This window comes from Aulonocara sp. 'chitande type north' Nkhata Bay, linkage group LG4 (genome assembly GCF_057382095.1).
Source record: "Aulonocara sp. 'chitande type north' Nkhata Bay isolate Kocher_YH1m ecotype deep benthic linkage group LG4, A_spYH_male_GT1.1, whole genome shotgun sequence".
NCBI classification, from domain to species: domain Eukaryota; kingdom Metazoa; phylum Chordata; class Actinopteri; order Cichliformes; family Cichlidae; genus Aulonocara; species Aulonocara sp. 'chitande type north' Nkhata Bay.
In genome coordinates, this window is record NC_141347.1 from 33625946 (window position 1) to 33737669 (window position 111724).

Below are 111724 nucleotides of genomic sequence, written 5' to 3' on the forward strand. Positions count from 1 at the left end.
CGTCTCCCCCGTACTTTGAGGTGGTGTGTTCGAGTTCATTTGGAAGGGAAATGTGGATAAAAAAAAAGAGAAAGAAAAAGAAATCTGATAAATACTTGGCTGAAAATTGGGGCATTTTCAGGAAAACACGGTGTACAATAAACACTGTATCATAAAATTCTTTACGATTTAAGGGGGAACATGTTTGTTGTGTTTTCATTAAGAAAAGTCCTTTCAGTCACCACTTTTATTTTCCGATAACACTTGAAGGCAGCATCAGGAAACCAGTTGATCAAGACGAGCAAGTTGTTGTTGTTGCCTGAACGTCAAATGTCGCTACTAAACTTTTTCACCCTCCTTAACAAACAAAAGTCAGCTGACTGTCGATGATCCAAGGTGTTACACAAACAGGTGTGGCTCATAATGTGGAGAAATGAAAACGAAACTTAACATTTGTGACCGGGCAGTTTAATTACTGAGTGGGTATGCAGTTATTTCAGCAGGTCCACTCGAGGCGTGGTATTGGGAGCTTGTTAATTTCTACAACAGCTGGACTGCGGGCTTCAGATCCATCCTGTTCTTGTTTCCTTTGCGCAGATAAAGGTGAGACCTCCGCGAGGACCTGAACACAACACACAGAGAAGAAGAAGATGTCTGAGGCAAGGTAAGGCGGCTCATGGTGCACGGAAAACTTTTAGAGTGCATGTAGTAAAATACTTATAAGTACTGATTAAGTGACAGACTAGAACAAAACACGGAAGAAACTATTTTAAAGACACACCCAGCGACTTTAAAAGAATCGTTGGAGGAACAGGACCACTTTACTTCTACGTATCTACTCTTTCACTTTAATCAGCTGCAGTTCCGGTTACATCCAAGTTTTCATGTTAGATTTAATTTTAAAAACTTGTGATGGGACTGCTGGTTTTTACACGAAAACGTGTCTCTTTGTTAGCAGTTAGACTTTTAGTCTTTTTTCATATTTTATTTTTTAAACCTAAAAAATGTACAAATATGCAATGTCCCCTCCCAAAAAACACATCTTTGCTTTTTTCTTTCTTTTCATCACAATGACTCCTTACATAAACGTTTGGAGGGGCTATAGAAAAAATTTATACAGAGATGTATTAAAGGACAAAGTCTGTGGTTAAGTCATAAACACTGCAACTGTAACAGACATGATACATGAGCACTGTTGCATTAATATTAGCAATCTGCTAATGAGTGTGCTGCTAATTAATATCCCAGGTGTTTTTCTACCACTCTAAACATTGAGGCCTGAAGAAAATACCTCTAGGGCAAAATGACTTAGTCACATTAATGTTACCTGCTTATGCATGTCTGAAGTAATAATAATAAAAGTCCCATCAGGACAGGAATTGGGTGACAAATATTCAAGTTTAAATAAATTTGAAACGGATGAAACAGAATATCCACAGTACACACCCAAAGAAGAAGAAGAGCTATATCTTCTGTTGGTGTACAGCCACAGCACCAGGACAAAACAGAGGAAATGTATAAAAAAGAGAAACCACAGAATTGCAGTACACCATTTTATTAAAACCTGTCCTAATAACTCCATTTACTGACCCATAGCCTTTTGTAATTTGGCGCCATCTAGTGGTTATATTATAAAAAAAACAGCTACTAAAATACAAAATAGGGACTTTCAGGCCTTTGTTGGTACAAAACCAGTTTGTGTATCTGAGCTAATAAAAGTCCACAACTGGGAGACCCTTTGTTAATCAAACAATGACAAACCCTTGCTGAGGTTTAGTTGCATGTTATTTAAAAATCTCTGTAATAATAGTGCATCTTTAGAATAAAGACAAGAACTAGAACAATAGACACAATATAACAAACCCCAACTGTGTAATAGTATACCTACTAAAAATGGTTCAAAAAGTTTTCAAGTACTTAAATTACAAAACAAACATATAAATGTTTAAAGGGTACATTAATACCAAATCTACATTTTTACCATCAGTCTTAAGCAGGAGTAGGACTGTCCTTTGGTGCCAAAGAGTGCTGACACTTGTTGTCATCTTTTGCTTTCCCCTGGGCACTGTTATCACTTAAAACCCCCCCCAAAAAACAACCCCGTTATCGTTACTTCAAACTGACTATGAAGAAAGTCTATATGATTATTTTGGATCCTGCATCAAATCCACAGTGAGACATCTGTGTAGGCTCTCAGTCATCCAGGTCATGGTAGTGGAAGGATTTTTTTTTATTTTTATTTTTATTTTTTTTTTGCCTGTCCCATTTGGTTCTTTAGCCGTCAGAATTGTTGTCTGAAGACCAACAAGGATACCCAATGGATTTACTTTGCCAAATGGTCATCACGGCCTTGCCGTATGGGTCCATTTGATTAACCTTTGTTGTTATTATTTATTTTATTTTATTTTCAGTTGTTACAGATGGGACAGACATGACTGAGGGATAGGAAAGGGAGAGGAAGGAAAAGAAAAACAGAAGGGAAGAGGGACAGTGCGAAAGGGCACTTAAAAAGAGAAAGACAATCCTGTGAGATGTTAGCCCAAGATTAAACAAAGATTCTTCCACAAATTGAATTTTTGGTACAAAATCTCTAATATTAGCTATTGTGGACAAAGTGCCTACCCACTTAGCACTACTAGCAAAACAAAATCTGAAGTATTTTTTGGTTTGTGTTGGACTCTGTGCTGTGCTGTACATTTTAAATAAAAGTGTTTAAACTATTAAAGTTGTTATGTAGTGCACTTTATACTGAGCTCTGCGACCGAGCTGTCATGTACAAGTTTTGCTTGAATTCCCCTAGAAACCTCACAAACAGATGATGCTTTGTGTTACAGAAAGGAGCTACAGGAGGCCTTGTGCCGCTACACCACAGACACCCTCACCTACATCCACACAGTGAGAGCATTCTGTGAGATGTTCTCTAAATGGATGCTCTGGAGAGACACCGAGGTAGAAATGATGAGGGATATCAAAGATAGACTTGAAGCACTTGACCTAAACGTCAACCATGTTACTAAATCAGAGGAAAAAGGTAAAGCCTTTGTGGAGTATATGAAGAGCAAGGTGACTGTGAATGTAGACAGCAAGCGTGTAGAGCTGGAGAATGAGCTGACTGAAGTGTTGAAGGACACTGCAAGTGGCCTGGAGAGTCTCAGCAGCTTCCTGGATGCAGTGGAGAAGCTGGCAGTGACCTCGCTGCATGTGTTCACGGAGAACCAGGTGTTACAACTTCCAGAAGGGATCAGTCCTGAGTATGTTCAGGCTGTCATCTTGGCTGCACGAGTGATCTGTCCTCTGCTGCTGGAGTTTAAAAGAGACGACAACGTCTTCTTCCTTCCCAAACTCCAGAATGTGGAAGTGCTGGCATATCAGCTGGACAGATACATACAGACCTCCAAGACAATCTGTGAGAAGTTGGACAAAAGGTAAACAAATAAATGATATACAAAATATTAAGGAATTTTGCACATTAAGTATCATCTATTGTATAAAATAAGTTGACCTGCGTTCTTCACAGCTGCTTCAGTGACTTTGGTCTGAAGATGGCTGTAGAAACTGTGGTTGATCTTGATGTGGATTTGTCTGAGGATGACGTACAGAGAATGCTTGATCACGTAAATCAGCTCGATGAGATCAGGTAAGTTTTTCTGTTCCCAAATATGTGTCAGTGCAGAACTTGTTTTTTCTTTTTTTTTCTTCATCTCAGGGCTCAGATACTGCTGGTGTCCTACAGGCCTGCATAAGATGTCCTTTGATGTTGGTGCTGTGACGTAGACATTGCCGCTGCAGTGAGACCGGTTTCACTCCTAGTGCATCAGGGGTCTTGAACTCCAGGCCTCGATGGCCAGTGTCCTGCAGGTTTTAGATCTCACCCTGGGCCAACACACCTGAAACAAATGATGAGTTCATTACCAGGCCTCCAGAGAACTTCAAGACAAGTTGAGGAGATAATTTTGCCATTTAAATCAGCTGTGTTGGATCAAGGACACATCTAAAACCTGCAGGACACTGCCCCTCGAGGCCTGGAGTTCGAGACCCCTGATAAACATGCTTGCCTGGACACTACACTATACAAAAAACGATGTAGCTTCTGGATCTGAAAAGTGAAGCCAGTGTAGATGTTTCTTAACCTCCTAGGACCTGGCGTCCACATATGTGGACATAACAATTTGGGTTGTCTAGACCACTACTACTGCCACTGCTCTATCAAAATTTAAAACGAATGTCCTCATATGTGGATCTCATTTCTCTCAGAAACAAAAATCAGGTAAAAAAAAAAAAAAAAAATCAAGTAATTCTCTGTTTTTACATTCACCAGGTCCCAATCAGCCCAAATAGCAAAGAGAAATTAAAAATGCATGACTTGAAAGAGTTTGGGTCGTGGGAGGTTAAACCTCTAGTCTTGTTCATGGGCTGCAGGGAGGACTTATATCCCTGCAACCAAAAAAATGTTTTGCAGGACACATGACATGTTTTTGTTGGTCATGTAACCTTAAAAACTAAACCTAAATATTGTTAATATTGCAATAACATGGTGACATTTTAAAATGTGTCACCCCACTAATTCTTTTTAAATTTCTTCTCTCAGGATGAACGAGCAGTTCCGAATGGTGTTCTTGTTCCAGGAGGAACCGTGCCATGGGTTCATTAGTGAGTTCGACAAGCGACAGCCCACCATGCTGCAGTTTCTAAAGGAGCTGGAGGAGACAGCTGTTCAGTTAGACAAAATGAATAAGGGGGCAAAGATTTCCAGTGTGGCAGGCAGCTCCGTGGGGGCAGTTGGAGGTGTGCTGTCCATTGTTGGTTTGGCATTAATTCCTTTCACAGCAGGAGTTTCTCTAGCTTTGACAATGACTGGAGTCGGGCTGGGAATCACCAGTGGAGTCAACAGTCTTGTGACCACTGCAACAGAGGTTGGAGTAAATGCTACACAACGAAAGAAAGCCTCTGAAGTCTTCAAGAACTTTATGGAGGATGTACAGAGTCTCCAGAGTTGTCTGGAGGAGGTTACCAGGCAAACCATCGCCAAACTGGACGCACTTGACATAAATATAGTTGTGGGAGTTGGCAAGATTGCCAAAAACGCTGGTGCTATTGGAAAGGGTATTGATGCACTTGTTGATAGCGCTTCTGCTGTTAAGATGTTACAAACTGAAGAGCTGCTCACGAGTGCTGGGAAAGTTGTGGCTCAAGAAGGACAAGCGTTACGTAATGCACCCAGGGTTGCTTCAGATATCCCAGATATTGGTCAGGCAGCAGCCAAAGGGACCCTTGCACTCTCCAAGTCAGCAAGAGCAGGTCTCATTGCAGTTAATGCTCTCTTCCTCGGCATGGATATTTTCTTCATCTGTAAAGACAGCATCAGTCTGGCTAAAGGCAGCGAGACTGAAGTCTCACAATTTATCAGAGCCAGAGCTGCACTTTGGAGTTCAGAGATCGACTCATGGCAGAAGATGCATGACTCTCTGAATGAAGGTTTGCCAACATCAGAAAAAAAGAAGGCTGTTCTGGAGACTCCAATTTATCTGGAGATGGAGGTGAAGAAACAGAGTGAAGCAGAAAGGGTAGAACCATCTGCTGAATGATTAAAAAAACTGCAATGAAACAGTTGTAAATTACTGATCACTGAAGTGCTCGACTCATGCTAACTGAAACTATGATCAGATCATAGAGCCGTTTAATGTGGAAAATGTTTGAAAGCAATCGTCAGACTGTAGGTCTTTTCAGTAACAGCACGCAGCGAGGCATCCTCATGCTGTAATTACATTAATTGCCAATAAGCCAACTGAAAAAAAATGTATATTCTAGAGTTGTGATTACTGCAATATCAAGTATCAGAGAAAATATCTGTCAATGTCAAATTTGAATAATATATGTGATTTGTACATAATTCTGCTGAACATTTTATTTGCACAGTGAAATATAAAACCGTATTAATAACATTATTTAATCAAGTATGCAATAAAATAAAAAAAATAATTACTTCCAGATATAAACTTTTTTTGTAATAGTTCTGTTATTACACAGTAATTACACAAAGTTCTGGTGCATAGATTTTAGAACAGATGAAATATTCTTGTACCAGTCTGACCAGTCTGCTGTGTGTGTACTGCACTGGTAATTTAACAGCAGCACTAATCACATGTAATGATCATAATGTAAATGTAATCTGTTTCTTTTTGTATAAATACTTGTATCCTTAAATTGTCCCTCTGTTGATATATAAAGTTTTAACTGATCCAATGAAATGTGTTAATATCCAGAATTGTTTTAGTGAATATAATTAAAAAGCTATGCCTGTGGTCGATGATAGGCAGCAGATACTAGATGAAAACTCTAAAACAAAAAACAAAACAAAAAATAGATGTTGTAGTTTTTCTTGTTTAAGAATCAATATTTTACATAAAAATAGAATTTAAATTGTTGTCAGAACATTTAGTTGGACTCTCTGGTAATGTGATAAACATGGATACCTTTTCCAGTGGCCTCTTACACATTTGCAAGCTTCACTTATAAAACATGTCACAGTTGTAATTACAGTTTCAAAAGCAAATATATGATGATGATGATGAAATCTTCCAGATGAAGCAAAACAAAATTCCCACAACTGTGATGCTCTTAATTTTATTGCTACAGTATTTAACAAGGTCATTGTTGGTATATGTGCATATTGTCCTTAAAGTAAAACAAACAGACAAATAAACGTACAAGTAAAACCCACTTTTAGTCAGTAATTTGATGTGACAGTTGAAAATGTAAATTCCAACAACCAAAAACTCAGCAGTCATTGTTCTTGCTGAACGTGGTGCTGAGATAAAAGTACAAGGAAAAACAGAGTGAACAGAAAGTGAGTCAAAGAAAAAGAAATACAAAGACAGAGGTTATCAGAAGCAGATGTGGTTGTGGTGGGTGAAGAAACTGCTGCAAGATGCTGAAGCAACAATTTCAAGTAATGCAAGTATTGCAATATGTAACAACAACAAATGTTTCTCAGTTGAAAGCAAAGATTTCTTTTAAGATTTGAAATAAATTCATAAACTAATATATTTGCATGTATGCACGGTGCTGGTTGGATCCCAGCTGCTGTATCATCAGTAATGCAATAAGTTGCACTGTTCCTCCTCTTATGTTAGGTGTTTTACAGGATAATCAATGTTTCACGTAATTCAGTCAGTCATATGATAAAGGAACAGGAGCACAAAATGCAAACAGGGATTAGATGGTTTACAGTTGGCTGACATCATAGAAGTAGACACCTTTTTAAATCTGTTCTCACACCTAAAGCAACCTGTTACACTTTTGTTTGGTTTGCAAGCTTCAGATTAAAATCTTCCCACAGCTGTGATTACAGCCCGAGAGGCAGAGATCTGATATAGGCACATCCTGCTGAAGATAAAGTAAATTCCAACAATGGTGAAAGTAATTTATTTTTATCACATAGTGTTTAACATGACTATTACTGATATAACCTCACAGGTACACCTTGTTGTTACCAGTGATGGGAATAACGGCGTTACAAGTAACGACGTTACTAACGATGTTACTTTTTTCAGTAACAAAGTAATCTAACTAATTACTATTCCTATCGTTACAACGCCGTTACAGTTACTAACAAGAAAATGCGGTCCGTTACTATTTTTCAACAAACAGACGGTTGAAGCTGTGGTTCAGTTTACTGCATTTTATATCAGTTGCACGGAAGTAGCTGTAAGTAATCTGAGCGCTACAGCTTTAAGTAGCTGCGCGCGCTCCCGCGGACGGTAATCACGATCACTGTCTAGCACAACACCTGGAGCTAAGGGGGCAAAACAATCACATGACTGCTGCTGTTTGACTGAGGAAGAATAAAGTAGTCGTGGTAAGCCAATCACATGACCACTTAAAGATGACAAAGCAACAAGATGATATATACCAGTTCATAAATTGTGTTGATAGGCCACTAAAACCAGAGTCATGATAAACAATAAATACGTGTGTTTTTTCCTGAATAGTTTCGTCACGTTTACTGTCTAAGAACAGCGCAGCGAGCACTCTCTGCTTATGAGCAAAACAAAAAAACAAAAAAAACAAAACAAAAAACAGGGGCAGTTTTAGGAGTGACGGTGAGAGAGAGAGAGAGAGCAGAAAAAGAGAGAGAGTGAGTTTTGAAATGTGAGAGATTTGTGACGTTTAGCGTGTTTGGAGTGTGTAGTTAATGTGTTGTCTTGTGTAGTTAGTGTGTAGTGTTGTGGATAGTTTTGTGTTGTGTGTCAGAACAATAAGGCGACTGCTGTCTCCAGGTAGAAACAGGAGTGATACACCTGCTGCTGTCACACCTGCAGGTATCAGGCTGTGATGTTCTCCTTTATAGTGGACAGAAATCACTTTTTTGGAGTGGCACAAATAATTTGTGCGGCATCTTAGTGAATGCAGAACATCTGATTGTTCTGTAAATAGTTTGAAAGGGTTATTTAAAAAATCAAGGTAAAAGGTAAATGGATGCAAGTAACTTTGTTGTTTGCAAAACTTGTGCATAGGATTTTAAAATTGACAATTTATATTTGCATTTAAAGTAATGAAATATGATTCAGTGAACATGTTTGTGGTTGTTACAGTAAAAAAAAATACTTTTTCTACTCTGATTTTATGTTTTTTCCCTGATTTTAGATCAATTGTGTTAATACAGTATGTCAAAATGAAAACATAACTGTAAATTCAGACACCTGAGGTTGTGCTGAAAAGAATGATACCAAACAAGGCAAAGTAAATAGTTTTTAAAGGTGAAATGTAGAGGTCAAATCAAAAGTGGTTAAAATGGCCAATTATACCCTGGACCCCAGAGGGTTAAACGTTTTTTTTTAAACTAACGCAATAGTTACTTTTCAAGTAATTAATTACTTTTAGAATATTGTAATTCAGTTACTAACTCAGTTACTTTTTTGAAGAAGTAACTAGTAACTATAATTAATTACTTTTTCAAACTTGCCCAACACTGGTTGTTACTACGTTGGACCCCTCTTGCCTTCAAAACTGCCTTAATTTTTGTAAAAAAGTAAAGAGGTTTTGTAAGCCACACATTACTTTAGTCAAGTATATGTACATTTAAACATGGTTTTAGCTGTCAAAGAGGAATAAAAAGAACTGAATAACAATAAAAATTCACATATTTTATTACTTAAAATATATATATATATGAAAAAAAATGAAAAAACATATTACTTTATATGTTTATATATATATTTATATTTATATATATATATATATATATATATAAAAACACCCAGCACGCCCCTGCGGGCGGTTTATCCTTCAAGCTCGGATCCTCTACCAGAGGCCTGGGAGCTTGAGGGTCCTGCGCAGTATCTTAGCTGTTCCCAGGACTGCGCTCTTCTGGACAGAGATCTCCGATGTTGTTCCCGGGATCTGCTGGAGCCACTCGCCTATCTTGGGAGTCACCGCACCTAGTGCTCCGATTACCACGGGGACCACCGTTACCTTCACCCTCCACATCCTCTCGAGCTCTTCTCTGAGCCCTTGGTATTTCTCCAGCTTCTCGTGTTCCTTCTTCCTGATATTGCTGTCATTCGGAACCGCTACATCGATCACTACGGCCGTCTTCTTCTGTTTGTCTACCACCACTATGTCCGGTTGGTTAGCCACCACCATTTTGTCCGTCTGTATCTGGAAGTCCCACAGGATCTTAGCTCGGTCATTCTCCACCACCCTTGGGGGCATCTCCCATTTTGACCTCGGGACTTCCAGGTTATACTCGGCACAGATGTTCCTGTACACTATGCCGGCCACTTGGTTATGGCGTTCCATGTATGCCTTGCCTGCTAGCATCTTGCACCCTGCTGTTATGTGCTGGATTGTCTCTGGGGCATCTTTACACAGCCTGCACCTGGGGTCTTGCCTGGTGTGATAGACCCCAGCCTCTATGGATCTTGTGCTCAGAGCTTATTCATGTAGCCCCTTCCGCCGGGGTTACTTGCGTAGTAGCATTCCAACAACGCCCTGTTTTCGTCCCTTGCCCACCGATGCCTTCTTGTTCCAGTAGCCCACTTTTCGTCAGGGTGCCCTGGTTCCAAAGGCGTGTAGTCTAACCACTACGCTATCCAGCTGCTTTGGTGTTTCCGCCTGGTTATATATATGTATATATATATATATATATATATATATCAATATCAATCAACACGTTACCATCCACCATCTCAGCAACCCTGGTATCAGAAGGAGCAATTTAAGAGAATGGAGGAAGGGACACAAGAAAAGGTGAGCACATCATTGGACAATAAGTAAAGTGATTTTAATCTGTGGGTGCACTGGATAACCACTGATGCAAATTTCTTACAGAACCATCCCCAAGAAGTGCATCACATCCTTCTTGTGTTGTGGGAACTGCTGCACAGTTATATGACGCAAACTTGCCTTTGGCCCATCACTTTTCCAAGGCAAGCCACAATGGCCTTGGCAAACTCCCTTCTTACTTGGTTTATGGTTATTGGTACCCATACCAGCCTTGCAGACAGGGCATGAACATTCTAGAGATCAGACTTACTTATATTTACCTGAACCTAACTGATCAATACAACTCTCCAAATTATGAAGAGAGTACAAGTCAGGCTTTGTGAGACTATGGTCATTTTTACAGGGTCGTAAACTAAAACCTGCCCTCTTCACCAGAAGGAATGTAATATATATTGAATTTCAGCTTAGATGCCTTTTTTCTCCCTCTGGAAAATGATAAAATCTTTGCATTACTGGTTTGGCATGCTTCTACATCGAAGTCATATTGTATCAGGTGAGTTTGAGGTAGGGTATCAGAAAATAATGTTGGACAACTTCTAATTAGTGTAACAGTTTCCTCACACTTACCCACATCCAAATGTGATACCAGGGTATCCAAGTTTTGCAGAGCTTTTAAGCCAACCCTGTAACATCTGAGATGCTATCTCTACACCACAGGTGTCGAACTCCAGACCTCGAAGGCCGGTTTCCTGCAGGTTTTAGATGTGTCCTTGATCCAACATAGCAGATTTAAATTTCTAAATGACCTCCTCAACATGTGTCGAAGTTGTCCAGAAGCCTGGTAATGAACTAATCATTTGATTCAGGTGTGTTGACCCAAGGTGAGATCTAAAACCTGCAGGACACCAGCCCTCGTGACCTGGAGTTCGACACCCCTGTTCTACACCCTCTTTCCCCTTCAAAGGAACTGAAGCAGCTTATCCTGACTTCACAACTAGAGAGTTTGAACAACCTAAGCCTGTCTTTGGAAAACCAAATATGGAAATTAACTGTCTCAAAGCCTTTACAACTGTCTTAGTCTTAATAGTACAATGCAGATAGGCGGATGAGGTAGGATAAATGTCACTGCCAATAAATAACATTTCTTGGCAGTAAACCCGCATCCTGAGGTTTCTGATGCAAGATTAAAGGAGTCAGACTTTGTTCAGTCAGGTGAAATTTTAATTTTAATTAACCCTGGGTCAGTATGCGTATCATACACTTTTCCTGCAGATATTGAATATAGATACATTGAAGCTAATCAGGATATTTATTGTGAATCTGTGGCTACAATCAATTATTTTACTGGCAACTAAATTAGCTAGCAGCATTATTAGCCATGACAGAAGCAAATATTTCTGTCCTAACATTGTTTAAATCACTGAATACTGCTAATAACGTGCATTGAATGGACTGATAACTTTCAAAATGTGTGGTCCCAGCAGTAATTTAGTGGTTTCTCAGGTTAGATGTTTGAGAGTGTAATATTTAATTTGCAAACTTTATAGGTTATCCTATTGATAACATTTTTTTTATCAGAATCTCTGTTAGTGTGATAAACAGGTTCCCAAAGCACAGATATTATGAGATGATTGACAATTTAGCATGACAACATTATATCTGGGACTCTCCACCATTTGACCTTAGAACTGAAGAAGCTTCTCGGATGAGAGGTGAAACGTCTTCAAGCAACTTAATAAAGTCCAGATGCTTTTCTTTGCAAGCTCCTTTGATGACAACACAGAATTTGAGAAAAAATTATTCTCACATTTAAAGCATCCTGTTAGACTTTGTTTTGTTTCAGTTTTAAATCAAAGTCTTTATCAAGACTGGGACTAAATAGAGGTAGAGATAATTGTCTCTCTCTCTCTCTAAATGCCTTGCAAAATGACGAACTCCAGAAATGGGTGTGGTTTACATGTATATTGAGAGATAAAAGAGAAACCAATCCTACATACTTGAGTGATTCTTGACTTACTGTCTTTTTAATAGCTACATCTCCTAGAAGAGGATCCACTGAGTGCAAAGATGTCTGAGGGAAGGTAAGGTCTATACTTTCTGGGAACGACAAGAAGATATTGTTCAGCAGACCTTAGTGATCTGGCTGGAGTGTGTATAGTTAACAGATCATTAAGTTAGTGGGGTGGCAGATTTAAAAACGAACAATAAAATCCTAAAATCAACTCTAAAACGCACAGGCAGCCAGTGCAAAGAAGCCAGTACAAGAGTAACATGGTCTTGTATTCGTGTTCCAGTTTAGTTTAAGCCGTTTTCCAGACTGACTCTCAGGTTTCTGGTAGAGGGTCTTGAGTAAGTTTGCCATCCATGTCTGAATCACTTAATGTCAGTTACATTGTTTGCTCAATCAAATTTCATGTTTTGTCATGTTGCTATTTGTTAATTTTTTTTCTTTGCTTCTTTGTAATTAATAAAAAAAAAACAGTAAGAAGAATGAACAAAGTGACGACAATTACAGAAGGTGAATTCTTTTGTATTGCTGAATCTACAAAGATTTATCAGGTGAATCTGTAGCTCAGCTCACTGTAGTTTCCCGTAGGCACCAGTTTTCAAAGTAAACAACATCAGATTCTGTTTTGTTCTGAACAGGAAGTTTAAAAGAACATATATTTTTTTCTTAGTGAGTCCAAAGAAACCAAAAGAGGTTAATAATGAGTAGAAATGTAAATTACACTTATCTGTGGGGTTTTTTTTTTTGCTTTTGTTAATCCAAAGCAATAATTTAAAAAAAATCTTAAAAATATAACCACTGCGTTTAGGAGTAATTTCATCTCTTTGTTTAAAATATAATGGATTAGTGGACTGAAGTGTAGCTTTTAACAGATTTACCTGACATGCAAAAGCTCCCTGGATCAAAACCAGGATGAAACAAATTGTTTGAGAAGGTTACCAAATCAAAGAGTTGGATTAATTCAGGGCAATCGTTGCTCAAGAGTTGGGTGTTCGTCTTGTAATTGGAATGTTGCCTGTTCGAGCCCCGGCTCAGACTGTCTCGGTCATTGTGTCCTTGGGCAAGACACTTCACCTACTGCCTACTGGTGATGGCCAGAGGGGCCAATGGCGTGATATGGCAGCCTTGCTTCTGTCAGTCAACTGTAGCTGCCTCCACCAGTGTGTGAATGTGAGAGTGAATGAATAGTGGTATTGTAAAGCGCTTTGAGGGGTCCCAAAAACCACTATATAAATGCAATCCATTATTATTAAATCAAAGTTGATCAGATCAAATCAAAACAGTTTGAGGGAAAATTCATATAGGTCACCCCTTGTGGTGCCCATAAGTACTTGTGCTTTGAGTCAGCCAGTGGGACATGTAACCTGCTGTAACCTGGGCCACAAGCCCAGTCAGTTGCCCAGCCACAAGCCCAGTCAGCTGCCCAGCCACAAGCCCAGTCTCCTGTGTCCCTTCACCTACTCCTCCTGTACAGCAAGCTATGTCTATTCAACCCATAAAGAACTGTTCTACAACCTCTAATTCTAAGCAGAGAGACAAAGAATTAATAATGTAAACATTCCTCAAGAGCTGGCCAGTTCTGAGACTGTGATGCACTCCAGGGCCTCCCCAGAGGCTGGGTTTCAGCCCCCAGCAGACTCTGGACCCCTGGAGGTTAAGAAGCCAGCTAAGGACTGCACCCGACTGTCGCTGCCTAAGCGGGGTCAGTGCTCCACGCAGCTGCAGTCTGCTCTGTGTTTGCCAGAGGCCCAGGCGCCTGCTGGTTCTGTTTTGTCCCTGCCAGAGGCCTGCGAACCTACTGGTTCTGCCCCTGTGTGTGCCAGAGGCCCAGGTGCCCACTGGTTCTGTGACTGTTTTCGCTGGGGGGTCCGAGGAGCCCTTCCAGCCTCATGCCTCATCAGCTGGAGGGCCCGAGGAGCCCGTCCAGCAACCTTCCTCGTCAGCTGGAGGGCCCGAGGAGCCCATCCAGCCTCATGCCTCGTCAGCTGGAGGGCCCGAGAAGCCCGTCCAGCAACCTTCCTCGTCAGCTGGGGGACCCGAGGAGCCCGTCCAGCAACCTTCCTCGTCAGCTGGGGGACCCGAGGAGCCCGTCCAGGCTCATGCCGCGTCAGCTGGGAGGCCCGAGGAGCCCGTCCAGCCACCAGCAGCTTCATCCACGCCTGCAGCCGCAGCTTCATCCGCCTCGCCTGGTCCAGCCTCTGCATCAGCTTTAGCTTCGCCTGGTCCAGCTTCAGCATCAGCTTCAGCCTCGTCCTCGCCTTGTACTGCTGCTGCCGCGCTGCCATCCCGTCCGCATCGCGCGGACGGCCTCCTGAACTGTTTGCGCGCCGCCACTGCCTTCCACATGGCCGGCCTCCGGATCTGCTCTGTCGCCGCTGCCACTGCCTTCCGCGTGGCCAGCCTCCGGAGGTGAACTGTTCTGGACTCCTGAGTTGTCAGCCTCCAGAACTATGTTTTGTGACCCTGTTCATGGACTCCCGTATGTGTGTTTGTGTTTTGGACAATTCGTTTGGATCACTGGAGCTTGTTTTTGTTTGGTTTTCTGTATGTCATTTCCTGGTCTCCTTGTTTGTGTGTATATGTTCAAGATGGCGCTGGAGTGACGGCAGCCTTTCTAAGTAGCTCTGCAACACCGCACCTTTTTGTTAACTTTAACTTTTTAGACTAGGCTTTTCAAACTTTTTTTCACCTTCCTCTACTTATACCTCTTAGATATAGCGATACAAGATGGATAATGCACTTTTTAAAACTTCTGGAACCAGTTCCTTCATCTATTCGAGAGCGGAGCTGCTGGCACTAAAAACAAACACAATATCCCGGCCGAGCTAAAGAGGAGCTACAGAGGCTGCAAAGCTGGAGCGAGGAGAGCGGATCACCGGAGGCGATTCAAACCATCAATCCCGACAGTGATCATGGGCAACGTGAACTCGTTACAGAATAAGATTGACGAACTGTGCGCTCTGAACAACCACAGACTATACCGTGAGTGCAGCTTGTTTATCTTCACGGAGACGTGGCTAACCGAGCTAACGCCGCAGGCTAACGTAGACCTATGCAGTTTCACACCCGTGAGAGCCGATAGGGACACGCAGGCCAGCGGAAAAAGCAGAGGTGGGGGACTCATTGTCTACGTTAACAACAGATACTGTAACCCTGGACACGTCTCCGTTAAAGTTTCGGTATGCCGTCCGGACCTGGAGCTGCTAGCTGTTAGCTTGCGGCCATATTATCTACCTCGGGAGTTCAGTCATGTGATCTGTGTGTGTGTTTACATCCCTCCGAGGGCCGACGCAACAGCTGCCTGTGAGAAAATACACACAGTCACAGCAAGACTTCAGACACAAAACCCCGAGGCTTTCATTATTATATCTGGAGACTTTAACCATGCCACACTGGACTCTACTCTGGCTGCTTTTCACCAGTTTGTGAATTGTCCCACAAGAAGCAACAGGACAATTGACCTACTGTATGCTAATGTGAGAGATGCATACAGAGCCACCCCCCTCCCCCCACTAGGGAAGTCAGACCACAACCTGGTTTACCTACAGCCACAATACACACCCCTCGTCCAAAGGCAGCCGGTCACAACGCGCTCCATCCGGAGATGGACCCCAGAAAAGGAGGATGCTCTGAGGGACTGTTATGACACCACAGACTGGGATGTGCTCCTGAGCCCACATGGTGAGGACATAGAGGGGGCGACACACTGTCTTACAGACTACCTCAACTTTTGTGTGGACACGGTCGCCCCTGCTAAGACGGTACGGTGTTATCCTAATAACAAACCGTGGGTAACACAGGAAGTCAAAGCTGTCCTCAACATGAAGAAGAAGGCTTTCAGGAGCAAAGTGAAGGAGGAGATGAAGGCAGCACAGCGGGAGGTGAAACGCTGCCTGAGGGAAGCAAAGGACACCTACAGGAGGAAGGTGGAGCAGAAGTTGGAGAGGAACAATATGAGGGAGGTCTGGAATGGTGTGAAAACCATCACAGGCCACAACACCAAGAAAAGCACAGTGGGGGGGACTGTGGAGAAGGCAAACGAACTCAACAACTTCTTCAACAGGTTTGACCAGCCCACAACCCCCCCACCCTCACCTTCACTACAGAGTCCAATCCCCACTCTCCTACCTCCCTCGCTTCCCCCCCCTTCCTGACACCATGACACCCCCCTCCTCCAATCCCTCTCTCAGCAGCAAGACATCTCCCCCCCTCCCCTCTTCCCAAACATCTCCCAGTGTCACAGTGGATCAGGTCAGGAGACAACTGAGGAAGCTTCGCCCCAGAAAGGCAGCAGGCCCAGACGAGGTGTGTCCTAGGATGCTAAAGGCGTGTGCTGCTGAACTTGGGGAGCCGCTACAACGAGTCTTCAACCTCAGTCTGCGACTGGGGAGAGTGCCCGCCCTATGGAAGACATCCTGCATCGTCCTGGTCCCCAAAAAGAACCGGCCCAATGAGCTGAATGACTTCCGACCGGTGGCACTGACGTCACATCTTATGAAGACTCTAGAGCGGCTCTTCCTCAAACTCCTCCGACCACAGGTACAACATGCCCAGGACCCACTACAGTTTGCACACAAGGCGGGTGTCGGAGTGGAGGATGCCATCCTGTACCTCCTACACAGAGCCCACTCACACCTGGATGGGGGAAAAGGCACGGTCAGGATCCTGTTTCTTGACTTTTCCAGTGCCTTTAATACCATCCGGCCCTGTATGCTTCAAGAAAAACTGAACAGGATGGAGGTGGACCCCTGCCTGGTGGCTTGGATCTCCGACTACCTCACCGACAGACCACAGTACGTCAGGCTGAAGGACATCACGTCTGACACAGTGGTCAGCAGCACAGGAGCACCACAGGGAACTGTGCTGTCCCCTCTTCTCTTCACCCTGTACACCTCTGACTTCTGCTACAACTCTGAATTATGCCACATTCAGAAGTTTGCAGACGACACAGCCATCATGGGGTGTATCTGGGATGATCAGGAAGAGGAGTACAGAAGTCTGGTGAGGAACTTTGTCGCATGGAGTCACACAAACCACCTGCAACTCAACACCTCAAAGACGAAGGAACTGGTTGTGGACTTCGGGAGGTCTAGAGCAGGTCCACTGCCGGTTCAGATAGAGGGGGAGGAGGTGGAGGTGGTCAACAAGTACAAGTACCTCGGGCTGTGGGTGGACAATAAACTGGACTGGTCATGCAACACAGAGCACCTGTATAAAAAAGCCCAAAGCCGACTGTACTTCCTCAGGAGGCTGAGGTCTTTTAACATCTGCAGGAAGCGCCTGAGGATGTTTTACCAGTCGGTGGTTGCTGGAGTACTTTTCTATGCTGTGGTGTGCTGGGGGAGCAGCACAGCAAAGAAGGACTCATCCAGGCTGGAGAAACTGATCAGGAGGGCTAGCTCTGTGGTCGGCATGAAGCTGGACACTCTGGTGACAGTGGCAGAGAAAAGGACATTAAAGAAACTGATGGACATTATGGACAATGCCAGGCATCCTCTGCACACGGCCATTAACAACCAGAAGAGTCTGTTCAGTGACAGGTTGCTTCTCCCAAAGACAAGAACTAACAGACTTAAAAACTCCTTTGTCCCACACGCCATCAGACTGTTTAACTCCTCTCTGGAGGGGAGAGGGAGGGGAAACAGGAGGACAAAGGAGGGGGGAACAACTAAGCTGTAGTGCCTCTTCACCTCACTGTGCAATACCTTTTGTGCAATACTTTTGTAAATAGTCAACGGTGCAATAGACTCAATACTTGAAATGTGCAATTCACTTGTATTTTTATTTTTATTCCTATTTATTCTATTTATCCCCTTCGTATATTTTATTTATATTGTCTCTGTATTTATATATATGTGTGTGTGTATAACTCTGTAACTTCTGTCGGTGCTGTGATTTTTTTGGAAATCGAATTTCCCAGAGGAACCCACCCGAGGGATTAATAAAGTTCTATCTTATCTTATCTTATCTTATATATAGTGGGTGTCGGTCTGTGCTCGTCATCAGCTCGTCTGCGTTCCATGGTGTTCTGCTCCTCTGTCTGTGTCTCTCTGCCCCGCACCCCATTTCGTATGATCTCCGGTTTGCTATTTAGTTGTCCCAGTTTAGGTTTGTTCTGTAATTTCTCATCCCTCATTGCCTATTTTGCCACTACGCCACTTGTAAATAAACGTCACTCATATCATCAGTCACTGCCTGTATTTTGGGTCCTTTTCCTTCAACAACACACGGCTCGCCTTGGCAGCCGTGACAAACAATCTGATAATGAATGTGCTGCTAATTAATATTCCAGGTTTTTTGCTACCGCTATAATCATTGAGGCCTAAACAAAATACCTCTAGGGCAAAATGACTTAGTCACATTAATGTTACCTGCTTATGCATGTCTGAAGTCGGGCTTTATAATAAATAATAAAAGTCCCATGAGCACAGGACTTGGGTGAGAAATATTCAAGATTTTTAATAAATTTGAAAATGATAAAGCACAATATACACAGTACACACCCAAGGAAGAAGAAGAAGAGCTATATCTTCTGTTGGTGTACAGCAACAGCACCAGGACAAAACAGAGGAAATATATAAAAAAGAAAAAACGAAAAAAAACACAGAATTGCAGTACACCATTTTATTAAAACCTGTCCTAATAACTCCATTTACTGACCCATAGCCTTTTGTAATTTGGCGCCATCTAGTGGTTATATTATAAAAAAAAAAGCAGCTAAGAAGGTTAAAGCTGAATAGTGATTTCTGCAAAAGACATTTTAACATGTACTTGTTAAAGCACAGTAGTGTGGGATATATAATGTTAAAGGTGGTTCCATGATATGCAGCAGTAACAGCGGCAGAGCACACAGCTGTATTTATTCAGTTTGATATTTTTAATTGTGCTTCTCCTGTGAAAAGGCCTGTTTTGTGAGAAGATTAGCCTGTTTGTGACTTCAGTGGCTACTAATCTGTCTCTACATTTTTTTCCATGTTTATATATATATAATTTTTGTTGAAAAACAGTAAAGCAGTCGCTTACTTTATAAGTGAAATAAAAAATAAGGGCTTTCAGGCCTTTGTTGGTACAAAACAAGTTTGTATATCTGAGCCAACAAAATACCACAACCGGGAGACTCTTTGTTAATCAAACAATGACAAACCTTTGCTGAGGTTTCGCTGCATGTTATTTAAATCTCTGTAATATTAGTGCATCTTTAGAATACAAACAAGACCTTGAACCATAGAGACAATATAACAAACCCCAACTGTTTAATGGTATACCTACTGAAAGGCATTCACAAAGTCTTCAAGTACTAATGTTACAAAACAAATAATAGAAGATGTAACTTCGTTTTGAAAGGGTAGTGAAAAGACTTGAATGATGAATACGGGATAATCCAGACAGGAGTGTTGGGAGGACTGCCTCATACAGCCGATCTGTGTCAAGTTTAATAAGGAGCCGAGCTACTCATTCTGCCAAAGCCTCTTTCTTCTATTTATTTATTTTTTTGAGGCATTTCCTCAAAGGGTACATTAATACCAAATCTACATTTTTACCATCAGTCTTAAGAAGAAGTGGGAATGTCTTTTGGTGCCAGTAAGTGACTATGAAGAAACTATACATCATTACTTTAGATCCCGTTTTAAATCCACAGTGAGACGTCTGTATAGACCCTCATTCATCCAGGTCATGTAGTGGTAGGATTTTGGAAACAAAGTGGCCAGACTTGACTGGATGTGATGATGTCTCACCAAGCCCTTTAGTACACAATGAGACTTGCGCATGACTACCCTGTAATTTTATGATGCTCTATTGTGAATATAATGTTGTATATTAACTGAGAGATCAGTACATGTATTTAATGCCTGAGTATCAGGCACATTGACACACTGTGTCAATGTGCCTGTATAGCCTGCTCCTCATTTGCTCAAAATGTATGCCCCTTCTAATTTATACAAATCAGACGCATCTGGTGTGATGAACTTTCACCACCATTGGTTTGAGATAAAGGAACTTGGGCAGACAGCCCACGTCTGTTCATCCAATCAGGCATAGCTCAGTATTGTACAGGTGTAACCGAGAACCTGTCAATCCTTAGTTGTCAGTTTCTATGAGCTCAGCCATCAAGAATCCAAAAATGGAAATAATTTGACCAAACGCCACTGTGGACGTGTAAATGTATTGATGGTTAATTTAGCTGATAAAGCCATTTTCAAATGCTAAGTTACCAAGTACAACATAAGTTCAAGGATAAATTCATTGACAATATGCACTGTGTTGGGTCTGTGTTTCCACCAGCCTCTGGTTTAGAGACTTATTCATCATGAAAGAAAACAAGTCAGCGATTGATCGATTACTTGCAAGGGAGGCCTCGTCTGTGTCCACCACGAAAATGACCCCAAATCCGGCCTCCTCCCGCTGCCTTTTATTGAGAAACAGTTCACACAAAACACATCACAGCAAAGCAACGCCCACATGGTTCTAAGACAAGGCATTGTATGTATATGTGTGAACTTCTGTATGTAAGTAAGAATGTGTGTGTGTGTGTGTGTGTGTGTGTGTGTGTGTGTGTGTGTGTGTATGTGTGTGTTACCTCCTGCTGGGCAGGAAGCTTACATGAAAAAGACCCTCACAAGGATGTGTCTGTAATAAAAGACTACAGCCCCCCACCTAGAACCTCGAGAATCTGGGGAGGGGGACAGTGGAATTCCTTTCATCAGAGTTAAACAGTAGAGATGGTAAGCATAAAAATGACATTTAACTATTCACTCTAACACACTGAAAACCAGTATTTTGCTTCATTCAATAGGCAGCTATTCAATAAGCTTGCAGGCAAGATCATGTTAGCCCAAGATCAAACAAAAATTCTTCCACAAATTGAGTTTTTGTAGAAAACCTCTAATATTAGTTATTGTGGACAAAGTGCTACCCACTTAGTACTACTAGCAAAATAAAATCTGAAGCTGAATCATTTTTTGGTTTGTTTTGGACTCTGTGCTGTGCTGGGTCATTTTGTGGACATGAGTGATTTGTGGATTCACACTTTGCTAATCTAATATTAGCAAACTGAAGCTGAACTGTAGGGGAGGTGGGCAGTGAGGCTCAACACTTTGAGATAAAAGTGTCACATTAAATTGCTGTGAGTGAAAGTTGAGGAAGGTCTTATAATATTTTGGTTACAAAATATTATGTTTGTTCACACATTTTAAATAAAAGTGTTTAAACTATTAAAGTTGTTATGTAGTGCACTTTATACTGAGCTCTGCGACCGAGCTGTCATGTACAAGTTTTGCTTGAATTCCCCTAGAAACCTCACAAACAGATGATGCTTTGTGTTACAGAAAGCAGCTACAGGAGGCCTTGTGCCGCTACACCACAGACACCCTCACCTACATCCACACAGTGAGAGCATTCTGTGCGATGTTCTCTAAATGGATGATCTGGAGAGACACCGAGGTAGAAATGATGAGGGATATCAAAGATAGACTTGAAACACTTGACCTAAACATCAACCATGTTACTAAGTCAGAGGAAAAAGGTAAAGCCTTTGTGGAGTATATGAAGAGCAAGGTGACTGTGAATGTAGACAGCAAGCGTGTAGAGCTGGAGAATAAGCTGGTCAAAGTGTTGAAGGACACTGCAAGTGGCCTGGAGAGTCTCAGCAGCTTCCTGGATGCAGTGGAGAAGCTGGCAGTGACCTCGCTGCATGTGTTCAGGGAGAACCAGGTGTTACACCTTCCAGAAAGGATCAGTCCTGAGTATGTTCAGGCTGTCATCTTGGCTGCACGAGTGATCTGTCCTCTGCTGCTGGAGTTTAAAAGAGACGACAACGTCTTCTTCCTTCCCAAACTCCAGAATGTGGAAGTGCTGGCATATCAGCTGGACAGATACATACAGACCTCCAAGACAATCTGTGAGAAGTTGGACAAAAGGTAAACAAATAAATGATATACAAAATATTAAGGAATTTTGCACATTAAGTATCATCTATTGTATAAAATAAGTTGACCTGCGTTCTTCACAGCTGCTTCAGTGACTTTGGTCTGAAGATGGCTGTAGAAACTGTGGTTGATCTTGATGTGGATTTGTCTGAGGATGACGTACAGAGAATGCTTGATCACGTAAATCAGCTCGATGAGATCAGGTAAGTTTTTCTGTTCCCAAATATGTGTCAGTGCAGAACTTGTTTTTTCTTTTTTTTTCTTCATCTCAGGGCTCGGATACTGCTGGTGTCCTACAGGCCTGCATAAGATGTCCTTTGATTGTTGGTGCTGTGACGTAGACATTGCCGCTGCAGTGAGACCGGTTTCACTCCTAGTGCATCAGGGGTCTTGAACACCAGGCCTCGAGGGCCGGTGTCCTGCAGGTTTTACATCTCACCCTGGGCCAACACACCTGAATCAAATGGTTAGACAATGTCCTGATTCGGATTTGAGAAGAGACATACGACTGAAGGTCCATAGTGCGTCAAAACAATGATTTTATTAAAACACATATATGTAAACAAAAAAAAAAACAAAAAAAAAAAAACACATATATGTGGTGAAGATGAGCTCTGCAAAACATCAGCCTCGATCTCCCCAGAACAATAGGTGGGGTGTGATATTTATAACATATGATGACCAGTAACCTGCGTCACCGCAGATGCATGTTCCAGTAACTCCAGCCTGGACATATTCTAAAAAAGAACAGCTACTTCCTTTGTTCCTCCACCCGCCAGATGCTTCCTGTTATTCTACTCTCTGGGCTTAACAGAACTAAACTGTCACGTATGCAGGTAAACAACTTTTGGAGTCAGTTTCTAAATACTGTATATTCAGGCAGACTTATGTGTGTCTTGACCTCAGTGCATGACCTCACTCAACAAACAAAGACAATTTAGAAGTATACTTCCTGACTCCGTTTGAGTCATCTGTTACCAGGCAAACTTCAATGCAGCAGGCTGCTGAATGCACACACAGGCCTATACAACATGTATCATATGTGGTAAATTGTACTGTAAGCATGTGGACAATTCTTTCAATAGCTGTGGGTCACCTTAACTTTCTCCATTGATCGGCCAGACGTCACGCTGCCCGTAGCTTCAAACCATTAATTAACTTGACGTAGCTTCAACTCTTTAATTAGAAATATGTGTATAACATGATTACAGTTGCACCTGCAATGAAATATTATTATGTGCTTATGCTAACACCTGAAATACAGACTTTAATGTAACATCAACAGTTTCAATAAATGTGTCAATGAAATGATAATGATAAATCATAAGTGATACAACAGTAATAATAATGATTATGAATAGTAACAGTGAAATAATATTTCATCCCGACATTCACCACCAGGCCTCCGGAGAACTTCAAGACAAGTTGAGGAGATAATTTAGCCATTTAAATCAGCTGTGTTGGATAAAGGACACATCTAAAACCTGCAGGACACTGCCCCTCGAGGCCTGGAGTTCGAGACCCCTGATAAATATGCTTGGTCTGGACACTACACTATACAAAAAATGATGTAGCTTCTGGATCTTAAAAGTGAAGCTAGTGTAAATGTTCCTTAACCTCCTGGGACCTGGCATCCACATATGTGGAGATCACATTTTGGGTTGTCAAAATACAAAATTTTGCTCTACAAGGGCCTGATATCCACTTACGAGGACATTATACTGCCACTGCTCTATCAAAATTTAAAACGAATGTTCTCATATGTGGATCTCATTTCTCTCAGAAACAAAAATCAGGTAATTCTTTGTTTTTACATTCATCAGGTCCCAATCAGCCCAAATAGCAAAGAGAAATTAAAAATGCATGACTTGAAAGAGTTTGGGTCGTGGGAGGTTAAACCTCTAGTCTTGTTCATGGGCTGCAGGGAGGACTTATATCCCTGCAACCAAAAAAATGTTTTGCAGGACACATGACATGTTTTTGTTGGTCATGTAACGTTAAAAACTAAACCTAAATATTGTTAATATTGCAATAACATGGTGACATTTTAAAATGTGTCACCCCACTAATTCTTTTTAAATTTCTTCTCTCAGGATGAACGAGCAGTTCCGAATGGTGTTCTTGTTCCAGGAGGAACCGTGCCATGGGTTCATTAGTGAGTTCGACAAGCGACAGCCCACCATGCTGCAGTTTCTAAAGGAGCTGGAGGAGACAGCTGTTCAGTTAGACAAAATGAATAAGGGGGCAAAGATTTCCAGTGTGGCAGGCAGCTCCGTGGGGGCAGTTGGAGGTGTGCTGTCCATTGTTGGTTTGGCATTAATTCCTTTCACAGCAGGAGTTTCTCTAGCTTTGACAATGACTGGAGTCGGGCTGGGAATCACCAGTGGAGTCAACAGTTTTGTGACCACATTCACAGAGGTTGGAGTAAATGCTACACAACGAAAGAAAGCCTCTGAAGTCTTCAAGAACTTTATGGAGGATGTACAGAGTCTCCAGAGTTGTCTGGAGGAGGTTACCAGGCAAACCATCGCCAAACTGGACGCACTTGACATAAATATAGTTGTGGGAGTTGGCAAGATTGCCAAAAACGCTTGTGCTATTGGAAAGGGTATTGATGCACTTGTTGATAGCGCTTCTGCTGTTAAGATGTTACAAACGAGTGCTGGGAAAGTTGTGGCTCAAGAAGGACAAGCGTTACGTAATGCACCCAGGGTTGCTTCAGATATCCCAGATATTGGTCAGGCAGCAGCCAAAGGGACCCTTGCACTCTCCAAGTCAGCAAGAGCAGGTCTCATTGCACTTAATGCTCTCTTCCTCGGCATGGATATTTTCTTCATCTGTAAAGACAGCATCAGTCTGGCTAAAGGCAGCGAGACTGAAGTCTCACAATTTATCAGAGCCAGAGCTGCACTTTGGAGTTCAGAGATCGACTCATGGCAGAAGATGCATGACTCTCTGAATGAAGGTTTGCCAACATCAGAAAAAAAGAAGGCTGTTCTGGAGACTCCAATTTATCTGGAGATGGAGGTGAAGAAACAGAGTGAAGCAGAAAGGGTAGAACCATCTGCTGAATGATTAAAAAAAAAACTGCAATGAAACAGTTGTAAATTACTGATCACTGAAGTGCTCGACTCATGCTGATTGAAACTATGATCAGATCATAGAGCCGTTTAATGTGGAAAATGTTTGAAAGCAATCGTCAGACTGTAGGTCTTTTCAGTAACAGCACGCAGCGAGGCATCCTCATGCTGTAATTACATTAATTGCCAATAAGCCAACTGAAAAAAAAATGTATATTCTAGAGTTGTGATTACTGCAATATCAAGTATCAGAGAAAATATCTGTCAATGCCAAATTTGAATAATATATGTGATTTGTACATAATTCTGCTGAACATTTTATTTGCACAGTGAAATATAAAACCGTATTAATAACATTATTTAATCAAGTATGCAATAAAATAAAAAAAATAATTACTTCCAGATATAAACTTTTTTTGTAATAGTTCTGTTATTACACAGTAATTACACGAAGTTCTGGTGCATAGATTTTAGAACAGATGAAATATTCTTGTACCAGTCTGACCAGTCTGCTGTGTGTGTACTGCACTGGTAATTTAAAAGCAGCACTAATCACATGTAATGATCATAATGTAAATGTAATCGGTTTCTTTTTGTATAAATACTTGTATCCTTAAATTGTCCCTCTGTTGATATATAAAGTTTTAACTGATCCAATGAAATGTGTTAATATCCAGAATTGTTTTAGTGAATATAATTAAAAAGCTATGCCTGTGGTCGATGATAGGCAGCAGATACTAGATGAAAACTCTAAAACAAAAAACAAAACAAAAAATAGATGTTGTAGTTTTTCTTGTTTAAGAATCAATATTTTACATAAAAATAGAATTTAAATTGTTGTCAGAACATTTAGTTGGACTCTCTGGTAATGTGATAAACATGGATACCTTTTCCAGTGGCCTCTTACACATTTGCAAGCTTCACTTATAAAACATGTCACAGTTGTAATTACAGTTTCAAAAGCAAATATATGATGATGATGATGAAATCTTCCAGATGAAGCAAAACAAAATTCCCACAACTGTGATGCTCTTAATTTTATTGCTACAGTATTTAACAAGGTCATTGTTGGTATATGTGCATATTGTCCTTAAAGTAAAACAAACAGACAAATAAACGTACAAGTAAAACCCACTTTTAGTCAGTAATTTGATGTGACAGTTGAAAATGTAAATTCCAACAACCAAAAACTCAGCAGTCATTGTTCTTGCTGAACGTGGTGCTGAGATAAAAGTACAAGGAAAAACAGAGTGAACAGAAAGTGAGTCAAAGAAAAAGAAATACAAAGACAGAGGAGGTTATCAGAAGCAGATGTGGTTGTGGGTGAAGAAACTGCTGCAAGATGCTGAAGCAACAATTTCAAGTAATGCAAGTATTGCAATATGTAACAACAACAAATGTTTCTCAGTTGAAAGCAAAGATTTCTTTTAAGATTTGAAATAAATTCATAAACTAATATATTTGCATGTATGCACGGTGCTGGTTGGATCCCAGCTGCTGTATCATCAGTAATGCAATAAGTTGCACTGTTCCTCCTCTTATGTTAGGTGTTTTACAGGATAATCAATGTTTCATGTAATTCAGTCAGTCATATGATAAAGGAACAGGAGCGCAAAATGCAAACAGGGATTAGATGGTTTACAGTTGGCTGACATCATAGAAGTAGACACCTTTTTAAATCTGTTCTCACACCTAAAGCAACCTGTTACACTTTTGTTTGGTTTGCAAGCTTCAGATTAAAATCTTCCCACAGCTGTGATTACAGCCCGAGAGGCAGAGATCTGATATAGGCACATCCTGCTGAAGATAAAGTAAATTCAAACAATGGTGAAAGTAATTTTTTTTATCACATCGTGTTTAACATGACTATTACTGATATAACATCACAGGTACACCTTGTTGTTACTACGTTGGACCCCTCTTGCCTTCAAAACTGCCTTAATTTTTGTAAAAAAGTAAAGAGGTTTTGTAAGCCACACATTGCTTTAATCAAGTATATGTACATTTAAACATGGTTTTAGCTGTCAAAGAGCAAAACAAAGAACTGAATAACAATAAAAATTCACAGATTTTATTACTTAAAATATATATATGAAAAAATGAAAAAACATTGTTTTATTATGTTATATATTTATATCTCACCAGTGGAATCAACAGTGCTGTGACCACTGCAGCAGAGATTGGAGTTAAACGCACACAGAAAAGCAAAGTCAATGATGTCCTCCCGAAGTTCATGGAAGATGTGCAAAGTATTCAGGATTGTCTGGGAGAGGTAATCAATCAACCAACTGCTGACAAAGAAGTGGGTTTTTATAAAGATATGTGCATTGGCTTTAAACAAGTTGGGTCAGTTGGACTGAGGATTCGATCACTGGTTAGAGATGCTTCAGATGTTAAATTGATAAAATCTAAAAACCTGATTACAGGTTGTGGTACGATGGTGGCCCAGGAAAGTAAAGCCCCCAAGATGGCCTCAGAAATCCCAGAAGTGGGTCAGGCAGCATTCAAAGGGTCACTTGCTCTCTCAAAGACAGCCAGAGCAGCTCTCATTGCACTCAATGCTTTCTTTCTTGGATTAGATATCTTTTTCATCTGTAAAGACAGCATCAGTCTGGCTAAAGGCAGCAAAACTAAGATCTCACAATTCATCAGAGCAAAAGCTGCACTTTGGAGCTCAGAAATAGACTCATGGCAAAAGATCTGTAACTCTCTGAATGAAGGTCTGAAGACAGAAGACAAAAAGAAAGCTTTCCTAGAGATTCCATTTTATACAGCGATGAAGAGACAAGTACAGAAAAAAAACAGTCTGTGTCTTTTGAGAACAAACAAAGGGACAGAGAACTGAAATTCCAAATTTTTTTTTATTTAATTATGGTGGTTCTAGGAGGCTTATTAGGGTTTGCTGCATGGGTCTGTGATGCATTTAGCAATTAGACATGAGAGTACTTAAGGTGAGGCCAAAGAGTATAAAAGTGTGCCACTTTGTCTTTGGTCTTAGTGGCTAGTGTGTGGACCTATGTGGAAATTCTGACTGATTTCTTGAGCTATACTCTCTTTCTTGGTCAGGACCAAAGTTTTGCTAACATCTTTCTTGTTGCTCTCAGAAATAGCAGCGTAGCAATATTAATTTAGACTTTGTAATAATTTGTTTTGTTTCTGATTCTGATTAAGCCAGACAAGTAGGCCACTGGGACAGTTTGGCAGTATCCTTTGCGTGTCTTTAGACTTGGACTAGTGTCCAAAACACTAGATCAGCAAAAATGTCAGAATATACACTCTTTTCCTCATTAATGATGCCTAATGATGAAAAACTAGGGATTCTACACTTGCCATTTTATCCTTTTATAAAGAGTTAGATTTTTAGAGAAAAACAAATTAAACTTTCGTCTGATCAAAGTGAAGCATAAATTTGAGTTATAGGGTAATCGATCAGTAAACAGACAGGACTGCATTAGATGGGAAAACTGAACCACAGTGTGCTCCACTGTTTTCTAAATGTATGCTATAGTGCAAACGTCATGCAGCAATACATTTATATATTTTATTAATAATATTACGGAGATATAAATGATATAAATGTGACAATGAGAAGATGAATCATATCAGAATTTTTTCCCTTTTTCTTTTGTGAATTCTGTGATTAAGTTTAAAAACTGGAATCTGCTTTTCAAAGCTTTGGTCTTAACTGATTACAGGCTGTTTACTAGCTGTGATTTTTGGTCATTAGTTTGTTTCTTTTTTTGAAATTGTATTTGCAATGTGTTTTATGCTTTACTATTTTCATTATATAGCAAGTAACATTAAGTAAAATTCAAATTATCTGTACGGTACGCGGATTCTAAATTTAATACAGATAAATCTTATAAATTTTGGAAAATTAGTTTTTTCATTAGATTAACGGAATTAAGACTGGACTTCGGTCTTCAGTACTGTTTGGAGGGCTGCGTGTGCCCCAAGACTCCTGGGTCCTCTGTCTGCCTCTGGCACCTGAGGAGCATTATTGAGTACAAACACAAACACTAATGCACATGTTTACCATATTTTTTTCATTTCTTTTTCAGGTATTGCTTGTTTTTTGTAGTAATCGTGAGCGAGATTAAAGAGATCAGCAATAAGGTCTCCATCCTCTCCAGTTGCTACAAATGCTTACATGCATCAATATCATCTTCAGAAATTATTTTAATTAAAATTCCACCTGGTCTCATCTCTGTGTTTCTGTAACATAAATAACGAGCCTACATTTTCCTCATCACACCAGCAATCAGCTCATCTTTCTACATCTATTCTTTCTTTGTTTTGTCTCTTTGTTCCTTCTGTTCTTATAGCTGCTTTTGTGTCTTTCTCCTTTCAGGAGTTTTGTTTTCACATTAACATTTTGGATGCTTAAATCTCTTTCTAGGAAATTTTGGTAGGCCTTGGGTTGGTACGCCTTTTCAGTTATCTAACTATAAATAATAATGATTATGCTAACCAGTACTGGACATGGAGATGGACAGGGGCATGCCCAGAGGGGGGCGTAAAATATGATTGGTTCCTACTTATGCCCTGCTCAAGGAATGCTTTTGGACTGGAGTACTGCTAAATGTGCAGTATCCAGTGCCCACTAGATGACAGCATAGATAGAATCATATTGAAATTTAATGAGAACATTTAGTTAGGTTATTTTACTGAACTACAGATTTAACGTACTTCAGTATTCTGCATCTACTTCTCTAAAATTTGGATGCAAATGTTATACTTTATACCCCATACACCATTTAATTTAAAGCTGTAGCTAGTAATTTATTATTTGCACATTTGAAAGTAAAAAACTCTAATAATTAATTATGATGTATATAAGTAGTATTTACATTAATGAATCCAATATTAAGGAGGATTATGGCTTTTACTCACCCGCTTCTTTCACCACTTTGCAAAACAGTGTTGTTCACATGTATAACACTATTTGTGGGAGTGTAAAAGGTCGCATATGAGCTCAGAAATCATGACCAGTGTTTGACATACCAGTTTCGTTCTCTTGATGTTAAATAGTGTTATTCTTCACCCCCCCCCCCCCCCCCCCCTCCCCCACACACACCCCGGAAAAAAAACCCGCAGGATGTGGCAGGATGGGTTAGTTTCGATTATGCATGTACATCCGTCCCCAGATAGCAAGGAAACATTGAAACACTGTTGAGTCAATATCAGATCTCCCCCGTACTTTGAGGTGGTGTGTTCGAGTTCATTTGGAAGGGAAACGTGGATAAAAAAAAAGAAAAAGAAAAAAAAATCTGATAAATACTTGGCTGAAAATTGGGACATTTTCAGGAAAACACGGTGTACAATAAACACTGTATCATAAAATTCTTTACGATTTAAGGGGGAACATGTTTGTTGTGTTTTCATTAAGAAAAGTCCTTTCAGTCACCACTTTTATTTTCCGATAACACAGGTGTGGCTCATAATGTGGAGAAATGAAAACGAAACTTAACATTTGTGACCGGGCAGTTTAATTACTGAGTGGGTATGCAGTTATTTCAGCAGGTCCACTCGAGGCGTGGTATTGGGAGCTTGTTAATTTCTACAACAGCTGGACTGCGGGCTTCAGATCCATCCTGTTCTTGTTTCCTTTGCGCAGATAAAGGTGAGACCTCCGCGAGGACCTGAACACAACACACAGAGAAGAAGAAGATGTCTGAGGCAAGGTAAGGCGGCTCATGGTGCACGGAAAACTTTTAGAGTGCATGTAGTAAAATACATATATGTACTGATTAAGTGACAGCTAGAACAAAACACGGAAGAAACTATTTTAAAGACACACCCAGCGACTTTAAAAGAATCGTTGGAGGAACAGGACCACTTTACTTCTACGTATCTACTCTTTCACTTTAATCAGCTGCAGTTCCGGTTACATCCAAGTTTTTATGTTAGATTTAATTTTAAAAACTTGTGATGGGACTGCTGGTTTTTACACGAAAACGTGTCTCTTTGTTAGTGGTTAGACTTTTAGCTTTTTCATATTTTAATCTTTTAAACCTAAAAAAAAAAAAAAAAAAAGTAAAAAGTACAAATATGCAATATTTGTACTTCCCCCCCCCCCGAAAAGGTAAAGACTCTTTACACTATTTAAAACTGGCAAGTTTATTTACAGCAAGGAATGAATAAAATAAAACCTGTACAATAATTTTGGCATGTAATACGTGTTCATAAATTATGTAAAGTATGTTCAAAGGACTGCACGGTGGTTAACACTGTTGCCTCACAGCAAGACGTTTCTGAGTTCAATTCCACCACATTTCCCGTGACCTGACACTGAGTGCACTGTTTAAATTTAAGACCAAAGGGAACATATGGTTAATCTTTGCAGTAGAGTCTTGTAAATAAACATCATACAGTGCTGTTGCTTTTGAAGCATTAGGAAGAACATCACAAGTTTTCATTCAAAATATGGTTAGTTAGCCTCAATTTAGATCAAGGTGGTATACAGTTTAAAATACTGTTTGCGTCAAAATGTCCATAACAATTTTGGGCATCACAGGACAGTCTGAGGTGCAACCTGGTGGTGTCGGATGGACAGAAACATATTTTATGACTATTTTTTATTTAACCGTAGGTAATTCCATTGGGACTCAGTGTGTAATCTACAAGAGAGACCTGCTTCATAAACATAATGACCCAGAGATCTTCTTTTGATTAAGGTTAAGCGAATGTGGAGCCTGTCAGTGGTATCAGTTCCTTCATCTTACAGGAACTGCCTCCATACTCTCGCCCCATAAGGCCAGTCATTGTCGTGCAGCAGGAGAACCCTAGGATCCATATGGATACATAATGGCTGCCAGGGTGTCATTTTTGAGCCTGTGGAGGTGTTAGAAAAATGACAAATGACAAATGGAGACCAAGCAGAGGTGTAAAGCTTTACTTTACCTTGCAAGAGGAGTAACAGCATATATAGAGTCTATGCAGTATATACAGAAACATAAATTAGTCTGTCCGTCCCTCTTTATACAGTGTTGGGAAGGTTACTTTTAAAATGTATTCCACTACAGATTACAGAATACATGCCCGAAAATGTATTTTGTAACATATTCCATTACATTACTTAATGAGAGTAACGTATTCTGAATACTTGGGATTACTTAATATGTTATCATGATTTTTATAACTACATGAATGTACTATTGCTGTGTGATTTATTACTATTACTTAAGGTTACTCGCCATACCAATTATTCTGCATGTGTATAAAACAGGTCCGCGGCTCCGAATCATAGTAAACCGACCTCTGGCTAATACATCGGGCTCGTAGCCGAAAACTAGCTTTACTTTGTTGTCTGGGTCGACTTTGCTAGTGAGAGACAGAGAAAGGCGTTGAAAGGCTTTGGAGGAAAACACGAACACAGCGTACAGTCGAGTCTTAATAGCTTACTTACAACTGGGCTCATCAGGCTCTCTTTTTGGCTGCAGTGGTTATTATTATATTTGCATGCTTCCACCTCAGGTTTCTGCTCGGTGACAGCTCGTACTTTTCGACTGTCCTTTTTCTCCCTCCTTCACGCTCACAGACACATAACGGGTATGGCAGTCCATTCTCCCTGCAGCACTGACTACACTGCCCATGAGGCTACATTCTGTAGGGCTATGCCTGTAACACTCTGGCTATTATCTTCATATTAGATCATTTTTTGAATAATCATTTAAAACCAATTTTTCACGTCATTATGCGGGCCACAAATAGAGCTGACATGGGCCGCGAGATTGAGACACAGGCATTAGAGCCTCTTAATGCGTGTTTTGTTTGGGTTTCCACAGGCGTGGACTTACCAAAAATAGAGAGGGCATAGCCTAACATATGAAACAGGAAAAGGCCGCTGTGTAATCCATTTATTTCAACAAAGTAACTGTATTCTGAATGCCACCTTTTTAAACGGTAACTGTAACAGAATACAGTTACTCATATTTTGTATTTTAAATACGTAACGCTGCTACATGTATTCCATTACTCCCCAACACTGTTTATACACTTAGCCCCGCTCCCTAGTGACACAACATAAAGAATTCCTTCCCCATATGAGGAGATGTTTAAACAAGAGAAACTAGTGGGAGAAAATGTGTTTGCGACGAGTGTTAGCTATGTTTAGCTGGTTCATCATGTATTGTATAGCACAACTGATTGAAAATCAAATATTGCATAACTCTTCCAGCATTTTTCATCAAAAGGTCTGTGTATCCCTCCATGGATATGCCTCCCCAGACCCACCACCAAACTGGTCATGCTGAACAATGCTCTCCAAGGCTTCTCCAGACCCTTTCATGTTTGTCACATGAGCTCTAATCTATGAAAAGCATAGGATACCAATGGTGGACCTGCAATTTCTGGTATTAAATGGCAAATGGCAGTAAGGCTCCATGGTACCAGGCAATGAGTACAGGGCCCACCAGAGAACTTCAGGCTCTTAGGCCCCCCTCATGAGGTCTGTTTCTGATTGTTTGATCAGAGAAATTCACGCTTGTCTCCTGTTAAAGGTCATATTGGGGATCTAACTGGGCTTGTCCGATTCCTACTTGCAAAAAGGAACATATACCAGTCCTGCTGATGGGTTGAGGGCAGTTAGAAAAGATGAGGAGGGTAAAGATTTTATCTTTATCAGAAAAGAAATTATGAAATCTACATTGATTATTTATTTACTTGTTTTTTTCATTCATTCATTTTGTAAATACTCTGCAGTTGGTTTTTATTACGGTAAATCTTAACTGGATCTAATGTTTTCATTGGGTTAGGGTTAAATTTAAAATACAAATGGCAAATTCAGTTAAGATGTTATTAATATTAACTAAAATCTTGTAGCAACATTGTGATGCCTAAAATATGCTTCTAGTGATAACTTTAGATAAATGGATATATTCCCCTAACTAAACTACTATTACATTGTCTAGATCATAGGTGTTAAACTCCACTCCTCGAGGGATAGTGTCCTGAAACTTTTCTGTGTGTCCCTGCTGCAACACACCTTAATAAAATTAGTAGGTCATTAACAAGACTCGATAGAACTTGACTGCATGCTAAGGTGGCAGTTCAGCCATTTGATTCATGTTACAGCAGCTCATGAGTGAATGAACATGGTGCAATAACAGTACTTTTAGAAGTACAATTTTCCAAACACTTACATTTACTTAAATTTATTTAACATTACTTGAGTAGGGTAAGATTTGCCACTTCTGCATGCAGTCGAGTCTGTTAAGGTTCAAAATATTGGGGATGGAGACAAGAGAAAAAACCACAATAACAACACTGGTCCGGCCGGGTTGAGTCAAACGATGATTTTAATGAACACACGCGTGGGAGATGGACACTGATGCAGACAGCCTCAAAATCTCAAAATGGTGGAGCATTGCTCAAACTTTTATAGCCTCTGGTGCCTCCACCTTATCATACAAAGCCTAAACATTCACATGCTTTCTCTCACACAGCGCCTAAGCTACGACCTTGGCTCCCTGTTTATCTGCTCCTGCTGAAATGGGGCAGAAAACTCCAGCACACTCTGTTCTCTTCTACTCAGACAAATTAGATTTCTTATAACTCAGCAGTATAATGCATCATAAAACAATATCATTCATTCACAACAAGTCAGCAGTTTAATGTAATGCAAATCAGTTTAACTAATGCAATAGTTATCAGCTTCTTCTAATTCAGGAGAATAATGCAAACTAAAACTACATAATAATTCACAATCTTTAATTAGGGGTATAACATGGCATAAAATAATATTATAATCTAACAAGTCCTATAGAGTCTTGCTAATGACCAGGTGTGTTGCAGTGGGGTCACATTTAAAAGTTTCAGGACAGCAGCCGTCAAGGACTGGAGTTCGACACCTCTAGTCTAGATGGTCATTTATCACACCAATGCAAAAAAACCAAAAGAAAAACAAAACCATTTTAGTACTTTTTGGCAACTGGAGAGCAATAGATCAACAGATCAATGCCTGTGAAGTACTTTAAATCTTAGTAGAGTCTCTACTCCCATAAAATCTGTAATTCATATGTTTATTTTCTTAATCACTTGTCTAGGTAAGGATTTAAAATTCATTAATTATTCACACAAAACCCAGTATTACATATATCAACACTCAAAATTTGACATTTATTAAATATGTTGAAATGTCATCTTTACAACCATGTTTTATTGTGGAATTTTAGTTCAGAGCCTCATCATAAATTCTGCTAGTATGCTTATCTTATCTGCTCTCTGCTCTGCTCAACCCCATGCTCTTCCTGCATACCTGTTGAAGTTATCACGTGTATGTGGGATGACCCTATCAGAGCGTTAGGTGTTTGTTCAGATAAGTGGCTGTAGCCAGAGCAAAAAAATTATGCAACACATATCTAATGAGAAAAATATCTGAACAGTACTTACTATTACCTTTGGAGACACTGTTAATGGTTATGTGACCTTAACCCAACTGTATTAACGTAAAACTTCATGAAATTGAGTAAAATGCTTTTCATTGAGGGTTTAAATTTTTTTTTTAAGTTTTAAAAAAAACTTTTATCTTTGCAGATTATATATAACAAGCAGGAAATAAAACCATATTTAGGTGGGTAGGAACTCTAACCATACCATTTCTTTTTTTGAATTTTTTCATTGTCAATTATGTAAATTCTGTGTTTGTTGGTCATCATAAATCCATTTACATGAGGACATGGTCTTGGAAACACCGTGTGGAGTTAGCATGTTCTCCCTGTGTTTGCATGCGCTTTCTTCAGATACTCTGGCTTCCTCCCAGAGTCCAAAGACATGCAGTCAGTGGGGTTAGGTTAATTGGTAACTCTAAATTGTTCATAAGTGTGAATGGCTGCCTGTTCCTATGTGTTAGCCCTGCAACAGGCTGGTGAACTGTCTAGTGTGTATTATACTGCGGTAGGCTCCAGCCCCCCGATAAAGGATAAGTGGAAGAGATAGATTTATTATGTACTACCAAGTACGGAGAGTTATAACATGATAAAAACAAAGTTAAAAGAAAGCAGCAAAGGGTATGTTCTGGTATGTGATATGATAAGTTTTTCTTAGCCATTCCTTTAAAATGTGATTTTTAAAAAAGAAACCATAAAAAAACTCTGGATTTTTTTCTTTTTCCAGCTGATAATTGAAGTCAACAAAAACCTCAGGATGTCAGAAACAAGGTAAAGTAAAAAACAAAACAGTTATGCTGAAGTATTAGCAAAAATGGTAATACTTAAATCTACTATATTAACAAAAATAATCACAGTCATATTCTAAGGATATTCAAATATGGAACAAGTCCAGATGTTTTTTCTACTGTCAACACATAACACATATACATAGGGAAATCAAAGACTGCAATGAATTATATGTATTTATTGTAGCTTCATACACTGTAATCACAACACTATACCACAAGAGGACAGTATTTGAAAGACTTCCAGATCCTTTATCTTACACCCCAGCAGCTTTTACCTAATGCTGTCAAAGGAAACCTATATAAGAAATCAAATGCATATCTCACCTTGGACAACACAGGGACAGCGTTAAAAACAGAGGTGTGACTGTCAGCATTTTTACACACCAGAGAAGGAGAAAGGACGGTCTGTAAGGGATACAAGTTACAATTTACACTTTCACTACTATCACTTTTAGATAAATCTGTGTTTTAAATATGCAGACATCCGTCTTATTATCATGAATCAAGGAAGAGCATTTCAATTTCATTGCTGAATTTGCATTAGCAATTATAAAGTCATATTACTGGCAGTGGCTGAATCATATCATAGAATACTTTGAATTCAATTCAATTCAATTTTATTTATATAGCGCCAAATCACAACAACGGTCGCCTCAAGGCGCTTTATATTGCACAGTAGATTGTACAAAAATAGATACAGAGAAAAACCCAACAATCATATGACCCCCTATGAGCAAGCAATTTGGTGGCAGTGGGAAGGAAAAACTCCCTTTTAACAGGAAAAAACCTCCGGCAGAACCAGGCTCAGGGAGGGGCGGGGCCATCTGCTGCGACCGGTTGGGGTGAGAGAACCCTTTTAGCACCCTGAGTTCTATTAGTAATTTAAATTTGGTTATTACTGCTCTTTGGGACCTTGGGGGTGCCTGTTGATATATCAGTCAATAAATAAGAGTATTCAGAAAGCGCAACTCCTCCCGATGGGCAAGAGCTATACTAAAACTTTTTTTTAATACAGTGGGATCAAGGTCAAGATTTAGTGAAAAAAGGAAACTGAAATCTGTCTTTAAACAACAACAAAAATTCTTCTTCAGATATTCATGTACATGCAGATGATGTTTTAAAACATACTTATTGCAATTCAAACATGTATAAAAGTAGCATTATTCTTCCATTGCCCTGTGTCCCATTCAGATTTAGTTAATAGAGGAATTTGTTAACTAGCCCTAAGGTCTAAGGGTAAACCGTCTTTTACGCTTCATTTTACTGAACACTGAGGTGTTTTGTGTCATTAAATAAAGAGTAGAGGAAAACCCAGGAGTACAGGAGTTCAATACTTCCGGCTGTCACTGTCAGTATAGGGTTTTCAACCATGTATTAGAAATAACCATTTTATTTACAGTTATTTATTTGTCCAATTGTCCTGCTTGAAAAAAACGAAAGAAAAAAGAAATTCAAATTATTCTGATGGTCAATGTTAAAAATTCTGATTCACTGAAATACATAGCAGTAAACAATTTACTGTGCATGTTTCAGTAAATGAGGCAAATTGTTGTTTTGTGTTATAGCAAAAGGTTCAACGAGGCCTTGTGCACATACATCACAGAAACATTAGGCCACATTGAGACAGTAGGAACTTTCTGCAAGACATTCCCTAAATGGATGGAAGCAAGGAAGACTGAGTTGGAAAAGCTCAACAAGATGTTGAGTCCAGAGAGCAAACATGCAGAGTTGGAGAAGGAGCTGGACGAAGTGTTAAAAAACACTTTGGATGGTCTGGAGAAGCTTGACCTCTTCTTGGATGCAGTGGAGAAGCTTGCAGTGACCTCACTGAATGTGTTCACTCAAAACCAGGTGGTACAGCTGCCCAAAGACAGTGAACATGTTCAAATTGTCATCATACATGCAAAACTGATCTGCCCTCTGCTACTGGAGTTTAAAAGAGATGCAAAAGTCTTCTTCCTTCCCAAACTTCAGAATTTGGAGGTGCTGAAATATCAGTTTGACAGATACGTACAAGTCTCCAAGATAATCTGTGACAGATTTGAAAAAAGGTAAACGACATCATGAACAACAGAATTCCTCTGATTCAAATAAAAAAGAAACTATGCACTTTATATAAAACATTAACATATTTCATATTGTGTCTCTAAAATCAGCATCAGTGCCTTTCCCTTGATGATGAATGAAGTTCACGTAGACATCAACACTGATTTGCCTGAAAGTGACATACAAGACATGCTTTGTCGTATTAACCAGCTCAATGAAATCCGGTAGGAATGTCTTAATTACGTTGTTAGACCTCCCTCATGTTTGCTAGAAAGTACATTTTATAAGAAATATGTCATTTTCTTCTTTTCAACAGCCTTGATTTTGTAGGCCATAATGACAAAGTGAAAAGATGCTTTTAGACAGTGTTGTGAAGGTTACTTTTAAAATATATTCCACTACAGATTATAGAATACATGCCCCAAAATGTATATTGTAACCTATTCCGGTAAGTTATTCAATGTGAGTAACATATTCTGAATACTTTGGATTACTTAATATATTGTCATGCTTTTTACAACTACATGAGTGTATTATTGCTGTGTGATTTTATTACTATTACTGAAGGCTACTTGCCACTGAGCTAACATTGTTAACTGGCGTTAGTTCATAGACTTTCAGAACTGCACATGATTATTTGCAGCTAGCAGGTTGTTAATGCTGTCCATCAAGTCTATGAACTAACCTCAGCTAACGCCAGCTATCAATTTTAGCTTGGTGGCGAGTAGCCTTCAGTAATAGTAATAACTCACACAGCAATAGCACATCGAAAACCCTGAAGTGGCACATAACCCAGGTAGCTACCACAACTAAAACAAGGTAGCTGCAGTAGGCTAACATAAGTAAACAACTTACTTAGATGTTTCTTTAGGTTGGAGTCTTTTGACGCTGAGAGCAGCTTGGTTTCTGGCAAACAGAGTTTGCATTGAACGGTCAGATTTTGCCCACCGCTTTTTTGTTTAAATATGAAATGGTGTCGGAATTTCCGTGTAAGAAATGCATTCCTGTTCATGCACTGCTGGCTCCTTTGTGCTAGTTAGGGTTTTGCCAATGTGTGGAATTACCAAAATTAGAGAGGGGATAGCTGAACATATGAAACAGGAAAAGACCTCTGTATAATCCATTTATTTCAACAAAGTAACTGTATACTAATTATCACCTTTTTAAACGGTAACTGTAACGGAATACAGTTACTCATATTTTGTATTTTAAATACCTAACACCAGTACATGTATTCTGTTACTCCCCAATGCTGCTTTTAGATATATTTTTCTATTTACCTATAACCTCAGGTTTAAACAGTCTACTTGTGTCTGCCACTGAGAAGCTATCGTTGTTTTTTGTTTTATTGAGCCAGGAAGTCTTTCCACTGTTCTAGGGAATGTTTGAAGCTTTTGAAATTTATTTGAAGCTCGATCTGTATTTCACTTTAAATTTATCATGGATATCTACAGAGATTTTGCTACTGTTGATTTTCTGAGCTGGACTCATGTTCTTGATATATCTCAATCATCTTTATAGACAAAAGGACATATTTGAACCACATGCAAATCTATCCATCCATTTTCCTCCACTTATCTAATTCAGTTTAGCAGGGGGATTGGAGCCTATCCCAGCTACCATAGGGCAAGTGCAGGGTACACCCTCGACAAATTGCCAGTCTGTCACATTGTTTTCAAATTTAAAAAATAAATATTTTAATTTTATGAGAATATTTTATTTTTATTTTAAATGTAAATATTTTGTTTTTATTTTATTTTACATTGTTCTTGTCTACTTTTTAACTAATCACTCTCAATTAACAGAATAAAATAAAGTTTAAAACTTTCCTCTTCTTTACTAAGGATGGACACAAACTTCCGGATGGTGTTTTTATTCCAGGAAAAGTCCTGTTCTGGCTTCATCAAAGAGGTCCAAAACCGACAGCCGAGGATGCTGAAGTTTCTAGAAGACCTGGAGCAGTGTGCTGTTCAGTTAGATAGAATGAATAAGGGAGCAAAAATCTCTAGCATAACAGGCAGCTCAGTGGGAGCAGTTGGAGGTGTGCTGTCCATTGTTGGTTTGGCGTTAAGTCCTGTAACAGCAGGCGCATCTCTGGGTCTGTTAATAGGTGGGACAGCAATGGGAATCTTGAGTGGAACCAACAGTGCTGTGACCACATTCACAGAGATTGGAGTTAATCACAAGCAGAGAAACAAAGCCAATGATGTACTCCAAAAGTTCAGGAAAGATGTGCAAAGTATTCAGGATTGTCTGGGAGAGGTAATCAATCAACCAACTGCTGACATAGAAATGGGTTTTTATAAAGATATGTGCATTGGCTTTAAACAAGTTAGGTCAGTTGGACAGAGGATTCGATCACTGGTTAAAGATGCTTCAGATGTTAAATTGATAAAATCTAAAAACCTGATTGCAGGTTGTGGCAAGATGGTGGCTCAGGAAAGTAAAGCATTAAGTAATGCACCCAAGATGGCTTCGGAAATCCCAGAAGTGGGTCAGGCAGCATTCAAAGGTTCCCTTGCTCTCTCTAAGACAGCCAGAGCTGGTGCAATTGCACTAAATGCTTTATTTCTTGGCATGGACATCTACTCCATTTGTCAAGACAGCATCAGTCTGGCTAAAGCCAACAAAACTGAAATCTCACAATTCATCAGAGCAAGAGCTGCACTTTGGAGCTCAGAAATAGACTCATGGCAAAAGATCTGTAACTCTCTGAATGAAGGTCTGAAGACAGAAGACAAAAAGAAAGCTTTCCTAGAGATTCCATTTTATACAGCAATGAAGAGACAAGTACAGAAAAAACAGTCTGTGTCTTTTGAGAACAAACAAAGGGACAGAGAACTGAAATTCCAAAAAGAATTTTATTTAATTATGGTGGTTCTAGGAGGCTTATTAGGGTTTGCTGCATGGGTCTGTGGCGCATTTAGCAATTAGACATGAGAGTACTTAAGGTGAGGCCAAAGAGTATAAAAGTGTGCCACTTTGTCTTTGGTCTTAGTGGCTAGTGTGTGGACCTATGTGGAAATTCTGACTGATTTCTTGAGCTATACTCTCTTTCTTGGTCAGGACCAAAGTTTTGCTAACATCTTTCTTGAAATAGCAGCGTAGCAATATTAATTTAGACTTTGTAATAATTTGTTTTGTTTCTGATTAAGACAGACAAGTTCACTTATAACTTGTCTTTCTCTTAAGTATTTACCCACCAATAAAAGCAAAAACAAATAACAAATATTTTACTTCAACAAATATATAAATCGCTTTTCCACCAAGGATGGACCCAAACTTGGATGCTGCTTTTGTTCCAGGAAATGCCATGTTCTCACTTCATTAGTGAACTGAACAAATGACAGGACAACATGATGCAGTTTCTTAGAGCAGTGTGCTGTTCAAAACCCTGCTTGTTCCACAAAGATGGTGCTGCACGAAAGTAAAGTAATAAGTAATGCATTTAAGATGGCTTCAGAAATCCCAGTGTGTCAGGCAGCATTCAGAGGGAGCATTCACTTGCTCTCTCTATCTAGAGCTAGAGCTGGTGCCATTGCATTCAGTGATTTTTTTTTTTCTTTTCACTGGCATGATGTCTTCATCTGTAAAGACAGCATCAGTCTAGCTAAAGGCAACAAAAGTTTTATCAGAGCGAGAGCTGCACTTTGGAGCTCAGAAATGGGATCATGGCAGAAGATCTGTGACTCTCTGCATTAAGGTCTGGAGACATCAGAGAAAAAGAAATCTAGAAGCACCATTTTTTTCCAGAGATGAAGAAATAAAAACCAGACTGTCTATGTGTAAGAAAATGAGTCACAAAAGAGGACTTTATTTATTTATTGCAGTTCTAGGAGGGTTACTGGGGTTTGTTATATGGCTGTGTGGTACATTCACCGTTAGAGAACTTAAGTTGAAAGAACAGAGAAGGCCACTGGGACAGTTTGGCAGTATCCTTTGCGTGTCTTTAGACTTGGACTAGTGTCCAAAACACTAGATCAGCAAAAACATCAGAATATACACTCTTTTCCTCATTAATGATGCCTAATGATGAAAAACTAAGGATTCTACACTTGCCATTTTATCCTTTTATAAAGAGTTAGATTTTTAGAGAAAAACAAATTAAATTTTCATCTGATCAAAGTGAAGCATAAATTTGAGTTATAGGGTAATCGATCAGTAAACAGACAGGACTGCATTAGATGGGAAAACTGAACCACAGTGTGCTCCACTGTTTTCTAAATGTATGCTATAGTGCAAACGTCATGCAGCAATACATTTTATTAATAATATTACGGAGATATAAATGATATAAATGTGACAATGAAAAGATGAATCATATCAGAATTTTTTCCCTTTTTCTTTTGTGAATTCTGTGATTAAGTTTAAAAACTGGAATCTGCTTTTCAAAGCTTTGGTCTTAACTGATTACAGGCTGTTTACTAGCTGTGATTTTTGGTCATTAGTTTGTTTCTTTTTTTGAAATTGTATTTGCAATGTGTTTTATGCTTTACTATTTTCATTATAGCAAGTAACATTAAGTAAAATTCAAATTATCAGTACGGTACGCGGATTCTAAATTTAATAAAGATAAATCTTATAACTTTTGGAAAATTGGTTTTTTCATTAGATTAACGGAATTAAGACTGGACTTCGGTCTTCAGTACTGTTTGGAGGGCTGCGTGTGCCCCAAGACTCCTGGGTCCTCTGTCTGCCTCTGGCACCTGAGGGGCATTATTGAGTACAAACACTAATGCACATGTTTACCATATTTTTTTCATTTTTTTTTCAGGTATTGCTTGTTTTTTGTAATAATCGTGAGCGAGATTAAAGAGATCAGCTATAAGGTCGTCATCATACTCAATCATATCCATGCCGTGCCATATCGCACCATCGGCCCCTCTGGCCAACACCAGTAGGTGGTAGAGTAAAGTGTCTTGCCCAGGGACACAACGACCAGGACAGAGAGCCCTTCCGGTTACAGATGTGCTTCCCAACCCCCTGAGCCACGGTTGCCCCATCATATAAGGCTTATAATAATATAAGGCTTACGTGATTTACTCATGAAAGTGGACACTTTCATATATTGTTTTAGTAAGTATCCAAAACACACAAGTTTCATTTATATAATTTTTCTAGGGATCTTATATCTGTTTTCACTCTTGTATGCTTTTCATACAAGTTTCACACAAGACAGATACAAACTTTATGAGATTTATATATATCTTTTCCATATGGGAGGTAGTGAAGCAGTGACGTGCTGAATGAAGCTTCGGAGGTCATTTATCATGTGACTCTGTTCAGACGAACCAAGTCTTGGCACAGTGTTTCTGAAGCAGTGTGTTAATTTTTTTTACACATGCTCCTGAGCTTCAGCTATAAACGGGCCATCACTATATGGCGCAATAACACTACTTTTAGAAGTAAAATTTTCCAAACACTTACATTTACATGCATTTATTTAAATTTCCTTTTGTAGGGTTAGGAGTCGCCACCTCAGCATGCAGACAAGTTCTGTCGAGTCTTGCTGATGTCCTACTAATTTAATTCAGGTGTGTTGCAGCAGGGACACATTTAAACGTTTCTGGACACCGGCCCTCAAGGACTGGAGTTTGACACCTGTGCCTTACAGAGGAGCCACACCTTGAGATGTGGGCATGGTTTATATGTGGTTTTATCATTTTTAAGGTGAAAGCAAAACCAACCAAGTTGTAGCAATAACAGAAGCCACAAGCGCCAAGTGAAGAAAGTAGGAAGCTGGGGAAAAGGTAAAGACTCTTTACACTATTTAAAACTGGCAAGTTTATTTACAGCAAGGAATGAATAAAATAAAACCTGTACAATAATTTTGGCATGTAATACGTGTTCATAAATTATGTAAAGTATGTTCAAAGGACTGCACGGTGGTTAGCACTGTTGCCTCACAGCAAGACGTTTCTGAGTTCAATTCCACCACATTTCCTGTGACCTCACACTGAGTGCACTGTTTAAATTTAAGACCAGAGGGAACATATGGTTAATCTTTGCAGTAGAGTCTTGTAAATAAACATCATACAGTGCTGTTGCTTTTGAAGCATTAGGAAGAACATCACAAGTTTTCATTCAAAATATGGTTAGTTAGCCTCAATTTAGATCAAGGTGGTATACAGTTTAAAATACTGTTTGCGTCAAAATGTCCATTACAATTTTGGGCATCACAGGACAGTCTGATGTGCAACCTGGTGGTGTCGGATGGACAGAAACATATTTTATGACTATTTTTTATTTAACCGTAGGTAATTCCATTGGGACTCAGTGTGTAATCTACAAGAGAGACCTGCTTCATAAACATAATGACCCAGAGATCTTCTTTTGATTAAGGTTAAGCGAATGTGGAGCCTGTCAGTGGTATCAGTTCCTTCATCTTACAGGAACTGCCTCCATACTCTCGCCCCATAAGGCCAGTCATTGTCGTGCAGCAGGAGAACCCTAGGATCCATATGGATACATAATGGCTGCCAGGGTGTCATTTTTGAGCCTGTGGAGGTGTTAGAAAAATGACAAATGACAAATGGAGACCAAGCAGAGGTGTAAAGCTTTACTTTACCTTGCAAGAGGAGTAACAGCATATATAGAGTCTATGCAGTATATACAGAAACATAAATTAGTCTGTCCGTCCCTCTTTATACACAGTGTTGGGAAGGTTACTTTTAAAATGTATTCCACTACAGATTACAGAATACATGCCCGAAAATGTATTTTGTAACATATTCCATTACATTACTTAATGAGAGTAACGTATTCTGAATACTTGGGATTACTTAATATGTTATCATGATTTTTATAACTACATGAATGTACTATTGCTGTGTGATTTATTACTATTACTTAAGGTTACTCGCCATACCAATTATTCTGCACGTATATAAAACAGGTCCGCGGCTCCGAATCATAGTAAACCGACCTCTGGCTAATACATCGGGCTCGTAGCCGAAAACTAGCTTTACTTTGTTGTCTGGGTCGACTTTGCTAGTGACAGACAGAGAGAGGCGTTGAAAGGCTTTGGAGGAAAACACGAACACAGCGTACAGTCGAGTCTTAATAGCTTACTTACAACTGGGCTCATCAGGCTCTCTTTTTGGCTGCAGTGGTTATTATTATATTTGCATGCTTCCATCTCAGGTTTCTGCTCGGTGACAGCTCGTACTTTTCGACTGTCCTTTTTCTCCCTCCTTCACGCTCACAGACACATAACGGGTATGGCAGTCCATTCTCCCTGCAGCACTGACTACACTGCCCATGAGGCTACATTCTGTAGGGCTATGCCTGTAACACTCTGGCTATTATCTTCATATTAGATCATTTTTTGAATAATCATTTAAAACCAATTTTTCACGTCATTATGCGGGCCACAAATAGAGCTGACATGGGCCGCGAGATTGAGACACAGGCATTAGAGCCTCTTAATGCGTGTTTTGTTTGGGTTTCCACAGGCGTGGACTTACCAAAAATAGAGAGGGCATAGCCTAACATATGAAACAGGAAAAGGCCGCTGTGTAATCCATTTATTTCAACAAAGTAACTGTATTCTGAATGCCACCTTTTTAAACGGTAACTGTAACAGAATACAGTTACTCATATTTTGTATTTTAAATACGTAACGCTGCTACATGTATTCCATTACTCCCAACACTGTTTATACACTTAGCCCCGCTCCCTAGTGACACAACATAAAGAATTCCTTCCCCATATGAGGAGATGTTTAAACAAGAGAAACTAGTGGGAGAAAATGTGTTTGCGACGAGTGTTAGCTATGTTTAGCTGGTTCATCATGTATTGTATAGCACAACTGATTGAAAATCAAATATTGCATAACTCTTCCAGCATTTTTCATCAAAAGGTCTGTGTATCCCTCCATGGATATGCCTCCCCAGACCCACCACCAAACTGGTCATGCTGAACAATGCTCTCCAAGGCTTCTCCAGACCCTTTCATGTTTGTCACATGAGCTCTAATCTATGAAAAGCATAGGATACCAATGGTGGACCTGCAATTTCTGGTATTAAATGGCAAATGGCAGTAAGGCTCCATGGTACCAGGCAATGAGTACAGGGCCCACCAGAGAACTTCAGGCTCTTAGGCCCCCCTCATGAGGTCTGTTTCTGATTGTTTGATCAGAGAAATTCACGCTTGTCTCCTGTTAAAGGTCATATTGGGGATCTAACTGGGCTTGTCCGATTCCTACTTGCAAAAAGGGACATATACCAGTCCTGCTGATGGGTTGAGGGCAGTTAGAAAAGATGAGGAGGGTAAAGATTTTATCTTTATCAGAAAAGAAATTATGAAATCTACATTGATTATTTATTTACTTGTTTTTTTCATTCATTCATTTTGTAAATACTCTGCAGTTGGTTTTTATTACGGTAAATCTTAACTGGATCTAATGTTTTCATTGGGTTAGGGTTAAATTTAAAATACAAATGGCAAATTCAGTTAAGATGTTATTAATATTAACTAAAATCTTGTAGCAACATTGTGATGCCTAAAATATGCTTCTAGTGATAACTTTAGATAAATGGATATATTCCCCTAACTAAACTACTATTACATTGTCTAGATCATAGGTGTTAAATTCCACTCCTCGAGGGATAGTGTCCTGAAACTTTTCTGTGTGTCCCTGCTGCAACACACCTTAATAAAATTAGTAGGTCATTAACAAGACTCGATAGAACTTGACTGCATGCTAAGGTGGCAGTTCAGCCATTTGATTCATGTTACAGCAGCTCATGAGTGAATGAACATGGTGCAATAACAGTACTTTTAGAAGTACAATTTTCCAAACACTTACATTTACTTAAATTTATTTAACATTATTTGAGTAGGGTAAGATTTGCCACTTCTGCATGCAGTCGAGTTCTATAGAGTCTTGCTAATGACCAGGTGTGTTGCAGTGGGGTCACATTTAAAAGTTTCAGGACAGCAGCCGTCAAGGACTGGAGTTCGACACCTCTAGTCTAGATGGTCATTTATCACACCAATGCAAAAAAACCAAAAGAAAAACAAAACCATTTTAGTACTTTTTGGCAACTGGAGAGCAATAGATCAACAGATCAATGCCTGTGAAGTACTTTAAATCTTAGTAGAGTCTCTACTCCCATAAAATCTGTAATTCATATGTTTATTTTCTTAATCACTTGTCTAGGTAAGGATTTAAAATTCATTAATTATTCACACAAAACCCAGTATTACATATATCAACATTCAAAATTTGACATTTATTAAATATGTTGAAATGTCATCTTTACAACCATGTTTTATTGTGGAATTTTAGTTCAGAGCCTCATCATAAATTCTGCTAGTATGCTTATCTTATCTGCTCTCTGCTCTGCTCAACCCCATGCTCTTCCTGCATACCTGTTGAAGTTATCACGTGTATGTGGGATGACCCTATCAGAGCGTTAGGTGTTTGTTCAGATAAGTGGCTGTAGCCAGAGCAAAAAAATTATGCAACACATATCTAATGAGAAAAATATCTGAACAGTACTTACTATTACCTTTGGAGACACTGTTAATGGTTATGTGACCTTAACCCAACTGTATTAACGTAAAACTTCATGAAATTGAGTAAAATGCTTTTCATTGAGGGTTTAAATTTTTTTTTAAGTTTTAAAAAAAACTTTTATCTTTGCAGATTATATATAACAAGCAGGAAATAAAACCATATTTAGGTGGGTAGGAACTCTAACCATACCATTTCTTTTTTTGAATTTTTTCATTGTCAATTATGTAAATTCTGTGTTTGTTGGTCATCATAAATCCATTTACATGAGGACATGGTCTTGGAAACACCGTGTGGAGTTAGCATGTTCTCCCTGTGTTTGCATGCGCTTTCTTCAGATACTCTGGCTTCCTCCCAGAGTCCAAAGACATGCAGTCAGTGGGGTTAGGTTAATTGGTAACTCTAAATTGTTCATAAGTGTGAATGGCTGCCTGTTCCTATGTGTTAGCCCTGCAACAGGCTGGTGAACTGTCTAGTGTGTATTATGCTGCGGTAGGCTCCAGCCCCCCGATAAAGGATAAGTGGAAGAGATAGATTTATTATGTACTACCAAGTACGGAGAGTTATAACATGATAAAAACAAAGTTAAAAGAAAGCAGCAAAGGGTATGTTCTGGTATGTGATATGATAAGTTTTTCTTAGCCATTCCTTTAAAATGTGATTTTTAAAAAAGAAACCATAAAAAAACTCTGGATTTTTTTCTTTTTCCAGCTGATAATTGAAGTCAACAAAAACCTCAGGATGTCAGAAACAAGGTAAAGTAAAAAACAAAACAGTTATGCTGAAGTATTAGCAAAAATGGTAATACTTAAATCTACTATATTAACAAAAATAATCACAGTCATATTCTAAGGATATTCAAATATGGAACAAGTCCAGATGTTTTTTCTACTGTCAACACATAACACATATACATAGGGAAATCAAAGACTGCAATGAATTATATGTATTTATTGTAGCTTCATACACTGTAATCACAACACTATACCACAAGAGGACAGTATTTGAAAGACTTCCAGATCCTTTATCTTACACCCCAGCAGCTTTTACCTAATGCTGTCAAAGGAAACCTATATAAGAAATCAAATGCATATCTCACCTTGGACAACACAGGGACAGCGTTAAAAACAGAGGTGTGACTGTCAGCATTTTTACACACCAGAGAAGGAGAAAGGACGGTCTGTAAGGGATACAAGTTACAATTTACACTTTCACTACTATCACTTTTAGATAAATCTGTGTTTTAAATATGCAGACATCCGTCTTATTATCATGAATCAAGGAAGAGCATTTCAATTTCATTGCTGAATTTGCATTAGCAATTATAAAGTCATATTACTGGCAGTGGCTGAATCATATCATAGAATACTTTGAATTCAATTCAATTCAATTTTATTTATATAGCGCCAAATCACAACAACGGTCGCCTCAAGGCGCTTTATATTGCACAGTAGATTGTACAAAAATAGATACAGAGAAAAACCCAACAATCATATGACCCCCTATGAGCAAGCAATTTGGTGGCAGTGGGAAGGAAAAACTCCCTTTTAACAGGAAAAAACCTCCGGCAGAACCAGGCTCAGGGAGGGGCGGGGCCATCTGCTGCGACCGGTTGGGGTGAGAGAACCCTTTTAGCACCCTGAGTTCTATTAGTAATTTAAATTTGGTTATTACTGCTCTTTGGGACCTTGGGGGTGCCTGTTGATATATCAGTCAATAAATAAGAGTATTCAGAAGGCGCAACTCCTCCCGATGGGCAAGAGCTATACTAAAACTTTTTTTTAATACAGTGGGATCAAGGTCAAGATTTAGTGAAAAAAGGAAACTGAAATCTGTCTTTAAACAACAACAAAAATTCTTCTTCAGATATTCATGTACATGCAGATGATGTTTTAAAACATACTTATTGCAATTCAAACATGTATAAAAGTAGCATTATTCTTCCATTGCCCTGTGTCCCATTCAGATTTAGTTAATAGAGGAATTTGTTAACTAGCCCTAAGGTCTAAGGGTAAACCGTCTTTTACGCTTCATTTTACTGAACACTGAGGTGTTTTGTGTCATTAAATAAAGAGTAGAGGAAAACCCAGGAGTACAGGAGTTCAATACTTCCGGCTGTCACTGTCAGTATAGGGTTTTCAACCATGTATTAGAAATAACCATTTTATTTACAGTTATTTATTTGTCCAATTGTCCTGCTTGAAAAAAACGAAAGAAAAAAGAAATTCAAATTATTCTGATGGTAAATGTTAAAAATTCTGATTCACTGAAATACATAGCAGTAAACAATTTACTGTGCATGTTTCAGTAAATGAGGCAAATTGTTGTTTTGTGTTATAGCAAAAGGTTCAACGAGGCCTTGTGCACATACATCACAGAAACATTAGGCCACATTGAGACAGTAGGAACTTTCTGCAAGACATTCCCTAAATGGATGGAAGCAAGGAAGACTGAGTTGGAAAAGCTCAACAAGATGTTGAGTCCAGAGAGCAAACATGCAGAGTTGGAGAAGGAGCTGGACGAAGTGTTAAAAAACACTTTGGATGGTCTGGAGAAGCTTGACCTCTTCTTGGATGCAGTGGAGAAGCTTGCAGTGACCTCACTGAATGTGTTCACTCAAAACCAGGTGGTACAGCTGCCCAAAGACAGTGAACATGTTCAAATTGTCATCATACATGCAAAACTGATCTGCCCTCTGCTACTGGAGTTTAAAAGAGATGCAAAAGTCTTCTTCCTTCCCAAACTTCAGAATTTGGAGGTGCTGAAATATCAGTTTGACAGATACGTACAAGTCTCCAAGATAATCTGTGACAGATTTGAAAAAAGGTAAACGACATCATGAACAACAGAATTCCTCTGATTCAAATAAAAAAGAAACTATGCACTTTATATAAAACATTAACATATTTCATATTGTGTCTCTAAAATCAGCATCAGTGCCTTTCCCTTGATGATGAATGAAGTTCACGTAGACATCAACACTGATTTGCCTGAAAGTGACATACAAGACATGCTTTGTCGTATTAACCAGCTCAATGAAATCCGGTAGGAATGTCTTAATTACGTTGTTAGACCTCCCTCATGTTTGCTAGAAAGTACATTTTATAAGAAATATGTCATTTTCTTCTTTTCAACAGCCTTGATTTTGTAGGCCATAATAACAAAGTGAAAAGATGCTTTTAGACAGTGTTGTGAAGGTTACTTTTAAAATATATTCCACTACAGATTATAGAATACATGCCCCAAAATGTATATTGTAACCTATTCCGGTAAGTTATTCAATGTGAGTAACATTCTGAATACTTTGGATTACTTAATATATTGTCATGCTTTTTACAACTACATGAGTGTATTATTGCTGTGTGATTTTATTACTATTACTGAAGGCTACTTGCCACTGAGCTAACATTGTTAACTGGCGTTAGTTCATAGACTTTCAGAACTGCACATGATTATTTGCAGCTAGCAGGTTGTTAATGCTGTCCATCAAGTCTATGAACTAACCTCAGCTAACGCCAGCTATCAATTTTAGCTTGGTGGCGAGTAGCCTTCAGTAATAGTAATAACTCACACAGCAATAGCACATCGAAAACCCTGAAGTGGCACATAACCCAGGTAGCTACCACAACTAAAACAAGGTAGCTGCAGTAGGCTAACGTAAGTAAACAACTTACTTAGATGTTTCTTTAGGTTGGAGTCTTTTGACGCTGAGAGCAGCTTGGTTTCTGGCAAACAGAGTTTGCATTGAACGGTCAGATTTTGCCCACCGCTTTTTTGTTTAAATATGAAATGGTGTCGGAATTTCCGTGTAAGAAATGCATTCCTGTTCATGCACTGCTGGCTCCTTTGTGCTAGTTAGGGTTTTGCCAATGTGTGGAATTACCAAAATTAGAGAGGGGATAGCTGAACATATGAAACAGGAAAAGACCTCTGTATAATCCATTTATTTCAACAAAGTAACTGTATACTAATTATCACCTTTTTAAACGGTAACTGTAACGGAATACAGTTACTCATATTTTGTATTTTAAATACCTAACACCAGTACATGTATTCTGTTACTCCCCAATGCTGCTTTTAGATATATTTTTCTATTTACCTATAACCTCAGGTTTCAACAGTCTACTTGTGTCTGCCACTGAGAAGCTATCGTTGTTTTTTGTTTTATTGAGCCAGGAAGTCTTTCCACTGTTCTAGGGAATGTTTGAAGCTTTTGAAATTTATTTGAAGCTCGATCTGTATTTCACTTTAAATTTATCATGGATATCTACAGAGATTTTGCTACTGTTGATTTTCTGAGCTGGACTCATGTTCTTGATATATCTCAATCATCTTTATAGACAAAAGGACATATTTGAACCACATGCAAATCTATCCATCCATTTTCCTCCACTTATCTAATTCAGTTTAGCAGGGGGATTGGAGCCTATCCCAGCTACCATAGGGCAAGTGCAGGGTACACCCTCGACAAATCGCCAGTCTGTCACATTGTTTTCAAATTTAAAAAATAAATATTTTAATTTTATGAGAATATTTTATTTTTATTTTAAATGTAAATATTTTGTTTTTATTTTCTTTTACATTGTTCTTGTCTATCTTTTAACTAATCACTCTCAATTAACAGAATAAAATGAAGTTTAAAACTTTCCTCTTCTTTACTAAGGATGGACACAAACTTCCGGATGGTGTTTTTATTCCAGGAAAAGTCCTGTTCTGACTTCATCAAAGAGGTCCAAAACCGACAGCCGAGGATGCTGAAGTTTCTAGAAGACCTGGAGCAGTGTGCTGTTCAGTTAGATAGAATGAATAAGGGAGCAAAAATCTCTAGCATAACAGGCAGCTCAGTGGGAGCAGTTGGAGGTGTGCTGTCCATTGTTGGTTTGGCGTTAAGTCCTGTAACAGCAGGCGCATCTCTGGGTCTGTCAATAGGTGGGACAGCAATGGGAATCTTGAGTGGAACCAACAGTGCTGTGACCACATTCACAGAGATGAGAGTTAAAAGAAGAGAAAAAAACAAAGCCAATGATGTACTCCAAAAGTTCAGGAAAGATGTGCAAAGTATTCAGGATTGTCTGGGAGAGGTAATCAATCAACCAACTGCTGACATAGAAATGGGTTTTTATAAAGATATGTTCAGTGGCTTTAAACAAGTTAGGTCAGTTGGACAGAGGATTCGATCACTGGTTAAAGATGCTTCAGATGTTAAATTGATAAAATCTAAAAACCTGATTGCAGGTTGTGGCAAGATGGTGGCTCAGGAAAGTAAAGCATTAAGTAATGCACCCAAGATGGCTTCGGAAATCCCAGAAGTGGGTCAGGCAGCATTCAAAGGTTCCCTTGCTCTCTCTAAGACAGCCAGAGCTGGTGCAATTGCACTAAATGCTTTATTTCTTGGCATGGACATCTACTCCATTTGTCAAGACAGCATCAGTCTGGCTAAAGCCAACAAAACTGAAATCTCACAATTCATCAGAGCAAGAGCTGCACTTTGGAGCTCAGAAATAGACTCATGGCAAAAGATCTGTAACTCTCTGAATGAAGGTCTGAAGACAGAAGACAAAAAGAAAGCTTTCCTAGAGATTCCATTTTATACAGCAATGAAGAGACAAGTACAGAAAAAACAGTCTGTGTCTTTTGAGAACAAACAAAGGGACAGAGAACTGAAATTCCAAAAAGAATTTTATTTAATTATGGTGGTTCTAGGAGGCTTATTAGGGTTTGCTGCATGGGTCTGTGGCGCATTTAGCAATTAGACATGAGAGTACTTAAGGTGAGGCCAAAGAGTATAAAAGTGTGCCACTTTGTCTTTGGTCTTAGTGGCTAGTGTGTGGACCTATGTGGAAATTCTGACTGATTTCTTGAGCTATACTCTCTTTCTTGGTCAGGACCAAAGTTTTGCTAACATCTTTCTTGAAATAGCAGCGTAGCAATATTAATTTAGACTTTGTAATAATTTGTTTTGTTTCTGATTAAGACAGACAAGTTCACTTATAACTTGTCTTTCTCTTAAGTATTTACCCACCAATAAAAGCAAAAACAAATAACAAATATTTTACTTCAACAAATATATAAATCGCTTTTCCACCAAGGATGGACCCAAACTTGGATGCTGCTTTTGTTCCAGGAAATGCCATGTTCTCACTTCATTAGTGAACTGAACAAATGACAGGACAACATGATGCAGTTTCTTAGAGCAGTGTGCTGTTCAAAACCCTGCTTGTTCCACAAAGATGGTGCTGCACGAAAGTAAAGTAATAAGTAATGCATTTAAGATGGCTTCAGAAATCCCAGTGTGTCAGGCAGCATTCAGAGGGAGCATTCACTTGCTCTCTCTATCTAGAGCTAGAGCTGGTGCCATTGCATTCAGTGATTTTTTTTTTCTTTTCACTGGCATGATGTCTTCATCTGTAAAGACAGCATCAGTCTAGCTAAAGGCAACAAAAGTTTTATCAGAGCGAGAGCTGCACTTTGGAGCTCAGAAATGGGATCATGGCAGAAGATCTGTGACTCTCTGCATTAAGGTCTGGAGACATCAGAGAAAAAGAAATCTAGAAGCACCATTTTTTTCCAGAGATGAAGAAATAAAAACCAGACTGTCTATGTGTAAGAAAATGAGTCACAAAAGAGGACTTTATTTATTTATTGCAGTTCTAGGAGGGTTACTGGGGTTTGTTATATGGCTGTGTGGTACATTCACCGTTAGAGAACTTAAGTTGAAAGAACAGAGAAGGCCACTGGGACAGTTTGGCAGTATCCTTTGCGTGTCTTTAGACTTGGACTAGTGTCCAAAACACTAGATCAGCAAAAACATCAGAATATACACTCTTTTCCTCATTAATGATGCCTAATGATGAAAAACTAAGGATTCTACACTTGCCATTTTATCCTTTTATAAAGAGTTAGATTTTTAGAGAAAAACAAATTAAATTTTCATCTGATCAAAGTGAAGCATAAATTTGAGTTATAGGGTAATCGATCAGTAAACAGACAGGACTGCATTAGATGGGAAAACTGAACCACAGTGTGCTCCACTGTTTTCTAAATGTATGCTATAGTGCAAACGTCATGCAGCAATACATTTTATTAATAATATTACGGAGATATAAATGATATAAATGTGACAATGAGAAGATGAATCATATCAGAATTTTTTCCCTTTTTCTTTTGTGAATTCTGTGATTAAGTTTAAAAACTGGAATCTGCTTTTCAAAGCTTTGGTCTTAACTGATTACAGGCTGTTTACTAGCTGTGATTTTTGGTCATTAGTTTGTTTCTTTTTTTGAAATTGTATTTGCAATGTGTTTTATGCTTTACTATTTTCATTATAGCAAGTAACATTAAGTAAAATTCAAATTATCAGTACGGTACGCGGATTCTAAATTTAATAAAGATAAATCTTATAACTTTTGGAAAATTGGTTTTTTCATTAGATTAACGGAATTAAGACTGGACTTCGGTCTTCAGTACTGTTTGGAGGGCTGCGTGTGCCCCAAGACTCCTGGGTCCTCTGTCTGCCTCTGGCACCTGAGGGGCATTATTGAGTACAAACACTAATGCACATGTTTACCATATTTTTTTCATTTTTTTTTCAGGTATTGCTTGTTTTTTGTAATAATCGTGAGCGAGATTAAAGAGATCAGCTATAAGGTCGTCATCATACTCAATCATATCCATGCCGTGCCATATCGCACCATCGGCCCCTCTGGCCAACACCAGTAGGTGGTAGAGTAAAGTGTCTTGCCCAGGGACACAACGACCAGGACAGAGAGCCCTTCCGGTTACAGATGTGCTTCCCAACCCCCTGAGCCACGGTTGCCCCATCATATAAGGCTTATAATAATATAAGGCTTACGTGATTTACTCATGAAAGTGGACACTTTCATATATTGTTTTAGTAAGTATCCAAAACACACAAGTTTCATTTATATAATTTTTCTAGGGATCTTATATCTGTTTTCACTCTTGTATGCTTTTCATACAAGTTTCACACAAGACAGATACAAACTTTATGAGATTTATATATATCTTTTCCATATGGGAGGTAGTGAAGCAGTGACGTGCTGAATGAAGCTTCGGAGGTCATTTATCATGTGACTCTGTTCAGACGAACCAAGTCTTGGCACAGTGTTTCTGAAGCAGTGTGTTAATTTTTTTTACACATGCTCCTGAGCTTCAGCTATAAACGGGCCATCACTATATGGCGCAATAACACTACTTTTAGAAGTAAAATTTTCCAAACACTTACATTTACATGCATTTATTTAAATTTCCTTTTGTAGGGTTAGGAGTCGCCACCTCAGCATGCAGACAAGTTCTGTCGAGTCTTGCTGATGTCCTACTAATTTAATTCAGGTGTGTTGCAGCAGGGACACATTTAAACGTTTCTGGACACCGGCCCTCAAGGACTGGAGTTTGACACCTGTGCCTTACAGAGGAGCCACACCTTGAGATGTGGGCATGGTTTATATGTGGTTTTATCATTTTTAAGGTGAAAGCAAAACCAACCAAGTTGTAGCAATAACAGAAGCCACAAGCGCCAAGTGAAGAAAGTAGGAAGCTGGGGAAAAGGTAAAGACTCTTTACACTATTTAAAACTGGCAAGTTTATTTACAGCAAGGAATGAATAAAATAAAACCTGTACAATAATTTTGGCATGTAATACGTGTTCATAAATTATGTAAAGTATGTTCAAAGGACTGCACGGTGGTTAACACTGTTGCCTCACAGCAAGACGTTTCTGAGTTCAATTCCACCACATTTCCTGTGACCTCACACTGAGTGCACTGTTTAAATTTAAGACCAGAGGGAACATATGGTTAATCTTTGCAGTAGAGTCTTGTAAATAAACATCATACAGTGCTGTTGCTTTTGAAGCATTAGGAAGAACATCACAAGTTTTCATTCAAAATATGGTTAGTTAGCCTCAATTTAGATCAAGGTGGTATACAGTTTAAAATACTGTTTGCGTCAAAATGTCCATTACAATTTTGGGCATCACAGGACAGTCTGATGTGCAACCTGGTGGTGTCGGATGGACAGAAACATATTTTATGACTATTTTTTATTTAACCGTAGGTAATTCCATTGGGACTCAGTGTGTAATCTACAAGAGAGACCTGCTTCATAAACATAATGACCCAGAGATCTTCTTTTGATTAAGGTTAAGCGAATGTGGAGCCTGTCAGTGGTATCAGTTCCTTCATCTTACAGGAACTGCCTCCATACTCTCGCCCCATAAGGCCAGTCATTGTCGTGCAGCAGGAGAACCCTAGGATCCATATGGATACATAATGGCTGCCAGGGTGTCATTTTTGAGCCTGTGGAGGTGTTAGAAAAATGACAAATGACAAATGGAGACCAAGCAGAGGTGTAAAGCTTTACTTTACCTTGCAAGAGGAGTAACAGCATATATAGAGTCTATGCAGTATATACAGAAACATAAATTAGTCTGTCCGTCCCTCTTTATACACAGTGTTGGGAAGGTTACTTTTAAAATGTATTCCACTACAGATTACAGAATACATGCCCGAAAATGTATTTTGTAACATATTCCATTACATTACTTAATGAGAGTAACGTATTCTGAATACTTGGGATTACTTAATATGTTATCATGATTTTTATAACTACATGAATGTAGTATTGCTGTGTGATTTATTACTATTACTTAAGGTTACTCGCCATACCAATTATTCTGCACGTGTATAAAACAGGTCCGCGGCTCCGAATCATAGTAAACCGACCTCTGGCTAATACGTCGGGCTCGTAGCCGAAAACTAGCTTTACTTTGTTGTCTGGGTCGACTTTGCTAGTGACAGACAGAGAGAGACGTTGAAAGGCTTTGGAGGAAAACACGAACACAGCGTACAGTCGAGTCTTAATAGCTTACTTACAACTGGGCTCATCAGGCTGTCTTTTTGGCTGCAGTGGTTATTATTATATTTGCATGCTTCCATCTCAGGTTTCTGCTCGGTGACAGCTCGTACTTTTCGACTGTCCTTTTTCTCCCTCCTTCACGCTCACAGACACATAACGGGTATGGCAGTCCATTCTCCCTGCAGCACTGACTACACTGCCCATGAGGCTACATTCTGTAGGGCTATGCCTGTAACACTCTGGCTATTATCTTCATATTAGATCATTTTTTGAATAATCATTTAAAACCAATTTTTCACGTCATTATGCGGGCCACAAATAGAGCTGACATGGGCCGCGAGATTGAGACACAGGCATTAGAGCCTCTTAATGCGTGTTTTGTTTGGGTTTCCACAGGCGTGGACTTACCAAAAATAGAGAGGGCATAGCCTAACATATGAAACAGGAAAAGGCCGCTGTGTAATCCATTTATTTCAACAAAGTAACTGTATTCTGAATGCCACCTTTTTAAACGGTAACTGTAACAGAATACAGTTACTCATATTTTGTATTTTAAATACGTAACGCTGCTACATGTATTCCATTACTCCCCAACACTGTTTATACACTTAGCCCCGCTCCCTAGTGACACAACATAAAGAATTCCTTCCCCATATGAGGAGATGTTTAAACAAGAGAAACTAGTGGGAGAAAATGTGTTTGCGACGAGTGTTAGCTATGTTTAGCTGGTTCATCATGTATTGTATAGCACAACTGATTGAAAATCAAATATTGCATAACTCTTCCAGCATTTTTCATCAAAAGGTCTGTGTATCCCTCCATGGATATGCCTCCCCAGACCCACCACCAAACTGGTCATGCTGAACAATGCTCTCCAAGGCTTCTCCAGACCCTTTCATGTTTGTCACATGAGCTCTAATCTATGAAAAGCATAGGATACCAATGGTGGACCTGCAATTTCTGGTATTAAATGGCAAATGGCAGTAAGGCTCCATGGTACCAGGCAATGAGTACAGGGCCCACCAGAGAACTTCAGGCTCTTAGGCCCCCCTCATGAGGTCTGTTTCTGATTGTTTGATCAGAGAAATTCACGCTTGTCTCCTGTTAAAGGTCATATTGGGGATCTAACTGGGCTTGTCCGATTCCTACTTGCAAAACGGAACATATACCAGTCCTGCTGATGGGTTGAGGGCAGTTAGAAAAGATGAGGAGGGTAAAGATTTTATCTTTATCAGAAAAGAAATTATGAAATCTACATTGATTATTTATTTACTTGTTTTTTTCATTCATTCATTTTGTAAATACTCTGCAGTTGGTTTTTATTACGGTAAATCTTAACTGGATCTAATGTTTTCATTGGGTTAGGGTTAAATTTAAAATACAAATGGCAAATTCAGTTAAGATGTTATTAATATTAACTAAAATCTTGTAGCAACATTGTGATGCCTAAAATATGCTTCTAGTGATAACTTTAGATAAATGGATATATTCCCCTAACTAAACTACTATTACATTGTCTAGATCATAGGTGTTAAACTCCACTCCTCGAGGGATAGTGTCCTGAAACTTTTCTGTGTGTCCCTGCTGCAACACACCTTAATAAAATTAGTAGGTCATTAACAAGACTCGATAGAACTTGACTGCATGCTAAGGTGGCAGTTCAGCCATTTGATTCATGTTACAGCAGCTCATGAGTGAATGAACATGGTGCAATAACAGTACTTTTAGAAGTACAATTTTCCAAACACTTACATTTACTTAAATTTATTTAACATTACTTGAGTAGGGTAAGATTTGCCACTTCTGCATGCAGTCGAGTCTGTTAAGGTTCAAAATATTGGGGATGGAGACAAGAGAAAAAACCACAATAACAACACTGGTCCGGCCGGGTTGAGTCAAACGATGATTTTAATGAACACACGCGTGGGAGATGGACACTGATGCAGACAGCCTCAAAATCTCAAAATGGTGGAGCATTGCTCAAACTTTTATAGCCTCTGGTGCCTCCACCTTATCATACAAAGCCTAAACATTCACATGCTTTCTCTCACACAGCGCCTAAGCTACGACCTTGGCTCCCTGTTTATCTGCTCCTGCTGAAATGGGGCAGAAAACTCCAGCACACTCTGTTCTCTTCTACTCAGACAAATTAGATTTCTTATAACTCAGCAGTATAATGCATCATAAAACAATATCATTCATTCACAACAAGTCAGCAGTTTAATGTAATGCAAATCAGTTTAACTAATGCAATAGTTATCAGCTTCTTCTAATTCAGGAGAATAATGCAAACTAAAACTACATAATAATTCACAATCTTTAATTAGGGGTATAACATGGCATAAAATAATATTATAATCTAACAAGTCCTATAGAGTCTTGCTAATGACCAGGTGTGTTGCAGTGGGGTCACATTTAAAAGTTTCAGGACAGCAGCCGTCAAGGACTGGAGTTCGACACCTCTAGTCTAGATGGTCATTTATCACACCAATGCAAAAAAACCAAAAGAAAAACAAAACCATTTTAGTACTTTTTGGCAACTGGAGAGCAATAGATCAACAGATCAATGCCTGTGAAGTACTTTAAATCTTAGTAGAGTCTCTACTCCCATAAAATCTGTAATTCATATGTTTATTTTCTTAATCACTTGTCTAGGTAAGGATTTAAAATTCATTAATTATTCACACAAAACCCAGTATTACATATATCAACACTCAAAATTTGACATTTATTAAATATGTTGAAATGTCATCTTTACAACCATGTTTTATTGTGGAATTTTAGTTCAGAGCCTCATCATAAATTCTGCTAGTATGCTTATCTTATCTGCTCTCTGCTCTGCTCAACCCCATGCTCTTCCTGCATACCTGTTGAAGTTATCACGTGTATGTGGGATGACCCTATCAGAGCGTTAGGTGTTTGTTCAGATAAGTGGCTGTAGCCAGAGCAAAAAAATTATGCAACACATATCTAATGAGAAAAATATCTGAACAGTACTTACTATTACCTTTGGAGACACTGTTAATGGTTATGTGACCTTAACCCAACTGTATTAACGTAAAACTTCATGAAATTGAGTAAAATGCTTTTCATTGAGGGTTTAAATTTTTTTTTTAAGTTTTAAAAAAAACTTTTATCTTTGCAGATTATATATAACAAGCAGGAAATAAAACCATATTTAGGTGGGTAGGAACTCTAACCATACCATTTCTTTTTTTGAATTTTTTCATTGTCAATTATGTAAATTCTGTGTTTGTTGGTCATCATAAATCCATTTACATGAGGACATGGTCTTGGAAACACCGTGTGGAGTTAGCATGTTCTCCCTGTGTTTGCATGCGCTTTCTTCAGATACTCTGGCTTCCTCCCAGAGTCCAAAGACATGCAGTCAGTGGGGTTAGGTTAATTGGTAACTCTAAATTGTTCATAAGTGTGAATGGCTGCCTGTTCCTATGTGTTAGCCCTGCAACAGGCTGGTGAACTGTCTAGTGTGTATTATACTGCGGTAGGCTCCAGCCCCCCGATAAAGGATAAGTGGAAGAGATAGATTTATTATGTACTACCAAGTACGGAGAGTTATAACATGATAAAAACAAAGTTAAAAGAAAGCAGCAAAGGGTATGTTCTGGTATGTGATATGATAAGTTTTTCTTAGCCATTCCTTTAAAATGTGATTTTTAAAAAAGAAACCATAAAAAAACTCTGGATTTTTTTCTTTTTCCAGCTGATAATTGAAGTCAACAAAAACCTCAGGATGTCAGAAACAAGGTAAAGTAAAAAACAAAACAGTTATGCTGAAGTATTAGCAAAAATGGTAATACTTAAATCTACTATATTAACAAAAATAATCACAGTCATATTCTAAGGATATTCAAATATGGAACAAGTCCAGATGTTTTTTCTACTGTCAACACATAACACATATACATAGGGAAATCAAAGACTGCAATGAATTATATGTATTTATTGTAGCTTCATACACTGTAATCACAACACTATACCACAAGAGGACAGTATTTGAAAGACTTCCAGATCCTTTATCTTACACCCCAGCAGCTTTTACCTAATGCTGTCAAAGGAAACCTATATAAGAAATCAAATGCATATCTCACCTTGGACAACACAGGGACAGCGTTAAAAACAGAGGTGTGACTGTCAGCATTTTTACACACCAGAGAAGGAGAAAGGACGGTCTGTAAGGGATACAAGTTACAATTTACACTTTCACTACTATCACTTTTAGATAAATCTGTGTTTTAAATATGCAGACATCCGTCTTATTATCATGAATCAAGGAAGAGCATTTCAATTTCATTGCTGAATTTGCATTAGCAATTATAAAGTCATATTACTGGCAGTGGCTGAATCATATCATAGAATACTTTGAATTCAATTCAATTCAATTTTATTTATATAGCGCCAAATCACAACAACGGTCGCCTCAAGGCGCTTTATATTGCACAGTAGATTGTACAAAAATAGATACAGAGAAAAACCCAACAATCATATGACCCCCTATGAGCAAGCAATTTGGTGGCAGTGGGAAGGAAAAACTCCCTTTTAACAGGAAAAAACCTCCGGCAGAACCAGGCTCAGGGAGGGGCGGGGCCATCTGCTGCGACCGGTTGGGGTGAGAGAACCCTTTTAGCACCCTGAGTTCTATTAGTAATTTAAATTTGGTTATTACTGCTCTTTGGGACCTTGGGGGTGCCTGTTGATATATCAGTCAATAAATAAGAGTATTCAGAAAGCGCAACTCCTCCCGATGGGCAAGAGCTATACTAAAACTTTTTTTTAATACAGTGGGATCAAGGTCAAGATTTAGTGAAAAAAGGAAACTGAAATCTGTCTTTAAACAACAACAAAAATTCTTCTTCAGATATTCATGTACATGCAGATGATGTTTTAAAACATACTTATTGCAATTCAAACATGTATAAAAGTAGCATTATTCTTCCATTGCCCTGTGTCCCATTCAGATTTAGTTAATAGAGGAATTTGTTAACTAGCCCTAAGGTCTAAGGGTAAACCGTCTTTTACGCTTCATTTTACTGAACACTGAGGTGTTTTGTGTCATTAAATAAAGAGTAGAGGAAAACCCAGGAGTACAGGAGTTCAATACTTCCGGCTGTCACTGTCAGTATAGGGTTTTCAACCATGTATTAGAAATAACCATTTTATTTACAGTTATTTATTTGTCCAATTGTCCTGCTTGAAAAAAACGAAAGAAAAAAGAAATTCAAATTATTCTGATGGTCAATGTTAAAAATTCTGATTCACTGAAATACATAGCAGTAAACAATTTACTGTGCATGTTTCAGTAAATGAGGCAAATTGTTGTTTTGTGTTATAGCAAAAGGTTCAACGAGGCCTTGTGCACATACATCACAGAAACATTAGGCCACATTGAGACAGTAGGAACTTTCTGCAAGACATTCCCTAAATGGATGGAAGCAAGGAAGACTGAGTTGGAAAAGCTCAACAAGATGTTGAGTCCAGAGAGCAAACATGCAGAGTTGGAGAAGGAGCTGGACGAAGTGTTAAAAAACACTTTGGATGGTCTGGAGAAGCTTGACCTCTTCTTGGATGCAGTGGAGAAGCTTGCAGTGACCTCACTGAATGTGTTCACTCAAAACCAGGTGGTACAGCTGCCCAAAGACAGTGAACATGTTCAAATTGTCATCATACATGCAAAACTGATCTGCCCTCTGCTACTGGAGTTTAAAAGAGATGCAAAAGTCTTCTTCCTTCCCAAACTTCAGAATTTGGAGGTGCTGAAATATCAGTTTGACAGATACGTACAAGTCTCCAAGATAATCTGTGACAGATTTGAAAAAAGGTAAACGACATCATGAACAACAGAATTCCTCTGATTCAAATAAAAAAGAAACTATGCACTTTATATAAAACATTAACATATTTCATATTGTGTCTCTAAAATCAGCATCAGTGCCTTTCCCTTGATGATGAATGAAGTTCACGTAGACATCAACACTGATTTGCCTGAAAGTGACATACAAGACATGCTTTGTCGTATTAACCAGCTCAATGAAATCCGGTAGGAATGTCTTAATTACGTTGTTAGACCTCCCTCATGTTTGCTAGAAAGTACATTTTATAAGAAATATGTCATTTTCTTCTTTTCAACAGCCTTGATTTTGTAGGCCATAATGACAAAGTGAAAAGATGCTTTTAGACAGTGTTGTGAAGGTTACTTTTAAAATATATTCCACTACAGATTATAGAATACATGCCCCAAAATGTATATTGTAACCTATTCCGGTAAGTTATTCAATGTGAGTAACATATTCTGAATACTTTGGATTACTTAATATATTGTCATGCTTTTTACAACTACATGAGTGTATTATTGCTGTGTGATTTTATTACTATTACTGAAGGCTACTTGCCACTGAGCTAACATTGTTAACTGGCGTTAGTTCATAGACTTTCAGAACTGCACATGATTATTTGCAGCTAGCAGGTTGTTAATGCTGTCCATCAAGTCTATGAACTAACCTCAGCTAACGCCAGCTATCAATTTTAGCTTGGTGGCGAGTAGCCTTCAGTAATAATAATAACTCACACAGCAATAGCACATCGAAAACCCTGAAGTGGCACATAACCCAGGTAGCTACCACAACTAAAACAAGGTAGCTGCAGTAGGCTAACGTAAGTAAACAACTTACTTAGATGTTTCTTTAGGTTGGAGTCTTTTGACGCTGAGAGCAGCTTGGTTTCTGGCAAACAGAGTTTGCATTGAACGGTCAGATTTTGCCCACCGCTTTTTTGTTTAAATATGAAATGGTGTCGGAATTTCCGTGTAAGAAATGCATTCCTGTTCATGCACTGCTGGCTCCTTTGTGCTAGTTAGGGTTTTGCCAATGTGTGGAATTACCAAAATTAGAGAGGGGATAGCTGAACATATGAAACAGGAAAAGACCTCTGTATAATCCATTTATTTCAACAAAGTAACTGTATACTAATTATCACCTTTTTAAACGGTAACTGTAACGGAATACAGTTACTCATATTTTGTATTTTAAATACCTAACACCAGTACATGTATTCTGTTACTCCCCAATGCTGCTTTTAGATATATTTTTCTATTTACCTATAACCTCAGGTTTCAACAGTCTACTTGTGTCTGCCACTGAGAAGCTATCGTTGTTTTTTGTTTTATTGAGCCAGGAAGTCTTTCCACTGTTCTAGGGAATGTTTGAAGCTTTTGAAATTTATTTGAAGCTCGATCTGTATTTCACTTTAAATTTATCATGGATATCTACAGAGATTTTGCTACTGTTGATTTTCTGAGCTGGACTCATGTTCTTGATATATCTCAATCATCTTTATAGACAAAAGGACATATTTGAACCACATGCAAATCTATCCATCCATTTTCCTCCACTTATCTAATTCAGTTTAGCAGGGGGATTGGAGCCTATCCCAGCTACCATAGGGCAAGTGCAGGGTACACCCTCGACAAATCGCCAGTCTGTCACATTGTTTTCAAATTTAAAAAATAAATATTTTAATTTTATGAGAATATTTTATTTTTATTTTAAATGTAAATATTTTGTTTTTATTTTATTTTACATTGTTCTTGTCTACTTTTTAACTAATCACTCTCAATTAACAGAATAAAATAAAGTTTAAAACTTTCCTCTTCTTTACTAAGGATGGACACAAACTTCCGGATGGTGTTTTTATTCCAGGAAAAGTCCTGTTCTGGCTTCATCAAAGAGGTCCAAAACCGACAGCCGAGGATGCTGAAGTTTCTAGAAGACCTGGAGCAGTGTGCTGTTCAGTTAGATAGAATGAATAAGGGAGCAAAAATCTCTAGCATAACAGGCAGCTCAGTGGGAGCAGTTGGAGGTGTGCTGTCCATTGTTGGTTTGGCGTTAAGTCCTGTAACAGCAGGCGCATCTCTGGGTCTGTCAATAGGTGGGACAGCAATGGGAATCTTGAGTGGAACCAACAGTGCTGTGACCACATTCACAGAGATGAGAGTTAAAAGAAGAGAAAAAAACAAAGCCAATGATGTACTCCAAAAGTTCAGGAAAGATGTGCAAAGTATTCAGGATTGTCTGGGAGAGGTAATCAATCAACCAACTGCTGACATAGAAATGGGTTTTTATAAAGATATGTTCAGTGGCTTTAAACAAGTTAGGTCAGTTGGACAGAGGATTCGATCACTGGTTAAAGATGCTTCAGATGTTAAATTGATAAAATCTAAAAACCTGATTGCAGGTTCTGGCAAGATGGTGGCTCAGGAAAGTAAAGCATTAAGTAATGCACCCAAGATGGCTTCGGAAATCCCAGAAGTGGGTCAGGCAGCATTCAAAGGTTCCCTTGCTCTCTCTAAGACAGCCAGAGCTGGTTTCATTGCACTCAATGCTTTATTTCTTGGCATGGACATCTACTCCATTTGTCAAGACAGCATCAGTCTGGCTAAAGCCAACAAAACTGAAATCTCACAATTCATCAGAGCAAGAGCTGCACTTTGGAGCTCAGAAATAGACTCATGGCAAAAGATCTGTAACTCTCTGAATGAAGGTCTGAAGACAGAAGACAAAAAGAAAGCTTTCCTAGAGATTCCATTTTATACAGCAATGAAGAGACAAGTACAGAAAAAACTGTCTGTGTCTTTTGAGAACAAACAAAGGGACAGAGAACTGAAATTCCAAAAAGAATTTTATTTAATTATGGTGGTTCTAGGAGGCTTATTAGGGTTTGCTGCATGGGTCTGTGGCGCATTTAGCAATTAGACATGAGAGTACTTAAGGTGAGGCCAAAGAGTATAAAAGTGTGCCACTTTGTCTTTGGTCTTAGTGGCTAGTGTGTGGACCTATGTGGAAATTCTGACTGATTTCTTGAGCTATACTCTCTTTCTTGGTCAGGACCAAAGTTTTGCTAACATCTTTCTTGAAATAGCAGCGTAGCAATATTAATTTAGACTTTGTAATAATTTGTTTTGTTTCTGATTAAGACAGACAAGTTCACTTATAACTTGTCCTTCTCTTAAATATTTACCCACCAATAAAAGCAAAAACAAATAACAAATATTTTACTTCAAAAAATATATAAATCGCTTTTCCACCAAGGATGGACCCAAACTTGGATGCTGCTTTTGTTCCAGGAAATGCCATGTTCTCACTTCATTAGTGAACTGAACAAACGACAGGACAACATGATGCAGTTTCTTAGAGCAGTGTGCTGTTCAAAACCCTGCTTGTTCCACAAAGATGGTGCTGCACGAAAGTAAAGTAATAAGTAATGCATTTAAGATGGCTTCAGAAATCCCAGTGTGTCAGGCAGCATTCAGAGGGAGCATTCACTTGCTCTCTCTGTCTAGAGCTAGAGCTGGTGCCATTGCATTCAGTGATTTTTTTTTTTCTTTTCACTGGCATGATGTCTTCATCTGTAAAGACAGCATCAGTCTAGCTAAAGGCAACAAAAGTTTTATCAGAGCGAGAGCTGCACTTTGGAGCTCAGAAATGGGATCATGGCAGAAGATCTGTGACTCTCTGCATTAAGGTCTGGAGACATCAGAGAAAAAGAAATCTAGAAGCACCATTTTTTTCCAGAGATGAAGAAATAAAAACCAGACGGTCTATGTGTAAGAAAATGAGTCACAAAAGAGGACTTTATTTATTTATTGCAGTTCTAGGAGGGTTACTGGGGTTTGTTATATGGCTGTGTGGTACATTCACCGTTAGAGAACTTAAGTTGAAAGAACAGAGAAGGCCACTGGGACAGTTTGGCAGTATCCTTTGCGTGTCTTTAGACTTGGACTAGTGTCCAAAACACTAGATCAGCAAAAACATCAGAATATACACTCTTTTCCTCATTAATGATGCCTAATGATGAAAAACTAAGGATTCTACACTTGCCATTTTATCCTTTTATAAAGAGTTAGATTTTTAGAGAAAAACAAATTAAATTTTCATCTGATCAAAGTGAAGCATAAATTTGAGTTATAGGGTAATCGATCAGTAAACAGACAGGACTGCATTAGATGGGAAAACTGAACCACAGTGTGCTCCACTGTTTTCTAAATGTATGCTATAGTGCAAACGTCATGCAGCAATACATTTTATTAATAATATTACGGAGATATAAATGATATAAATGTGACAATGAGAAGATGAATCATATCAGAATTTTTTCCCTTTTTCTTTTGTGAATTCTGTGATTAAGTTTAAAAACTGGAATCTGCTTTTCAAAGCTTTGGTCTTAACTGATTACAGGCTGTTTACTAGCTGTGATTTTTGGTCATTAGTTTGTTTCTTTTTTTGAAATTGTATTTGCAATGTGTTTTATGCTTTACTATTTTCATTATAGCAAGTAACATTAAGTAAAATTCAAATTATCAGTACGGTACGCGGATTCTAAATTTAATAAAGATAAATCTTATAACTTTTGGAAAATTGGTTTTTTCATTAGATTAACGGAATTAAGACTGGACTTCGGTCTTCAGTACTGTTTGGAGGGCTGCGTGTGCCCCAAGACTCCTGGGTCCTCTGTCTGCCTCTGGCACCTGAGGGGCATTATTGAGTACAAACACTAATGCACATGTTTACCATATTTTTTTCATTTTTTTTTCAGGTATTGCTTGTTTTTTGTAATAATCGTGAGCGAGATTAAAGAGATCAGCTATAAGGTCGTCATCATACTCAATCATATCCATGCCGTGCCATATCGCACCATCGGCCCCTCTGGCCAACACCAGTAGGTGGTAGAGTAAAGTGTCTTGCCCAGGGACACAACGACCAGGACAGAGAGCCCTTCCGGTTACAGATGTGCTTCCCAACCCCCTGAGCCACGGTTGCCCCATCATATAAGGCTTATAATAATATAAGGCTTACGTGATTTACTCATGAAAGTGGACACTTTCATATATTGTTTTAGTAAGTATCCAAAACACACAAGTTTCATTTATATAATTTTTCTAGGGATCTTATATCTGTTTTCACTCTTGTATGCTTTTCATACAAGTTTCACACAAGACAGATACAAACTTTATGAGATTTATATATATCTTTTCCATATGGGAGGTAGTGAAGCAGTGACGTGCTGAATGAAGCTTCGGAGGTCATTTATCATGTGACTCTGTTCAGACGAACCAAGTCTTGGCACAGTGTTTCTGAAGCAGTGTGTTAATTTTTTTTACACATGCTCCTGAGCTTCAGCTATAAACGGGCCATCACTATATGGCGCAATAACACTACTTTTAGAAGTAAAATTTTCCAAACACTTACATTTACATGCATTTATTTAAATTTCCTTTTGTAGGGTTAGGAGTCGCCACCTCAGCATGCAGACAAGTTCTGTCGAGTCTTGCTGATGTCCTACTAATTTAATTCAGGTGTGTTGCAGCAGGGACACATTTAAACGTTTCTGGACACCGGCCCTCAAGGACTGGAGTTTGACACCTGTGCCTTACAGAGGAGCCACACCTTGAGATGTGGGCATGGTTTATATGTGGTTTTATCATTTTTAAGGTGAAAGCAAAACCAACCAAGTTGTAGCAATAACAGAAGCCACAAGCGCCAAGTGAAGAAAGTAGGAAGCTGGGGAAAAGGTAAAGACTCTTTACACTATTTAAAACTGGCAAGTTTATTTACAGCAAGGAATGAATAAAATAAAACCTGTACAATAATTTTGGCATGTAATACGTGTTCATAAATTATGTAAAGTATGTTCAAAGGACTGCACGGTGGTTAGCACTGTTGCCTCACAGCAAGACGTTTCTGAGTTCAATTCCACCACATTTCCTGTGACCTCACACTGAGTGCACTGTTTAAATTTAAGACCAGAGGGAACATATGGTTAATCTTTGCAGTAGAGTCTTGTAAATAAACATCATACAGTGCTGTTGCTTTTGAAGCATTAGGAAGAACATCACAAGTTTTCATTCAAAATATGGTTAGTTAGCCTCAATTTAGATCAAGGTGGTATACAGTTTAAAATACTGTTTGCGTCAAAATGTCCATTACAATTTTGGGCATCACAGGACAGTCTGATGTGCAACCTGGTGGTGTCGGATGGACAGAAACATATTTTATGACTATTTTTTATTTAACCGTAGGTAATTCCATTGGGACTCAGTGTGTAATCTACAAGAGAGACCTGCTTCATAAACATAATGACCCAGAGATCTTCTTTTGATTAAGGTTAAGCGAATGTGGAGCCTGTCAGTGGTATCAGTTCCTTCATCTTACAGGAACTGCCTCCATACTCTCGCCCCATAAGGCCAGTCATTGTCGTGCAGCAGGAGAACCCTAGGATCCATATGGATACATAATGGCTGCCAGGGTGTCATTTTTGAGCCTGTGGAGGTGTTAGAAAAATGACAAATGACAAATGGAGACCAAGCAGAGGTGTAAAGCTTTACTTTACCTTGCAAGAGGAGTAACAGCATATATAGAGTCTATGCAGTATATACAGAAACATAAATTAGTCTGTCCGTCCCTCTTTATACACAGTGTTGGGAAGGTTACTTTTAAAATGTATTCCACTACAGATTACAGAATACATGCCCGAAAATGTATTTTGTAACATATTCCATTACATTACTTAATGAGAGTAACGTATTCTGAATACTTGGGATTACTTAATATGTTATCATGATTTTTATAACTACATGAATGTACTATTGCTGTGTGATTTATTACTATTACTTAAGGTTACTCGCCATACCAATTATTCTGCATGTGTATAAAACAGGTCCGCGGCTCCGAATCATAGTAAACCGACCTCTGGCTAATACGTCGGGCTCGTAGCCGAAAACTAGCTTTACTTTGTTGTCTGGGTCGACTTTGCTAGTGACAGACAGAGAGAGGCATTGAAAGGCTTTGGAGGAAAACACGAACACAGCGTACAGTCGAGTCTTAATAGCTTACTTACAACTGGGCTCATCAGGCTCTCTTTTTGGCTGCAGTGGTTATTATTATATTTGCATGCTTCCACCTCAGGTTTCTGCTCGGTGACAGCTCGTACTTTTCGACTGTCCTTTTTCTCCCTCCTTCACGCTCACAGACACATAACGGGTATGGCAGTCCATTCTCCCTGCAGCACTGACTACACTGCCCATGAGGCTACATTCTGTAGGGCTATGCCTGTAACACTCTGGCTATTATCTTCATATTAGATCATTTTTTGAATAATCATTTAAAACCAATTTTTCACGTCATTATGCGGGCCACAAATAGAGCTGACATGGGCCGCGAGATTGAGACACAGGCATTAGAGCCTCTTAATGCGTGTTTTGTTTGGGTTTCCACAGGCGTGGACTTACCAAAAATAGAGAGGGCATAGCCTAACATATGAAACAGGAAAAGGCCGCTGTGTAATCCATTTATTTCAACAAAGTAACTGTATTCTGAATGCCACCTTTTTAAACGGTAACTGTAACAGAATACAGTTACTCATATTTTGTATTTTAAATACGTAACGCTGCTACATGTATTCCATTACTCCCCAACACTGTTTATACACTTAGCCCCGCTCCCTAGTGACACAACATAAAGAATTCCTTCCCCATATGAGGAGATGTTTAGCACAACTGATTGAAAATCAAATATTGCATAACTCTTCCAGCATTTTTCATCAAAAGGTCTGTGTATCCCTCCATGGATATGCCTCCCCAGACCCACCACCAAACTGGTCATGCTGAACAATGCTCTCCAAGGCTTCTCCAGACCCTTTCATGTTTGTCACATGAGCTCTAATCTATGAAAAGCATAGGATACCAATGGTGGACCTGCAATTTCTGGTATTAAATGGCAAATGGCAGTAAGGCTCCATGGTACCAGGCAATGAGTACAGGGCCCACCAGAGAACTTCAGGCTCTTAGGCCCCCCTCATGAGGTCTGTTTCTGATTGTTTGATCAGAGAAATTCACGCTTGTCTCCTGTTAAAGGTCATATTGGGGATCTAACTGGGCTTGTCCGATTCCTACTTGCAAAAAGGAACATATACCAGTCCTGCTGATGGGTTGAGGGCAGTTAGAAAAGATGAGGAGGGTAAAGATTTTATCTTTATCAGAAAAGAAATTATGAAATCTACATTGATTATTTATTTACTTGTTTTTTTCATTCATTCATTTTGTAAATACTCTGCAGTTGGTTTTTATTACGGTAAATCTTAACTGGATCTAATGTTTTCATTGGGTTAGGGTTAAATTTAAAATACAAATGGCAAATTCAGTTAAGATGTTATTAATATTAACTAAAATCTTGTAGCAACATTGTGATGCCTAAAATATGCTTCTAGTGATAACTTTAGATAAATGGATATATTCCCCTAACTAAACTACTATTACATTGTCTAGATCATAGGTGTTAAACTCCACTCCTCGAGGGATAGTGTCCTGAAACTTTTCTGTGTGTCCCTGCTGCAACACACCTTAATAAAATTAGTAGGTCATTAACAAGACTCGATAGAACTTGACTGCATGCTAAGGTGGCAGTTCAGCCATTTGATTCATGTTACAGCAGCTCATGAGTGAATGAACATGGTGCAATAACAGTACTTTTAGAAGTACAATTTTCCAAACACTTACATTTACTTAAATTTATTTAACATTACTTGAGTAGGGTAAGATTTGCCACTTCTGCATGCAGTCGAGTCTGTTAAGGTTCAAAATATTGGGGATGGAGACAAGAGAAAAAACCACAATAACAACACTGGTCCGGCCGGGTTGAGTCAAACGATGATTTTAATGAACACACGCGTGGGAGATGGACACTGATGCAGACAGCCTCAAAATCTCAAAATGGTGGAGCATTGCTCAAACTTTTATAGCCTCTGGTGCCTCCACCTTATCATACAAAGCCTAAACATTCACATGCTTTCTCTCACACAGCGCCTAAGCTACGACCTTGGCTCCCTGTTTATCTGCTCCTGCTGAAATGGGGCAGAAAACTCCAGCACACTCTGTTCTCTTCTACTCAGACAAATTAGATTTCTTATAACTCAGCAGTATAATGCATCATAAAACAATATCATTCATTCACAACAAGTCAGCAGTTTAATGTAATGCAAATCAGTTTAACTAATGCAATAGTTATCAGCTTCTTCTAATTCAGGAGAATAATGCAAACTAAAACTACATAATAATTCACAATCTTTAATTAGGGGTATAACATGGCATAAAATAATATTATAATCTAACAAGTCCTATAGAGTCTTGCTAATGACCAGGTGTGTTGCAGTGGGGTCACATTTAAAAGTTTCAGGACAGCAGCCGTCAAGGACTGGAGTTCGACACCTCTAGTCTAGATGGTCATTTATCACACCAATGCAAAAAAACCAAAAGAAAAACAAAACCATTTTAGTACTTTTTGGCAACTGGAGAGCAATAGATCAACAGATCAATGCCTGTGAAGTACTTTAAATCTTAGTAGAGTCTCTACTCCCATAAAATCTGTAATTCATATGTTTATTTTCTTAATCACTTGTCTAGGTAAGGATTTAAAATTCATTAATTATTCACACAAAACCCAGTATTACATATATCAACACTCAAAATTTGACATTTATTAAATATGTTGAAATGTCATCTTTACAACCATGTTTTATTGTGGAATTTTAGTTCAGAGCCTCATCATAAATTCTGCTAGTATGCTTATCTTATCTGCTCTCTGCTCTGCTCAACCCCATGCTCTTCCTGCATACCTGTTGAAGTTATCACGTGTATGTGGGATGACCCTATCAGAGCGTTAGGTGTTTGTTCAGATAAGTGGCTGTAGCCAGAGCAAAAAAATTATGCAACACATATCTAATGAGAAAAATATCTGAACAGTACTTACTATTACCTTTGGAGACACTGTTAATGGTTATGTGACCTTAACCCAACTGTATTAACGTAAAACTTCATGAAATTGAGTAAAATGCTTTTCATTGAGGGTTTAAATTTTTTTTTTAAGTTTTAAAAAAAACTTTTATCTTTGCAGATTATATATAACAAGCAGGAAATAAAACCATATTTAGGTGGGTAGGAACTCTAACCATACCATTTCTTTTTTTGAATTTTTTCATTGTCAATTATGTAAATTCTGTGTTTGTTGGTCATCATAAATCCATTTACATGAGGACATGGTCTTGGAAACACCGTGTGGAGTTAGCATGTTCTCCCTGTGTTTGCATGCGCTTTCTTCAGATACTCTGGCTTCCTCCCAGAGTCCAAAGACATGCAGTCAGTGGGGTTAGGTTAATTGGTAACTCTAAATTGTTCATAAGTGTGAATGGCTGCCTGTTCCTATGTGTTAGCCCTGCAACAGGCTGGTGAACTGTCTAGTGTGTATTATACTGCGGTAGGCTCCAGCCCCCCGATAAAGGATAAGTGGAAGAGATAGATTTATTATGTACTACCAAGTACGGAGAGTTATAACATGATAAAAACAAAGTTAAAAGAAAGCAGCAAAGGGTATGTTCTGGTATGTGATATGATAAGTTTTTCTTAGCCATTCCTTTAAAATGTGATTTTTAAAAAAGAAACCATAAAAAAACTCTGGATTTTTTTCTTTTTCCAGCTGATAATTGAAGTCAACAAAAACCTCAGGATGTCAGAAACAAGGTAAAGTAAAAAACAAAACAGTTATGCTGAAGTATTAGCAAAAATGGTAATACTTAAATCTACTATATTAACAAAAATAATCACAGTCATATTCTAAGGATATTCAAATATGGAACAAGTCCAGATGTTTTTTCTACTGTCAACACATAACACATATACATAGGGAAATCAAAGACTGCAATGAATTATATGTATTTATTGTAGCTTCATACACTGTAATCACAACACTATACCACAAGAGGACAGTATTTGAAAGACTTCCAGATCCTTTATCTTACACCCCAGCAGCTTTTACCTAATGCTGTCAAAGGAAACCTATATAAGAAATCAAATGCATATCTCACCTTGGACAACACAGGGACAGCGTTAAAAACAGAGGTGTGACTGTCAGCATTTTTACACACCAGAGAAGGAGAAAGGACGGTCTGTAAGGGATACAAGTTACAATTTACACTTTCACTACTATCACTTTTAGATAAATCTGTGTTTTAAATATGCAGACATCCGTCTTATTATCATGAATCAAGGAAGAGCATTTCAATTTCATTGCTGAATTTGCATTAGCAATTATAAAGTCATATTACTGGCAGTGGCTGAATCATATCATGGAATACTTTGAATTCAATTCAATTCAATTTTATTTATATAGCGCCAAATCACAACAACGGTCGCCTCAAGGCGCTTTATATTGCACAGTAGATTGTACAAAAATAGATACAGAGAAAAACCCAACAATCATATGACCCCCTATGAGCAAGCAATTTGGTGGCAGTGGGAAGGAAAAACTCCCTTTTAACAGGAAAAAACCTCCGGCAGAACCAGGCTCAGGGAGGGGCGGGGCCATCTGCTGCGACCGGTTGGGGTGAGAGAACCCTTTTAGCACCCTGAGTTCTATTAGTAATTTAAATTTGGTTATTACTGCTCTTTGGGACCTTGGGGGTGCCTGTTGATATATCAGTCAATAAATAAGAGTATTCAGAAAGCGCAACTCCTCCCGATGGGCAAGAGCTATACTAAAACTTTTTTTTAATACAGTGGGATCAAGGTCAAGATTTAGTGAAAAAAGGAAACTGAAATCTGTCTTTAAACAACAACAAAAATTCTTCTTCAGATATTCATGTACATGCAGATGATGTTTTAAAACATACTTATTGCAATTCAAACATGTATAAAAGTAGCATTATTCTTCCATTGCCCTGTGTCCCATTCAGATTTAGTTAATAGAGGAATTTGTTAACTAGCCCTAAGGTCTAAGGGTAAACCGTCTTTTACGCTTCATTTTACTGAACACTGAGGTGTTTTGTGTCATTAAATAAAGAGTAGAGGAAAACCCAGGAGTACAGGAGTTCAATACTTCCGGCTGTCACTGTCAGTATAGGGTTTTCAACCATGTATTAGAAATAACCATTTTATTTACAGTTATTTATTTGTCCAATTGTCCTGCTTGAAAAAAACGAAAGAAAAAAGAAATTCAAATTATTCTGATGGTCAATGTTAAAAATTCTGATTCACTGAAATACATAGCAGTAAACAATTTACTGTGCATGTTTCAGTAAATGAGGCAAATTGTTGTTTTGTGTTATAGCAAAAGGTTCAACGAGGCCTTGTGCACATACATCACAGAAACATTAGGCCACATTGAGACAGTAGGAACTTTCTGCAAGACATTCCCTAAATGGATGGAAGCAAGGAAGACTGAGTTGGAAAAGCTCAACAAGATGTTGAGTCCAGAGAGCAAACATGCAGAGTTGGAGAAGGAGCTGGACGAAGTGTTAAAAAACACTTTGGATGGTCTGGAGAAGCTTGACCTCTTCTTGGATGCAGTGGAGAAGCTTGCAGTGACCTCACTGAATGTGTTCACTCAAAACCAGGTGGTACAGCTGCCCAAAGACAGTGAACATGTTCAAATTGTCATCATACATGCAAAACTGATCTGCCCTCTGCTACTGGAGTTTAAAAGAGATGCAAAAGTCTTCTTCCTTCCCAAACTTCAGAATTTGGAGGTGCTGAAATATCAGTTTGACAGATACGTACAAGTCTCCAAGATAATCTGTGACAGATTTGAAAAAAGGTAAACGACATCATGAACAACAGAATTCCTCTGATTCAAATAAAAAAGAAACTATGCACTTTATATAAAACATTAACATATTTCATATTGTGTCTCTAAAATCAGCATCAGTGCCTTTCCCTTGATGATGAATGAAGTTCACGTAGACATCAACACTGATTTGCCTGAAAGTGACATACAAGACATGCTTTGTCGTATTAACCAGCTCAATGAAATCCGGTAGGAATGTCTTAATTACGTTGTTAGACCTCCCTCATGTTTGCTAGAAAGTACATTTTATAAGAAATATGTCATTTTCTTCTTTTCAACAGCCTTGATTTTGTAGGCCATAATGACAAAGTGAAAAGATGCTTTTAGACAGTGTTGTGAAGGTTACTTTTAAAATATATTCCACTACAGATTATAGAATACATGCCCCAAAATGTATATTGTAACCTATTCCGGTAAGTTATTCAATGTGAGTAACATATTCTGAATACTTTGGATTACTTAATATATTGTCATGCTTTTTACAACTACATGAGTGTATTATTGCTGTGTGATTTTATTACTATTACTGAAGGCTACTTGCCACTGAGCTAACATTGTTAACTGGCGTTAGTTCATAGACTTTCAGAACTGCACATGATTATTTGCAGCTAGCAGGTTGTTAATGCTGTCCATCAAGTCTATGAACTAACCTCAGCTAACGCCAGCTATCAATTTTAGCTTGGTGGCGAGTAGCCTTCAGTAATAGTAATAACTCACACAGCAATAGCACATCGAAAACCCTGAAGTGGCACATAACCCAGGTAGCTACCACAACTAAAACAAGGTAGCTGCAGTAGGCTAACGTAAGTAAACAACTTACTTAGATGTTTCTTTAGGTTGGAGTCTTTTGACGCTGAGAGCAGCTTGGTTTCTGGCAAACAGAGTTTGCATTGAACGGTCAGATTTTGCCCACCGCTTTTTTGTTTAAATATGAAATGGTGTCGGAATTTCCGTGTAAGAAATGCATTCCTGTTCATGCACTGCTGGCTCCTTTGTGCTAGTTAGGGTTTTGCCAATGTGTGGAATTACCAAAATTAGAGAGGGGATAGCTGAACATATGAAACAGGAAAAGACCTCTGTATAATCCATTTATTTCAACAAAGTAACTGTATACTAATTATCACCTTTTTAAACGGTAACTGTAACGGAATACAGTTACTCATATTTTGTATTTTAAATACCTAACACCAGTACATGTATTCTGTTACTCCCCAATGCTGCTTTTAGATATATTTTTCTATTTACCTATAACCTCAGGTTTCAACAGTCTACTTGTGTCTGCCACTGAGAAGCTATCGTTGTTTTTTGTTTTATTGAGCCAGGAAGTCTTTCCACTGTTCTAGGGAATGTTTGAAGCTTTTGAAATTTATTTGAAGCTCGATCTGTATTTCACTTTAAATTTATCATGGATATCTACAGAGATTTTGCTACTGTTGATTTTCTGAGCTGGACTCATGTTCTTGATATATCTCAATCATCTTTATAGACAAAAGGACATATTTGAACCACATGCAAATCTATCCATCCATTTTCCTCCACTTATCTAATTCAGTTTAGCAGGGGGATTGGAGCCTATCCCAGCTACCATAGGGCAAGTGCAGGGTACACCCTCGACAAATCGCCAGTCTGTCACATTGTTTTCAAATTTAAAAAATAAATATTTTAATTTTATGAGAATATTTTATTTTTATTTTAAATGTAAATATTTTGTTTTTATTTTATTTTACATTGTTCTTGTCTACTTTTTAACTAATCACTCTCAATTAACAGAATAAAATAAAGTTTAAAACTTTCCTCTTCTTTACTAAGGATGGACACAAACTTCCGGATGGTGTTTTTATTCCAGGAAAAGTCCTGTTCTGGCTTCATCAAAGAGGTCCAAAACCGACAGCCGAGGATGCTGAAGTTTCTAGAAGACCTGGAGCAGTGTGCTGTTCAGTTAGATAGAATGAATAAGGGAGCAAAAATCTCTAGCATAACAGGCAGCTCAGTGGGAGCAGTTGGAGGTGTGCTGTCCATTGTTGGTTTGGCGTTAAGTCCTGTAACAGCAGGCGCATCTCTGGGTCTGTCAATAGGTGGGACAGCAATGGGAATCTTGAGTGGAACCAACAGTGCTGTGACCACATTCACAGAGATGAGAGTTAAAAGAAGAGAAAAAAACAAAGCCAATGATGTACTCCAAAAGTTCAGGAAAGATGTGCAAAGTATTCAGGATTGTCTGGGAGAGGTAATCAATCAACCAACTGCTGACATAGAAATGGGTTTTTATAAAGATATGTTCAGTGGCTTTAAACAAGTTAGGTCAGTTGGACAGAGGATTCGATCACTGGTTAAAGATGCTTCAGATGTTAAATTGATAAAATCTAAAAACCTGATTGCAGGTTCTGGCAAGATGGTGGCTCAGGAAAGTAAAGCATTAAGTAATGCACCCAAGATGGCTTCGGAAATCCCAGAAGTGGGTCAGGCAGCATTCAAAGGTTCCCTTGCTCTCTCTAAGACAGCCAGAGCTGGTTTCATTGCACTCAATGCTTTATTTCTTGGCATGGACATCTACTCCATTTGTCAAGACAGCATCAGTCTGGCTAAAGCCAACAAAACTGAAATCTCACAATTCATCAGAGCAAGAGCTGCACTTTGGAGCTCAGAAATAGACTCATGGCAAAAGATCTGTAACTCTCTGAATGAAGGTCTGAAGACAGAAGACAAAAAGAAAGCTTTCCTAGAGATTCCATTTTATACAGCAATGAAGAGACAAGTACAGAAAAAACAGTCTGTGTCTTTTGAGAACAAACAAAGGGACAGAGAACTGAAATTCCAAAAAGAATTTTATTTAATTATGGTGGTTCTAGGAGGCTTATTAGGGTTTGCTGCATGGGTCTGTGGCGCATTTAGCAATTAGACATGAGAGTACTTAAGGTGAGGCCAAAGAGTATAAAAGTGTGCCACTTTGTCTTTGGTCTTAGTGGCTAGTGTGTGGACCTATGTGGAAATTCTGACTGATTTCTTGAGCTATACTCTCTTTCTTGGTCAGGACCAAAGTTTTGCTAACATCTTTCTTGAAATAGCAGCGTAGCAATATTAATTTAGACTTTGTAATAATTTGTTTTGTTTCTGATTAAGACAGACAAGTTCACTTATAACTTGTCTTTCTCTTAAGTATTTACCCACCAATAAAAGCAAAAACAAATAACAAATATTTTACTTCAACAAATATATAAATCGCTTTTCCACCAAGGATGGACCCAAACTTGGATGCTGCTTTTGTTCCAGGAAATGCCATGTTCTCACTTCATTAGTGAACTGAACAAACGACAGGACAACATGATGCAGTTTCTTAGAGCAGTGTGCTGTTCAAAACCCTGCTTGTTCCACAAAGATGGTGCTGCACGAAAGTAAAGTAATAAGTAATGCATTTAAGATGGCTTCAGAAATCCCAGTGTGTCAGGCAGCATTCAGAGGGAGCATTCACTTGCTCTCTCTATCTAGAGCTAGAGCTGGTGCCATTGCATTCAGTGATTTTTTTTTTTCTTTTCACTGGCATGATGTCTTCATCTGTAAAGACAGCATCAGTCTAGCTAAAGGCAACAAAAGTTTTATCAGAGCGAGAGCTGCACTTTGGAGCTCAGAAATGGGATCATGGCAGAAGATCTGTGACTCTCTGCATTAAGGTCTGGAGACATCAGAGAAAAAGAAATCTGTCCTAGAAGCACCATTTTTTCCAGAGATGAAGAAATAAAAACCAGACTGTCTATGTGTAAGAAAATGAGTCACAAAAGAGGACTTTATTTATTTATTGCAGTTCTAGGAGGGTTACTGGGGTTTGTTATATGGCTGTGTGGTACATTCACCGTTAGAGAACTTAAGTTGAAAGAACAGAGAAGGCCACTGGGACAGTTTGGCAGTATCCTTTGCGTGTCTTTAGACTTGGACTAGTGTCCAAAACACTAGATCAGCAAAAACATCAGAATATACACTCTTTTCCTCATTAATGATGCCTAATGATGAAAAACTAAGGATTCTACACTTGCCATTTTATCCTTTTATAAAGAGTTAGATTTTTAGAGAAAAACAAATTAAATTTTCATCTGATCAAAGTGAAACATAAATTTGAGTTATAGGGTAATCGATCAGTAAACAGACAGGACTGCATTAGATGGGAAAACTGAACCACAGTGTGCTCCACTGTTTTCTAAATGTATGCTATAGTGCAAACGTCATGCAGCAATATATTTTATTAATAATATTACGGAGATATAAATGATATAAATGTGACAATGAGAAGATGAATCATATCAGAATTTTTTCCCTTTTTCTTTTGTGAATTCTGTGATTAAGTTTAAAAACTGGAATCTGCTTTTCAAAGCTTTGGTCTTAACTGATTACAGGCTGTTTACTAGCTGTGATTTTTGGTCATTAGTTTGTTTCTTTTTTTGAAATTGTATTCGCAATGTGTTTTATGCTTTGCTATTTTCATTATAGCAAGTAACATTAAGTAAAATTCAAATTATTTGTACGCTGATTCCAAATTTAATAAAGATAAATCTTATACATTTTGGAAAATTGTTTTTTTCATTAGATTAACGGAATTAAGACTGGACTTCGGTCTTCAGTACTGTTTGGAGGGCTGGTGAAAATTAAATTAAATTAAAATTCCACCTGGTATCATCTCTGTGTTTCTGTAACATAAATAACGAGCCTACATTTTCCTCACGACACCAGCAAACAGGTCGACGGAACCTCGGTGTACCTGCATTCATCTTGCTCACCTGTTTAACCCCTGCTGCTGATTCAGGAAACATGCCCACGTTACCTGGTGATATTAATGTGGGCTACTGCTGCTCAATATAATGTTACGCCATTGCAATATTGTGCACAAAATATGCAAATGTAGTTTGTTTCCTGAGCACAGAGCTGTTGGAGCTTGTGTTTCCCTTCAGAGAGACCAATCTGGGTTAAAAAGGATAAACAGGCATTAAAAGAATCAGAATCAGAATCCTTTATTGATCCCTGGGGGAAATTATTTTTTGTTACAGTGCTCCATTTTAAACCAACATTAAGACAAGACAGACAATACGCTAACTAAGAATAGTACAATATATACATATATATACATACATACATACATAAGTCACTTATAAATAAATATTTGGAAAAGAAACATGTGTAGTTGTAGCAGCAAACAGTGTGTTAAGTGGATGCGTTGTACAAAGGAGCGATGGACACTGAGAAAACTAAAAAAGCACTTTATAAACGAACCCACTTTATCAGCAGGTGATATCTGGTCACCGACAAACAGCTTTCAAAGCCTCTGCTGAGTTTTAGTTCTCAGTGGATGGTTAAACCCTGGGTGTAATTAACTAATGTAACTGTAAAAGGCTTGTTAGAAACCATGAAACACATACCAACTTCTTGATGTTAGAGAACTAAAAATGCTCAAGAATAAGACTATAAAGGCAAGGAGGTGTCCTTTATAAAACCTGTTAATAGCACCTCTAGATTTATGTCATAGTTTATAATACAACACTTGTATTTCAGTAATAGTCTATTTATTTGAATATAGTGGTGTAAAGTTCTTACCGCTTTTTCCATGGAAACTCCACACGAGTCCAGATTTCCGAGGACACAGCTCACATGGGAGTTATCTATGGTACTCCAACACGTTCTCAGTCCCAACTCGTCAAATGTGCGACGCATGGTCAGGGTCCCTCTGCTTCACTTCACTTCACTACTCCCCTCGTGTCAAGAATTAACGTGCAGGGCACTCCTATTGAATACTGTTTTGCTCACCTAAACGTTGTTTATTGACGACAACAGATTGCCACGGAAGAGCCTGTTGTCGTTATATTTATATAGGCTATTTTCAAAATCACAGATTAAATTATATAATGTAAACAACTACCTGAGAGAAAATTATAGCAGATAAAATGAATTACAGATTATTACTTTTGTATATTGCATTGATGTTGTGAGTGATGTATGCTGGGTAATGTTACTGCTAGCACTTAGGTGACTTTATTGGACCAGTTTTATAAACTGTTCCTTTTCATAGTTGGAAATCCTTGTACATTTTTAACCTGTGGTTCTTTCTGTTACAGCTTTAACATATCTTCTCCAACTTCTCTCAATACATGCAGTCATTTTACTGTCTGCTTTGGATAATCACGCTCTTACGTATTAAAAAAATAAAAATAAAAAAATCAATAAAACAGAACAACTGTAATATTAGGCAAAACATTTTCGGTGCTTTTAAAGAATACACAGCGACTCCCTTTTTTTGATAAAGTGTTTTTTCATATTAGATCAGCGGCAGTGACGTCATCATACTCGATCATATCACAGGTAACTAAGAATGTGAATCTGTAGATTTTTTTCTTTTATTTTTGTAATTTAAAACAAAAACTACAGAAAGAGTGAGCTCACAAGGTTGCTTTTAGCAGTTCTATGGGTGAAGATTACTAATTTCGTGCAACAGCAAATGACTTAACATTTAAGTGCATATATCTTGCCACACCACATGTGCGGTAAGCTAGCTAAATTAGTTTCTGTTAGCCAATTCAAGAGAACGTGTTGTTATGAGATAACAACAGAAGTGGGCGTGGTTTCTCTGTAGCATTTATTAGGAGTGAAAGCAAAACCAACCAAACTTATCTGTATGTGACGACATCAACCTGCATCTGAACACAGCCAAGACCAAGGAGATGGTAATCGACTTCAGAAGAACAAAGCGATCTGAGCACTCTACCCTCTACATTGATGGAGAGAAGGTAGAAAGGGTAGAAAGCTTTAAATTCACATCTTGGCCGACCTTACCCGGTCCACAAACATTTCCCACCAGGTAGGGAAAGCACAACAAAGGCTGTACTTCCTCAGGAAACTACGCCAGGCCCAATTACCCCAGAGACTGCTAGTAAACTTCTACTGCTCCACCATTGAGAGCCTTCTGCTGCACACTATGGTTCAACTGCTGCACTGTGGAGGACAAGAGGAAACTGCAGCGGGTGGTGAGAGCAGCAGAGCAGGCAACTAGCACTTCACTAACCCCCCTCAGAGACATTTATACTGGCAGACTTCAGCAGATATCGAGTATCATCATCAAAGACCCCTCGCACCCTGGACACTCTCCCCCCCCCCCCCCACCCCACCCCACCCTTCCCTTTGGTAAACGCTACAGGTCCATCAGGTCGAATACAAACTCAACAGAAGTTTTTACCCACAGGCTGTTAAACATGGCCTACCTCCTGATTGGAGGTTAACTGCACTGCCAATACTCATGGACATTACATCTTATTTATAATCCGTATTTCTATTTATACTTTAATGCAACCAACATTCCTACCTCTTTAAACTGTATTTATTATAACTTTATTTAGTATAGTGGCAACAGCACCCCCCCAACACACACACACTCAATGTGCAATACCACTGATCACACTGCACCTCTCAATGCACCTGCTCCTCAGATGGCATGTAAATGTATGTGTATATATATGTAAGCCTGAATGTGGAAATATGTGTGTGTATGTATGTATGCATACATATATGTATATATGCATATATGTATGTATGTGTGTGTATGTTTGTATGGGTGTATCCATATGTTTGCAGGTGTAACTTGTACATATCTTTCTTGTGTAAATATAAATTTGTCTGTGTTATTGTGTAGATACTTACGCTATTGTGTAGTTCACACACATGGAGAAATGCCAAACTGCGTTTCACTGTTCTTGTAACAGTGACAATAAAAAGCTATTCTATTCTATTCTCTTACGTATTAAAAAAAAAACCTAATAATAAAATCAATAAAAAGAACAACTGTAATATTAGGTAAAACATTTTCGGTGCTGTTCAAGATTACACGGTGACACCCTTTTTTTTTTTTTAGTGTTTTTTCATATTAGATCAGCGGCAGTGTCTGCAGAATTTTTTCTTTTATTTTTGTAATTTAAAACACAAAAAATACAGAAAGAGTGAGCTCACAAAGTTGATTTTAGCAGTTTTATGGGTGAAGATTAGCAATTTCGTGGAACAGCGAATCACTTAACATTTAAGTGCATATATCTTGCCACACCACATGTGCGGTAAGCTAGCTAAATTAGTTTTTTGTTAGCCAATTCAAGAGAACGTGTTGTTATGAGATAACAACAGAAGTGGGCGTGGTTTCTTTGTAGCGTTTATTAGGAGTGAAAGCAAAACCAACCAAACTTACCTGAATGAAGGTTTTAAAACAAGCTCCTCAACCATACCAACTGATATCTCTGCTTAACTTAAAACAATTTTAAATCTTTTTTTCTGTCAAACAACATAAACCAGAGGAAAACAGTGCTCGTGAAGACGTGAAGGCAAAGGATGTCGGGGAAAAGGTAAAGTGAAAACTATCTGCGCTACAGCTGGCCATATTATATACTGCAAAAACACAAGTATGATCTGCACAAGTAATTATATTTAATGAAAAGCCAGAAAATATGTTTGTCTTATTCAGTTTTTGTATGCAAATAATAAGAATGAAGAATGAAGTTAAATATTTTCAGCATAATCATAGAATGAGGAAAAATAATTATTTTCTGTTTTGTTTTGACTCCGTATCAGCCGAGATAAATCAACATACAGACAGTATTGTTTTGTCTTATAGAAAGGAGCAACAGACGGCCTTATGCCGCTACATCACAGACACCCTGACCTACATCCACACAGTGACAGGATTCTGTGAGGGGTTCTCTAAATGGCTGCTGTGGACAGAGACTGAGTTAGACACCTTGATGGATATCAAAGATGGCATTGACGCACTAGACCTGAAAATCACACATGTTTACAATTCAGAGGAAAAATGCACGGCCTTTCTGAAATTCATAAAGAACAAAGTAAGTGCAGATAGCAGGCGTGAAAAGCTGGAGAAGGAGCTGACTGAAGTGTTGGAGTACGTTTTGAGAGGCCAGGAGAAACTCGAGCCTTTCTTGGATGCAGTGGAGAAGCTGGCAGTCACCTCACTGCAAGTATTTAGAGAAAACCAGGAGTTACACCTGCCTGAAGGGATCAGACTTGAACATATTCAGTCTGTCATCAGTGCTGCACAACAAATCTGCCCTCTGCTGCTGGAGTTTAAAAGAGATTCAAAAGTCTTCTTCCTCCCCAAACTTGAGAATGTGGATGTGCTGGCATATCAGCTGGACAGATACATAGTGACCACCCATGAGAAGCTGGAGGAAAGGTAACATCTAATAAAGAGCACATTTTGTTTTGAAGCAAGAACACATAAGAAGTGTAACTGTTTCTTCCACAGTGCCATAAATGATATCTAGCTGAAGAGCACAAAGGCTGTGGTAGACTTGAATGTGGATTTGTCTGAGGCTGGCATACAAAGTATGCTTCATCATATTTATCTGCTTGAAGAAATCAGGTAAGTCTATCAGTACACAGCATCACTCACAAATCTTTATCTGTCAGAATAATATCTGAAATTCCATATCTCTAAAGTGAGGCGTTTATGATGCTATTTATGGTCATGTGAGACATTTAAAGGAACCATTGTGAATCAGTGGGTCAGCAAAATAAATAGATTGTTTTTAAGTTTAATAAGGATTTTTGTCAAAACATTACCAGGTTAATTTTGTACCTCAAAAAATTGAAAAAAGAAAAGATTGTAGAACATTAACAAATTCACCATAAATGAACAGCTGGATGTTTTCACTAATACTAGTGGTCCAACTAGAACTTAGCTCACAATAAAAGAATCTATCAAATTATTGCAATTAAAGAAGAAAATGCAGTTCTCTTTGTTTGTTTGTTTTTAAACTTTGGAATTATTTTTCAACAAAGACTACAAATGGATGGTTGTTGGCAAACACCTACTGGAAAGGTTGTTACCATCAGATGTCAACTGCACACTCTCAGTGAAGGGGTGATTCTTCAGCCCCTTTAGTTGCTCCAACCTCTTTTGGTGCACTTGCTTGGGATGTGAGCCAGTAGTGCCTTCTTTTCACATTGCATTGTTTCCATCCTTTACTAAAATAAGGTTTTTAGTCTAACTTTAATTTTGGCATTTTCAGGATGGACCCAAACTTCCGAATGGTGTTCATGTTCAAGGAAAAGGCTGGTGAGGATTTCATCAGTAAGTTTGAAGAACACCAGCCCAGGATGTTGAAGTTCCTAGATGAGCTGGAGCAGTGTGCTGTTCAGCTAGACAAGATGAGTAAGGGTTCAAAGATCTCCAGTGTGGCAGGCAGTTCAGCAGGGGCGATTGGTGGTGTGCTGTCCATTGTTGGCTTGGCGTTAATTCCTGTAACAGCAGGAGCATCACTAGCATTGACAATGACTGGTGTTGGGCTGGGAATCACCAGTGGTCTTAACAGTGCTGTGACCACTGGAGCAGAGATGAAAGTTAATCATAAGCATCAAACAAAAGCTGGTGAAGTTTTCAAGAACTTCATGGAAGATGTACAGAGTCTTCAAGATTGTCTGCAAAAAGTGACCGATCAACGAGTGTGTGGAATAGAAACAAGTAAGGTAGAGATGGCTGTGGGAGTAAGCAGGATTGCATCTAAAGTTTGGACTGTTGGAAAGGGCACTTTTGATTTAGTTACTGATGCTACCTCTGCTGCCAAAGTGTTTCCGAGTGCTGGTAAAGTTTTGGCTCAGGAAGGAAAAGCATTACGTAATGCAAGCAGGCTGGCCTCAGATATCCCAGATATTGGTGAGGCAGCTCTCAAAGGATCTCTTGCTCTCTCTCAAAGACATCAAGGGGTGGGATCATCGCTCTCAATGCTCTCTTCCTTGGCATGGATATTTTCTTCATCTACAGAGACGGCACCAGTCTGGCAAAAGGCTGTGAGGCAAAAGTTTCCCAGGTCATCCGAGCCAGAGCTGCACTTTGGAGCTCAGAGATCGACTCATGGCAGAAGATTTGTGACTCTCTGAAGAAAGGTCTTCGAAAATCAGAGAAAAACAAAGGCATCCTGGAAAGTCCATTTTATCCTGAGACAACAAGCTAAATCTCCATAGAAACAGAAGGTATAATCTCTGAGTACAGAGATTACTGCATTGTATGTACTAATGAAATTCCTTATTGTTTACTACAATTAATGCACAAAGGAAGTGAGATCAAATTTCATAATTCATTATGCTTTACCATATAAACAGTTACTGTTTCAATTTATATATATATATATGAGGTTTTCTCTCCATTACTTACCTTACATTATACTTACTACACTTTAACGAAAATATCTGTTCTTTCTAATCCTTACTGTTTCAAAAAAGAAAAGAAAAGAAAAAGACTTGTTATTTGGTGTTTTTGGTGAAGATGTAGTAGATTTAGTTTAGATGCAGCTGTGAAGGAAAAAATGTAAAAAAAAAAAAAAAGAAAGAAAGAAAAAGCTTTTGATTGTACTAATATTATTTTATTATTACATTAATATACCCTTTACTTTTTCACTTTTACTCAAAGTACAGATGCATTTTTTGGAGTAGTAAAGTATTTTAGCACAAACATCTGTACTTCTGTTTAAGTAAAGAATATCTGTACTTTTGCCACACCTGCCTGTGGATAGTCGCCCCTTCTCTCTCTAACTTTGAAGCTATCAGTCTCCCTCATTTATTCTGTGATTAATGTTAATTTTAGCATATAAATTTGTTTTATATAAAGAGGTGTGTTGTGTTCTTAATTTGTTGTAGTTTATTCTTGTACAAGTGCATAGTAAAAAGACAACATATAGATAAAACACATGTTAATATGGATATAAACATGGATAATCTTTATCAATTGAATTACATTTTTCTCAAATTAAGACACATTTTGTTTGTAACAAAAAAAGTGGACAATAAAGTTATTTTGACAACTGAATCTGAATCTCTTGTCTGTGTTTTTAATCTTCAGTGACTTATCTGAGAAAATAAGGAAACGGTAGATATATTAATCCTTTACTTCATCACCCTGCATCTAGAGAGCACACTGGTGAGTTTCCTGCTCCTGCTTCTCATTCGTTACAGACACCTTAAGCATTTTAGATCAGGAACCTTATTTGTTGTGTAACTGTCTCAAACCTCGAGCTGTTAGCACCGCTATGATCACAGCTGGTTTAACAACATTGTTGCTGCTGTTGGCTGGTACCATCTTATCCACAGAACAATATGGGATAATGTCACTGAGTCACCATTCGGATATTTACAGATTCAAATACATGCTTATGTATTAGTGATGGGATTTCCGGCTCTTTTTAGAGAACGGCTCTTTCAATTCAATTCAATTCAATTCAATTTTATTTATATAGCGCCAAATCACAACAAAAGTCGCCTCAAGGCGCTTCATAGATACAGAGAAAAACCCAACAATCATGACCCCCTATGAGCAAGCACTTTGGCGACAGTGGGAAGGAAAAACTCCCTTTTAACAGGAAGAAACCTCTGGCAGAACCAGGCTCAGGGAGGGGCGGGGCCATCTGCTGCGACCGGTTGGGGTGAGAGAAGGAAGACAGGATAAAGACATGCTGTGGAAGAGAGACAGAGGTTAATAACAGATATGATTCAATGCAGAGAGGTCTATTAATACATAATGAGTGAGAAAGGTGACAGGAAAGGAAAAACTCAATGCATCATGGGAATCCCCCGGCAGCCTACATCTATTGCAGCATAACTAAGGGAGGATTCAGGGTCACCTGGTCCAGCCCTAACTATATGCTTTAGCAAAAAGGAAAGTTTTAAGCCTAATCTTAAAAGTAGAGATAGTGTCTGTCTCCCGAATCCAAACTGGAAGCTGGTTCCACAGAAGAGGGGCCTGAAAACTGAAGGCTCTCCCTCCCATTCTACTCTACTTTCGGCTCCGAACCGGCTCTTCAGGTTGTTTTGTTGCTTTAATTAATTTATTATTAACAATAATATAAAATTATGCACAAAATGAATTACTAATGTAAAAAAAGGGGTTTTATTTATATATGTTTATATATAAATATATGCGGTGGCCCCTAGAGACAAAACACGTACAAACTCCAAAACACATTTCTAGCATGAACTGAACTTCCAAAACAGAGCTACCTAGATCACTTAAATTACACAATTGAAAGCATGACAGCATATGTGTATTGTTTGTGTATTTATACACAGGCACTCATATATATTCAAATAATTTAAAAAAAAAGTTCATTTACCTGTTACTACCACACACCAAATCCGGTCGTTGGTACTTGCTGGCTTGTGTAGCCACTAGGTAACAAAAGCTCAATACTGCGCCTAGCATCCTGGAGCACTTGTGTTGTGTTTTGTACGTGTTTTGAGTTTTTATGTGCTTCTGAGTTTTTACGTGTTTTGGAGTTTTTACGTGCTTTGTCTCTAGGGGCCACCGTAAATATACTTTTATTTATTCACTCCACAGAAAATGTAATAAATCATATAATACAAAAACCAACTATTCACATTTCAACTTTTAACTATTTAAATTTTCAGCTTTTTCCCTTTAAATAAATTTAAAGTGAAACAACACAAAACACTGCAAACCACAGTGAAGCGGAAAAAAGTGCGAGAGGGTGCGAGAAAGAAAAAAAACACCCCACGGCTCGCGATAAGGAGTCGGCTCGCGTCGTTCACGTCAAAGATCCGGTTCTAAGAGCCATTTTGCTGTGATATAATGAGTGGTCACGGTCACATAGCTTTCTGTTGACCTGGAGGTCCACCCATTTGTAGTTGGGCCCCAGTAGCTTTTGTAGTAGCTTTTGTAATAGCTTTAGCCCGGTCGGATTGGGCAGCGAAGGGCTGCTTAAATGCCGCAAACTCCTCTGCTCCTCCACTTGGACCGCCAGCGCTGGCCATAACTATCGCTTGACAGACTGACTATGCGCACCATACACATGCTTTTTTTCCTTCTTTTTCGAATCTTCGGATCACGTGCGTGCCGATCCGTGGAGTGGGATCGGTTCGGGTTACGGATAAACCGTGATCCGTTGCACCACTATTTATATGATTCAGTGAAATAATTTACTCCAAATCCTCCTTGGCCATGCCTCTGCTTAAAATTGATCTGAAATGGTAAAACACTTACTCCCATTCTCTAAACCAAATTCTCAGTGTCCTGAGCTTTTTAATAAATCACTCTTTTTGCAAGAGTTGAGTCAAAGGTTGAGTCAAAGGTTGAAACCAACAAAGCATAGAAACAATCTGAAAATACAGTGGCTTGCAAAAGCATTCGGCCCCCTTGAACGTTTCCACATTTTGTCACATTACAGCCACAAACATGAATCAGTTTTATTGGAATTCCACGTGAAAGACCAACACAAAGTGGTGTACACGTGAGAAGTGGAAGGAAAATCATACATGATTCAAAACATTTTTTACAAATAAATAACTGAAGAGTGGTGTGTGCGTAATTATTCAGCCCCCTGAGTCAATACTTTGTAGAACCACCTTTTGCTGCAATTAGAGCTGCCAGTCTTTTAGGGCAGCGGTCCCCAACCTTTTTTGCGCCACGGACCGGTTTATGCCCGACAATATTTTCATGGACTGGCCTTTAAGGTGTCGCGGATAAATACAACAAAATAAAACTAGTACCGGTACCGAAAAAAAGAAGATTTATTCATAACACACTTGAAAAGACCCAGGAAAACAGAGTTAACGATAAAAACGATAACAAAATAACGCTGAAAACCGATAAAAACCCTGAAAACCATACATTTCACACCTGAGCCTCAACTCTCGCGGCCCGGTACCAAACGACTCACGGACCGGTACCGGTCCGAGGCCTGGGGGTTGGGGACCGCTGCTTTAGACAGTGCACCTGAAGATCAGGAAGGCCAAGGGACTCAGCGTCTCTGTTGTGTAAACACGCCAGGGATTGGGGTAATGTGGGTGACTGTGTAGTGTAGTTGGTGTAATAGTTTTCTATTCCAAACAAACTCACTGCCTTGCTGTGGTCCTGCAGTGTATCCAGTAATGGTGACATGGGATAGGACAACAGCGGTAGGTCATCTGGGTTTCCACTCCACTTCCTTATTTCATACGGGTCCACATTACCGATGCACACAATTTTTTCAAAGTACCGTCTCTTGGCGTCTGGGCGCCACAATGCACTGCGGCGTGACGTCAACTCCAAAGCCCTATTCCTCTCCAACATCAACTGAACTATCGAAGGCTGAAGGTATCTCCCGTCTAACCTATGCTGCCCAGTCACAACCTGTAAGTCAATTAACAAATTATTATACAATTTTTTATGGAAAAATAAAACTCACTACTTGCGTAAATCAGTAGCTTTAAATTCATATGATAAAGGAGGTATAAATTTTTTTGATTTCGGTGCTCTTAACAACACCTTTAAAATAAACTGGATTAAAAAGTATTTAAAAAAATCCCACTTCTATCTCTAATTTAGGCGGCCTTAACTTCCTACTGCTCTGCAATTATAGTATTCCAAAAATACCACTGAAACTTTCTCACTTTCATCAACAAATTCTTTTGGCATGGGTGCTGATTTACAAACACAATTTCTCTCCACAAAACTGTTTTATTTGGAATAACTGCAATATTATTAATAAAAATAAAACTCTTTTTTAAATAACTGGTTTAATAATGGAATAATCTTGGTTAGTCAGTTATTTAGAGAAGATGGACTCTTTTATAATTACTCTGAGTTCCTCAGGAGATACAATGTACCGATAACGCCTAAAGAATTCTCAATAGTGTTCGATGCCATTCCATCTGGTCTGTCCATGTTACACAGATGCTCCCACAGTGCTCCACTACAGGTTACTCCCCCGGATGTGTTACATTCTTCTCTTGGCAATGTTTGCTTTTCCTCTCATAAGTCTATAAATACCAAAATAAGATCTCTCTTTCAGGATGCAATGGTCTCTGTTCCATCAACCATATTTTATTGGGCCAATTTTGTAACAGATATTGAATGGAAAAAAGTTTGGACTTTACCACAAAGGTTTTTCTTAACAAACAAAATTAAAGAGATTTCCTTTAAGTTGATTCATAAGTTTTACCCTACCAAACAATATTTGTCCAAAATTTATGGCTGAAATAAATGTAAATTGTACCTTCTGTCAAGAGCAACCTGAAACAGTTTCTCATCTGTTTCGGTCATGTAAATTTACATGTAAATTCTGGAAGGATTTCCACAAGTTTATTACTGACTTTGTTCTCCCTAATCTTCAACTATACTATAAGGATGTTATCTTTGGCTATTATAATTTTAAAGACAAGGACAATGATGCTTTCTTCTTTATAAATTTGGTTTTATTTTTGGCAAAATTTCATATACACAAAAGCAAAGTCCTCGGCAGAAAGCCTGAACTTCTTGTATTAAAAATGGAACTTGCACAATATATAAGGACAATCTCCTCATCAAAAAACACTAAGGCTCTCAAGACTGTTAACATCTATAACCGACTGAAAGTGCTAACTTGATTTTGGCTCTTGCAAACTTTTGTTTATTTATGTTCCCCTTAATTTATTTTATTTTTTGTACTCACTTTTGTCTCACTGTCCTTTTCCCTCTCTCTGTTCCTCATTGTACTACCACAATGTCATCTTTTATGTGATTCCTGTTTTACTTGACTGTATGTCTAAAATGTGATAAATAAAGTTAAGAAAAAAGAAAGAAAAAAAAACATCAACTGAACACATCGCGCCACAAAACACAGCAACACACTTCCTCCACACTGGGTGTGAGTGAAGCCCTCTAGTGGGCTACTTAATAAACACTCATAATTGCAATTATCATAGTCACATTAGGAGCAATGTTAGACTGTTTTTTAGTGCTAAGTGTAATTTACATTAAATAGCAATTAATATGAATTACTGAAATAATTTACTCCAAATCCTCCTTAGCCACAGTTTATCTGAAATGTTAAAACACTTCCCATTCTCTGAACCACATTCTCAGTGTCCTAAGCTTTTTTAATAAATCACTCTTTTTTGCAAAACATTGAACAGTTTTAATCATGTCTGTGAAGGTTCTCAGTCATCCATGTTAAACACAATTTACAATTTAGTAACTCAGTGTAAATCATTAAAACCACTGTGACTCATTAAAGGACATGTGCACAGTGACAGCCAGGTTGAGTCAAAGGTTGAAACCAACAAAGCATAGAAACAATCTGAAAATACAGTGGCTTGCAAAAGCATTCGGCCCCCTTGAACGTTTCCACATTTTGTCACATTACAGCCACAAACATGAATCAGTTTTATTGGAAGTCCACGTGAAAGACCAATACAAAGTGGTGTACACGTGAGAAGTGGAAGGAAAATCATACATGATTCAAAACATTTTTTACAAATAAATAACTGAAGAGTGGTGTGTGCGTAATTATTCAGCCCCCTGAGTCAATACTTTGTAGAACCACCTTTTGCTGCAATTAGAGCTGCCAGTCTTTTAGGGCAGCGGTCCCCAACCTTTTTTGCGCCACGGACCGGTTTATGCCCGACAATATTTTCATGGACTGGCCTTTAAGGTGTCGCGGATAAATACAACAAAATAAAACTAGTACCGGTACCGAAAAAAAGAAGATTTATTCATAACACACTTGAAAAGACCCAGGAAAACAGAGTTAACGATAAAAACGATAACAAAATAACGCTGAAAACCGATAAAAACCCTGAAAACCATACATTTCACACCTGAGCCTCAACTCTCGCGGCCCGGTACCGGTCCGAGGCCCGGGGGTTGGGGACCGCTGCTTTAGACAGTGCACCTGAAGATCAGGGTCTGAGTGGAGCCCTCTAGTGGGCCACCACACAATTAACCTGACAAATGTCACAGATTAAATATTAACTGTTTATTTCCTGGTTTGTTATCTACTACACATCTGTTTAACCGTCACCAGTTAATCTGTGACACCAGTTAATCTGGAACACCAGCACATGAGTTTGCACTCTTCCGTGAGAGTAATATTCCAGCGTGCAAAGTAAAGACAGCAGACAGTGTGAGGAGAGGTTCTGGTTCGGTTGTTTTGGAAAATCACTCAAGATAAGGTAAGGTTCGTTCATTTAAATTCGATTCTAAGCTTGATAAAAGTCTGATAAAACCAATGCCTGCAATTACTGTCATGAAAGGTCCCTGGAAGGCAGAATTTCCAAGGTTGCAGGCCAAAACCGCAAGAATTACATCTTATATTAAACCGGCTGCAGCCTCTGCACCTGTTACATGAGTTACATGTGCAAAATGCCTGATGATGTTTTGTTAATTCCTGCTGTTTGGGATGCTATAGTCCTCTTATTAGGGATGTTTTTGTTTTCTTCAATGTGGAGCAGTGGCTTTACTCTGAGCCCTTCCTGGATGGCTGAACTCCTCACCCTATGTCTAAGGGAAAAAGCTCATTTATGCTGTTTGAGTCAGTATTCTCATTCTTTTGGTCACTACCCAAAGCTTGTGGCTATAGGTGAGGGTAGGAATGTTGATCGGTTGGTAAATTTATCTTCACCACAGCTGACCAGTACAGTGTCTGTATCCCTGCAGCCCCAGCACCAATCCGTCTGTTGATCTCCCACTCATTTTCTCCACTCACTTGTGAACAAGACCTCGATATACCTAAACCACTGCAACATCTGCAATATATAGAAACAGAACCATGAGCTATGTGCAGTGGTGGTCCTAGCCTGTTTGGCGCCCTGGGCGAACACCCCCCCCCCCCCCCCCTCCTCCTACACACACACACACACAAAACCTGTTAAGGATTGTAACATAAAACTGGTGTATACACACACACACACACACACACACACATGAAGAGAGAGAGAGTATGCATAGTATGCAAACGGCTATCAAACAGCCATCATAATTCGTCATACAATGAGAACAGGACAAATCAACAATTGACAATGACTAATTAATATTAAAATCTGTAACATAATGTATTGTTTAGAGTTTAGTCTGTTACTGTTGCTATTTTTACCATTTCTTCTTGGAGCAACTGTAACCCACATAATAGATGCTGCCCTCTCCTCTCTGCACCGCAAGCAGCAGGCGCACCTCGCAAACGAAGGGCGCCCTTACTCCCAGCAAATGGGCGATAGAAAACCGATCGGTGCTTATGCCATTCCCAATATGCGCTGGCATGACGTCGGGGCAGCATGAGTACGAGTATTTTATTTTTTTTTTTGCCGATGCCTGTGATGCCGCCCCCCACCACGATGCCACCTCGGGCAACCGCCCGTGTCGCCCGTATCTAAAACCGCTACTGGCTATGTGTGTTGTGCATCTGCTAGGGCAGATCTTTACCGAAAAAAAAAAGCAGAGTGCATGCCATTAACAAAATACCGCAGCAATTTCTTTCACACTGAATGAGTCAGATATCAAACAGACCAAAAGAGGGCAATTTGGTCTTACAGGTTAGGAAACCTATTAGCTGAGAGCAGCACATATTTTCCCCATAAAACTATGAAAATAATCAGTGACAAAACGCAGCTGTGGCAGAGTCAAACAGCCACCGGAACAAGTCTGACTTATTGCCAGTTGTTACCTCCCCCCCTCACCACCATGGTGGGGGCAACACCAGACAACCTAAGCTAATGAACGAGAGGGACAACAGCGAGGTTAATAGTCAGACAGGATTTATTCATCATTTACCATGCCTTGACAATAAAATACTTGACAAAAGAAAAAATGCGGGGGCGGAGGACCAGGCGGTTGAGCCAAATCAAAGAAATTCACAAAATGAAAAGAGGCCAACACTCTCCCTAAAGTCTAAATAAAACAATAAACAAAACAAAAGGCCTGCCTAGCTGCTTGACAAAAAGGTCTGCCGCCCCATGCCAATAGACACGTGCCATTTTACTTTGAATTGGCCAATAGGTGGAGGCCTGACACCTGAAAGATAAGAGCTACAGAAAAACAACAGGGCTGCGTATCATGGCATGTAACACAGTGAAGCTCTTGCAATGGTTGCATAAGGATCGAATAAGGACCGAATGGCTCGTATGACAGCTCACATTCAAATTAAAATACATACACAGTACAACATGAAGTGAAATGTTTATTGCTGTGCAATTCCGGATCACTAAAAATACAAAAATAAAGTAAAATTCAAAATTAAGTATAAAATTAAAATGTAGAAAATGCAAAATTAAAAGGGTGTATGAATCAGTGGTGTGCAAATTGATAATAAACAGTCAAAAACAGTTATTGAGGTATATTATTGCTCTTCGTCTGGTTCCTCACCCACAGTGTTGGGAAGGTTACTTTTAAAATGTATTCCACTACAGATTACAGAATACATGCCCCAAAATGTATTTTGTAAGGTATTCTGTTGTTACTCAATGAGAGTAACATATTCTGAATACTTTGGATTACTTAATATATCGTTATGTTTTTTACAACTACACTGAACTATTGCTATGTGATTTTTTTTTTTTTACTTTTACTGAAGGCCACTCACCATATCAATACTAACTAGATTTTTTTCAAAATCTTAATATAAAATGAGTAACAGTATGGTGGACACATTAGGCAAGGCTGCACTTTTTGCAGTGATCTCGTATAGAAACTATTTCTGTATCAGTAATATGTTTTCTTTTTCTCTGTTGATAATCATGTGGAACTGCACATGATTATTTGCAGCTAGCAGGTTGCTATCCATCAAGTCTATGCAGTCTATGAACTAACGCCAGCTAACAATGTTAGCTTGGTGGCGAGTAGCATTCAGTAATTGTAATAAAAATCACACAGCAATAATACATCAAAGATACTGAGATTTCGCCCATCCCTTTCTTTTTATGAAGTGGTGTTTTAGTTTCCAAGTAAGAAAACCATTCATGCCCGTTCACTGCTGGCCCTGTTATTCTGGCTCTGGGTCCATTGTGTAACTGACGCCACCAACATTAACAGGACGCTTACATTAGAGCTTCTTATTGCACCTTTTGTCTGGGTTTCCAGCAATCAAAATCAGAGTATTCCCTTACTCCCCAACACTGCTCACCCAGCATCAACAAACACCATGTGACTCACAGATTTTTCGTTCCTGTGTATATTTTTTATCTGTCTTATGTAGAACCAGTATGGAGCAGATCAGAGACCGTGTTTTCAAGCATAAAAACTACAATTTTGTGGTCAGTCTTACAACTCCAGAGTACATAGACTCTCTTGAGAGTTTTGAAATAAAAGACAGTGATGTCTTCCTTGTCACTTATCCAAAATCAGGTTGGTGAAAAATTTCATACATTATTTATATTTGCTGTTTTGTGCTGGCCAGACTGATCCACTGATCACCTCTAATGTCTTTCCCCACATCAGGCACTGTATGGGTTCAGCAGATCATCATTTCCATCCACGAACTGGATGGGAATCAGACTAAATATTCAAACAACATGGAGAGGATGCCGTGGCTGGAGTACAAGATGGCTGACTGCACTCTTCTTCCCTCTCCACGACTCTTCGCCTCGCATCTCCCTGAACACATCATGCCTCCAGGAGTGAAGGAGAAGAAGGCAAAAGTCAGTACCTTATAGAAGCTCAATTTTCTTCTGTTTTTTTTTTTTTTGCAAAAATAGAGCAAATTAAATTAGATTTGTACTTGCTAAGTTTAATTACATTTTTGTGATGTTACCTATTGGTCACTGAAGTCCAGTTTTTTGGGACTTGCACTTTGACACTTGGTAGCTTTTACAAACCAGCAAATCCTAGCAAATGAAAATAGAGTGGTTGATCTTTAATTATTTTCAAAACAAATGTTGTTTATTTGACAGTGTATAGGGTGCCCCAAGCAAGTGAGACTTAAAACAATGAGCCTCTAACACAATTTTGTAATGGGATCATAAATCAAGGAATCTGAGGGTCATTTTTATCATAGACTTCTGCACAAACACGTGGTTCCAGGTCCAAAAAGCTAGCACTAGCATTTGTTTTATTTTAAATAATTCTGTGTTTTTCCATCCGTCCATTTTCTTCTGCTTATCCGGGGTCCGGGTCGCGAGGGCAGCAGAACAAGCAGAGAAGCCCAGACCTCCCTCTCCCCAGCCATTTCCTCTAGCTTGTCCGGGGGAAAACCAAGGCCGAGAGATATAATCTCTCCAGCGTGTCCTGGGTCTACCCCGGGGCCTCCTCCCGGTGCGACATGCCCGCGAATCGCCACCTTATCGTGGTAAATGGTAAATGGCCTGCATTTGTATAGCGCTTTTACTAGTCCCCCCTAGGGGACCAAAGTGCTTTACACACTCAGTCATCCACCCATTCACACACACACTCTCACACACTGGTGGAGGCAAGCTAAAGTTGTACCCACAGCAGACTGACAGAAGCGAGGCTGCCATATCGCACCCTTCTGGCCAACACCAGTAGGCGGTAGGTCTTGCCCAAGGACACAACGACCGAGACTGTCCGGGCCGGGACTCGAACTGGCAACCTTCCGATTACAAGGCGAACTCCCAACTCTCAACTCTTGAGCCACGATCGCCCCATGGTGGTGGGCTTCCGGTGGTGGAGGGGTTTGTGTGTCCCAAGGATCCCAGGGCTATCCCTGGTAGGGTCTCCCATGGCAAATTGGTTCTGGGTGAGGGACCAGACAAAGAGCGATTCAGAAGTCCCCTATGAAAAAACCAGAGAGGGAGCAGTTCACCCTGCCCGGGATAGGGTTACCTGGGCCCTGCCCTGGAGCCAGGCCCTGGGGAGGGTGCCTGAGGGCGAGCGTCTGGTGGCCGGGCCTTAGTCCATGGGGCCCAGCCGGGCACAGCCCGAAAAAGGGACATGGGCCCATCTTCCTGCGGGCCCACCACCCGCAGGATTCACCGTAGGGGTCGGGTGCAGTGTGAGCCGGGCTGCGGACCAATCTCCGTCTACCAAGACTGGCAATTCTGTGTTTTTATTTCAGTATATTTTTTTTGTCCTTTTCCTTTCGTACAATGAGGTCATTGCAGAGTAAGGCTATGTTCACACTGCAGGCGAAAGCGCATCAAATCCGACTTTTTTGACCCTATGCGACCCATATCCGTTCATGGTATGACAGTGTGAACAGCAGAAGTCTGACATTTTCAAATCCGACCTAAGTTACTTTCGTATGTGGTACTGAATCCGATACATATCTGATGTTTTAGAAAGCGACTGCTGTTTGAATGGTCATGTCGCATTAAATCCGTCTTTTACGTCACTGACACAAGACAGATGCAAATTATCAGCGCCCAAGAAGACATTGTGAACGCTTCCTGGCCATCCAGTGAAACTTTTGGGAATACAACGTTGGAGAAACGTGAACATTTTATTTGTACTGTATAATCTGCAGATTCTGACAGAAATCTGCAACTATCCCTATCCTTTGAAGCATTGCTCCTCTCTAAAACAGCAATAAGGATCATTATTAGGCCATTTGTAAATAACAAAATAACTTTATAACTTAAAGCAAAATTGGGAAACGTAAAGTCCGAAACAAGTCTTTATATTAAGGACCATCAGTCAAACAATACTGTTTGGTCTGGGTCTAAACAGAGCGTGTTGTGTGTGATGTCTTCTTTTGCGCATGCAGGCCCCTTTGAGGGTTCACACTAGAGCGCATTTGCTGTCACATTTTATTTGTAGTGTGAACAAGCAGACACAAAAATCAGATTTGATCAAAAAATTGGAATTGTGCACTAAGACCTGCAGTGTGAACGTAGCCTAAGAGGTTCATCAAATCAAGTAGAAATAGGAGAAAAAGAGCTATAAAAATGTACAGGCTTTAAAACATATTTTAAAAGATATTATTTGAAATCAAATTTTGACCCTAAATTTTAAATTGTTTTTTTTTTAAACTATTGACTTTTATAATTTTTACATTTAAGTAACTAACTGTTAATATTCTGAATTTTTTTAAAAATATATATCAGATCGTGTATTTGATGAGGAATCCAAAGGACAACATGGTGTCTTTTTATCACTTCAGCAAAGCCCTGGCAGACCTGGAAACTCCCGAGAGCTTTGACCAGTTTTTTGAGTGGTACATAACAGGAAACGGTAAGTTTCCTCACTTTATAGTAATCAGTAATTGATTCATCATTATGTGTGGACCCTCTGTTAGAGGGCCTGCGCTTTAGTACCCAGTGATTTTGTGGTGCTGTGCTAGTATTTAGCACCGACTCCAGTTTTGTGTGTGTGTGTGTGTGTGTGTGTGTCATGTGCGGATTGAGCACATTGACAAAATCTGTACTACATTCGGAGGCACACTACCACTGCATGATTAGCATGGGGGACTGATCATGCCTGCAGTCATGCTGTAGGTAACTACAGAGCTTACACTTGAGCTCCTCCTCTGACATGAGGGTTGTATGTGAACTCAATTAAATGACAATGCCAAATGACTGGATGCATTATGCCACTACACAGTTTTTGCGTCATCCTGGTTTGACCACGTCAGGGAGTGGTATTTAAACAGAGACCAGTACAACATCCTCTTCCTGACCTACGAGGAAATGATTTTGGTAAGATGTTTCTTCGCATTTTTTGTTGTTCCTAAGGAAACTCAAATAAAATATCTGGCAGAGTTTAAGGTTCTTTTTCTGTTGTGTTCCTGCTTTTCTTTCAGGACCTGAAAGGATCAGTGAAGAAGATCTGCAACTTCTTAGGGAAAAACCTGACTGAAGCTGCTATCAGTCAAGTTGTGGAAAAAGCTACATTTCAGAACATGAAGAATGACTCGAAAGCAAATTATCAGCATTTTCCGCCAGAGGAGTTCAGTGGAATATTCCTGCGCAAAGGTAGCATAACAGACCTGCAGCTGCTGTGCAGGTAAATGTGACTTCAGGGTATCAGGTTTTGTGCTTTTCTCTTCATTACAGGTCAGATTGGAGACTGGAAGAACACACTGACTGTTGCACAGAGTGAAAGAGTGGATCAAGTCCTTCGGGAGAAACTTGGTGATTTGCCTTTAAAGTTCATCTGGGAATAAGCAGAGAAACCCGTCTCCCAGGAGTTTTTAAAGCATTGATCATTAAGTGCATTAATCAGAAAACCATAAAAATGTGTTTTTCTGCTATTTAAATAATAAAAAAAACATCAACAAAAGATTAATGTTTGTTCACCCAAGATGGATTCATGTCATGTAGATCATCATTCCAGAAATCAACAACGTTCATTAATAAAATGTTTATCAGTCAGTACACGGTGCTTTGGATTCTCATAATGTCTGAATAGTCACTAACTATTAATTGTGTTTTTGAATTACATTGCTTTTGAAAGTAGCCTTGACCTTCAAATATAAGAAATGTTTTTACATAAATTGTCACGGCTCGGGTCAGCGGCCGTGTGAAGGGTGGAAAGGAGGACTCAAATGCAGCACTTATTCAGACGTGAGGGTGATTTATTAACAATACCAAACATAAAGTGGAGATGGCAAACAGAACTAAGGATGAACTAAACTGGGAGAAACTAAGCCAAGGAGTAGCAAACCTGAACATCGAAGTGAGAAACAGCAGGGAGAGCACGCAGGGAATTTCACAGGGTATGAACACAGACAACGCGACGAGGAACAGAGGTAACACACACCATAAGTTCACAGAGAGACACTGGGAAATTACACACAGGTGGGAGACACAGCTGGACCCGATTAACCTGACGAGACAGGGGAACACTAACACCAGGGACCAATAGAGGGAGCACAAACCCAGAACCCAGTATCTAAAATCCCCAAACACAAACCATCCCAAAACAGCCCATGAATAATAAAGAGAATAATAACAATAAAGAACACAAACACAAAGTCACTGAGTCATGGTCGCAGGACCATGACATAAATGTACTTTTGCCATGAAGACAGTCTTTCGTTATTTAATCTGATACAGAATCAAACCTCAGACCTGCAAACAGCATCCACTGGATATCATGTAATTAATATGTGCAATACAGGTTCTTAACACGTAATTTATTGCAAGATAATAGTCTATTAAAAAATAATAATAATAATAATATAAAATAATCTTATTTCTTTAATGGTACTTACATTTGTGAGGTTAAGCTGAAAAGAATGATACCAAGCGAGGCAAGATAAAAATAAATAAATAAAATAATTTAAAGGTGAAATACAAATGTAACATCAAAAGTAGTCAGAAATGGCCAATTGTATTTTGGACCCCATAGGGTTAACCCAACAAAACATTTAAAACTTAGGTTTAAATTTTAGTTCATAACAGTGCAGGATTCTGACATTTTGTGTAAATTTAAGCATGTAGCAATTTGATTTTTTCTAACAAAAAGGTGTGAAACTTAAGTTGTTTGTTGTTTAAGACTTGTGTTTGTAACACCCCCCCCCCCCCCCCACACACACACACGTTGTGTAGCTTTCTGGAATTTATACTTATTGGGTTACATATTTATTTATTATACAGGCTATACAGTACATAAAATCTAAATTCACATATTTTATGTAACTGAAATGTTTAATTATGTGGGTTACAGAAAATAATTAAGTTATAGACTATATATGTATGAAACATTGTATACTTACTGCATTTGAATCATTTTAACCATTTGTAACACCAGCATATATGCTTAAAAACAAAGGCTTTGATTTTGCCACCCAATTTGATTTCCAAGCCACCCTCATAAAAGTTCTCTAGATCCACCCCTGGCCATGGGACAGTTTGACAGTATCTTTTGTGTGGTTTTAGACTTGGACGAGTTTCTAAAACACTAGATCAACAAAAACATCAGAACATACACTCTTTTGCCCATTAATCATGCCTACTTATGGGGCACCGTTTGTAAAGTGACGCATTTCGGGCAATTTGTCCAAAGTTTGTTGATTGCGTTAAAAATTTTAATTGCGTTAATCGTGATCGTTGACAGCCTTAGTTTGTTGGCGTGTTCGCCCAGGGCACCAAACAGGCTAGGACCACCCCTGCTGACATGCAACAATATTTTATTGAAATCAACAACGGTCCTAGATATTGTACAATGTACTTTTTCCAGAATGTATATAAAAGATGCAGAAATGACTTTACATTATATGCCTGGTTAGGAATAATTAAATGGCCTATTTACTGCATACAAACCTAACAGGTTTCTAAAGTCTGCAAGATCTGGTCACCTTGTAGTGCACAGTTAAGGAACTAAGAATGATATATATATAGATATATATATATATATCTATATATATATAAACACCCAGCACGCCCCTGCGGACGGTTTATCCTTCAAGCTCGGGTCCTCTACCAGAGGCCTGGGAGCTTGAGGGTCCTGCGCAGTATCTTAGCTGTTCCCAGGACTGCGCTCTTCTGGACAGAGATCTCCGATGTTATTCCCGGGATCTGTTGGAGCCACTCGCCTAGCTTGGGAGTCACCGCACCTAGTGCTCCGATTACCACGGGGACCACCATTACCTTCACCCTCCACATCCTCTCGAGCTCTTCTCTGAGCCCTTGGTATTTCTCCAGCTTCTCGTGTTCCTTCTTCCTGATATTGCTGTCATTCGGAACCTCTACATCGATCACTACGGCCGTCTTCTTCTGTTTGTCTACCACCACTATGTCCGGTTGGTTAGCCACCACCATTTTGTCCGTCTGTATCTGGAAGTCCCACAGGATCTTAGCTCAGTCATTCTCCACCACCCTTGGGGGCATCTCCCATTTTGACCTCGGGACTTCCAGGTTATACTCGGCACAGATGTTCCTGTACACTATGCTGGCCACTTGGTTGTGGCGTTCCATGTATGCCTTGCCTGCTAGCATCTTGCACCCTGCTGTTATGTGCTGGATTGTCTCTGGGGCATCTTTACACAGCCTGCACCTGGGGTCTTGCCTGGTGTGATAGACCCCAGCCTCTATGGATCTTGTACTCAGAGCTTGTTCTTGTGCTGCCATGATTAGTGCCTCTGTGCTGTCTTTCAGTCCAGCTTTGTCCAGCCACTGGTAGGATTTCTGGATATCAGCCACCTCCTCTATCTGCCGGTGGTACATACCGTGCAGGGGCCTGTCCTTCCATGACGGTTCCTCGTCTCCCTCCTCTTTCTTGGGTTTCTGCTGCCTGAGGTATTCACTGAGCACTCGGTCAGTTGGGGCCATCTTCCCAATGTATTCTTGGATGTTCCTTGTCTCATCCTGGACTGTGGTGCTGACACTCACCAGTCCCCGGCCCCCTTCCTTCCGCTTAGCGTACAGCCTCAGGGTGCTGGACTTGGGGTGAAACCCTCCATGCATGGTAAGGAGCTTTCTTGTCTTTATGTCAGTGGCTTCTATCTCCTCCTTTGGCCAGCCTATTACCCCAGCAGGGTACCTGATCACGGGCAGGGCGTACGTGTTGATGGCCCAGATCTTGTTCTTACCATTCAGCTGACTCCTCAGGACTTGCCTGACCCTCTGCAGGTACTTGGTGGTTGCAGCCTTTCTAGCGGCCTCTTCATGGTTCCCATTTGCCTGCGGGATCCCCAGGTACTTGTAACTGTCCTCTATGTCTGCATAGAGGACAAAACCAAGCCACTGTGCATGGTGTGAGTTGTTCTTAGCAGCTCACCCGTGTACACGTTTGATAAAGAAAGTAACTTTGTCTCATTGTGTCTTTATTTCTCCTGGGTTTTTTACAGAGTTTTCCCCCAACATTTCTTGGTCCTTCGGAGCCGGAGCACCTCCATCGTGTCCCATCTCCGTGACCAGTCCACGTTGTTCGCCTGTCGACAGCCCACACACCAGGTGTGTGGAAAAAGACCAAGAGCGTTAAATTCGGGTCTTGGCCAACGTCTTAGAAAGCGACCCACGGTGGTGGGGCCCGATCGAGGTGGACCAGACCCGGCGACACCGACCAGGTAGATACAGACACACTGACACAATCTTGCGTAAAAGCGTATTTTAAATTCAGGGAATTTAAAATAGCGAAAGTAGCTCGTCGCGACTGGAAGCTCCCCACCTCTGTGGGTTTAAAGTAGCTCGTCGGCTGGTAGCTTGGAGCTCGTCGACTGGAAGCTCCCCACTTCTGTGGGTTAGGTTTGGAGCTCTGGGTAGCTCCCCCAGCTGGGTCTAGACAGGGTCTAGGGAATAAGTAGCTCGTCTACAGAAAGACTGGCAGCTCCCCTTATGATAAGGGTTCCGATCGCGCGAATAGGTGTGAATGTGAATGTGTGTGTATTGTTTTAATTAACGGAGCAAGCTGAATTTTCACGGTCCAATAAGAGACTGAGCTGCTCCTACTGTGTTTTTCTTTTACTGCTATTCACTGACGTGCTGGTGAGTTGAGAGAACGGTCGAGTTCCGTCTCGTAAAGTTCACACCGCTTTTGGAAATAGTCCGAAAGTAGAAGGGCGTGTGAGCAACCACTCTCGTCTCTAATACCAGCGAAGGTGATAGCAGCTGTATCGTGTATATATTACTTAATAAACAAAAATAAGTAAATACATAAATAAGATGGGTAATCAAGCAAGTGAAATTAAAACTCATTCCTGCTGACGAGCAGTGGTGAGAAAAGAAAAGTCCAGACGCCGGACAAAAACAGAGAGAGATTTAAGAAAACAAAATATAAACAGTCAGAAGAACAGAACTCAACTGCCAGTTTAGTAAAACCAGAAGACGAGACACTGTGCAGTCCCCACAATCCTTTTAGTAAACCATCACTCACTCCTGCAGCCGCATCTGCAGCAACACCCATATCAGGAAGAACATAATAATCCCTTATTAAGTGAAAACTAGAGATCACAGTAGTTTTGTAGTAGTTTAAAAGGGTTGAAAACAGACCCCACTGAGTAGATATAAATATAAAAAGTACGAAATAAAGATGAACAAAGGGAAAGTTACAGTAGAAATTATCTTTAGAGTATTTGAAATTAATAATAGCAAGGATAACAACCTGTAAAGTGATATTAACAATGAAACACAGTTGGCATGATGACCATGCCCAGCATGTATAAAATGAATATAAAGCAAATAATTCACACGAAAATATTTTAATAAAATAAATAAGGTATATTAAGGCTGTGTCATTGTTCAGCCAAGGACAGTGTGTGAAAAGGTAACTGTCTCCACCCTGGGAAAAGGATGATTCTGCAGGTCATCTGAAGCCCTTGATGGATACAAAATAAAATATAAATAATATATTATAATAGAACTGCCTGGTCCGCCATGCAACAGAGAGAACAAATGTGACCGCAGATTGGATGAATTCTAAATTATCTGTTTGCTGAATAAGATGATCCTAACTAACAAATTGGCTCAGGAGTAGTATAGTGGTACACACTGATAAAATATTATAATATGCTATTGCTGTTATATAAGACAAAGAGGATAATATTAACAATGACATAATATTAATATGAAGAGGCACCTTAATCGGTTATGATGTGAGGTGGATAATTGTTAAGCAGTAGTCTGCATCAAGCTTAAGGTTTGCTAAAACTCAGTGTAATGACATGTGAGATGAAGACAATACAGAGAATAACTAAACTAATGAAGTGCATAGAGGCACTTGACCAGCTTGAAACCTATCATCCTAGAATGACACATTGCTGAGATATAGAGCACACCTATAATAACAACCAATAAGCAAAACCCTGTAGACAACAGCTAAAACTACAGGATTGAGAAGCTGAATTAAATATGTAGACACTGCTAAGCTGATGAGCATGTTACACATTTTCTTTTCTTTTTATTTATTTGTTTCTTTTAGAGCAGAAGCTGCTGTAACACACCCAAAGAAAGACTCTAGGTCTGACCAACCGTTTCAGTCATGGGCAAAAAGATGACAGTCAATAAAATTCTAAAAGATAATTTATTGACAAAAAATATATCAAGAGATAAAAGATAAAACAATCCAGTGTCCCACTTAAGAATTGTATAAAAACACACAGTCCCAAGGCCAGAGCCAGCTATGCCACACAGCCAAGTTGCACTCCACATGTTGCCTTTAACAGGGTTAGAAGTTGTCCTTGGAGACCCACCACCCTGCAAGCATATAGTCAGTGGTCACTCAAGCCTCTGCAACTCTGCTGCCTTTAGGCTGTGGCATATAATAGGCCCTGGCCTGCACAGAGAGACAAAACGACACACTTAATATAAAATTCATAGGGCAAAACCCATCCATCCCAAACATATCTGATTTCATCACATTACATACCTGGGCCCTGTTTCAGGAAGCCGGTTTAGTGGAAAAACTGAGTAAGTATACCCTGAGTTAACGAAAACTCCGGGTTTTCGGTTTCACAAAGCGAGTTCAGCTGCAGCCTGAGTGAGTCACTATGACGACACACTCCGTGAAGCTAACCTGCCCCCTAGCAGGTTTACTACAACTAACCCTGACTGTCTCCGCCCCTTTGTCGGAAACCTGACAGTAGGAAGTGTCAGACATGGCGTGCCCCTTCCTTGAAGAGCCAGTAGATCGTGAAGCCCAAATTCTCCGCAGAGCTCTCCGCCGGGAGAGAGTGATCAGAGCGCGTTTGGACATTTTATCATTTCCTGATGATTTTCTGTGCGAACGTTACCGTTTCTCAGCACAATCTATAAGTTATTTGGATAACATCCTCAGGCCTAATATTACGCATGTGACACATCGCGGACATGCTCTCAGTTCATTGCATATTATTTGTATTGCACTTCGGTTTTTTGCAAACGGGAGCTTTCTGTACAATATTGGTGACGCTGAGCATGTTTCCAAGGCTACCGTCTGTCGGGCAGTCAGGAATGTTACAGTTGCACTGAAACGTCTCCTGCACTCGTTTGTGGTGTTCCCCGGTCACAGACCCACAAGATTTATCAAAGAGGGATGCCACAAAATTGCAGGTATCAGGATGACCAAAACTTAATTCATGATGTGGTGATACTTGGACTACTACTTAAATTGCACATTTATTTTCAGGGTTCCCAGGCGTGATTGGCTGTACAGATGGCACTCACATTCCAATCATTGCTCCTTCAGTAAATGAAGGAGACTATGTGAACAGGAAGTCTTTCCACAGCATTAATGTACAGGTACATAGTTCCCTGTAGCATGTCAAACTAACAAATTATTTCATTATAGTAATGGATGCTAATTTGTGTTCTCTGCACTGTGAAGATCATATGTGATGCTGCCAACATTATCACAAATGTGGAAGCCAAGTGGCCAGGCTCTGTCCATGACTCACAAATATTCCGTGAATGTACACTGAGCACAAAATTTGGACATGGTGAGTTGAGAATACTTTAAAATATATAAAGACCAATTGCTTCAGGGACATTTGAACTGAAGTGTATCCTTCTGTCTTAGGAGAGTTCACTGGCTACTTGCTTGGTGATAGGGGGTATCCATGTTTACCCTATTTGCTTACCCCTTACCCTGACCCTGAACCGGGCCCACAGCAGCGATATAATCTGGCTAATTGCAGGACAAGAGCCAGAATTGAAATGACTATCGGAATGCTTAAAGCCCGGTTCCAGTGCCTTCAAAGACTCAGGGTCACCCCAGAAAGGGCATGTGACATTATTGTGGCATGTGTGATTCTTCACAACATTGCCACAATTAGAGGAGAACACTGTCCTTCTGAACCAAACATCAGCAGTGATCCAAACCATGAACATCCTGACCCTCCCACGGACATACAAGATGGAAGCGCAGTCAGAGACACCATATGTCACAATCATTTCTTTTGACCCATCACCTCAACATGTTGAAAGAAGAATAAACAGATTTTTTGTTCAACTGGCTTTATTGGTCGCCTGTATTTCCTGTACACAAAGTATTAAAAGATGTAAACCTCATAAAGTGTCTCTGTTGCTTCCTCCTCTGTAACAGCTGTCAATGTTTCTTCATTATTTTCCTGTAGTAAAGAAATAAACAACATTGCTGTTCTACTGTAAACTCATATAATCTGTGGAGTATTAAGAGTACTCATAACTGCATGTTGGTCTGGCTCAACAGGAGGCTGCACCAGATGCAGTACACCATCACCATCAACTGATAGAATATGAGGTTTATACAGGTCACTTATAACTTACAAGGGACCAAATGGCAATTAACAAACATACCAATCACCTTACACTTCATTGTCATTATGCTCTCAAAGACAACCAAGGCTGAGGGAAGGCAAAATCAGTAGGAAAATAACTTCACTACAAAATAATCCATTATGGTAAAGAGTTTATCAAATGAATGAGTAGCACTGCAAAGGTGACTGTGAAGAAAGGATGTATGCACATCATGTATTATTTTGAATTTACCCCTTATGTAGGCACTTGTGTCTTGCGGGGTTATTGACTCAGAGGATGTCCCCGCAGAGATGCCTTCGGCCACAGGGCGCCCACTGTTTTGGCTGAGGGCCAACTGCTCAGCCTCTGTGAGTGGTGGTGGTGGAGGACCCCCACCTGTTTTTCGGGCCTCCGCTTTTTTTCTGTTGGCTATAACGGGCCACATTTGAGCATACAGAGTAAGCAAATATGTACTTGTAATGTGCTCAGATAATTTCAATAAGTGCTTACAGAAGGAAAATTAATGTAGCCTCTAACTGCAATTGATTTACATGGGACAAACAGACCAAGCACTATGGCTCATAATACAATTACACCTTACCTGTTTGGACTATATTTTTATATTTCATTTTTACTTGCTGCCAGGCACGTTTGGGGCCTGTTGGGTTGCACCTGCGCTCACATCACATCACAAAATCAAATGTATAAAATAACAAATAAAATAACATATGATAAAATAACGTGTTAAATGGGTGGAAATCCCTCGATCAATGTTTATATTAACACTCACGCATTGACTCTGTCGGCTATGTTTTGCCATGCATGCTCCCTTTCTTTTGCAGCTGTGGCTGTGTTACTTTTTTCCGCGGAATTTGCATGTTATCGGCATATACTGCCATCAGAATTTCGGCCTCAAGCGCTGTAAAATACATTGACCGCGCCTTCTTTCCCTCCGTCTCCATGGTGACTCGCTTAATCTGTGCTCCGCTTATCAGGGCTTTATGTATCCTCGTCCGCGCGCTTCACTTGGGGTTAAAGCAACTCCGCGTTGACTGAACTAATTGTTATCAGCCTTTCTGAAACCGAATATTCCGAGTTGGACAGTTCGGGGTTACTCAACCGTGAGTGTCGTTTTTCACTCTGAGTTTTCCAAACCGGCTTCCTGAAACAGGGCCCTGCACAGAGAGACAAAACAACACAGCAGTGTTTGTAGTGTGGGCTATAAGTAGACCAGTGTATCAGTGCAATCAAGTACACCTGCCTCTAATTAGTCCAACCCCATTCCAGCCATTGGCTCACCAAAAATGTGACACACACAAAACCACTCCCAACCCAGTGCAACTTCACACAATAATATGGAGCTGAATTAACACAGGCACATTAGTATACCATGTTACAAGCTGCATGCTATTAAAAGCCAACATATGCAGACTTCTGCCTTGTTCGGGTGGCAGCATTTTTCTTTTTCTTTTGTGTCCTGACACGTTTATGTTTTTTGTTTTTGTTTGATTATTTTGTTGGTTTTGGAAACGACTTTAAACGAACTTGTGACAATACTTGAGAATCACAGTGACACATAGTGATTAGGCATATGATTGAAAAATGCCTAGGTTTAGAGCTGTGAGCTATGAGCTGTGAGCAATGCAAAGTTAAATATATATATATTTGTATAAATGGGAAACAACCCTAACTTGAAAGTTTGAAATGTGTGAGATCCATGAATTGTTTGAAGAACTAGAAATTATCTAAAAATGCCTTAAGTGAAAATGTAGAGTTGCATCTATTCTCCCAAACCAAAAAAAAAAAAAAAAAAAAAAAAGGAGAAGAAGCATTCTGTAACTTAGAAATAAGGCTGACGTGTTGACAACAGACTAAAACACTAATTCGCAGGTGGCTATCAGGAACAGAGAGGCGAGCAAAGTCACAAACACCAAGGCTGCAGACAGCCACGCAGAAACAGCAGATAACATAGAGACAACGCCTGCTAGAACCGTGGAGAGGAAGGTCACTTCACACGAGATTGTAGGAGTAGGCCACAGAGAAATAATGCAAAACAGTTTTGAGGCAGCCACTTAAACTGACAGTTTTCAAAGGACAAATTAGTTGTAAAGTCAGCTTCAGGCCACACAACTGTACAACAATTAACTGCCCCTTTAGAACTAGTACATACAGCAAGTGGCCGCAGGTGCTTTATTAAATGCATATATGACCCGTCGTGTCCAGTAAATTTGCTAGGTAGAGACGCTCTGACAAAACTTAAGATAGCAGTCATGCCATTCTTTTCTGGTATTACACCTGAGTGCATGCTAAATGACACCCGCCACATCCACTTTCCAGAAACCGACCGAGTATCACAACATTCTGAGATTTAAACAAACTCCAGGCCCAGATCCACCTTATGATC

At 39.2% G+C, this 111724-nt stretch overlaps 8 protein-coding genes and 1 pseudogene across 13 annotated transcripts; all 9 read left to right on the forward strand.

Moving 5' to 3' along the window:
* Nucleotides 1-233: 233 nt before the first annotated feature.
* On the forward strand, nucleotides 234-6227 carry LOC147333110 (uncharacterized). Its single transcript, XM_086290074.1, has 5 exons — nucleotides 234-390; nucleotides 577-643; nucleotides 2814-3404; nucleotides 3497-3616; nucleotides 4568-6227. Exons 2-5 carry the CDS (start codon nucleotides 630-632, stop codon nucleotides 5562-5564), a joined length of 1722 nt encoding a protein of 573 aa, XP_086146200.1. The 5' UTR covers nucleotides 234-390; nucleotides 577-629; the 3' UTR covers nucleotides 5565-6227.
* A 15392-nt stretch (nucleotides 6228-21619) lies between these two features.
* Nucleotides 21620-25786, forward strand: LOC147333111 (uncharacterized). Its single transcript, XM_086290076.1, has 3 exons — nucleotides 21620-22131; nucleotides 22224-22343; nucleotides 24234-25786. Exons 1-3 carry the CDS (start codon nucleotides 21620-21622, stop codon nucleotides 25213-25215), a joined length of 1614 nt encoding a protein of 537 aa, XP_086146202.1. The 3' UTR covers nucleotides 25216-25786.
* Nucleotides 25787-27354: 1568 nt separating this feature from the next.
* Nucleotides 27355-28065, forward strand: LOC147333112 (uncharacterized; the record flags this gene model as incomplete). The annotated part of the gene is made up of 1 exon (XM_086290822.1): nucleotides 27355-28065. A coding segment is annotated over one exon (711 nt), but the record flags the coding sequence as incomplete, so codon positions are not given.
* A 2370-nt stretch (nucleotides 28066-30435) lies between these two features.
* On the forward strand, nucleotides 30436-43674 carry LOC147333113 (uncharacterized). 3 transcript variants are annotated; one of them, XM_086290082.1, is made up of 5 exons: nucleotides 30436-30904; nucleotides 36336-36379; nucleotides 37965-38450; nucleotides 38556-38669; nucleotides 40290-43674. In XM_086290082.1, the coding sequence occupies exons 2-5, from the start codon at nucleotides 36366-36368 to the stop codon at nucleotides 41377-41379; spliced, it is 1704 nt and encodes a 567-aa protein (XP_086146208.1). In that variant the 5' UTR covers nucleotides 30436-30904; nucleotides 36336-36365; the 3' UTR covers nucleotides 41380-43674. The 3 variants fall into 3 exon arrangements, with proteins under 3 accessions (XP_086146208.1, XP_086146209.1, XP_086146207.1); XM_086290083.1 differs by lacking the exon at nucleotides 36336-36379; XM_086290081.1 differs by lacking the exons at nucleotides 30436-30904; nucleotides 36336-36379 and having other exon boundaries at nucleotides 37936-38450.
* LOC147333114 (uncharacterized) lies at nucleotides 43670-56012 on the forward strand. Of its 2 annotated transcripts, XM_086290086.1 has the most exons (5): nucleotides 43670-44195; nucleotides 48677-48720; nucleotides 50306-50791; nucleotides 50897-51010; nucleotides 52629-56012. In XM_086290086.1, the coding sequence occupies exons 2-5, from the start codon at nucleotides 48707-48709 to the stop codon at nucleotides 53716-53718; spliced, it is 1704 nt and encodes a 567-aa protein (XP_086146212.1). In that variant the 5' UTR covers nucleotides 43670-44195; nucleotides 48677-48706; the 3' UTR covers nucleotides 53719-56012. The 2 variants fall into 2 exon arrangements, with proteins under 2 accessions (XP_086146212.1, XP_086146211.1); XM_086290085.1 differs by lacking the exons at nucleotides 43670-44195; nucleotides 48677-48720 and having other exon boundaries at nucleotides 49746-50791.
* On the forward strand, nucleotides 56008-68901 carry LOC147333115 (uncharacterized). Of its 2 annotated transcripts, XM_086290078.1 has the most exons (5): nucleotides 56008-56533; nucleotides 61566-61609; nucleotides 63195-63680; nucleotides 63786-63899; nucleotides 65520-68900. In XM_086290078.1, exons 2-5 carry the CDS (start codon nucleotides 61596-61598, stop codon nucleotides 66607-66609), a joined length of 1704 nt encoding a protein of 567 aa, XP_086146204.1. In that variant the 5' UTR covers nucleotides 56008-56533; nucleotides 61566-61595; the 3' UTR covers nucleotides 66610-68900. The 2 variants fall into 2 exon arrangements, with proteins under 2 accessions (XP_086146204.1, XP_086146203.1); XM_086290077.1 differs by lacking the exons at nucleotides 56008-56533; nucleotides 61566-61609 and having other exon boundaries at nucleotides 63166-63680; nucleotides 65520-68901.
* Nucleotides 68901-81258, forward strand: LOC147333116 (uncharacterized). Of its 2 annotated transcripts, XM_086290080.1 has the most exons (5): nucleotides 68901-69425; nucleotides 74380-74423; nucleotides 76009-76494; nucleotides 76600-76713; nucleotides 78334-81257. In XM_086290080.1, the coding sequence occupies exons 2-5, from the start codon at nucleotides 74410-74412 to the stop codon at nucleotides 79421-79423; spliced, it is 1704 nt and encodes a 567-aa protein (XP_086146206.1). In that variant the 5' UTR covers nucleotides 68901-69425; nucleotides 74380-74409; the 3' UTR covers nucleotides 79424-81257. The 2 variants fall into 2 exon arrangements, with proteins under 2 accessions (XP_086146206.1, XP_086146205.1); XM_086290079.1 differs by lacking the exons at nucleotides 68901-69425; nucleotides 74380-74423 and having other exon boundaries at nucleotides 75980-76494; nucleotides 78334-81258.
* A 1964-nt stretch (nucleotides 81259-83222) lies between these two features.
* Nucleotides 83223-87722, forward strand: LOC147333117 (uncharacterized; annotated as a pseudogene).
* A 6619-nt stretch (nucleotides 87723-94341) lies between these two features.
* LOC147333118 (amine sulfotransferase-like) lies at nucleotides 94342-101550 on the forward strand. The gene is made up of 7 exons (XM_086290741.1): nucleotides 94342-94476; nucleotides 97491-97639; nucleotides 97733-97932; nucleotides 100294-100420; nucleotides 100790-100884; nucleotides 100989-101160; nucleotides 101242-101550. Exons 2-7 carry the CDS (start codon nucleotides 97498-97500, stop codon nucleotides 101349-101351), a joined length of 846 nt encoding a protein of 281 aa, XP_086146867.1. The 5' UTR covers nucleotides 94342-94476; nucleotides 97491-97497; the 3' UTR covers nucleotides 101352-101550.
* Nucleotides 101551-111724: the final 10174 nt, after the last annotated feature.

Bases quoted from the DNA above. Each gene is read 5' to 3' on its own strand.
- LOC147333118 (XM_086290741.1), top strand. From the start codon at position 97,498: ATGGAGCAGATCAGAGACCGTGTTTTCAAGCATAAAAACTACAATTTT. The intron at 100,421-100,789 runs GTAAGTTTCCTC...GCCACTACACAG, and splicing joins GTGGTACATAACAGGAAACG to TTTTTGCGTCATCCTGGTTT. The intron at 100,885-100,988 runs GTAAGATGTTTC...CTTTTCTTTCAG, and splicing joins CCTACGAGGAAATGATTTTG to GACCTGAAAGGATCAGTGAA.
- LOC147333115 (XM_086290077.1), top strand. From the start codon at position 63,166: ATGAGGCAAATTGTTGTTTTGTGTTATAGCAAAAGGTTCAACGAGGCC. The intron at 63,681-63,785 runs GTAAACGACATC...CTCTAAAATCAG, and splicing joins TGTGACAGATTTGAAAAAAG to CATCAGTGCCTTTCCCTTGA. The intron at 63,900-65,519 runs GTAGGAATGTCT...TTCTTTACTAAG, and splicing joins AACCAGCTCAATGAAATCCG to GATGGACACAAACTTCCGGA.
- LOC147333111 (XM_086290076.1), top strand. From the start codon at position 21,620: ATGTTCTCTAAATGGATGATCTGGAGAGACACCGAGGTAGAAATGATG. The intron at 22,132-22,223 runs GTAAACAAATAA...CGTTCTTCACAG, and splicing joins TGTGAGAAGTTGGACAAAAG to CTGCTTCAGTGACTTTGGTC. The intron at 22,344-24,233 runs GTAAGTTTTTCT...TTCTTCTCTCAG, and splicing joins AATCAGCTCGATGAGATCAG to GATGAACGAGCAGTTCCGAA.
- LOC147333114 (XM_086290085.1), top strand. From the start codon at position 50,277: ATGAGGCAAATTGTTGTTTTGTGTTATAGCAAAAGGTTCAACGAGGCC. The intron at 50,792-50,896 runs GTAAACGACATC...CTCTAAAATCAG, and splicing joins TGTGACAGATTTGAAAAAAG to CATCAGTGCCTTTCCCTTGA. The intron at 51,011-52,628 runs GTAGGAATGTCT...TTCTTTACTAAG, and splicing joins AACCAGCTCAATGAAATCCG to GATGGACACAAACTTCCGGA.
- LOC147333110 (XM_086290074.1), top strand. The intron at 3,405-3,496 runs GTAAACAAATAA...CGTTCTTCACAG, and splicing joins TGTGAGAAGTTGGACAAAAG to CTGCTTCAGTGACTTTGGTC. The intron at 3,617-4,567 runs GTAAGTTTTTCT...TTCTTCTCTCAG, and splicing joins AATCAGCTCGATGAGATCAG to GATGAACGAGCAGTTCCGAA.
- LOC147333116 (XM_086290079.1), top strand. From the start codon at position 75,980: ATGAGGCAAATTGTTGTTTTGTGTTATAGCAAAAGGTTCAACGAGGCC. The intron at 76,495-76,599 runs GTAAACGACATC...CTCTAAAATCAG, and splicing joins TGTGACAGATTTGAAAAAAG to CATCAGTGCCTTTCCCTTGA. The intron at 76,714-78,333 runs GTAGGAATGTCT...TTCTTTACTAAG, and splicing joins AACCAGCTCAATGAAATCCG to GATGGACACAAACTTCCGGA.
- LOC147333113 (XM_086290081.1), top strand. From the start codon at position 37,936: ATGAGGCAAATTGTTGTTTTGTGTTATAGCAAAAGGTTCAACGAGGCC. The intron at 38,451-38,555 runs GTAAACGACATC...CTCTAAAATCAG, and splicing joins TGTGACAGATTTGAAAAAAG to CATCAGTGCCTTTCCCTTGA. The intron at 38,670-40,289 runs GTAGGAATGTCT...TTCTTTACTAAG, and splicing joins AACCAGCTCAATGAAATCCG to GATGGACACAAACTTCCGGA.